This window comes from Prinia subflava, chromosome 8 (genome assembly GCF_021018805.1).
Source record: "Prinia subflava isolate CZ2003 ecotype Zambia chromosome 8, Cam_Psub_1.2, whole genome shotgun sequence".
NCBI classification, from domain to species: Eukaryota; Metazoa; Chordata; class Aves; order Passeriformes; family Cisticolidae; genus Prinia; species Prinia subflava.
In genome coordinates, this window is record NC_086254.1 from 27,791,559 (window position 1) to 27,933,110 (window position 141,552).

Sequence of the window (141,552 nt, forward strand, 5' to 3'; positions counted from 1 at the left end):
GCTCAGCCCTGGCTCAGTCACTGCTCCCGAGTGGGGGAATGACTGAGCTGAAAGCACTGCTCAGCTTCTGCTGGGGAAACTGTGGAAACACCACCAGAATTCACACATGAAATGGCACCTCTGAGGGCAAGACCTGTCCTTGTGTCTGGACAGATGGACAGCAGCACAGCCTGCCTGGCTCAGAGCCCAGGGGAGCTGTAGGGATTTTACAGATCCATTCTGCAATACCTCCCTGAAGTATCTGTGTCCTGCAGGCTGCACAAACACAGCTGGGGGGACGGGGAGCACGCAGGGCCTTACAGCAGGAGCTCACACACAGCCTGCCCATGCAGGGAGAGGTGCCACCCCACCATGCAAATGTTATAGAAATACATAAATGAACTCCAGCTCACCCAGCACATCCATGAAGAAGGAGCAGTAAAGCTGCCCCAACGCATGGGCAGTGTCACCGGGATGGGAGAGGAGCTGTGGCTGTGCCCACCAGAGCCCTGGGGGAATTTGTTCCTGTTTTCCCTCCCAAGGCAGATCCCTGCTTGGCTGTGGGGGGCCCCGAGCAGATGGGGGGGAGCAGGGCAGGGACACCAGGCCTGGGGGGAGTCAAATACTGTGCCAAGGGATGGGGGGAGCTCTGAGCACCCCTCTCCTGCACCTCCTCACCCTGAATGAACATCCACAGCTGGGCTGAGTTTGGGGGGGTGCAGGGGAAAGCAAAAGTCAGAGGGATGGGGGACAGGGAACTGTGAGGGTCCTTGAGGGGGGCGCAGCATCAGCCAGGGATGTCTCCAGCCCTCGCACCCCCTTTCCCAGCATTCAAGCCACGTTCACAGCCAGACCTCCCCTCCCACGACCCTCAGTGCAGGCAGAGCCCGCACCCGGTTTCCCACAGCTATCTCCCAAAATTTCGCAGAAACCCTGGTAAAAAAAAAAAAAAAAAAAGTGGCGAGCAGTATTTAAACAGCACTGTAACCATCAATTCCCCCCACATCCCCCCTTTCAAACGCGAGGGTTTAATTGGCTCCAAGACGAGGGAGCTACGAGCAGCGCTATAAAATGAACTGACCCCGCGAAATGATGCAACATCTGGAGGCAGGGCAGGCGGGGAGGCAGGAGCGGCTCTGCGGAGCAGCGGCCGAACGAGCAGCGCTCCCTGCTCCGATGGGAAGGGCCCTGCGGAGCCGCAGCCCAGCTCCTGCCTCGGCAAGCCCTGCTCAGAAAGAGAAGCCCTCGGTGCTTACCTGCCCGCAGCGAGGAGCGTCCCCTCGGCACCTGCAGAACGGGAGCTCTCTCCTTTCAAACGGCCCTCAAAGGTTTCCCCCAAGTCCAGCCGGGTGATTATTTTTTTAGAGCTAATCAAGGAAATAAAGTTAAAGAGGAGGAGAGTTCCTCTTGTTTGGGGTCTGATTTGGGAGAAGGAGGGGGTGGGGGGAGTTAAAGAGACCAGTTGCTGCCCACTGCTTTGACCAGTGAGGGATTCATCCCTTATTACCATTTTGTTTTTGTCCAGATTTCCAAGTAGGGCCCCCTGCATTCAAATCATCGCCCTCCATCCTTATTGTAAAGGACAGGCCTTAGTGGGCCCCCTTTGGATTGTCCTCCATTAACAATCCCTTCTTTTGTGGAGGTGTTTCTTTTTCTATTCACACACATTGCTGATGGTACTTCAGGCCCAGCTCTTAAAGAAACTGTTTGCAAAATTATACCTTTCCACACACTACTCCACAAGGAAGCGGGGAACTGTAGTTAGGAAAACATTATTGAGGCTTGTAATTTAATTAAAAATGTTAAAGCTGGCAAAAGGGTACAGAGAGAGGGGAAGAGAGCATCAGGGTGCAAAAGCAGGAGCCAGGTTGATTTTCTTTTTGAGCTCTGCAGTCCCTGCACAGGCAGGGCTGGGGCTGTGGGGCAGTGCTCAGTGTCACCCTGCACAGGGACACGGGCTGCCCACGGCTGCGTGTGTGCCACGCTCCCGGGCCGGGCACAGAGGCAGCCACACACCCTTAAGCAAAGGATGTTTTTAAAATGTGAATGCAAGCTCGGACATGCGTGGACAGAGCCCGAGGGGCACGGCTGTGCAGCTGCGGGTGCTTGGGGCAAAGCCCTGGCCTGTGGTGGCGGGGGGGGGTTGCACGTTGCACCCTCCTCCTGAAAACCTCTCTCTTTACAAGTTTAGGCTGAAAGAAAGCTGGAGGAGCTGCATCCCGCTCAGCATCCCCGCTCTCAGAAAGGCTCAGGAGCACGTCTGCAGCGAGGACGCCCTTCCTTTGGTTATTGTTGTTATCCCCGTCGCCAACAGATCTGTAAATGTTCAAAGAACAACACGACTTTAAAAAAAAAAAATCATAATAATTCAGCTGGCGAAGCAGGGCAGAGCCTGACCTCCGGCTCCATGGATGAGTGCTTCGCTGGGACCCCTGCTGAGCCAATGTGGACCTTCAACATCAACTCAGAAATTGGTGTGATTTGCCTGGGAAACCAGCAGTCATAGAGCAACTGGCCTTGACAAGATGAAGAGGAAATGTATAGAAGACGTTTAATGGGTCGCAAAAGGAGGAGGGGGGAGAAACTCAGCCTGGAGTGTTGCATTTTGTATGTCTGGAGGGGCCCTTGTGCAGCAAGGGAAGGAGCAGGGCTGGGGAGGGGACACTTTTTCAGGTTGGGCTTCATTTCCCAGCCATCAGAAGGCATCCAGGAACACTCTGCCCTGCAAAAGGTTATTTCCCTGTCCCTGGCTGGGACTCAGGCCCGGGCTGGGCTTCCAATAAACCCGGTGATTTCTTTAATGTCAGTGAATAGCTGAAGGCAGCCCGGCTGGCCAGGCTTTGTACGTAGACGCACTGGGCTTGGATTATGCACGCCTAATCGCCTAATTTTCTTCGAGTGATCTGGATGCCGTACTCTTGGGCTGTGGAACATTTTATAAATAGCTGTGCTTGGAGTTAATATGATTTACTGGAGAAAGACCAGTTAAGCAATTCCCCACCTAAGTAGAGCAGTAATGAACAGGCTCTGGAGAAGATGCCTTCCCCACCGGCTCCAAGAGGGGGTGGGCAGGGAAGCAGGGATGCAGAGAGGTGATGTTTATTTGTGTGCGTGCACAGAGTGTCATTGATTTTTAATTGTGTTAAAGAATTGCAGTAGCCACAGGCTGCCTCTAGGACTGGACTTTTCCCTTAAATACGTGCAGTGAAACTGTGGCCTCCCCCTCCTGCTAATGCTTGTACTGCTGCAAAATCCCACTGCGGGAGCGAGCGGGGACAGCAGAGCCCTGCCCCACTGCACATCTCTTCCCCTTCCCCTTCCCCTTCCCCTTCCCCATCCCCATTTTCCTCTCCTCATCGCTTTCTCCTTCCCTTTCTGAAGTCAAACCAAACCAGGAGGTCTCTCTGCTGCCTCTTCTGAGGAAACTCCACTGTCAGGGGGTGCCAGCAGAGCCAGGCTGAGCCCTGAGGGACAGGAGCACCTCTTGGCCTGTCCCTTCCACCAGGGAGGGGACAGTGGCTGCAGCCTTGGCCAGGAGAGTCAGCAGTGCCTGGAAACCCAGTGAAGCCACTGCTGAGCACAGTGTCCCCCTGCCACCACGACTAAAGCCCTGAACCAAAACCATCAGGATTTCAGTGGGAACCCCACTGGGATCTCACACAGCGACGTCTCTCCTCCCCATTCCCAGGAAAAATACACCCAGGGACAATGTCCTGGAGCTTGGGGGAGCATTGCTGGGATCAGGGGTGCTCTCTGGGGAAGAAGGGGGAGATCAGCAGGTTGAGATGAAGAAAACAACACTCTTAGAAAATGCAAAGAGGAGGAATACACAGGCTTCAAACCTTGGTGGTGCTGGGAAACTGTCCAAAGCTGGTTCTGGCTCTGTGCAGCAGGCAGCAGAGCCTGAGATGGGGATGAAGTGGTCAGGCCTGATCTCGCCAGCCCAGGCTGGCAGGGGCAGCCACATTGGTTGGTGGCTCATTGGTCACGTCCCATCTGAGAGGCAGGAGACGCCTCCCCCATGGTGGGGCAGGAGAAGGGCCCCTGTCCCTGCCAGCATGAACCCCAGCTGTGCCACCCCAGCAGGGAAGGAGCTGTGCACCCCCTGACACCAGCACAGGGGTGACCCCCAGGCACGGGGGAGCCCCCCAGGGCAACCCCTGCTCCCCCCACACCGGGGGATGTCAGACCCCACTCCCAGCCCCACACGAGCACAGCACCCACACCGCAGGCACACAATAACCAGGACCCCCCCACACCCCCAGCACCTCCCCACCCTCAGCTGTGCCTTCCCGAGGTGACCAGGAGAAATTAGGCTGGAAACTGTCCTGGTGATTGATCCGACCAAATAAACATCTCCAGGGAAAGGGGGGAAGGAAGAAAAAAGCCTTTCTACAGCGTGGAGCCCGAGAGGGGAAGCAGGTAATTAGCTATGTGATGGAGCAATCCTCTCCTGCCGAGGAAATTCTTGACACCAGAATTCTGCCCTGGGAAACCAAGTGTGACCCAAGTGAGGATTTTTATTTTCCCCCTTCCCCTTTTTAAAATTAAGATCATTATATGTTTTTTAAATGTCAAGCCCAGGAAGAAGTGGCTGGGGTGGGGGCTGGGGAGCTGCGGGCATTCTTCACTTCAGAAGCTTGAATGTTTCAAAGTTGCTGCTGTGCTGTTAGCTGACGGCTATTGTGTGTGTTTAAGGCTGGGGGGGCCTGGGGAGGGGGCTCGGACCCCCCGTTGGTGTGGATTTGCTGTCCAAAGACCGTTAGAAAGAGGCAAGAATGAATGAGATTGAATGGAATTGTAATGCACAAGGCCCTCCTCCTTTCTCAAGGAGCTGGGAGGCCAGGAAAGCGAGTCGTGGGGAGAGCAGGCAGCTTTCCTCCACATAGGAAGAGGCTTTGCAAATCAGCAAATTGTATATTTCTAGGGGAAGAGGGGAGGGAGGGGGGTTATTTATTTTTTTTTTATTACAGATCTGGAAAAAAAAAAATTTAAAAAGCCCTGCAGCAGCTAAGAAGACCAAAAGGAGACAGAGAGAGAAAAGAGGGAGAGGAGACTTGATAGAAAAATCTGATTCCCAAACCTCTTGTAAGTGTAATTACTTTCTAAGAAAATGAATTGCTTTCTAAGAAAGATAAAAAATTGTACAAGAATGTCTGAAATGATATCAGGGACCAAACTCTGCTGATGCCTTTCCTGCACAGAGAGATTTCTGGGGCAGGAACCAGAGGCCTAGAACCCGCGAAACCTTTGTCTGAGACTTGAAAAAGATCTGGGCTTCATTTTAAAGAGATTTTGCTTTCTCCTCCAGGCTGTGGGTGAGCTCCGAGGCGATGCTCGGGCTGGTGATGGGGCAACGGCCGCTCGGCGCGGCTCCGCTGCCTGGGCCGCGTCCCGCCGGCAACACACAGACAAAGGCTGCTTATTATTGACTCATTCGGCAAAAACGAGCAGGGGGATGAGATTTTTGGGGTGTTTTTGAATGCTCTGCAGTGTGTGTGTGCGTGTGAGAGCACGTGTGTGGTGTCTGTGTGTGTGTGTGCGTGTCACGTTGTCCAGGACGGGGCCGAGCGCACGTTTTCCGCGGTTTGTTGTGCCGCGGTTGATTCGGGGTTCAATCTTGTGTATTTTTCTAACATGGTCATCTATGCATGGTGGAGCAGGGGCTTGGAAATGGAAGGAAAGTGGAGGCATGTTGCTTGTCTCTGGGATTTCTTTGTTCAGGGAACAGTAGGTGGTAGGTTTAAAAAGGCAGAGAGCGACAGAGGAGGAGAAGAAGAAAGAAATGAAACAGGGAAAAAAAAAAAAATGGCCCTGTACAGATCATCTGACTATTTTCTTCTGGGATGGAGAAATGCTGCATTAGAGATTAAGGAAGGGCTGTGCTTAAGACAAAATGTCTCACTGGTAAAATAGCAGCCAAACCCAGCCTGCCTTTAAAGCCTGGGCTCAGGGAAAGGCTGCAGGGCCGCACTAGCGGGGGATGAGCCGGTGAGGGTATTGAATGGCAAACTTTCGAGGGGCTGAGCGAATGGTGGGCTTGTTTTAAAGGAGAAATAAACCCTGCTGCTGCCAGCCTGCCGAGCTGCAGCGCTGCCCCCACCCCTCCCCACCATATGACACCGCTCAGTCACTACGGCGGGGCTCCGCATTGACAGGAGGCTCCAAACACCCTGACCCCGCTGCACCGGGGGAGGCAGAGCAAAATGAGCCCCTCGGCTTCTCGGGGAGGATTCGCGCGGGGACAGGAGCGAGCGCTCGGGGACAGACAGACAGACCGACACAGCCAGACAGACCGACACAGCCAGCTCCCCGCAGGGCCCTCCTGCCGGCTGCGAGCCTGTCGGGAAGGGCACGCAGCGAAACATCGCCTCATCTGAGGCGACAAACAACCTGGGGGTGTCCCCTGTGTCCCCCAGGGCTGACCCCGGCGCCCCCGCGCCGCCGCTGCGGCTCCGCGCCTTCAACACCATGGACAGCGAAGCGGGGCCGGGCCGGGCCGGGCCGGGGGAGGACCGGGGACACGGGGCAGCGCCGGTGACACAGGGACCGGGGGGCTCGGGGAGGACGTACCCGGCCCCGATGGGAGGTCAGAGGCCGGGGCTGGGCAGGGGGAGGTTGCTGAGGCACCCCGGGCATCCCTGCAGCCCCTCCGCATCCCTCGTCCCCGGCTGGGAGCAGCACCCTCGGGGCTGGGTGAGGGTGCCGGGTCCGAGCCTTCCCCGGGGACAGGCCCCGTGCACACGGTAAACCTGAGCGGTTTCCTCCGTGTTAATTTGTTTAGGTTGTTTTCTTTTAAATCGATAAAAGATTGAGAGCCTCGGTCTGGCGGAGTAAATAGGTCAATATGGAACAGGCTCTAAATAAGCAGATTTTTTTTTTTTTTTAAGTTTCAGAAGATGAAAAGTGAAAGGAAAATTCCCTTTGCTGTGCAATGTCAAGTGCTGATTGTACCTGGTTTGTGCTTGTCATGAACCGCAGCATTATAAAAGAGGAACAGGAAAAGCCACACAAACAGGGACAGGGGCTCTTAGTGCTGTGGCTGCATAGTAAATACGGCTCTTGAGTTTGGGAGGCGATATTTCACCTCCCTGCAGAGTATTTCAGTAGGCAAAGGGGCCCACCAGTTTTTTAGGAGCTGCTATTTGGAGGCGGTTTCCCCCTCAGAGCCTGGCCTGGCATGGCACGGCCATCAGCGAGGGAGATCACGGCCTCCAAACAATTGTTGTGCTCCAGCGGGGAAGGGAAGAGATCCCTCTTCCAGAGGTTGCTGCCCAGCTGTCCTGGAAATGCTCACAGTGCTGAGGCAGGGAGAGATTTCCAGCCCTGGAGCAGGACACTTCCCTTCAAAATCATTGTATTCTGCCTTCCCCCACCTCACACCCTTCCTACCATGAAGAAAAACACCACAGTGCGTGGAAATACACCCAGGCAAATAAATCCTTGCCTGAAAGCTCTGCCAGCGAACACGCACAGCATTGCTGGCCATAAAAGTTACTCTAGGCAGGGAATAAGGGCGTGTAGAAAGCCACAGATCTGCACATCCTGTCACAAAAATGAGTGAGTGCGCCTACATGCAGGTTTTTTGGGAGATGTGTGTGTTTGGAGTGGGAGGGATACATAATTAGCACAGAAGCAGGGTGCTTAGCAAAAAATTAAACATATGCAAGGTGTCTAAGCAAGACCTCTGCTAACTGGACATGGTCTGTTTGTTATTAAACACGATTTCTTTTCCCAGAGATTAAATTTGGTGACCTGAGATAAACAAATAAATCTCAGAGCCTATTCCCATTGTAGTAGCCGCCCTGTGATGAGGTCTGTAAGTTTAACCAACAAGAGCTGCAGCAAACCCATCTCTGCTTCCCAGCTCGCAAAATGGATGTGGTGGAAGGATATAGTGAAGCACCAGCTAAACTGCAAGTGCAGGATGCCTGAGAGGGACGGGGAGAGACGCCTGGATGCCACGGCACAGGTTAGAGCAGGTTGAGGGCAGCAGATCTGTTCGTGCTTTCAGCGTTTTCCAGAGTGGAAGTTTTAGTTTAAAGAAAAAAAAAAAAAATACTCTCTCCGTTTGTCACTTGGAAGTCAAACCCGTTTCCTTCCAGGTCCTCGCTCCCGTGAATCTGAGCTCATAGAGCATTAAGAAAAATCTAGCATTAAATCCCAAATTATAAAATTCATATTGTATATTTAAAGGGAGCCTCTTACTTTATATAACTCAGGACACATTGTCTCTTCTCGGAGAGAACGGGGGTGAAATCCTACACATTACTTTAAAAAATAAAAAAAAAAAAAAATTAAAAAAAAGAGAAAGAAAGAAAACACATTTTAAAATTACATCCATGTCAGCTCTAAAGAAAATTATCGCTGATGTCTTTTTGAGCTTGGAAATATAACTGTAGGATTCAGCTTTCCCCTCCCCCTCTGCCCCTCCACCCCCTCCCTTCCCAACCAAAAAAAAAAAAAAAAAAAAAAAAAAAAAAAAAAAAAAAAAAGCAACAGAATATATAAAGCTCCTCTGATTAACAGTTTAGGTGCAGAACCCTATTTATAGGGCACACGTTCTCCTGTGCCGCCTCGATCCTCCAGCCCGGAGCGCTGCATTATTGATGCAGCTGCAAGTGCTCAAAGCTTAAACAATATTTTTTTCCGAAAGCCCCAGCAACCCGCCCGGGAGGAAGGTGGGGACGGGCTGGCGATGGAGCCCTGAATGTTACTCCTCCAGTTTCAAGGACATCTTGCTGATGAGGATTTGGTTAATGGAGGAGAACTTATGTCCTAGCGGTGACGTCATTGGGTCCCAATGTAATCCTCTTGTGCTGAACCCAATCAGCAGATGTGCTGAGAGCCGGGATGCGGAGAAGAAGCTCTAATCCCTTAGACTGGATGAGATCAGCTGAAACAGCCAGGACTAGACCCCAAACCCCTCTGCTAGGAAGATCAAGAGAAAAGGGATAAATTGAGAGAGACGCCTCATAACCCCTTTAAAGAGCTTCGGAGAAGAGAAGAGAAAGATGGGTGGTGCACCAAGTTCATCTTGCTTTTAAAGCCTAGCGGGAGCCTGGTTTTCACTCTGATGAGGTCCTTCTGCATTGTTCCAGGGCAGGAGGAGAAAAGAGGAAAAAAAAAAAACCAAAAAAAAAAAAACCAAAAACAGAGGGAGAGAGAAAAGGGAAAAAAAAAAGAGAGAGAGAGAAAAGAAAAGTCTGAAATTCAAAGATAATGAGAGACTAGGCGCCTTTCTTATTCATCTCCAGCTTGCCTACACAAAAACAAGCGTCCTGAGCCACGGGAGGGCGTTTGCACTGGATCTGAGCGAGGAGCGGAGTTTGTGCCGCCGGAGCCGCCGGGCGCCGCGACCACGAGTGGGTAAATCCGCTACAGCGGGGCTCCGGCTGCGAGCGCGGGGCGCGGGCGACAGTGGCGGGGAGCGACCGGCTCGATCGCTGACCTGGAACAGCAGCAGGATTTTTTCCTCCCCTTGTGCAAGCGACCTTAATGGGCTTGTGATTTTTTTTTCTTTCTTTCTTTTTATTTTTTTTTTTCTTTTTCTTTTTTTTTTTTTTTTTTTTCCTTTTGGACAAAAAAAGAGGGGAGGAAGGGGAGGGGGTGAGAATTTTTCAGACGCGGTATCTAGAGAGAGAAATCATCCTAAATTCATAAGGTGACTCTAAGCCTGACGGCGATCAACGAAACAGGTTTAATTGCTTTACCCCTTTTCAATCCCTCTCATTTTTCAATTTTTTTTTTCCTTTTTGCATTGCTATTAATTTTTTAAATGAAGCGATTATTGTGCCAACCGCGGCGGAGCGGAGAGATGGGAAACGCATGTTTAACCTCCGCCTGTTTCCCTTCAAGAGGAGAGAAATCGGCTCCTTTGCCTGGCCAGCAAAGACAAACACACGAGCGGGATTTTCATTTCTCTCTGGGGAGGGAGCGGGGGTCCCCCGCATCCCCCGCATCCCCCCGCAGGCTGCCCGGGGATCGGACGGCGGCGGCCCGGCGTGGAGGGGAGAGCCGCTCCCGCAGCCCCGGCACCGGGGGGGCTGTGAAGCATCTCCGGGCGCTTTGCCGCCGCTCCTGCCTCCGTGCCGGGACGCGCCGCACGGCACCGGCAGCCGGAGGCTTGATGCGAGATGTCCTCGGCGCTACCGGCTCTGTTGTTGTTATTATTATTATTATTATTGTAATTACTATTATTATTATTATCACCACCAGCCACATTTTTCTCGCTGGTAGGGCCGGAGCTCGGGATGTGTCCGTCTGTCCTCTCCTCTGCCCCCGGGGCTGCCCGGCGCTCCGCATCTGCCGGGCTGCGCTGCGGCGGCGCGGCCGGGAGGAGGTCCGGGGGACGCTGCCGGCTCCGGCAGGGCGAGGAGCGGGGGGAAAAGGACGGTGGCAGCTCCTGGCCGCAAGGCAGCCCCTCCTCGCCGCCCTCCTCCGCTCCCCGCCGCCCCCGGCCCCGCCGCGCCCCCGCGGCCGCCCCGGCGGAGGGGGGCCCCGGGCGGCGGGGAGGAGGGCGGCCGGCGGTCCCGGCGGGGTGGACCCTGCACTGACAGCCTCTCTCTCTCTTTCTCTCCCCCCCGCTCTCTCCCGCAAGCCCCGCTCGCCGCCTGCCCTGCTCCGAGCGGGGACAGCCCGAGCCCCTCTCTGCGTGTTCACAGCGGACCTTGATTTAATGTCCATACAATTAAGGCACGCGGTGAATGCCAAGAGAGGAGCCTCACAGCTTCATTTTCATGGAAATTGGGGACATAAACCCTCTAATTACACTTAACAACAGCCACGGAGCGATCTATGGAGCATCCTCGGCCTTTTGACAAATAGGAGTAACAATGCGCCAGCGCCCGGCGGGGCAGCTGTCTCCTCGCATTAACGGGGGCACGGGGGGAGGCGGGGGGAGGCCCCGCTCCGGCCCCGCCGGGGCTTGCGGGGGCTCCCGGCGTACAAAGGGCAGCAGGAGCGGCAGGACAATGCGGGCAGAGCTGGGGGGGCCGCGGGCAGGGAGCGCTGCGAGGAGCGGGGCGTGGGCGGGGGGTGATGAGCAGCCCCTCGTTGCAGAGCGAGGGACCCCCCTCCCCTGCAAAGGGACACCCCCCTCTTCTCAGCCTCCACGATGCCGTTCAGAAGCTCCCTGAAAAAAACCACCCCTCTGGGGGATTTTAGGAAGGGGGGCGCTTTTTGCTCCATTTTTTTTCAGTCGCTCTTTTTTGGTGTTATTTTTGCCGTTGCCCCTGCAGTGCTCCTCCCTCGCGTGGGGGCTCGGCCATGTGGCTCCCGCTGCTCTGCGGAGCCGCAGGGCAGGTCCAGGGTCCTGTCCTGCCCCTCTGCAACTCAACTATTCACAGAACTAAATGACGAGCCTGCTTTTTTTTCCAAAAGCAGGGCTGGCAAGGTGAGGGGCTGCAGCACTGCAGCCTCCCCGGTGCCACCTCGGCCCTGTCACCGCAGCCTGCAGGGTGGCACACGTCCCCTTTCGCAGTCTCCAGCGAGACTGCAGCAGCCCACGTCGGTTCTCAGGTTAGGCTGTAGACCTCAATAAATCTCTGTTGTAAGACTCGTGTATTCAACTTCCTAAGGGCATAGTGAGCCCTGACTTTGAGCTTCCTGAGGACTGTGCTTGGGCAAGGGAGGATTTGATTATTTGGCAGCAAAAAGCCATAGAGAGCTGGATGGAGCCGCATGCACCCAACCCTTTGTGCCCCCTCCCTGATTCATCCGTGCTCCACTTCTGCCAGCATTGCATCTGCCCAAGGAGCCCAGGCCACGGATGTCTCTGTCCTCCATCCCTGCAGTGCCTGTGTGGGACACACGACCTTGTCTGCAGTGGAAATGTCAATGGCACAGCCCTCGCCTTGCTTAGGAGGGGGGAAAGGAAAACCTTCCTCTGCTTTGTGGGGAAAGGAAAACCTTGCCTGCTTTGTGGGATTACTTGACTTCAAGCTGGCCTGTGAGAAGCGGGGAGTTTCAGGTAGGTCTCCTGGAGGAAGCAGGGCAAGGGAAGGAGCAGAGGACACGGGCTGTGGAGGACAGGAGGGAGGTGTGGAGGCTGTTCTGCTGCAGAGGCATTGCACAACCCAGCAGTTGTGGACAGGCCATGCCTCCAACCCTGTCAGGAGGTAGGAGTGAGGAAGCACCCGATGCCCACAGGGCTCCATCGAGCCACCCACCCCTCTCCTGCACCTAATCTTGAGCGTTGCTCCAGCAAGGCCAGGTACCCTGTAAGTGCAGCAGCTCATGGGGCAGGAGGCTGTGAGGTGCAGGATGGCCCAGCCTCACCAAGAGGGCTCTAAGGGCACAGGGATCCTTTAAAGAAGCCGGATTTTCCCACTCCCTCTTTCCCAGTAGATCAGCACGGGTGTTGCAGACCTGCTTGCTCTCACGTCCATCGTGTGCTGCAATGTCACAGGACACATTTTGACCTCATTTGCCCCCGACACAAGCCGGGCTATGCGGTGACTGGATTCACTGCTGGGGGATGGAAACACCCCTGATCTCCTCCATGCAACCCTGTGGTGGCAGAGCTGCAGCCACAGGGCAGCTCTGCTCTTGAACAAGTTCTTGGCTCTTTGCAAAGCTGGTAGGGAGGAATAAGAACCCAAGTGCAGGGAGTCAGATCCTGATAAACCTGAAGTTGACATTGAGAGAAGGGAGTGAGCCACTCCAAGGTAATCTGCAGTGCAGCAGGAAAGCTGCTGGCTTACTCCAGGGGCCACCAAGAGGCCAAGGACAGCTCTGAAGGAATGCAGGTAACTGGTGGGGGCTGTGTGGGGCCCAATGGACCAGACTGGGCCTGGTCCCCAGACTGGGATTGAAAATCAAGATCGGTTGTGCCAAGATGGTGCAAGCCAGATGCTTATCCTGCACCAGATCTCTCTCCCGGTTTGCCGGGGAGGGTGTTGCACGGACTCCTCAGCAAACAGCACTGCCTCAATTCCCAAATGTTCTTCCTCAGCCTTTCAGTGTGCTCCCTTCTTAGACAGGAGGGGGGTTATTAAATTTGATTGCTTAGATGTGACCCTCTTCCCTCACACAAAGCCCCCTCCTGTGCTGCCACACCTATTGCTCCAGAGTGCCTGGAGTAGCCATTCCCACCCTGTTCAGAGCCAGAGGCTGCAGCACGGTCAGGAGGGGCCACACAAAGCCCTGGGGCCACCACGCTTCGAGGAGCCCTCCCCGAATCACCGTGTGGCACCCAGGGAGGCAGCAGGGGCCACATGGGCTGTGCTGACAGGCAGAGGAGAGGGGAGGGCTGGCACTGCGGCCAGCTGTGTCTTCCTTCTACACTTTCCCTGATCCTGCACTGACCCCTCTTTGGGAAAGTCAAGGCTCAATCACCCGGGAGCAGATTGACTGCACAGAGAGCTCCGTGTGCCCATAAACTGCTCTCTCTTCTCCTTGCTTCTCTTTGCTGCTCCGTGTGGATTCGCAGGTCCCTCGAGGATACGGTCCCTCTTCAGTGCCAGCTCCCCAGCCGTGGTTGGTGGCGATCCTGCAGTGATTCCTGGCTGGCTCAGAGGCTCAGCTCTGCTCTGCTTCAGCTGGAGGCACCTCCTCCGGGAAGTCACACATCCCACGGGCTGCTCAGCTGAAAAGAGCCCCCAGAGCAGCACCATTAGTCACACAGCAAGGACCTCCAGTCACAGGCACCACCTCCTTGACATTCAGAAGGAGGATTTATCCAAGATCAGAAACACTCCTGTGCCAGTCCAGTTTCCTGGTGGGAAAACATGAGCTGCAGCACTGGGCCTGGATCAGGTCATTCTGTGACAGAGTCACCACGGAGGAGAAATCATCATCTTATGTCCCCTGTACAGCTCCCCCACACTCAGGAGTGACACAGTTTCCTCCCCACAGGGAAAAACCAAGTTGGGGTGAGAAGGAAGCATTACCTTCCACCCTCTAAGCACCTCTTCCTTGTAGATGTACACAAAGCACCAGTCTCCACATCCACACGACAGCTGCTTGGGGGGAATGGCTTTGCACATGACAGGCTCATCCTCTACAAGTCCTGACATCAGCCTCTAAGGATAGGTTAAAAAATAGAATTCTTTTCTCCCAAATCACCACAGGGCAGATGCAGCTGCCTCGTCAGTCCACTGTGTGTGCCAGGGAGGCCTTGGATTTGAGCTGTGTTAAGGAATACAAGCACCACTTGCAAATAGGATAAGGAAAAACTAACCTGGGCAGAGAGCTGACACTTGATGACATGAGAGTAAACCTAAGACAGAGGGTGAGAGTGAAGTGCATAAAAAGCTGCTGCAAGGAGAGGGAACCAGACAATTTCCATGGCTGTGGAGGTAGGAACAGGCCCAACCTGCAGCAAGAATGATTCAGGTGGTAGGAAAAGAACCTTCTGGTGGAAAGGATAGAGCAGCACTGGTACAGCCTGAGAAGGAGGAGAAATTCCTGCCCAGGGAAGCACCTAGCAGGAGTGCCAAGGTGGCACTGGTCCCTCCAGCCTTAAAGCGCCACAAGCAGAAGGTGGCATCACACATCTATTTCTCCTGAAAATATGGCAGAGCCCCCAAACATCTTCATGCCTTTTTCTAAACCCAGAGGCTTCATCTGTGTCTCCACAGAGACCAGAAAAGTGCCACTGCTCAAGTGACAATAAAAGAGTGCAGGGCCTTGTTGTCCTCATACAAAAACAAAGTTGAGGCATCACAAGAGAAGTGGTCAAATGCAAGCATCATTTTTTTCCTAAAAAGATAGAAATGGGATGTATCTTCATCAGTCCTATGGAAATAATCCTATTTGGGATTACTTCCTCACATGGTTTGTCCCAAGGCAGCTCAAAAGCAATTGAGGGCATTACCAAGGTATAATACCCTCAGGTGACACCCCAGAGGGATTGCCATTTTCTGTCACCTCCCAATAGCTCCCTTTCAATTGACTGCACACCTTCCTGGGTACATTTACAGAAACAGGGGAAAACATCCATAATCTGTTGTGTGTAGGATTGTATCGATATTTTACAGGTGCATCTGGAAATACATATTTATTATGCTGCATAATACATTATATATGTATTATGCAGCTGTGTCTCTGTCCAGAGGACTTGCAAAGTCAGACAGGGAAGGATTCTAAGCACTCACTCAAGGACCCTGAACCATGCCCTACCATCAAGGGAAGGGAGAGGTGATTTATTTAGCCTGTCAGGGCCGTTCACCTCACCTGCAGCACAGCTTTCCCAGCCTGGGCTGCCCCAGTTTTACCACCAGAAAGTGAGGGACCCTCAGCACAGCATCCTCCCTCCCCGCAGAGCTTGCCTGTATTTCACAGCAGCTTTCCTGTGTTGTTTGTGGAGCTTCTCCAGGACAGGAAGGGCGCAGGGATCACTTTCAGAGCCCGCTCTCATAACCCTCTGAGTAACCCCAGCGTCAGCTGCTGCCCAGCCTGAGCAGCAACACCTCTTTAAACTTTTATCACCTTTAGCACAAAGGGAGAAGCGAGACACAGGCAGCTCCCGCAGAGCAGAGAAGACAAAAGCGGGACAAAGCCACCGTGCCTCCTGCAAAGGGCCGGGAGGCCGCAGGATGGCACCACTGTCGCTTCTCATCGGGACAGCCGCGACACCGCGCCGGGGCCGGGCGGCGGAGCGGGAGCGCCCCGGGGACAGCCCCCGGTCCCCGGGTGGCTTGTGTGTCACCGAACCGCCCAGGAACGGCTCGGTACCCTGCACCCACACACCCCCGAGCTACGAATTGGGTCCAAGACTGTGGCTTGAATTAAATTTCATTGGGAATTGAGGAGGCAACTCTGCCTTCTCCCTCCAGTCCAGCCCCAACCCTCTGCTCTGGCATTGACGAAAACAACCAAAAGGGATCTTCTACTGTATTAAAGGGATCTTCTCCTGCGTGATTCTTTCACCCTCAAAGTCTTAGCCCATCGCCCCATCTGCCTCTGCCGCTTTGACTCGGCTCTGAAACCCCGTGTGCCTGGAAATGCAGCACGCTGCAGCCCAGTACCTGTCCCCGTACCATCCCAGTACCCAGCCCGGTACCCATCCCGGTACCCAGCCCGGTACCCATCCCGGTACCCATCCCGGTACCCATCCCAGTACCCAGCCCTGTTCCCAGCCCTGTACCCATGCCGGTACCCATCCCAGTACCCATCCCGGTACTCATCCCGGTACTCATCCCGGTACCCAGCCCGGTTCCCAGCCCTGTACCCATGCCGGTACCCATCCCAGTATCCATCCCGGTACCCAGCCCTGTTCCCAGCCCTCCCGGCCCCTCCGCACGGCCGGGGAAGCGGCAGGCGCGCCGTGCTCGGGCCGGGAGCCGTGGCTGCTGCCGGGCACACGGTGGCACTCGCTCTCCATCCCAGCAGAGGCTGCGGGGAGCGCAGCCGGTGCAGGATGCAAAGCAGGCGTTGGATGGCTCTGTCTGAAGATGCTTGCCCGGCTCCCTCCCCGCATCCCCCGGCCCTCTCTGGATCCTCCCGACACGGCCGGTCTGCTCCTGCCCGGTCCTTCCTCTCACACAGCAGCTCTGGGTGCCAGGGCCGACACTCACACGGAGTGCTGGCCAAGAGCTCGTGTCTAAAATCACGAGGCCAGGAGGGTGCAAGGAGCAAAGCCTTTCCTGCTGGTCTGCAAATGAGCACTGTGATAAACCAGACGGTCTGAAGGCCTTTCTCCCCATTAGGATGGGAGGAGGTTACAGTCTTCACCTAAAAATTATTTCTTCCTCCTTTTCCTCATATCCACAGGCCTCCCAGCTGAGGTCCACATGAACATGAGCATTCTCCATCCCCAGAGGCAGCACAGGGCTCCTCTTCCCCAGCCTTGCCCCTCACAAGTCAGCACAGCCTCCAGGAGGATGGATGCTCTCAGAACTCCCCTGCACTGTGGTAACACGGAGCCTTCCCCCGCCTCACTCCTGAAGATGTTGTATCCCTTCCCATATGGAAATGCCAGCTGATTCAGAGAGGTTCCTGCTTTGTGCAAAGCAGCGATCAAAGGCTTGCCTGCAGCTGCTGGGCTTGATTTGAGCATTGCACAACACAAGGAGCTGCCTCCTAGCCCACCTTATCCCCAACAGCATCTCCAAACGAGGGGTGGTATTGAAATGAGACCTGCAGAAATCACCTAATATGATGTGTCAGATCCCTTGCATTCAGATGGGGAAAGAAAAAAAGGCAGAAGCAAGGGAGAGGAGGAGGTGGTATGTGCACATGACAGGATTTGTCAGGAGCTTGTGTGTCAGCTCACAGAGAGAGGACTTTTATCCCATGCTTGGAAATGGATAATTTCCATTTTAAAGGGGTTACCTGTGGGGTGGCACCCTCATAAAAGACATCCCACAGGGTCCTACAGCAGGAGAGGTTGTGCAGTGCTCACACCAAGGCACAAGGATGCCAGATCCAGGGGCAGCCAAGGTGTAGGCTTGGAGCAAAAGGCACGAGGAGCTGACACTCAAGTGCCTGCAAATAAATTAAAGCAGGGGGAAGGGAGGTGGACCTGGGAGCAAAGCAGCACTGCAAGCTGCCCAGTGAAAGCAGGAGGACATGGGGGCTGTTTTCCTGGGCTGCCTGGCAGTTTTCTGCTCTGAACTCTGCTGACAGCACAAACCCTTTCCACCCAAGGCTCCCCCTTCTCCCAGTGTGAGTGACAGCCAGCAAAGTCAGATTTACACTGTCAAATCCTGATGCAAACCCTACCACTGGAAACCTGTCATTCCACAGCTGCACTCAGGTGCTGGCCCCAGAGACAGAAAAGCTTTTGGCATCGTTACAGGAAAAGATCTGGAAGTGCTGTAGGAAGTTACATCCCAATTAGCTTCACGTAAAGGTGGGGTAAGCATTACAAAGCATTTAAAAGATCAAATGCAAAAGCACAGCTTGAGTAATAGGGACCAAGGTGATTTCAGCAAGGAACAGTTGTGGTTAATCTGGTGGAGCTCTTTGAGGCTGGAACTGCTGCAGCAGCCAAAGGGGAGGGAACAGCACAGCACAATTAGGTTTGCAGCATGCAGTGGACAGGGCTTTGCAAAAGGAGCTAATGACTGAGATGTGGAGTCCCAGAATAAGTGGATGTGCTGTGGCTTAATGCTCTGGAAATTGCCCAGAAACAAAGATGCAAGCAGGAAGGTATTAATGGAAGCCTTCTGTGTCAGAAGGAAATGATTCCAGGGATGCAGCAGTGCAGCCAGCTTGTCTGGAGCAGAACAAAAGGCAGGGAGGGAGGACAGAGCTTCCTAGGGCAGGGGGCTGCATTTCAGTCCTGAGCATCATATCTCATATCCCCTCATACTTCAAATCAAAAATTCCCTCCTCCTTTTTTCTTTTTTTCTTCTTAATCAGAGCTGCTGGAACTTTGCTTTTTATATTTTTTCCATCTTCTTTCTTTTTTTTTCTTCTCTGTTCTAACAATGTTTGTTTTTTTGGATTTGTGTTGGGTTTTTTGTTTGTTTGCCTGTTTTTTTTTTTAATTTTATTTTTATTTTGTTTTTTTGGTTGTTTTTCTTTAACGAAATCAGGAGCTACTTTCAGAACAAACTGTGCCAGCAGCACCCACAGGCCCCATCAGTGTGGGGATGGAACAGTTGCATGGCTGTGATCACATCCTATACTTGGAAGGCCAAGCATGAGCTGTGCCAGATGGTGCCAACTGGGAGTTACATTCCCCATATCCTTCCCTGCATTCTGCAAATCTGCAGAGAAATGGGAATGGCAGGTGAGGAACAGAAGAGCCTCATCTTGTACCCTTAGGTTCAGTAAGAGCCTTGCAATGCAATAATCTGACACATGTGAACACAAATTCCATGCAAATGGCACCTAAGAACCATCTCAATCCCCAGGACTCAGCAGTCTGAGAGCAGGGGCTTCACAGAATTCTCCAGCATGACTGAGACTGGAGCTGAGCTTTTAGCTCTAGTCCTTGAATGCACTGCTTGGTTGAAATTCTCACAAGCCAGGCTGATTCTCAGCTTGAGCTACACCCCTGCAAAGACCCCAGCCTGAGGGGTTCCCACCTGGTGGGAGTCACATCTGGAGGTCAGAGCTGAGCATGGTATAAGCTCAGGAAAAGAAAACAAAGGGTAAAATATTCTTGGCTCCTGAAGCACTCAGCCCTCAGGAACAGAAACTCAGCCTGGCCTGAGAGCAGCAGAGCACACACGGGTTAAGGAATCTGTTTGGCAGAGGAGGATGCAAAGCCTTCTGAGGGGGCAGCACACCCATACAATTCACCACAAATCAGTTTATTTCCACTTCTCCACTCAACAGACCTCTGGGAACAATTTAGCAACTACATCACATGGCCTCAGAGTGATCCACATATACCTACAGATTTAAACCAACTCAAAGGCATCCTAAATATGCAGTTGGACCTGTGGAAAGATCCAATGCCCTGCCCAGCTCTCTTAGGCTCATCTAACTGAGCTCTGCTGATGGACACTGAAATGGCAAAGCTGTTAACTACAGCAGCAAGATCAAATTAGCACCATGGAGATGATCAGGATCTCTGCAGTTGGCTTCTTGGCATGAAGTTTGCTATTACATTTCCTCCAGCTTGGCTAATTCTGATCCTTTACCCTCCACTAGCTGTGCTAACTGTGCAGCCTGGGGTGCAGATCCAATCACTGAAATAAGGTATTTGGGGTTTTATAGTTAGAGTTCAATTAAAAAACAAAGTATGGGCAGGATTGTAATGGGAAGGGGAGCAGCCCTCTGTGACAGAGCCTGTGCTGTAGCCAGTGTTGATACTAGAGAAAAGGTAACAGTGAATAAAATCCTTATTTTACCAGCACTTTTACACTGTAAAAGAACTTCAGAGCTCCTCAAACCCATTGCTTTTTTATTTGTTGGCAAGTTCTTGCAGGAAGGAGAACCCACCCTTGCAGAATCCCTTTGTTGTGCTGGAACCACCCAACGTGGGATGTGCTTTTACAGCATGGGCAACTGGGCAGGCATCACACCAGACCAACTGTCTGAAAAAGCTGTGAAAAAGGGTTTGCTTTTCCTGGTTTGCATCTCTGAGAACAGTCTCTGATGTACACTGAGCCTTCCAGACCTCCCACCTCCTCTGCTATTTCATTTCATTGTTAATCATCCCACTTTCCTCTTTGTTAGCATCATTAATACCTTTAATGCATTCTTATAAAAAGCACAGTGAGATTGCCAGCTAGTGGAAATCAGCAGCATCTGGGGCTGTGCCAATTCCCTTCAGCTCAGACACAGTGATAGTTACCACCTTCCCATTTGTGTGAAGGAAAAGCCATCACTATTTGTCCATGCACGTCTCCTCTTGGAAGCAAATGCATGCGTGTACATAAATGTAATATACACACTGATACACATAAAGCTATTAGACAGCAGAAAAATCCCAGTGTTTATTCCAGAGTGTGATTTATTTGAGAAACTAATGGCTTATTATATGCAGAATGCTCTCATTCTACCGAGGATGAAAAGTGCCTTGGAGAATGAAGTCTGAGAAAGCTGCAAAAGTAACTGCATTGGAAAGGATGACATTAGATCACAAAGAAAATCCATTTTAACTGTCCAGGACTCTGAGCTTGTGTTTGTACAACATTTCCTGTGGGCAGAGGTGTCAGAGGGGTACTGCCTATAAACCTCCTTTTCTCTGTGCTGTAACTAATCCTTCAAACAGACGCTCACCAGGCTAGAGACGCTTTGTGCCTCTGGACAAACCTCACCAGACTGACTAATGGCACAGCTGGGATCCTGGGGATAATTCAAACACCACCTTTATTGCTCCATGAGCCACAACTGAGGGATGCTGCAGCAGCCACAAGGCTCTCAGGAGAGCCCGTGTGGGCTTCTCACTGCAGGTGTGCTGGGGAAGCTGATGACAGCACATACTGTGCACCACTTGCTTTCCCTCCCCTCCTCCTGTCTTCCCATTTATCTCTAACATAACCACACCTCACACTTCAAAAAACAGATAAGAACAAAAACCACAGGGTTGCTTTCACATTTGCCACCTTCCCCCTTCCCTCTGCTCAGGTTTCTCCTCCCTGGCCCCCTCTGTGCCCCCCTGCAGGATTGAGCAGGGCTCTCTCATGCTCCTCTTGTAGCACAGGCTCTCCACTGCTAAGGACCTCCATCCTCTGAGTATTTCTGTGCAAAACCCTGTGTCTGTTCACTGACTGAAAAGCAGAGCTTCACAAAAAAAACCCCACAAGTGTGTTTTTACTCACCCCCTTCATCATCTCACTTGGTGGAGCATCAGCCCATCAGGAGGAGGTGAGAGGGAAAGAGGCTGTGGGTTCTCTGGAGGCCCAACACAGGTCACAGTCCCCGGAGCAGATGACAATTTGGAATGTTTCTGAGGATGGTTGTGCCTCTCAACCCACTCTCATTTCAGAGTGGGAAGGAGTTTGGAATTCAACAAGGGGAACCTCTGTGCAATTAATGATCTGCAGGTTGACATCCTTGCTGGTATTTATTACTTAAAATAAACTCTAATGGATAAATAATTTTTAAAAATCTGTCTAAAGATCACTCCATCTGCTGGTCCTTTGTTAATACCCTCCCTGTTCATCTTCCAATATCATGTTCTTTGAAATAACTGAATTAGCAACTTGCAGTGTTTTCCCATCCTCAGCAAGGTCAGTAAGTTCAGGAAAAATCTGAAATTATACCTGGCTCATAAAATTACTCCTCTTCCCCACCTACTATTTTACTCACTACAGGGAGATTACATTTCCCATGGGGGCTCATTAGTGTTGCTCTTTCCTCAGCATCAGGAAATCTTTTGGTGTTGTCTTTACTCCCAATTGATAAAAATCACTCTTTATTTCTTCTCTCAACTCACTGACCACAATTCCCCGGTTCTGAAGTGGCATTTTCAGAAAGACAAAAGACTTAGGATCAAAAATCCCCACCGTGCTTCTAACCTTGATGCTGCTGCTGAGTGAATGAACGAGCTGACAAGTTCTGCAAATCAAGCATTCGGCCAAAGCACAGTGCAAGATTGTTCTTTAAGAGACTGACAGGTTAAAACTAGGAATTCTTGTTCCTTGTCAGAACAAACAAGGAATTACTGCTGTTATAATGTTTCTGTTGTAATTTCTCTTTTACAGAGGTCAAATATATAAAACTGGAGGACACAAAGCAGTGTCCCTTGCTCTCAGTTTTGAAATGCTGCCCACCAGTGACACAACACACAGCTATACCTCTGTAATTGGTTCTTTTGTTCCAAATTTCTGGTGGCTGATCTAAAATTAGTGGAAAAAAGCATAAATCCCTGAACACTGTGAAATAAGGCAGCTCAGTTAAGCAGGTACTACATGTAAAAAACAGGGCACACCACTGAATTTGGTGTGATTAAGTGTCTGACCACCCCACTGCTGCCAACAGTCCAATTTCAATACACCACAATAGGGAATTTTGGTTCAAAGGGAGATTTCAAAGTGACACAGTGTGAGGACTGAAAAGGATAAACTATGAGAAAAATCTCAAAAATTTGCCAGTGGCTTAAGAAATAAAACCTGCTTTGATACCTCAGAATCTAACAATGCCCCAGAAATGGGGTCCTCACCAGTAACTGCTCCTTCCTGCCACCTCCAGAGCCTCCATGCTCAGCCTTTTTGGCTCCTACCCCTGCTCTCTGCTCTACCTTAGAGCACCTGTGGGAAAGTACAAAACACCTCCTTGAAGGATTAAACCTGCACTCTTTAAACAAATGGTTCAAAAATCCTCTGCAATGGCACAGTTTTGTTCTCAGTCCTACCCTGCACCCACCTTCCAGCCTTTGTCCTACCCCAAACCCGAGCAGCAGAGCTGGGGAGGATCTCAGAGCACCTTTCAGAGAGGCTTAGCATGAGTTAAAGATTGGAACAGAGGTCTAGAAACTTTACAGATAGTTGCACTTAAAAAATGTCACTGCTGTATTTATGAAACACAAAGTGATGTTTGTTACCTGGCATGAAAACATCAAAAGCATCTTGTTTTTCACCAAAGTGTTTTCAAGGGCTCTGGATAATCAGCTTTTTTACAAGTGGCCAAAAGCCTCTGCTGACAGTTTTTTGTATTACCAGAAGGAGCTTTCTGCAGACCTCTGAAGAGTTCTTCCCCTGACAAATCAGAATATTTTGCTCACATAAATGTATACTGTCCGTATTTTACAAATTGGTGTGAAACAGATTTATATTAGAAAAGGATTTTCATGCACACGAACAGACTGCCAAAGAAAGCCAAACAGTCTCCATAAATCCCCAGACCTTCCAAAATCCATCATTTCCTGAATGGGCCAATTATCCACAAAAGGGGTGAAGAAGAAGCCACTCTCCACCAGTAAGTTTAACTCCAAACTTGGTAAATCTGGGCCCACTGCAGGGTATGTTCAGTCCTGAATTAAAAAGTGACTCTCCCTCCAGGTGCAGACAATGATCTGATTTGCAACTTCTGAGCCCAATGACTCCCAGCTCCCCAAAGTTTTATCAGAACTGACTAAAAACTATTTCAGCAAAGTGTCTTCAGCTGCAAGAACCTGAACATTCCATTTCTCTGCCATCAAGTGCTTTCAGCTGAAATGTGTTGTCACAAGAGAGCAGCAGCAGGAACAGTTCCTACCACATCAGTGTTTTCTAACTCAGGAAAGTTTGCAGAACACAACTTCCAGGAGATGCTGAGCTATCCTGGAGTTTGAAATGTTCTCAACAATCAAATTGCTCAAGTTACAATTTGCAGACCCACAGAGCAAAGCACAGAAATCCAAGTAGATATAAATAATGAAAAAAAGCTCCCTAATGATATCTGTATAAATCAATGTATCTTTTAGTGATAAAAATTATTTTCTTCCAGATGGTGTGGGGAGGGGGGAATATTTAAGGAGGTTGCTTGCAATATGTATCACTGCCCAAGGCACTGCATTAATAATCTAAAAATACCTGGAGAATGTATATTTGGTAAAACACGTATTTACACCTCTTTCCCACTGTCTTCAGTATTGAAAGAACAGCAAAACACCAGATCCTACTGATTTAGCAGCAGTTGGACATTAGAAATGCATTTGGTGAAGACTTTACTGTCTGTCTGTTGTCATGGTAACATCCCAGGTAAAAATAATTTCTTGAATAACTTATAAACAGACAGATGGCATAAAACCTCCCACGCTCTCCAAATTGAAGGATATTCAGTAAAAGGCAGTGTTGATGCCAGTTCCATGAAGTCCTGCATGTTGAAGAAGGCACATCTCCAAGGTCTTGCTTGTGCTGGCAGAAACTCACCTCAGAACGTGAACAAAAGGGAGATCAGGGATGCTACAGGAAGCAAAATGAGGAGACACAAGCCAAGTCAGCATTCGTGTGTGTAGCATTTCCCAAGGGATTACAGAGGTGCCCTGAAATGAGGATCCTGCATAAAACAAGGAAATTAATCCCATATTGTAGCAGGGAACAAAAGCTGTTCTTGGAATTGCTAAAGCCCTGCCCTGCTGACGCTCTGACAGGGAAATGAGAAACATCCCTGGCTGCCACCACACTGCACGTGCAATGCAGTGCTGCATCTGCAGCAGGCAATTTGAAAGGTTTTTTAAATCAACATCAGCTTTCTGAAGGCAGGAAAGCTGTGAAATTTATAATGTTCATACCCAAGGAGTTTCTCTTCACCCTCACATTAGGTGGAAGCACCAAGAGATGTGAACTGGAAGTTGCACTGTGGGAATGATGTCAGCTATGGAACAGTCCATTGGACTGAACCAACCTTCTTGTGAGATCCAAAATCTCCCTCTGCCAAGTAACACCCCAATTAAGTCATTTCAACATTCTGACTCAACTCCTTTAATTCTAAAAATAGGCTGAACAAGAGCTGTTCCTTCTCAGAGGAGCTGTGGACAAGGCAGCGATCACAGCCCAGATCCAGCTCCACTTGCTCTGTTCTTGGGCAGGATCACAAATTCCAATTAAAAACCTGCACTTTCCCAAAAATAGGGAACAGCTTTCTCCTGAAATGAGCAGATGCTGAGGACTGTTGTCAGCAAGAGCCAGAGCTTTTTCCAAAGGAAACAGATTGTTCAACATAAAGAATTCCAAGTAGCTGAGGGACCAGGAAAAGGAGCATTACATCACAACACACTTCCCTCCATCAGATGTTTGTGCTTAGTTTTGCATTTATCTGCTATTTTAACTAAATTTCTCTTACTCCTCTCAGCTTCTTTTCTCAATAGGTGCAGAAACCAGAAAAGGGAAGTAGCATTACACCAGGTAGTTTTCTTGATAGTGTTTCACTAATTCTGCCTACAAGTTTTTTTGTTTGTTTTGGGGTTTTTTTTTGTTTTTGTTTTTTAATGGCTATATCTATTGGAATTTCCATCTTCTCTGGCCAAATAAAATCCCTCATTATTAAGGAGGAAAAGCAAAGCACTTACCCATGCTCTGCAGTGCACTGTGGTCAGTCTAATGCTTAGAAATAAATACTCTCCTCTTCACTGAGATCTCACTAATACCCTTTGAGTAAATTCATAAATACCTTTAAGTTCTCCAAAGATGTACCACGTATTTTTTGAAGAAACACATCTTTGAATATCAACAGCAGTGTAAATGGTGAGAGAGAGAAAGAAAAAGAGGAGAATTTTAAATTTTACATCCTTTATTTCCATCTCCCAAAAATGAGAAGTAGAAGACCCGTCTGGCCTTACGAGCACGATGTGTTATGGAAGAGAAGTAATCTTGAATTTGTGTCTGCTTGTTTCTGTCCTCACATCTCAGTGTAGGTTTAATTTCAGTTTTCTCTACATGCTCAAGTCACTCCCAGTGACAATCTCCATAAAGATCTAATTATTCAGTACTATTACTTTTGGTGTGACTACCTGCAAACAAATAGGGTTTTTTTCCCCTCATGATGCATATTCACAGCTTCAGAGCAGTGCAATGAGCTGCCATCACCAACCAGTGACTGAACCAGAGAAATAATTTAACTTTTTAATCAGCATTTGGTGCTACCAGCTCCATTTGGCTTAAAAGTAAAAGGCAGCAGCATTACCACCGCACAGACTCCAGAAACAACATGCAAAGTAACTCATTTTTTAAAGAGTGAGTTTAAGCACCAGTCCCAAAAGCACACAGGAACATTCCTTTAGAACTATTACTTGGACTAAATAAAGAATAAGCAAGACTTGTGACATGAAGTTATTCTTCAAGAGACACTGGAAGAATGTTTCTTCCCCCTCACATTGAAATGTGAACTCTGTGAAATACAAAAAGTGACTCATCCCTTGGAATTGCAGTGGCAGGGATTGGAAATCAGGAGGACCAGCAGGCAGCACTGCAGATATCCGAGCACCCAACGTGCTTGTCGTGAACAGGATTATTTTACCCACTGTGAAATCTTCTCCCACCTCTCTGCTAGGGCTGTGCAACACTGCAGTGTCAGTAACAAATCTCTTCTTACTGGAGCTGTTTTGTGTTGCCCACAAAGCCAGACAGCTGAAACACATCGTCACTTTAGTAAATCAAACCAGTTTCAGCTGAAACCTCCCAATTATTTGTTTTTTTAGAAAATATTTATGGAAGTTTATCAGTGTATCAGTGTGTAGATCTAAAAAAAACCCAAAAAACCCCTCAAGTTGTGTAACTAACTTTTCTCTTGAGGGTGCAGATGCAGCTCTTTTTGGCTCTAGAAGCACCAGTGGAAGTGTTCTGATGTAATAACTGAAACTAACAGCAGGTGCTTTTATTGGATGACAACACGTTTATAAAATGCAAAATTGCTTCAATAAATCAGTTTTTAAAAAAGGTATCAAAGCAAATTACTAGTTAGAGCTGGGAAACACAGCCCAGTGCTGGGAAAGAAACTGGCCAGAGCATTACTGGATTTGGGATGTTTTCTTCACTGGTGAACCAAGGCTGTGCTGCTGCCTCCTCAAGGATACAGCACAACCTCCAGCCCTCTCAGCTTCCCTGTACAAGGAGAAAGGGAAGCACCAGTGACAGCCACTGCACAGGAATGCAGGTCCTCTGAGGAATGGGAATAGTCAAAGCAGCTTAAATGTCCTCTGCAGAGTGCTGGGAGAACATTCAGGTGTGCTGAGAGCAAACATATCAGTCACTCAATCAAACCACTTCTCAAGTTAGATTTAATTGAGGAGTCAGCAGAAAGGGTGATTGGAACAGAGGAAGACAACTGAAAGCAGGGAAAAAATGAAAATGACATCAAGCTTGCTAAATATGTATTGTTTATTAAGGCTTGTATTCTCCTAGAGGAAAAAGTTAATCTGATGCTGTCCATTACTCCTTACAGGCAGTAACAGTCCAGAGACAGAGTTATACGTTCTAAATACAAGTCTAAATGATACAGATTAAACTTTATTTAAATTGGAGGTCCTTTTGGAGTAAATAGTATTCAGAAGATACTTGCTTTCTAATATAGTAAAAGATCCTCTACAATAAACACGTGCAGATTCAGTGTGCTAGAGCAGCGGACATGAGCACCATTTCCATGCTTAACTGGAACTCCAGTTGGTGACAGGTTCTCCGACGGTCCCCTCACTCCACAAAAACATGACAGCAAATTCAATTTCTTAAAACAGGTTTTTTTACTCATCCAACAGAAAAAAAAATTAGACATACACACTGTCAATTTTAAACATCTGAGGCATAATCCATCATATTATCCGTACTATTAGTTCCTACGTTAAAGCTCAGCATTATTGGTATAAAAACTTTAAATGGCATTAGGATTTGGGGGGGTTGGGAGAGAGTAATGAAGGGAAGGATTAAAAATGATCTGCAATTAACTAATAACACCTGAAAGCTGAAACAGGTTTAAACACATTGTTTAAAACCCCTGCAATGTCGATAGCATCACATTATTATTTAATTAAGCTACAAAAACCGTAAAGCAGAATTATGGCTGAGAGAAAGCATCTCGCTCACCCTCAGCAGGATATGGAATAACAGATGCACACTGAAGCACTGGTTAACAGAATGTGAAAGGGAAATATTTTCCAGAGAAACAATTCCACTGACAATTTGATTTTCTACTAGACAGAAAAAACCAACATGGCGCATCAGCAGTTTTAAAAGAGTAATTGTACAGATAAATAAAGAGGCAGAGCAGCTGCACAAAGTGATCAGAAATTTAGGGTTTTTTTAATTTTAAAATTCTGAAGTGCAGTATTTTAGGAGGTTGGTTTTTTGTTGTTGTGTTTTTTTTTTTAATGACAAAAAAAAAATCAATGCATGGTTTCTTACTTCTGCCATGAAGAAAAAGGGACTGGGAGGAGGATAAAGGAAGATTTGTCATGTATTCTCCATAATCTCTATATCTGGCTAGGAACATAATTCGTGCCAAAATAAAGTCTTTGGGAAGCACTGACACTTTAGTATGCTCATGTATAGGTCCACATTAGGTTAATATAACTGTTTACCAACTTAAAAAAATAAAAACAGACATACCTTTATTAATGATTTCTACAGAATTTTACATAGAAAAAAGATACAAATTAATGCAGATCCACTTGGGCAAAAATAAACTACAATGTACTTAAAGATGCAACAACTTAATTTCCCCTGCACGAGAAGATATATTGGAGCTGAAAGCTTTAGTTTGTCCTGATGCCAGGATACAGCACCAGTTATACTTAATTTTGTTTCTCATAGTCGAATTTAATATCAGTTCTAGTATATATATCAAACTGTATATGTTTATTCTTATTGTTTGTTTCGATTCTGACGTTCCTGCAAAGAGAAAAAAGTTAAGATTTTAGTCAAAGGAGCAAGTAAAGAGTTTTTAGTAGTTTAACAGTAACACTAATGTGATCCCAAATAATTACACACTTAAAACAATGCTGCTACATTTTATAAATAAATTGTTCATACCCAACGAACCCAAGGACTTGATAACAATGTTTTTAAGTGCAATCTCAAGTGGAACATCTGGATGAATACCTGCAATCATTTCAAACCAAGGTCACAGAGAGAGAAAGGTATGAAATATCAACAGTCCTAAGGAGAAACAGGATCTGCAATATTCTACTTTCTGGATTATTTTAGCTACTGCAGTAGTAGCACAACCAATACACGAGCAGAAAGCAGATGGCAGATTAGTGAACTCCACAGAACTGGTCTAATTTTGAAGCACTCAAATGACTTTGGAGTTTAGTCACATTCAGTAAAAGCAGGGATTTGAGCTGTCAGGAAATTCTGTCCCTAATTCTCCCCATTGGTTCAACTACTCTGGAAAGCACTGGGAAATACTTGGGGGTAAGAGATAAAAACAATTATCAGGTAGAAGAAAAGTTTTGTGCTTCTACATTGTCTGATAAACCCAGCACAGCTGGACTGAACAACCCAAGGGTGTCCCAAAGTGCTCCTTTGGACTGGAGGAGGGTCCAAAGGAGCACTTTGGGAGGGTCTCTGAGCCTCCCAGGGTGCTGGGAGGGTCTCTGAGCCCTTTTCCAGTTTCTGCTGATCACAGATGCTGAAGCCAAAGGTCACCCAAGGGATCCAGGTGAGGTCCCCAGCAGCACAGGGCTCCCACACACCTGAGCAGAGCCAGCACAACAGGGCAGAGCCTCACTCAGGGTTTTGGGAGCCCCACAAGTGCAGGACGTGCAAGGACAGCAGGACAGAACCAGGCTGCAGAGTCTCAGTCCTGTGCATCCCCCAGCTAAGGCACCACTGCACACTCAACAGAAGGGGCTCAGGCCTTCCCATTTTTGCTGCTTACAGGGCAGAACTGGCATGGAAAGACTCAACTCTGTACTTAATGCATCAATATGGCACCAAATCCTATTCCAAAGGCAATTGTGGACTAGCCCAAGCACCACCAGCAGCCACTCCTGAACTAACACCTTCACATTTTGTTTTATGGACTCACTCTGTATAAAGTTCATCTCACAATTGTTTCTGTTGTGATGCAAAGCTTACTAGCAAATATATCAACCATTGTAACAGACTGCATTTGCTGCTTCAGCTGGTCACAGCATAAAAATCAGAAGAGATTTTTAAAAACTGGGTTAATGATTTCTGCCTCCAGGCAAAATATTAGTATTTCAATTTTCATAATAAAATTAAGCCAACAAAGTCCAAAATGAATTATTAATCTATAATTTAAGACAGAAGTAAGAGATAGCAAAGTTGTTTTGCCAAATCAACAAAACAAGCTGTGTAAAGTGTTAGAATTTATTATAACAACCTATGTTCCTCCTGTCTTTTAAGTCTTGACTATGATGAACTAGCAACGAAAGCCATTTCTTAATGGCAGAGTGTCAGAACATTACATATTGCTCTTAATAAAGAGCTTATGTCTGCCTGACATTTCAAACAAAAGGTGGTTACAAAGTATCTAGAACTGAATCATACCAGGCTTCCAAAAAAAGTAAATGTTTCATCCTATTTCCTACTTCCATTTCCAAGGTGGCAAATCCCCTTTCCAGCCCTACCATTTTCATGAGCCCAGTTCTTTCCCATTGCCACCTCATGTAACTTATTTTTAGATTTTTGTGTAGTCATCCACTGACCTCCCTAATTCCACTTTCTTCAGCAATGGGAGCCTTCCATTCTCATGGAGGAGCCCCACATAAAAAGAGGCAGGGTCGTACCTGAGGCCTCCACCTGAAGGGCTCATGGCATTCAGAATCTCAGCTCAGACTCTACAATTCAGTAAAAAGTGCTCTTTACTGAGCAAGTTCCCAAGCAGTTCCTCCTACCTTGCTTTTTGCTTTCTCTCTTGGGGGCTAATCTGAGTCTTCCTCTTTACAAATGTCTGAAATCACATAAACTGATGCAACAATTCTTCGTGCTCTCGAGCATGGCTGCTTTTTAGAAGCTCTAACTCTCAAATTCTCTTCCTCACTGCTACTTAGCACTACTGCAAGCAAGAACAGTTTTGTAAGCAGCTAACAAAGCTGTGCTCATTTTGGTTCCGAAGATCCGGAGCCTTCAGTTTCTCTTCTCCAGTGGAATACTCTTGTTATCTCACAGGAGAGCTCCAGCTGCACACTTCTCCTTCAGGACACTAATCTGTATGATCTTCAGACACAGGGAAAGTAGGTTTCCACAAAACTTGCAGAGATTTCCATCTTGGAGACACTCATCCCTGTCAAACTTCTTTTCTCTTCAGCTCAGGCTAAAGTAGCTTCAACTTTCCTACTAAACTTAGTTAAAGCCAGTGGGATCAAAGCATTCATCTTCAGACACAAAAATTTATATATTTTCTTTATCTCAGGAACATGGTAATTATCTTAAAATACATTTTTTAACTAGAGCTTTGGAGGAAGGACAATATTCCATCCTTTTAAGTTCTGTGATTGTGCTCACAGAAAGCTCATCACTGAGAGGAAGCACACAGTGCTAGGAGAAAATGAGTATTTCCAGGTGTCAACATGCACCAGCCAACACCTTTCAGTATTTAATCACCTAAAGCAGAAGTGGCAATCCTGGTGATTCAGGAGCTTTGTGAGATTGTGCAGCTCTGCCAACACAACAGCAAGGTGCAGAGCTGAGTGCCCTGCCCAGCACAGCAACCCGGTGCAGGAACTGGGAGCATCTGCTTTGGTGCAGATCTGGGAGTACGAGCTGCTGACAGCTCATCTGTCACCTGTAAAGGACCAACATCTGCAACAGGTTTGTCTTTACAAGCTTTTAAGCTTTGGAAGACAACTTTGTTAAGGGTCTCACGGCATGTTTTTAGGGAATATTAATTACTAATGCCACATTATACTCTATTTTCCTTTTTAAAAGAAGCTCTCTCACACGTCACAACTTCTTTACAGTTTTCAGAGCATGAGCTTTGCTGACAGAAGCTTTTTATGGGCACTGCAGCAGCTCTGGAACTGCCTGAAAAACGCTGTGAGGGTCAGGTGAGAATTAATGTCCCTCATTGTTTTGCTACTTCATTCCAGACCCCAATACCCTTCCTATTACTCCCCCTCCAGGTTCTGGGTCACCAGGCTGGGTTTAAGTATTTCCATGGGGCAATTTAAAACCTTATATGCCAGCATGACCAAATCCTCTCTCAGTTCTGGAGGGATACCTTCTTTCAGCAGTGCTGCAAAGAGAGGAATCTTTGGCACGTGAAGGAATTTCATCCTGCATTATACCTGCCAAAGCCTCACTGGATGATTTGGCACCAACACTGAGGCTCCTGCATCGGTTCAACTCAGCAGCACAAGCTGGAGCTGGCTCTGCACAGCAGCCATGGAAATGCTGGTAAGCAGCAAACTGGAACCATCTAAAGAGCTGAAATGCCAGTGGCTTGCCCTGCACAGATTACATTATTATTCTCTACTAAATATTTGTGTAGGAATGAAATTGTATCATTTAAGCTCTCTATGTACAGCTTTTTAAGAATTGTGTCCCTTTGTAATCACAACAGCAGTGAAATGGAAGCATAAAATTTCAACGATTTTACAGCTAAACAAGAATATAATGAGGTAAACCCACCAATCTGAAAACCAATTAAGATGGCACACACATATACAAACAACTATCTGAAAATGTCAATTAGGTCATAAGGTACTTTAACTGGCAATAAGATTCTTCAAAAATTACTGTCATAGGAAGATTAGCTTTGTTAACAGGGAAGTTTGAACTTCAACAGCACCAACTTCTTAACAAGAAGAACTTTAGGCATGCTTATATCCTGTAAAAAACCAAACTCTTCTAGTAATCAGTTGGACTTCCAAAATTCATTTTGTTAATGAAGGGGAAAAATACTGACTTTCCAGACAAGTTTTATAGAGTGCAACCTAACAAGCAGCATCTTATTTTTCATTCCTTCATTGGTGCTCTGCTTTAGCTCTCTAGCACTATTATCTTCCTTGGTGTACTTTGGTGTCCCATTTTCTAAGCTATTCAGAGAAATCTAAGAAATATTAAATTAGACTTCAGAGTTTATTTTGTGAGTGTGTAATACAAGCCAGAGCCTCTGCTTTAAATGGGGAAGGAAAACGCATGATTTTGAAAAACTGATCCTGTTATAAATAAAATCTCAGTAGTCAAACACCAGCCCTCTGAGATCCTACAGAGCACAGGAATTGTGGTGTCTGTGCCACCACTGGGCTCTTGCTCAGGCTAGGCTGTTATCTGTGCAAGAGGAGATCTGTTATCACTTTCCCTGTGCTCTCATTTCCCCCTCCAGCCCCGGCAGCAGAGCACAGGGAGACAATTAAAACCCCAAACCAATCACACCACAAACACTGGACAGAGGAACCCACGCTGCCTCACTTGCTCAAGACTCTCTCCTACATAAGTGAACAACTCTCCAAGATACAGGCTGCATTAAATATTCAATTGCTAATTATTTACTGGAGGAATGACGTGTCCAAGTAAAGCCCTTTCGGTTTTACCTTGTGGAACCCCACAGGGAGTACACAAGAAAAACTTGCAATTTTAAGCTGTCCTTCCCTGCTGTGCTGAGGTCAGCTCTGCACATATATCATGGCCAGGAAAAGTTCAGCCACAAAGTTTTAAAGACGCTGAATTCCTTTTCTCACATAATTTAAAGGTACAATCTGTGAAGACAGTTTGAAGCAATTTTATCTACACTTTTGAATGGCAATAAAAACTTTAAAATGCCAATTTTAAAATTTAAGCTGCAAGAACATGCATTAAGTCTTTGCTTTAAAAACATCCTAAAACAAGTGTGAGCTACCCTAAACTAAACCAGTCTGTCAAACAATTGCTGTATTTGCTACACAAAAAAGGTCTAGGAAACACTATCAGCACCAAGCAAATTTAATTGTTACTTCAGTAGCAACTACACATCCTGATGCTATTATTTTGTCAGGTCATTACTTCTAGACTGCTTAATTAGAGAAAGGCATTCTGGAAACTGAGGTCGTGGGATGGAGAGGGACAGAGATCCCTTGTGACAGACTTAGAGCCATGAAATTGTATGGAAAGTTTTATTACACTCTCCCAGTTACTGCCCAGACTTCTCTCACTACATCTTCACTCAAAACTTCAAGAATTAGTAGACAGATTAAACCTGAGAACTGAAAACCTTTATTTATCCAAATAATACATGTGACTTCAGCAGCATAAATGCACTCTTTCTAGCACTATTCCAGCAATATTATGCAACTCTTTCTTTTCCAGAGAGATAAACTGAATGAACAAAAATCAGGTTTCTTATTCTTAAAGGTGATGTACAAATTTCAAATACCAATACAGGTATCAATTTTGATAGCCCAGTTGCAGTCAAACAGTGTTAAAACACCTCATATTTAAGGCAAAAAACTTAAGTGACAATCACTGGCAGAACCCAATTCTGAAACAGAAACTATTTTCTATTAACCACTTTAAGATAAAAAATAAATCAAACTCCAATAAACTGGACAAAGTCCTTTACCCGTATTACTGCTTAGCTTTCTGCTTTGAAACTCAATGACTTGTGAAACTTTCACAAAGAAATAAGCATAAGCTTTGTGTTGTTAAACACACAAGAAACCATCAAGTTGAGATGTATTAAAAACATTTTGAATTCCTACTTACATTTTTCCACCATAGCAGCCTTCACATTTCATTTTCCCCATATCTGTGTATAAAATAAATTTTTTAATAAGTTTACCTTCCGCACCACCTCCTCCTCTTCCTGGCGCTTTTCATAATGAGAAAAGTCATCAAAGATGGAGGTCGTGTGCTTGTAAGTAGCAATAATTTTAAGCACTTGTTTTGCTTTTTCTAAGGGCACCTCCTGTGTGTCACGGGAGTTTGTAACGGGTTTGTTGTCATTGTTCTCCAGCCTGATGTGTCTCAGTTGGTTGTTGGGCACATCCTTCACAAAGATCCACTTGACATCAAATTTCCCCTTCCACTTGTCCTGAGACCAGACACCTGCACTGGTGCCGTAGTCCACAGGTGATTTCATCTCTGCTACTCCACAGAAGTGTCCACTGCCATTGACACTGAACAGCAGGTACACGGGGCCCTTGCTGTTCATGGAGCGAAAAGCGCTGTCCAGGCGTTTGTTGCCGTGTTCCGTACTACACCAAATAGAATATTTAATGGAACGATGAATATCATCCTCGGAATAGCTCTTTATTATGAACACACGTCCATTTTTAAGGTTCCATTCGAAATCTTTAGGGTTATAGCTGTGAGCAGCTTTCAGTTTTTCAAGGACAGGATGGGACTCGGCGCTCGGAACCGGGTTGGGCTGGGTGCTGCCAGCTGAGTTGGTGTCGTTCCCAGTTCCCCCGCTTTGGCCAAAAGCTGCGTTTCTGTTGCGAGGAGCTACCCAGCGGTTTTGGGGTGGCTGCTGAGGGCTCTGATACTGTGGCTGTGTCAATGGAGGAGGCTGAGCTGGAACAGGCTGAACAATTGGTTGCTGTGGCTGTGGGACAGACTGAGGAGAAGGGATCTGTTGAGGGGCAGGGACTTTTGCCACAGGACCCTTATTGTCCCAAGTACCTATGTCCATATTATGCTTTATAGGGGGAGGAGGCAACGCTCCCCCGATTACAGGTCCAGTTTTTGTTTTCATTTTAGGCTGTGGTTTTGCAGGCTTGCTGGCAATAGCAGCCCAAGAGGTTGGTTTAGATACTGGCAAGTTTACATTAGATCCACCATTCCCAGACAGGGCACCTGTCATCCCGGCACTGTTAACAACAGAACCTACTGTTTTCACTGCAGAAGTTGTAACATCTCCACCAATCTTAAGTCCAACCATTCCCTGCTCAATACTGTTCATTCCAGGAGCTTTATTTAACGTATCATTATGAAATCCTGTTTGTCCATCCACAATGGTACCCCCCAGAGAACTGGGAGGGTAGCTGTAACTGCTCCCATATGCTGAGCTTTGTGTCTGCTGTCCTTGGGATCCACTTGTTCCCCATGCTGAGAAGGCAGGATTTTCAGGGAAAAAGTTAAACCGGTGTTGATAGATATTATTTCCCAGACCCCCAGGCTGTCCAAAAACGGCATCGTGCATAAAATGATGATCCCCATTACTGAGCTGTCCATAGGTGGTGAGATAAGGGATAGGAGGATCTCCTCCTGTAGACCATGGTGCTTCACTGAGAGAATAGGGGAACCCAATAGATGGTGGATAATAACTGGACAGATAAGGATCAGTCATTGATGGATAGCTACTGTTCTGTTAAAGAGAAAAAACAGTCACCACATAAATAAACTTCTCATTTATAAATAGCCACAACACCAAACAGAAAAGAACTCTAGAGACAAGGTAATGTAATGTCTAATGACAGATCTTAGTTCACACTCCAAGAAGGATTCAGAGATAAAATGAAGTATCTGGGCATTTATAATACCCCAGGACTAGGGGCTCACATTGAGGTCAGTACTTAAGATTTTGAAACCATGTAATCTTACTTACACTACTGAGGTTATTTAGTAGCCAGCATCCCAAATTATTGCAAGGAACATATCTAACTATATTTTGTAGCTCACAGAACTAAGGATATGTAGCATTTTTAGACTGCTACATGGAAGAAGCTTTAGACTAAATTACCTTAATATGACAATTCATCTAACACAATGTTACAAGCCTCATTATGGAGCTGTTCTGAGGAGCCCAGTCTCCAACAGCAAACTCACACCTCAAGCAGCAGAACAAACACAGGCTGCTTCTGACACACATGTCAAGTTTGCCATGGGTAAGAGATACAAACTGACATTACAGGCCCTGGTGCACCAGGGACAAATCCAGGCCAACACGGCACATGACACAGACCACCCAAACTCTTGGAGGAAGAGTCCCTTTCCAGCCTTTGGCATAAATCTTTTCCTCCCTCAGCAGTAAAGTTAGAACCGTGCAGGAGTGTGCCTGACTGTCCTTCCAAACAGGACATCTCTCCCACTCATGAAATCAGAGACCAAACATTTATAAACCTCTGAAATTTCCTCCCCTTCAACTGTTTCTCAGACCACGCTGAGCAGCTTTTCCTCTCACTAACACTTTGCTGGCACCTGATTCTGAAGCATTCCATATGATTCTTCTATTCAACAATGCAAAAGAACAAAGCCAGGATGCTCTAAAGTGGGTTTTATTCCTCTTCAAATCAACTTGAAGCACATATATTGGAGACCTTCCAAAGTGACACTCCAACTGTAATTACCAGAGAGGGGGTGGGAAGGTCAACATCTCCGTTAATGAGTCAAACAGTAGCTCGCCTTTCCTTACTCATAAAGGCTATTTTAAGAAGAGGAACTCCTCTTTCAAACTGCTAGATTTCAAACTTGAAAAAAAAATGTATCTGCAAAATTAGGAAATCTGCACCACAACTTCGGCTCTTTTTCCAAAAATTTGATTATTTCTCACTTTCTAAAAAAACCCAAAAACCCTCCTTGCTGAAGATAAGCCTAATATCTAACTGATACAGAATCACTTTTACTGCTCATTTTTCGATGACCTCTTTTCCATGACACCCCAAAGCCAGAGCAATTCAATATTCTTAGGTTTCAGACACAGAATTATATCACAATATCCCTCCAAGACTTCCATACAGTACTGCAAACACTTCAGAGATTGAAACAGCCTAAATCCAATGTTATTGATTCAAAAGAAATTATCTCTGCCACTGTTCAAGCTGCCTTTATTTGCTCACAAATTCTATTACTAACAAGAGGTACAGAAATCATCTTCCTATGAGATGATCCTCTAATATACATTGAGTTTTCTGAGTCTTCCAAGCTAAAGTAATGAACATTTAGCATAAAAAAACATTTTTCTGAAAGACTTAGACACTGCTGATTGTTATATTTTAAAGTGTTAATTTAAGAAAAAATTAAAACCAAATGCAGATGAAAGGGAGGAGATATAAGTAGTTGTCTGAAATACTTATGCTCGTGAATTCTACAAGTTTAGGATTTAAGACCAAAAAGACTAAGTCTAGAGAAAAGCAAGTGTTTTGTCTCAAATATTTAGGTTAAAGGATTTTAGACAATTCTTGCAGCTGTCATCTCTTCACACAGCCTGTAAAGTCTGCACAAGGATTCCAAGAAGATTAAAGGAAAGTTTCAGCCGCCATCCTTACCAACCATTCGATCTATTTTGATTGGCTTTATGCCAGAGTGTGCAAAAGAAACCCTGACACAAGTTCTTCCCTGCAACAGCAGAATGCTTGTTTCAATAAACTTATCCTTGACCTTTCTGCACCCATCTGTATCTTTTTTTATTACAAACCCCCAAACAAAAACAACTCAACCCTTCTGTTAATTAGGAAAGTATTCCTGTTCCATAGGAATACTCTCTTGGTTCCAAATGCCTTCACAGCTTTTCTTGCTGAGTGTAAATCTGTATATGAAGAGTGTACTTGACTCAGTTCCCTCTGCTCTTAAAACTTTTAACACAATATTACTAACCCACATTTGATTTTTGATGTCAAATATATTATTGTGCTATCTGGGGCTTAAATTTCTTAAGTTTTTTTTTAGATATCCAGTTGGTTTCCAATGTTTTTTTTCAAGTTAACTGTACCTTACAGTAGTTTTCAACGCCTGAATAAATCTGACTGGATAACTGGATAATAAGGCTTTGTTCAGCAACGTGGTTGTCTTCAGCACAAAATCTCACAGTCCTAATTAATGCCACTGTCACTTTCCACTTAAAATTGTAAGAGGACCTACACAATTGTTTCTTGTACCATGCCAATTTTTCACTGCAGCATAAATAAATTGGTCAGTGGAGCTACACTTCCATAAAGAAAACTTTTATTATAATTATGAAAATTCTAACAGCCATAGTAATTTTTCTATTTATTCCTAATAATTGGGCTTGTTGACAGCAAAGACAAATGTCCTAAAAAACTACAATAGATGGGTCTTTTTTGCAATGTGAACAATCAGTGTATTTCATAGTTTAGTTTTAAGTAATTAAAAATTATATACAGTTGTGGCAAAGCACAATTTTAAAAAATCAGAGGGAGGTGAAAACTTCAATTTTCTTTTATAATTAATTTTGCATTAAAAATTAAGGGTTTACTTCCTTTTTTCCTCACAAAGGCTTTTCTACCTTCCACAGCATGTTAACTCCAAAAGAGGGAATGCCTCCCATTAAATTAAGTATGGAGAACATGTCTATGCTGCAAGCACTCTCAGTGATGCCATCAATATTAACGCTGGCATCTGACAGCTTCAGGCTGAATTATACATTTCCTTTTTAAAATGTAACACTCAGCCTTCCCATCCTGTACCTCTGCTAAGTGTTTCTCTCTGAAATGGTGTTTCACAGTTGTGAATGAAAACTTTTTTCTTCTCCATTTCTCCACATTTTGTTCCCTTTGCAGATTTGAACGTGAAGTAAAAATTATTTCAGAATATACTTTCAATTATAATGTCATTTAGTCATGGATGTTGATTTAATTACAATGAGAGTTTAATTACAATGAGAGTAATGTAAACTTAAGTAACACATCTTTAGTTCTTAAAATATATCCGAGGACATGAAAGAACAACAATATTTGCTGAAGTGTAAAAAATGGGACAACTCCACAAAGTAGCTAGAGAGCATCCAACCCAAATCTCAACTACATTAATTTCTATGATTCTATAAATAAGAGAAATCAGGAGAGCCCAAAAGCAGAATTTTTAGACTCCCACAAGCAACTGGCCTATCAAAGAACTGTAAATCAGCCTGGCACGGTCCAGCCTCAGCAATAACCTGCAAGGGGAGGAGGAATCAGCCCCGGCTCCTTGGAGCATTAACTTCATTTTCACTTGTGGCCATCTGGAGATGTAGAGTAATATTAGCTTTGGGAACACAAATGCTGGTTGTATCACCAAGTAACACAATATGCTGTCATTTCTTTTTCCATTTCTATTTAAGGCATTTGCTCCCTCCACACAATCCTATGAATGGAGTGCCAACAGCATGCCTAAGAAAGAAAAAAAAACTAAGTTAAAAATACACTAACCTGATTTGACTGCCCGGAAAGGTAAGGTTCAAAATCGTTGTCATGAACTGTGTCCTTCTGATGTAATGAACCATTTTGTACTACAAAAAAAGGGTTACAGCACATTATAACACCAGCAACAGCATTGCAGGAGTGATGTTCCACCCTATGCTACTTTAGGAAAAGCTGTATTTCTTCTGCAAACCAGGAAGACTCATAAAAACACCAAGGGATGACATTTCCCACCCCCCAGATAGTTTCTCTTTATATTACTGCTTATAAAACAAAGTTTGAGGAAATTAAAAAGAAATAGTAATTAAAAATTCTACAGCTGAGAGTGAGTACACAACTCATGTGAATTAACTCCAAACAGAAAATCATTATTGAGAACAATTTTGTGAAAAAAAGATTGGGAAACAACATCTATTGTTCTGGCCCATAATTAGAACACACAAACTCACAGTTCTCCCAGCGTGTTATTCACTGCTTAAGCTGGCTAAAATAAGATGAGGTAAGGTTACATTTAATTATGAAATGAAGACTGCTAAGTGCTTTAGAATCCTGATATTTTCAGGAACACTTAAGTTTCAACATTCTCATCTGTAAAATGAAGATATCTGCCATAAAGTCCTATTTCAGCATGAAAGAATGTCTGATAAGCATTCAAACCCATTACTGAATGAGATACAAACCCAAAATGACTACTATTAGGTCCCTTAAAATAATTTTCTGCTTGCTTTAAATTTGAGAAAAACAAGGTCAAATACACAGTGTGATAGCTACTGTATTTACCTATTTCATAGAACAGCTGAATTAAATATAATACTACACCAAATAAAGTTTAGCAAACAAGTTTGGGAATTCAGCAGAATATTTCTGCAAAGTTTGTCAAGGGTAGTTAAAGGCAAAAGAGTTTTTACAAACACAGGGAATGTGTTTCTTCAACCAGAAGGAGCTGGATTTTCAAGGCAGGTTAAAAAGAATTTATGAGTTTGATATTATTACTTATTAAGTCTTAACAGTTACATACTTGTTAGCAATCATAGTAAGAACGAAGGTATTTTTAGATTACTTATTTTTAAGTTTAATTTCAAGTGAAGCAGAAGAGTTCTAAAAATGCCTATTATTTCATCAAAAGTTAACCATCTTTTAAGTTCCCTAAATTATTAAGTTTATGGGCTTAAGTAACTACCTCAGCCAACAGCAGAGCAACAACAAAACTGCATTCAGAGTGTGCAAAAGTAGGCAAAAATCCATATATTGCACAAGGACATCCTTGTGACTTTATGTAGCAAGCTGCTTCATATTAAATGAGGAGAATTATTTAGTACCAACACAGAGTCCTTCCCACTGCAAACCCAGCAGCATCAAGTGGGATGCAGGCAAGCTCGGAAGAATGGCAGTCGATGTTATTTTTGAAACAAAGCATACATTTTCTCATTCCCAGATTATTTTCCACACGGAGTTAACAGCGATACATTTCTGCTCACCTACAGGTACCTGTGTAACTGATCTGTTACAGTAACAATTTAAGCGACCAGATCACAGCACGATTTCTCACCTTTATTATCCTGTCCTTTCGGTCTCTGGGAAGCCACAGCACGTGATTACAGAAAAAAAAGAAAAAAAAAAAGAAAAAGGAAATAGAAAAGTTAATTTTAGAAAAACGCTTATATTGTCATAGGTGCTGCAAACCCCACAGCTTCTGAGGGCGGGGAAGAGACTTATAAAAATAGCCAGCAGCATCTCAAGGTTTGTTTGGAGCGGGGTTGGAGCAGCGTGTTCCACGTATCACTCAGCACCGGCCTTCCCGAGAAATGGCCCCGGCCCCGCGGAGGAGGCGGGAACGCGCCGTGCCCACGGGGGAAGTTAGGGAGAACGATGGAGGGCCAAAGCAGCCGACCGGGAGAAGAAAAGCCTGGCGGGGCCTACCAGCCGCAGGCCCGGGAATCCCCCCGCCCCCGGGCCGCCTCGCCACTCACTCACCTGAGGGTCAACGCTTGTGGCAGACATAATTCATGCACAGGGCCGCCGTGGTTCAGCAGAGAGCGCCGGGGGACGAGGCAGGGCCGCTCGGCGCGGCGCGGAGCTCCGGGGCCTGGCGGAGGGGCGGCGGCGGCGCCTCCTCTCCCCTCAGGCGGCGGCCGGGCGGGGAAGGGGCCGGGGCCGAGGGGGAGGGAAAGGGGCCGCCTGGAGCCTCGTCGGGGCGCCTCCTCAAGGGACGGCGGTGCGGGCGGCGGTGGCGCGGCTCGGCCGTGGCGCTGCCGGTGCCGGTGCGGGCCCGGTCTCTCACATGCCCGCGGGCCGGGCCTGGGGGCCGCAGCGAGCGGGGCAGCGGCGGCCGCCGACTCCAATGGCGGCGGGCGCCGGGCTGCGGTGACGTCAGCGCCGAGCGCGCGCGGGGCGCGCCGGGAGCGCACGGGGCGGGGAGCGGGGAAAGGCGCGCGGGGCGGCGGCGCCCGGCGCGCATGCGCGGGAGCGCTGAGGGGGCTGAGGGGAGCGGGGGGGGCGCATGGCGGACACGGCACCGCCCCGCCGCAGGGCGCTCCGCCTGCTCGGCCTGGGGGACACGGCTCGTCGCTGTGTGCGGCCTCCTCGGGAGGAAGGGGTTCTTCGCCCAGAGGCACTGGGACGGGGTGTGCAGGGATGTGGTCGCAGCACCGAGCCTGATTGCTCAGGATGTGTGTGGGCAACGGCACGTGGAGGGATTCTTGGGTGTCCTGTGCAGCGCCAGGAGTTGGACTCGATGCTTGTGCGGCTCTTCTAACTCAGAATGTTGTCAGATTCTATTCTTTCTCCATTCCGCTCTCGGCCTTTGGGAGGACTCTTCTGCCCAGAGGCTCGGCTGTGGACGTTTGCAGGATCACTGAATCACTGAGACAGAACCACTGAGCTTCCTGAGTTGGAAGGGACCCACGATCACCGAATGACTTAGGTTGGAAAAGACCTCTGAGATCATCAACCTATGACCCAGCACTCTTCGTCAGCTACATCAAGGCACTGAGTGCCACAGCCTCCCATTCCAATGTCTAAGCACTCTTTGCACGAAGGAATTCCTCTTAATGTCCAGCCTAAACTTCCCCAGGTGCAGCTTAAGACTGTCGTCTCCTATTGACAACAAGGATCATCAAAGCCTAACTCCTGTCCTGGCACAGGACACCCCCAACAATGCCACCATGTGTCTGAGAGCAGTGTCCAGATCTCCTGGAGCTGCGTCAGGCTTGGTGCCGTGATTGTTTTCCTGGGCAGTCAGGAAACTGAACTCTTCCAGTTCACCCAAGAGCTTTGGGAGCCCTGTTCTCCCTCACACCAGCCCATGGTGGCCTTGGCTGGGATGCCCTGGCAGAGGATCACAGCCATTCTGACCACTGGCAGCTGCCACCCTCAACATGGGTTTTTTCAAATTAATTCTATTTTTTCCCCCCTTTCCAGCTACTTTGCAGAACCTGGGTGGAATTTGGGCCCCTTAGGTCAGTTTTTGTACATTTCATCAGGGCCACACTCTTAAGTCCTGCAGTTTACGAAGTCTTGTAACATCTCCACGCTACATTTTGGGGGTAAATGTGGCGAATTCTGGTCCTCGTGGAATACACTAAACAATACAATCATGCTTTCCTTTAGACACAGTTAAAACCAGAGACTTCTCTGTGTTCACGTTTGGAAACTGTTGGTTTGAATTTGTACTCACCATTCTAATAAAACATCTGAAATAAAGAGACCACTTTGGTACTTTTTCTGATCAGACATCCAGAGATAAAGAAGAAAGAGTGGTGCTTTAATCCTCAGCACCTGGACATGCTTTGGGTTCTCTGTTTGAATTAGGTAGCAAGTAATGATTGGTATTTTCCTAGAATCCCAGAATGGTTTGGGTTGGAGGACACGTCAGAGATGATCATATTCCAATTCCAGCCGTGGGCAGGGACACATCCCACTAGACCAGGCTGCTCCAAGCCCTGTCTAACCAGGCCTGTTCCAATTCTGTTTGCCTTTGGTGTAATTACAGAGCAAGTCAGCAAATCCCTGCTGTGGGCAGTCCCTGAGCGAGCTGGGAAGTCTGTCCAAAGAACACAGCCTCGAGAAACGGGATAAAAGAAAATGATCAGCGTGGCTGGAGAGAGGAACATGTGTGTGAAGGAGAAGGGAAAGGCTGGATCCTGGGTGATGGGCACTGCTCCGAAGTCCATGTGATTGTGTATGTTCACATCTCGATATAGAAACGATGTGACTATGAATCATCCAGAGCATGTGGGCAGAATGTTAGAGCTCTCTCTGCTTCAGCATCCCAACGTACAGGGGGCTGCTCTTAGGCTGTACCTGTTAGAGCAGACCCAAAGGCAGCATGCCACATACATACATGCAGGTACACATCTATGACTTCGTGGAATATTGGTTTTTTGTGTTGCATTTAGAAAATCTGATTTTTTTTTCTTTCTGGTAATGCTAAGAATGATCTTGTCTATCTGTTGAGAAGTGCATAGTCTTTTAGAAATAAAACCAGTAAGATGAAAAGTCGCAGTTGAGGGATATGGATAAGGTAATATTCATATTTATATATATATTACATAACTTAGGATACTCTTGGAGTGTAACCCAGGGGGAAACACGGGATTTGGTTCTGTCTTAGTTGAATGAAATGTGTTCTAGTTTAAGAAAAAGTTGTACTTATCTTTTTCTTCCTTGGATAACACTCTCTGAAATCTCAGAAGAGTTCATGTGTAAACTTTTCTTGATATTTTTATTATTTGTTTTTAATTTAGGTTTTATAGGAATTTTATGCAGCCTTCTCTGTTATGACCATGGAAGAAAATCAAATATTGCCATAATGAAATTATCTCCCTCCTGCACCCTACACCCCTGTAGAATGTTCCCAAACCAAGAATCCAGCATCCACTTCCATCATTTTAGGGTGAAAAATAAAAGCAGACACACAGAGAAATAGTATCTGTTCTCCTCTCCTGTTTCTCATGTCACTGACACATTGTTTGTGAAAACATGAGGAGGGAAATCATATGCAAAGAGTGTGGCCTGTGAACAGATCCCATCTGACATCAGCATCACACATGCTGTTCCCTGCAAGACAACTTCCTTGGAAAGCTGTGGCAAGGAGCTCAACGGAGCAACAACTGAGCACAGGCACTCTCCCCTGCCTCCCTCCTCATCTTCATCCTTGGCAGCTCCTTCTTGCTGCTGTCATGGGGTTTCCATTAAATTGTAAGGTTAGTCTGTCTTTGGTTACTTTGTTGTGCATTTTTCCCTTCAGCTCTTTACAGTGACTTTCAGGTTGCTGTGTTGTCTTTTCTTCCTCATCTTTCAATCTTGCTATTGATTATTGATACAGGGACAAAATAAACTCATTCCAAGCCAGTTTGCATGGAGAAAAGCAGATGATTGTAGTGTGACTTGCTCAAGAATAGATCTTTCTGCCTGTTGCCCAAGCAATATTCAGGCAGCCAGGCACATTCTCTGCAATAAAAACAGTCCAAACTATAGCAGGATTTAATTGGAAAATCAAATGTTCTATGACTCTTGATGGCTGATTTTCTGTCAATTATAAAGTAGGATGAGCTCCATTAGAATCACAACAATGCCTGACAAATCCTTCTTTACAGGTAATTTAATGGCTGAAGGGTGGAACTGTGGCCACAAGTGGGTAAGAATCTCTTCTGAGCAGCTGTTAGTTTTATATGTGAATAATTTGGAGTTGCAATGCCACTCAGTTTACATGAGGCTCCAGGTCTCCTGTTCTTGTACCTGCTGGCTTGGAGTAGGTAAAGAGAATAGAGCCCAAATGTGAGGCTCATCCATTTCAGAATCAGAAGGAATTGGGAAATGGTCAAAGTCAGTCAGAGGTAGAGGAAGAGGCACAATTCATCTTTGGGGAAACCTACCAGGTGCTACTTAGGAAGGAAAAAAAGCAAGGGAATATAATTTATATTTTCCATAGTCATGTACTTAGCCCTACAGTTCTCTCAAGTTTTAATTTGTATTCCCAATCCCTGTGCTGCTGCTCAGGCCTCTAAACACTCTGCGTGATCTTTGGATCATTGTATTGTTGATCTGCTGAAAACTGAAAATAGTTCATTCAATTTGCAGCAGCAGTGAATTTTTACAGATTTTTTTTTCAAGTATTCAGAATGTTATGGGAAACAAAAAAAGACAACAAGTAATAGATGGGGTTTGAGGTTGTTCTTTATATCTTTTTTTTCCTCTCATGATTATTGGGTTCACTGGCAAGGGCAAGAAGGGCTAGAAAACTGAATGAAGAGAAAAAATGACCCTTGAAAAAGAAACTCACATTTTTTAGCTCAAATAGATATTTAGAAAAATAAAAGAGAAGCTATTTTCTACAAACACCTTCCTTTGAAAGAGAAATGAACAATGGTCAACCCACTCTTCAATAGCAGAAGTATTTTATATAATAGGCTGGACACTGAAACCATGAATTTTTTTAGATTTTAAGGCCAATTCCTCTACTGATTTTTTGAGTATCTGCTGTGCTTTGCAGGTTTTCCTTTTCATATGTACTGTGTTCTGTTCTGTGGGCTGGGATATTAATAGGATTTGATTTGAAGCACTTTCATGAATCACGTTGCAAGCTACATTTAGCTATTCCTAACTATTACAATACCTAAAGTTTTGAGGCAATCGAATGCCATGGTAGTGGGGGCCAGGGAAAGAATTAGGGCAGGAGATGAAAAGATTTGACTCTATAGGAAATCACTTCACAAAACAGTTATTTGTTACTCACTTGTGCACCAGTTACTGCAGTCTCTATGTGTATGTGTACTTTTTACAAGAGCACGGAGTGCTAGAATAAGGGAGGATGGCTTTAAACTAAAAGAGGAGAGGTTTAGGTTTGATATTAGGAAGAAGTTCTTTACTCAGATGGTGGTGAGGCATTGGCACAGGGTTGCCCCATCCCTGGAAGTGTCCAAGGACAGGTTGGAAAAAGCTTAGAGCAGCCTGGGATAGTGGAAGGTGTCCCTGCCCATGGCAGGAGTTGCAATGAGATGAACTAAGGTTCCTTCCAACCCAAACTATTCTGGGATTCTATGATTTAGTTCATAACAACATCCTCCAGGCTTCCTGAATGAATGATTGTTAAAGTGTGGAGAAATAAACAATTTATTATTATTAATGTGTTAACTTTTTTTCGTTATTATTGAAAAGTTCACTGAGGGAAGTGCAGAGAGGAAGCTGTTGATAGGCAGAGAAGATCCCTGTAGATGTATAGCAGAACTTGTTATGGGAAAAGAAAAACTTGAGGTGCATGAAACAGCAAAGTGAGACTTCTGAGCTTTGCCCTGCCTTGAGGAAGTGGTTTTGTGTTTGTCCCAGGAGTAACCAGTCACTTTTCAGTGTCTTGCTGCTATTCCCTGAGTTGGATCCTATTTCCTGGCCACAGTGGATTTGTTTTATGGATGCTGTGGAGCTCTGTGTCAACATCCAGCAGAGTGCTTTGGTCCCTCGGGGCTGCCCTGGGAGGCAGCTGAGCAGATGGGCTCCCTCCCGGGTATTCCTGTGGCAGGAGCTCCCCAGGGAGCAGCAGTGCAGGTGGGAAGCAAGGGGGAGGACAACAGAGGCAGCCAGAAGAGGAAAAGAGAGGCCCCAAATGGAGAAACAGCAGCAGTCAGCTGTGTCTAGGGCTTTAGGTGTAATGATTTTGTCTTCTCTGCTTCAGGCTGCAAAGCAGTTATATCACAGGGTCTGAATGTTTTATTCTGGAAAATGGATCCACATCTCAATAGTGGCTAGCACCTGAGCATGTGGGAATGGGAACTGTGCCATAAATTTGCTTGGTAGCCAGTCTCTTTACACATCAGTTGCAGTGGCAAGCTGTGGTGTCTCCTTTTGTGTTCCAGCCTCTTCGTTTCTTCACCAATGCCAACTGATATCTTTTTTCCCTCCTGTTACAAAAGCCTCTTTCCTCAGTAAACTCTTAATTTATTGATGAAAGCACAATAGTCTTCCTTGAGCTAAGCCACACAGAACAGCTTCAGCCCCTTACAGCTGTGTAGCACCTCGAGGGGAAAGAATTCTGAATTCTGCTGGAGATTTTCCAGGGGCTCCAGTCCCTTCAGTGCTTTCAAGCTCTTCATTATGCTGTCTCCAGATATGCTCAGGCCCTTGTATTTATTGATTGTTTTCCTTCTGAATCAGGTTCATAATAGCAAACAGATTTTGATTGATTATGTTTATATTACTTTCTTCATTGAGTGTTTCCAATCACTGTCTAGTGATGGCACTGTTGATCATTAGCACTGATCTGTCCTGGATTCCTGATTGATGTTTACTGATTCTCACATTTGTTTATCACTAGCTCATGACACTCCTCATTTTAAGAAGCATTCAGAAGTTCAGTAGGACATCTTAATGCACTGAGAAGAAACTGAAAATGTATGACTTGCTAAAAAAGATCAATTTAAGCTGCATACAGAAGATTACTGAATATGTTATTTGCTTTCCAAATTTTGGTGTGCTAAAATAAAACCCTATCATTTATACATAGTGACTTGTTTTTCTTGCTCTCAGCACCACACTTGGTGTCATTTCATCTTCTTCTACAGTCATCTCACTGGTTCTCCTCAGCTTTCCTCTGTTGGTGAAATGTTCCCCCCAAAACCACATCAGTCTCTCCCCACAGATAATCAACCTTAAACTTATCCTGAAGTTTTTATGATGGAAGAAGGTTATGTATACAAGAAAAAAAACCCAAAACAAATAACCATTGCCATAAACAGACCAATGTTGCCAATTAATTTAGAAGCTGCTTTTGAGCTCCTCTGAGATTTATACAGCTTTTCCCTCTTTAACAATCAGGCTGGGGCTTCCCCTAAAACAGGTGGAATTGTGCACCAGGTGGTTATAAGAAATAGAAGATGAGGTCATTTCTTGTAAAATGCTTCATAAAATCAGAATTACCAATCACTCTTATTGATTACCAGGTGATTTGCTACAACCCATCAGCAGGCCCCAAACAGCCTCTGCAGGAGAGATTCTGTTAACTCTGTCCCTTGGATTTTTAGGATGCATTCTTCAAAAATCAGCAAAGACTTAGAAAGGACAGGATCCAAGGAGTGGGAGATAATGTGCCATTATCTTCATATGTATTTTATTACAGAGAAATTCACTAAGGACAAACCTCCCCAGCACATTTTCTTGCTACAGGATTCTGTAAATGTCATATAAAAGCACTGCCCTCTACTGCTCAGGGGCTTTCATTAACGAGTATTTAATTAGCAAAAAACCCAACCCAACACAGTTCTTTTTAATGATTGTATGGGCTTGCCTGTAACAAAAAGGACTGTGGATCCTTTTATTAAAAGAAAAATGCTAATTTATCATTTCTAAGAAACACAAACCTCCCATGTTCTTATGTTTACATGGAGAACTGATATTTTGTCAAGAGTTTAGAAGTTTTATTTAGGAGAAGCATCTTCTCAGGCAGTGGTAAAGGAAAACACATTTTCAAGTAATTTCACCTTTCAAAACTATCCTTAAAATCTTCCATTTTGTGGAATTGCGACCACAGGAAGGCAAAGGAATGGGAAGATTTCAAGTTGTGAAGATGCAATTGTAGAAAAAGACTTGATTCCCAAAGTAAAGGCAATGCAATCTGTTCAAGCTGTCTGGAGCAAATTCTTGTTGCTATTTATCAGCTAATTTTACAGTACATTTTCTTAAGAAATGTGAGGTGCAAAACACATGCAAAAACAAGCTGAAAAGGATGCAGAAATAATGTTAGGAGAGTCACAGCAAAATAAGGACGTGACAGCCATAGGAGTCAGGATCACCTGGCACTAGACTGGGTTTTAGCAAGCTCTGTTATTTTCTGGAGAAAACTTGAGTTTAATTTTATACCTTTGCCTTGTGACTCCTGTTTATAAAGATGAAATTTGGACTGGTCAGCCAATGGAGAGCTTCAGCCCATCCCAACCAATTGGGGGCAAGTGGGCTGTACAAATGGCCTCTGGGTCAGGTGGGGTCACTTACTCTTTGGCAGGGTTTTTGCTTTGGAGAGACAACTGAAAAGAGGTTTTTGTGTGAAGCTTGAGGTTTTGAGAGAGTTTTAAATCATGGAAGCCTTCTGGGGTTTGGTTAGCATGTTTCAGGTAAAGCTGCTTTTCTTTTTTTATATAGTTTTATTTTTATTGTGCTAATTGTTTGTATGAGTTGTAATGTTGCTTTGGCTTTGTATTGTTCTGTAAGTAGTGGGTTGTGGTAGAATATTTGTTTTTAGTGGTGTTTTAGCTATTTAAAATTTTAATTTGGTTTGGGGAGCCTTGTTAGCAGAATTAATGAATCTTCTGCAGAGTATATGAATATGCAGGTAAACCATAATAGGTTGCTTAATAAGCAGAAGATAAATATATTTGTTCTCGTATGTTGCACCTCTTATTAAAAAGTCTTTTGTGGAAGAAATCATTTTCTTTGAGAAGACACAAAGCAAAAAGCAGTGAAGCTTGCTCTCAAGTGCTTTCTAGGTGGAGGAAGACTAAGATAACCTGGCCATCATCTCTGTCAAACCCAGAATTTGTTGTAGCTTAAGAGTTACAGCTTTAGCTTTGTTGAGGCTCCAGAGGAGAGCAGCACTGATTGTGGAGCTGTGCTGCATGAACGAGTGTCTGTGTTCTGGGAGCAAAATCTGCTGTGAAGGCAAACAATCTGCCTCTCCTCAGCTTGCTTAGCTTGCAGGTTCTGCTGGCCATCAGTGGCTAAGGGCTTCGGAGCTTTCTTTCTCTGTGGGCTTTTCCTTATACCAGTGACATCGTTCTGGAGTAACTACTGCATTAAATAAAACACAGTCCCTTTCTGAAAGGGACTTTCAGTGCCTTTTCTTCCAGCCCTTCCAGTCTCTGTCCTTGTCATTATAGAAGGAAATTCTGATTATTCATGAACTTTCTCTTCCCTGCTACCTTTTATTATTATTTGATTTTGCTTTTAGAATCCTACTAAATGTGTAATACATATGGAGGACAACTGTGGGTTTTGTGACTAAAATGACCTGTTTTTCTTCCCTAAATGTGCTGAAGCTCTTAATTAGGAGAAATAGTTCTTCAGAGATGCTACTGGCCTGAAAATCAGGCACTTGGTAACTTCTTTAGTTTCAGTCTTCCTCTTGCACAGAAGGGGCACAATATGACAAAAACTAGAAAATCCTTGATTTAAGGGCATCACCTCATAGAAACTGCACCTAATTATTTTAGGCTATGACTTGGAAAATTTTTCTTTTATAGAGCTATTTCTAGTTAATCACTGCTTATTAATCATGACAATAAAGACATGGGAAATGTGATGTTTTGTGTGGTGTTTGGCTGTAAATGGGAGATTGAGACATTATTTGTTTGGGTGTGGCTGTTCTCTGTTTTGTTATGACGTGCCTGGTTTGGGGAATAAAAAGCAGAGCCTTTTTAATGCTAGTTTAAAGGCTTAGCAAAATGGCTGGGGATTTATCTTGTGGCTCAGATGCCAGAGGTTGGCTTGGTTCAGCCTGGGAGGCAGCACAGGTTTTGCCCTCCCCTCTCTGTTCCGTCTTTCCTGTAAATTGGCAGAGGGCCTTGGAAAGCACTGGGCTCTCCCTGTCAGACACCAGTGAGGGCTCAGCAAAAGTTCAACAGCAAAGTACAGAAACACCAGATCTGTGACTGGGCTGCAATTCCGAAACAAGCTGGGCTTTGTTGAGAGCAGGAGCTTTCCAGAATGTGCACGGGGACGAGGAATAATAGCAGGGGGTGAACTGACTGCTCTGGGCTCTCCCATCCTCTCTTGCAGAGCACGGCCATGGGGGATGCAGCACCAGCAGAGCTGCCTGAGCCCAGGGGTGCTGGCTGTCACCTCTTTGACCCCAGCATGAGGAGCGTGGCCAGGAGGATGAGGACTTTCCAGCAGTGGCCCCGTGCTGCCCCTGTGTCTGCCCGGGACCTGGCCGAGGCTGGATTTTTCTATGTGGGCCCCAGGGATGAAGTGCAGTGTTTCTGCTGTGGTGGTGTCCTGAAGGACTGGAGACCTGGTGACTGCCCCGTAACAGAGCACCTGAATTTCTTCCCTTCCTGTGAATACCTCCATGATAAAGGTGTTGGGAAACAGGAGGTGCTGTCCCTGCACGGGATCTTTGACACTGTGGATGGGCAGTTCTTGAGTGTCTTGCAGGGGATAGTCAGTGAGGAGACAGCCCTGCCCAATGAGCCAGAGTACCCCGAGATGGTGACAGAGGAGATGAGACTGTCTACGTTTGAGAACTGGCCACCAAATTCCAACATGCATCCAGAGCAGCTGGCTAGAGCAGGGTTCTTTTACACAGGTAGGTACTCTGGGGAAATGTCCTTAACTCTGATTCAAGTTAACTTTTGAAGGTTTCACTGTTTTATTGCTCTTAGAAACACCTGTGTGTATGTGTACTGTAGTTAAAAACCACATCCTTCCTTCCGCCTGTGCTGTTTCTCTTGCAGCTTGTGCAGAATTCATTTCAACATTTAACTCATTTTGGGTACTGAGGGGTCCACTAGTAAATACCTCCTTGCCAGCAGGAGAGGGAAAGGTGATGTGTTTTAAACAGATGTTTTACTAACAGAAAACTGTGTGCTTTCAGATCCATTGAGTGTATTTAGTCCTTGCACTTCTAAAAGGACTTGAGAGGTTTGTTTGGTGTGTCATGTTTTGGATAGGCTGTGTCTTGCACTGAAGCCTTTTCTTCTCAAAACCCCAAATCTGAGTGGCAGCTGTATGGAGTCAGCCCATGTGGCTTTCTCTGGCTTGTTTCTCTAAGGGCTCTTCATTTGAAATACAGAAATCAGATAGTTTTTTTTGTTGTGGAAAATTGGCAATATTCCTTGTAATCACATGCATGTGAATATCAATATAATGCTATTCTTTCCCTTTGAGAATGCTTTGCTGGTTAGGTGACAGGTTTGAAGAAATACTCCTCTCTGAATTGACCAGTCAGAGGAAATACTTGCACTATGGCAGATTGGGTTAGTGAGGGAAGTGTGTTCACAGGTAAAACTAATTACAGCTCTGCTCCAAAGGCAGCCAGGGGGATTGGCTGGGGAGTTGTGCATGGGAGCTCAGCTGCTCCTGTTAGCTTGTGACCCCCTTCTGGAATCATCTCCACCAGCTCTGGGAGCTCAGATTGAATTCCTGCCCCTGTACAGTGTGCACGGTGTTGGTGAATTGTCATGTGTTCATCTGTTCCCTCCAAAGCCTGTTTTGTGCTGAGTCTTGCCCCAGGTTCTCACCCAGGGTTAGTGTAGGGCATGTAGTATCACGTAATCAAATCAGGTATCAAATAATCTCTTGATCTCCCTTTCAGGACAAGGAGATGTAGTGAGGTGTTTTTACTGCGATGGAGGCGTTAGGAGCTGGTCCTTCGGTGATGATCCTTGGAGGGAACATGCCAAGTGGTACCCAGAGTAAGTCAGTCTTGGTTAACAAATACCCCTCCTAGCAAGGCCAAAAGACAGGTCATGCATTCCACACTGATACTTTTCTTTCATAGGATAGAAATATTTATATCCTCTCACCTTAAAAGCAAAATAAAATGTTCAAGCTCAGATAGAATGGCACAGTTCAGACCTGAGAGTCTCTAATTTGACCTAGAGTTCACCATCTAAGAATTCAATTAAAATAACTTTCTTCAGCAATCAAAGAAGAGCTTTCATTACTCCTTCTCTGAGGTACAAGAAGAAATGGATTATAGGCCTTGGGTTTCTGCAGCAGTTCTTGTTGCTTTCCTGTGAACTGCTCTCTCATCACAGTTCCTGTGGCCTGTTTTAAAACATGTTACAGCTGAGCTCATCTTGGGCCAAAATGAAGACTGAATTAAGAGGGAGGGATCATGATCCTCTGTCAACCTTTGTGCAAGAGGTGAAATGCCTGATACCCTGTCTTTAATGGGTATATAACAACTTGCTCATTGCTCATAACACCCTTTGCTTCTAAATTTCAAACTGCTACTTTCACTTGGGAAGTCTTGTACTAATGTATTTAAACTTTTCTGCTCATAGGTGTGAATTTTTACTGCACTCAAGGGGGAGAGAATTTGTTAGCAGCATTCAGACAACCTTTTCTACCACCATGCTGGCTCCAGTGAGTCATGAATATTTTGTGTGTAGTTGATTAGGTTTGGTAGATTGGGAGAGTTTTGAACATGTGCTTCTCTTTGTATCATTTTCAGAGACATTCCTGGGATCAGACTGAGCAAGGCTCCTCTCCTTCCCAAGGTCAGTGCTGTAATTCCCTGGTGTTTTATCCTCTGGTGAATGAGGTGTGGTCTGAGTTCCACCAGCCCACCTCAGCTGCCCTGCCCTCTGTAGATGTGGTGCTTGTGAGATGTTTTGATATTCTAGAAGCTGTTTCACTGTGGTTTTAGGAAATGGTCTCTAGCTAAAGAAACAAAACCACTTGTTCTTGTGAGACCTCTTAGCCTAAAGCCTGAGACACTTAGCTAGTTTGGATAATCATGTGAGTTTTGAGTGCTTACCTAACTTATCTTTGGCTTTTGCATGCTCTTGCTGTTGATGTCTGTCTGTGAAGTCCTTCACTACAACATTTTAAACATGCTTGATAAGAAACCAGAGAACAGTATAGGGTCTAGATGTTCATGAAAATGTTGATCCTACAGTTTATTCCCATTTATCAGTGGCTCCCAGAAATGTAAGTAGGGAAAATTTGGCTCCCATAAGCTTAAGCAAGACTTGAGCCTTTGAAGAGACAGCCAGCTGAATTTCCTACTTCTGTTGTAGTTGATGAATGGTTGAGGTAGGAGAGGCTTCAACTGGGATGTTCCACTTGATGTTCATGAAAGCAGTTCTGAGGCTTCTGTTCTGGGATTTGAAAAGAGAGATAAGGATTCTGGACTGATGCCAAACACAGGAGACTGTTCACTGATAAAGCGAAATAAACCATCCAAAATAAGTATCTGGGCTTTTATGAAATTGGCTTTGATTAATTTTTGTGTGAATTATGATTTGAAGTAAAAAGTAAATGTGGAAGTTAATCTAGCTGTATGGATAGCTTGAGGATTATTCTAGGATATATTAATGCCATCTTATGTAGAACACCTTCAAGGAATGGCACACATTTTGCCCAAAGTTCTGCCTTTTTGGTAAAGTACCTGTTCACTGCTTTACAGATCCTCTGAGGAATTGGAAATTGCTGGCTCACCCTTCTGAGGATCAGAGTCTCATAGTGCAGAATGTCCTGCAGATGGGCTTTGACCCCACCTGGGTGGCAAACCTGGTAGAGAATAGATTTGTGCTGACTGGGACTTTCTACCTGTCTGAGTCTGAGCTGATTTCAGAGCTGCTGCAGCCAGGCTGGGGGGCCAGCAGCAGTGCAGGAGGAAGCAGAGGTAGGACTGACTCACAACTGGGCTGGGAGGTGTTTAATCTCCTCCTCACTGCACCTGGAGCACTGCTGGGGATGTCCTGAGGGTCTGTCTGCACCTGCCCAGGCTGGAACTGGGAGGGGTAATGCCCCCAAGCTTGCCTTTCCTTGGAGGCTGGGCAGTGAGGCTCTGATTGAAGGGAACCTGGAGAAGCTGTGGGATGTCAGTGGCTGTATCTGCCTGCACTGGGCTGTGGTGGGGATATCCTTGGTGTTTCCTGGTGCCCTCAGACCTGCAGTAACCAGCAGCTCCACAATGTGCAGGCCTGTGCCCAAATTCACAGCTGATCCAGACACAGGCACTTGTCTGAAGCAAAGCTCCTAGGATGGATGGTCGCTCCAAGCCTATTTAAAGTTGGAATCAATAACTCATTTATAAATAGCCACAGTTCTTGTCTAGATAATATATATTTTCCTTAGCTTCTGTCTTGTGTTATCTGTGTTGTGAAGTCTGTTTGCCAAGTGAAGTTTACTTGAATATGCAGTTCTAAAACTCCTGCCTCCACAGCATGGTCTGTGGCTAACATGGAAAAAAATTCCACAGAACTGAAATTTTGATTAAATAGTAGCACAGGGGCTGGAATGACCAGCTGATGGGATAGAAAAACCAACACTGAGGAGAGAGTGTGATGTGGACAGATGGGCTTTGGCAAGGAGATGAACTTACATAGCTAATGAAGCACCACAGAGAGCATCAGCCACACCAGGCTGAGTTCAGACATTTTTAACCAAATGCTCCTGAGGTCCAGGGTAGTTCATCTTTCCACACAGCACTGTCAGGAGAGGGACAAAGGGGGCAGCATTGAATACCAACTTCTCTTCTGGTTATACAGGTGCTGTTCAGAGAGAGCCTGGAACATCAAGACAAGAAGTGCGATCTGTGCAGCAAAAGGAATCAGGTGCTCTGGGCTGGCAGTGGTGGGGAATTGAGCTTAAGCATCATTGGGAGGAGTTCTAGAATAACAGTATCAGTAGTCATTATACTAATTCATTAATTTTGAAGGGGGCTGTGTGCTAGTTTGAGTGGTACCTGAGCACAGGAACCTTAATTCAGGGATTGGAGTGCCCCTGTGATACAGCTGCTACAAAACAATCCAGTTATGGGGATAATTTATGTACCACAGTGAATGCTGTTGATCTGTGTCCCTGCTCAGCCCAGCATGTGTAGATAAGCTGAATCCTGTGTGGATAAGCCAGTCTACAACAGCTGTAGTTTTTCAGCTTAAAGGAAACTTGCCTGAGAGATCCTTTTGCCATCTTCACAGTCTCTGAGCAAAACAATGGGCACGTTGCAGTGTGACTTCCTAAGCTGTCACAACTGGCACTCTGGAGCTGTGACAACACTAACAGTTTGGGCCTTTGTGTTTTTTTCTTCTTTTTCTTGGTAAAGATGAGTCTCAGCTGAGCACAGAAGAGCAGCTCCGCCGCCTGCGAGAGGAGAGGACGTGCAAAGTGTGCATGGACAAAGAGGTGTCTGTTGTGTTTGTGCCCTGTGGCCACCTGGTAGCTTGTGAAGAGTGTGCCCTCAACTTGAGGCTGTGTCCCATCTGCAGAGCTGCCATCCGGGGCAGTGTGAGAGCTTTCATGTCCTGAGCCATGATGCACCCAAGGGGAAGGATAAATCTAGACACTTACAGACTTATCTTTCCTTATACAACTCATTCATAACTCAGCAGAGGGAGAAAATAAGTTAAGTTTACTGGAGCAATCTTATTTGCAGGGCAGCTTGGCTTAAGTGTAAAAGCTCACTGAATGTGTTTCCCATGCACAGGGTTTCTAGGAAGAACTGCTGGTTTGATCTGTTCTTGCTTTAGGACTGCTCCAGGAAAACTCTGCTGGGTTCTTTTGGCCTCCAAAATGAGGCTTTTATTGACAGAAATTCTCCTTGTGCACATTTTTGTGTTCTCAAGTGAGTCTTTGCTCTCTGTGTTGAAATCAAAGACTTTGCAGCAGACACTCTGGTTCTTTCTCACTCACTTAGCAGTTGTCTAGAGATTACTCTGCTAGGGATTCCTTCAGAAAGATTGATTGAAATTGGGAGTATTTTTTGTACAAAATTCATTTCACTGAGCCTAGAATACTCAGCAGCAATGTGTTGTGGGGGAGGGAGAATCTACCTTTTCCTCCCCTTTTTGCTTTTTTTTCTCCCCTCTTTGTTGAATTTTTAACAACTGATGACACGTTTCAGTAATACTCAAATTTGCATAACTAAGTAGAAAAGCCTGGCCTGACTCTCTAACCTCTCTGCTCTCAGCTGACCTCTCCAGATAGAAGGCTCTTTGCTCAGGGTCACTGGATGGTCTCCTGGAAGCTTCTTATGGAGCTCTTCCCTTGCTGTTGGGTATTATCCTACTAGAAAACAGCTCTGGAAACACCTTTTTAGAATGTGTGTTTGCTGGCTAAGCTGTGATTCTTATTTAAAATGGAATATTCTATCCTGTAGCCAAGAAGAGTAAGTTTCATCCACGCTATCCCTTGTTAAGTGAAGGGAAAGGAAATAAGTTTTTAAAAATAAACTGTTCTTTTTCATGGAATAAATTTTTTCCTTTGTTTAACTTAGAGGTCTGAGTATCTGATTTGAGTACAATTCCCCACTGGGGGAGGGCTGTGGTGGTGTCCTAAGATGTTAGAGTGACATCAGGTTGTAAATCACACCTGTCCTTCACATGGGCACGAGTATGAAAAGCAACTGTTCTTACCAATGATTAATTTCCTTTGGAATATTCCAGACAGCACATGGGTCACAGAGGCTTAGAATGGATTGGGTTGGAAAGGACCTTACAGCTCATTTCATTCCATGTCCCATCCAGGGGCAGGGACACCTTCCACTATCCCAGGTTGCTCCTAGCCCTGTCCAGCCTGGCCCTGGACACTGCCAGGGATCCAGGGGCAGCCACAGCTGCTCTGGGCACCCTGTGCCAGGGCCTCAGCACCCTCACAGGGAAGAATCTGCCTCCTCAAGGTTCTCTTGGACTGCAAAAGAAGGGGTAAGGATGAAGGAGAGTAAGGATTTGATACATGAAACTGTGCAAATGCTGAATAGTTCTGATCTGAACTTTGTAGAGTTCTGGTAGGTGGCACTTCAGTGTATTTGTGGCTCTGGAACTGCTTCTCTTTGGTTCCAGCTCTGGGTTACTAAACAGCTTAGGGGCTTGCCTGTGAGTAACTTTAAGGTGTCAGTTATCTGTGGATCCCATGGGAGGGCAGATCTCTTCAGCCCTGCCTTCAGAAGAAGGGAATATTAGCACTGTTCTTGGCAAAGATGAGAGAAATTACAGCTTGAGTGGTTTAAACTCTGCAACTCTTGGAGGAATTGGTTGGGACTCTGCCAGACAGCAGCTTTCCTAGGGAACAAAATGTCACCACCATGCCAAATTAGATGTTGTCTGGGTTCAAGATATCATTGGCTTTGTGTTGCCTCTATAAATACAGCAAAAACTTATAGTTTAAATAGCTGTGCTAATCTGAGAAGGGAAAACACCAGCTCAGTGCTGTAACAGTCTTATTTTCTCCCAGACTCATCTCAGTGTGACTGGAACCCAAGGTGGAAATGCACCAACTATTTCTGGGGCTTCTCCTATTGAACAGGTGGCTTTTCCACGTCAGGAAAAGGAGGAGCTGGTTTGTTTTCCTGCGGGGAAATGTCCCTTCAGGAAGAGGTACCACGCTGTTCTTTGGCCAGAAGCATCTCCAGCGCTGTCTGTCCCCAACAGAGGGCACTCCGAAACTGGAGATGAGGGAACTCAGCACCTTCGGCTGCTCCTGGGTCACCCTGGGGATGGGATGGGATGGAACGGACTGGCACTCCCTGCCCTCACAGAGCAGGGTCTCAGTGTCACCTTGTGGTACTCAGAGTGGGTCTAGCACCAGCAGACCACGAGAGGGGCTCTGAGGGCATGAGGGGGGGAATGGCTCTGCTAATGAAACCTGGAGGAGATAATTAAGTATGGAATATGACCCTTAGTAGCTTTGTTTCTTCTCAGACTGATTTTTTTTTTCCCTTATGATTAATGGCAGTCATTGCTACTGCATATTATAGGCTTACCTGAGTATGGGCTGGGTGTTTATTTTACTTCTAATAATTGGTGCTTTATGCTACAATGAACAGAGGTAATTGAGTGGTAGTTCTGAAGTGACTCGGTCAGCACACTTTTATTTCATTGATCTTTACCAGTGTGTATTAAAGCCAAGGAGAAATGCTGTTAAGTGCATAGTTTGATGCTTTATCTCTTTAGAGCGCTTGGTTTTGATCAGTGTTATTGGTGAAAGTGGCACCAGAGCTTGGTCAGGTGGAGAGGTGTAGTGTTAAAGACATGCAGACCTCAATTCCTGAAGTTCTCTCCTCTTACCATCTAGAGGAACTGCTTCCTAAAACTACCAGTGAAACTTTTCAGGTATTCAGAGTTGAAACTGTGCTTTTTCCACCATCTGTGCTGAATTTTGGTTGCTCCCAAACAAGGCTGACAAAGACTGCTGGTATCTGATTGATAATAAACTCTCCAAGGGAACAAAATCATATTAAACCCAGAAAGTGTGAAGTCAGTGCTGAGAAAAGGAAAAATTTCAAAAGCCCCAAACAAACAAAACCTTTCATGGGAGAATCTCATTGAATAGAGGACATGTCGTCTTCTCCTTTTTGTTTTCCTGCCTCTCCAGGGAATGTCAGGTGGGCAGACAGGAATGAGTGTGATCCAGAAAGAAAGTGAATAAAGGGGAGGTGGAGAAAGTGTTAACAGTGTGTGCACACTGCTGTGGGTGATCTCAAAATGGGGAGCAGCTTGTGTTTCACTGGTATTTTTTAACATGGTAGTGACACAATATTACTAACAAGGGAAGCAGTTGTGTTTTGTCACACAGAGCTGTCATGGTTGAGCTTTTTTCTTTGAGGTATTAAACTGGGATGAAACTGGTTGTCTGTTTTGCTCAGTCAGAAGCTGGGGCTTTTGGTGGCTAAAAGAAGAGGAAAAATGCACTACAGAAAACAACATTTTTACCTGCAGCTGCACCCAAGCAGAACTCAGGATGTTTGGGTATCTTCTATCTGGAATAGAAGTTGCATAGAAGCAAAAAAAATTCTCCCAGTGTTTATACATTTAAGTTTATAAAAGAGGATTTTGCTTTAGAATGAGACAAAAAAGCGCTGCATCTTTCTGTCTTTGATTTAGCACTTAATGTTTTTATTTTTTATTTTTTTATAATCTTCCCTCACTTCTCCCTAGCATAGCTTCGAGCTTGACCCTTCTGAAAAGCATTTCTCAAAAACTGCCAAGTAACCCCCAACGAATTAGGCAAGACAAAAAGGAATTACTACAGCACTTGAAGTACCAGCCCAAAAATGCCAGGGCTGGCTGACAACTGCTCCTCCTCTGCTTTTGACACGTAACATGCTGGGAGACACAGCTAACAAAACTGACTTGGTTTTGTTCTTCTTTTTAATTAATTGCTGCAGCTCATTAATGCAACTTAATTACACTCGCATTCCCCCCTCAGCCCTTTCCCTCCTCTCAAATAGCCACAAACAAAACCCTTCCATCAGGATGCTACCATGGAATGAGTGTAGCTCCAGCTGAGGAAGGCAGGTGCAAACCCACCTGTGATCCATGAGGAACTGGACCTTTTCCAGTGGCCTGCAGCAGGACTCAGCTACACCAGGGTTAATTTAGTGTGGCTGGGCAGACCCAGGGTAAGCTACAGCTGCTCCAAGAATGGCCTGGCTGGTTGAGACGGGGTGAAGCTGAGTGCTGAGTGAGGAGTTTGGATGGCTGTGCTAGTTTTCAGCTGCTGAGCATTACAGGAGTTAGGCACAGAACCCTGAACTCCAGGACAAATGCCTAGTGCCATGTCTACAGAGAACGAGCACGGGAGCCCAGGATGGGCGGGAAGGGAAAAGTTCTCATCTCTAACTTAGAATCCAACAATGCCTAAGTAACTCGAGTGTAAAGAGACCCCCCTCACTTGATACAGGCAGGGAGGAGATGAAGTTGTGTTAGGGGGCTGAGGCTCTGTTCAGAAGAAGGGGAGGAAACTAACTACAGAACACATGGAATGTCCCAGGGAGTCACAGAGTGCTTCCTTCCTTCTGCAGCCGTGGTGCAAGGAAGCAGCTCCGACTTCAGCTGTGGCTCTTGAGAGAGGCTCTTGGTGAACTTGTTCTGCCAGAGGTCTTTAGGCCTGTGCCACCTCTGAGCCAGTACAGCAGGCTGTGGTAGGAAAGGTTCGTCAGGGCACTTGGAGAATTAAAAACCAACTGTGTGGCCATTCTTTGATGTACATTCATTGCGTTTGAAGAGAAGACAAGGAACAAAAAAATGGAATGGAGTTCACCATCCTGCATTTCCTCTGCCAAAGATCCAGGCCCCAGGGGACTGTTTCCTGCAGCACCTTTGGTGGAGTGCAAGGTTTATCCATCCTCTGGCTCCTCTTCACTTACGCAGGCCTAGAAAAGGGGGAAAAAGGGTGAAGGCAGGATGTGAGTGTGGAGCAAGTACTCAATTGCTTTCTTAATGTAACAGAAATGGTCTGGAAATAATGAGGATAATTTTTTCTCTCCTCTTCTGGAGTTTTAAATGTGATTGACTACAGATGAGGAATAGGATTGAAAGCTCAGAAGTAATGTGGTTAAGTAGTCTCCAAGCCTGGAAAGAATGCTATGCATGTGTCAGACCTGAATATGCTGCAGTTAGCTCAAGGGTTAGATCTATGGATCCTCAGCATTTGGAGCTGCATAAAATCTGGTTAGGAATTTAAAAAGCTAAGGGTCATCTCTAGGATAAAGGAGCTGCTTGAATTTGCAGTGATGTGCTTTTGGTGTAGGTGCAGCAGGAGAAGCAGATCTACTTTTGGAGCCAGCAGTAAAGGTGAGTGAATGCTTTTGGCTGAAACATCACCTCTTGCACATGCAGCTTCAGGATGATCAAAAGAGTTTGCAAATTCATGTTGTTTGTTTGGGAAAAAGTCTACCTGGAAAGAGAAGCAGAAGTGTTTTGTTTTGTGTTTTCTCTCTCCTCAGAACAAAGTGGGATTTTTTTTCCTGTTTAAGTTTCCTTTGTAAATTATTCTGCTTGTCAAATTTAGGAGAAGATAAGTGGGAAAACAATTCATAAAGAAATTTTTCTCCCCCTCTCCTTCTTATTCCAGTGTTTCAGTCTTGCATTCTGACTTTTTGGCTCAATGTTATTTGTGTACTTGTACATGTTGGTGAATTGAAGAACCCACTTTAGGCCAGTAAGGGATGATGGTTGTGTGGGGACAAATCCTTTAATGCTCACAGCTGCTTCGTGCCTGTGGCCAGCAGACAGGGCCCCACAAAAGATTGATCAGGGACCATTAAAGTCAGCAATTACCAACTGGAGCCTCAGATCCCTCAATTAACCAATACCTCCTGTTGCTGCTCTGTCAATACTGAGGTCTCCATCTGATAAAAGTCACACCCTGTGCTAACACAGGGCCCTTTCCACTGCTACATCTGAGGAAAGTCCATAAAACCTGGCTAAACAACTCAGATTAAAGCTCTGAAGCCCCTCATGTGATGCAGTACTTGAGGTGCCAGGTGAGTGTTGGGGGCTGGAGCCTCACAAAGGTGCAGTTCACTCCTTGGCCTTACAAACACTGTCGTAAAGGCAGGAAGATCTAGTGCTTGTCCCTGTGCCTTTTAAATAAACAGAGAGCACCTCCTGTCTTCCAGCAGCTTCTTGATTTAGCACTGCCCTCTGTACAAAATCAGGCTTTGAGGCTATTCTGCTTTATAATCGAGATTGCTCAGTGCTGCTTTCCAAAATCTGAAGAGTGATGTCAGGAAGCTGAAAGGATTCAGCAGGCAGGAGGTGCTGACAAATGCTCAGGATGCTCTGGGATCTTGGCAGGTAGTGCAGGGGCTTGGAGAGAACAGCTTGAGTGAGAAATGTCAGAGCTGGCTTGGCCAGCACTTCTACAGCTATTGGTGCAAAAATCCTTTTTTGCCTCAAGTGATGACAATTCTGTTACTACAAATGAACAAACAAAAAGAAAAGCAACCCAGAGCTGAGGTCCTGTGCTGTGCAGCACAAGGGGTGCCAGCAGGCACAGCCTGAACTTGTGCTTCAGTTGAGGGAGGAGAAAGAGTCCAACCCTTTCTTCCTAAAACTCACTGGAAATACTCTCTTTTAGCCTCAGGTGAGCAACTTTGTCTTTCCAGAAGTGATTTACTATCCTTTGCATAAGTACTTTGACACAGAAAGTTGGGCACTGAAGACTTTAACATGTCTTTTACCAAGAGTGCTAATATATTATTATTATTAAATAATTAATGTGGTGCCTTGATTGATAATCAGCAGTGAGATTAAGGGCAAATATTTTTTCACAGTAAAACTTCCAGAACATTTTTTTTCATGATAATTTGAGCCTCTTCTACTTGAGGTTGAGACTTCAAACAGTAACTATCACAACCAAACTCCCCTAGAGTCAATGAAATGTGGAGCAAAAGAAACAGAAATAACTTTATTTTTAGAATACCATTGTTGCTGTGTGAGTGTTCAAGGTGTGAACTGAGATGAGCACTCTTAATTCTTGCCTTTGTAAACAACAGTTGCAAAATGATGGTTGACTGTTGCTGCTGGCTTTCTTTAAAGAGAAAAATAACACCTGACTTGAAAAAATTGTGAGGTTTTTCACTCATTGGTGGCTTGCAGGTGAGGTCAGGGAGATCAATATGGAAAAGCTGGGACATAACTGGATTATGGTGTGGAAGTACCTATTATCAGTAACAGCTTGGGGAGGTGTTTTTTCCTCCTAGTGGGAGGCAAAGGTATTTAGGAACTTCTTTCAGTGCTGTGGCTGGAAGCTGAAGGCCAGAACTAGGGTGCACAGTTTAAATAGAGAATTTAGCAGCTCATGTCATTGTTCTGTGGGGTCTCAGATCTCTAAAAACTCATGAATTCAGAAATATGAAGAAGAGAGACTGGAGAAAAATGCAGGAAAAGGCACAGTGGGAGGAAAATGTGATCTCATCAGAAAAGGACAGCTAAAACTGGAAGTGAATAGGATAATTCCTTTAGGGAGTGAAGGAAGTGATCCTGTCAGAGAAGTGTGGCAGCCCAGAAAATGCCTCTGACTGCAGCCAAGGGGTTGATGCCATCCTAAAATCAAAGTTCCTGCTTGCAGTCAGCTCCAAGTGATCAGGTATAGAATAAATTCGGTTTAATTCAGCATTTCCATCAACAAAAAGGAGTTCAAACCAGAAAGCCCATGTTCCTGATCCTTAGCTCTTCTGTAAACTTAAACTTCAGATAAGTTGGATGTATTTGTTGTTTCTCATCTTCTTGAACAAGAGATATACTAAAAAATGCCTTTAAATCATCACTAAAGGATTTTCCCAGCAGGACAAGGGCATCTGGCAGTCAGTGCCCCAGCCTGCAACACTCCAGAACCTGGGAATCAATGATCCCTTCCTCCCCTCACTCCCATTCACACACATGGAAAAAAGGCAATAGGCTGAAATAATTAAACAAAAATTGCTATTTGGTGGCTGCTGAAATTTATAGAGGCTCACATTATCTACAGCTCAGCAGCTGTTTTCACCTCCTGTTAGCCTGAAAGAAATATTATTTTGTGCTGGCAAGAAATATTAAGGGAGAAGTGATGGGCTAAAGAACTTGAGGGAGGAACAGCAAAATTATCTGTGAACTTTAGCAGCAAATTTCCCTCTTGCTGAGGCTCTGGAACAAAGTTTTACATTGCTGACTTCTCTTCACGTTACAATCTTCCCATATAGGAATCTTCATTTAGAAGTGATAGCTTCTTTCACAAGCAGAACTGGTCATTTTAAGAAAAAAGCAGCCCAAATCCTGTACTGTAAAATTGTGATGCTTCTCCAGCATGCTGCTGCATCCAGCTAGTAAATCAGAGAGCTGCTTAAAGCTGCACAGTTTCTGCAGACTATGAAAAATTCCACCCCACTGTGACAAAATGAGAGAGAAATCAATATTTAATCTCCTGTAGCATCTCTTGTAACAACACTATAGAACCCCCAAAGTCACAGGGAATTCAATCGCTTTGCAAAAATTATTTGTATTCCCGATCTTGTGCTACAGTGACAAAGTGGGCAGCAAGTCCTTATGAAATTAGGGGGGCACATCAACCAATCTACTTCAGGGAAGGTTTTCTTCCCTCAGCCCCACTCTTTTCCACTATCCTCACATCCTTCTTTTTGGCAGGACTCTGGAACATTGTTCCTGAAAAACAGCCTCCCTCAGCAGCTGCTGTAAAAACTTCCACGTGCTGAACTGCCTCTTGCAGATCAATTTAAAGAATATAAAATCAGATCTCATTGCTGCTTTAAACAGATAGAACTGGGCTTTGTGTTTGAGAATCTCATTAAGAACCAGCTTTTAAGTGGACAGAGTGAAATTGTGATCTTGTGCCTCAGAGGGCAGAAATGGGAATTCAACCGTGGCCCTTCATTATTGATATGAGAGAAGCTGCTGTGGACAGCTCCCCTTTCTGCTCTCAGCTGAACTCTTGGGCTGCCCCACACGTGGAAGGCTCAATTCTTGAAGGCAACAGAATTTAAAATAATTCTGGAGCTGAGAAAGGGCAGCCCCACCCCTTCTGGTGTCAATTTGTTCGTTCCTTCCATGCCTGAAAAGCAACCTGCAAGGAGGAAAAAACCCCTGTGGATTTTTTTCATGTGGTACCCTCGAGCCATGAAACCAAGAAGCACGTGGAGTCTCTTAGCACAGGTGATACTTACAGGTATGTCTGCTTGAACAAAAGGTTGGTGGGTTTTTCATTGACATGGTAGAGAGGAAATGGATCAAATCCACCAATGAAATCAACTGAAAAAAAATCAAAACTCAAATAAACAAACAAACATGGCCAGAAAGTTGAAAGGAAATGAAAGGAAGGCTTGGTGCATGTCATGGCATAAACACAAAAAATTAATGACAGAACAGAAAAGTGATTTTTTTTCAGGTATGGATTTCTGGGATCTCCTGGGATGGGCAAGCGTGCCAAAGAGGAGATTTCAGCAAACACAGAACTTAAAGCAGAGCTACCAAAAGGCTCTAGAAAAGCCTCCTGGGGTATTGTCACCACGCTGTGACTGCACAGGAGAGCAGCAGACAAAGCCAGGGCTGAGGGGAGGAAGCTGGGGAACGACTCCTGAGCGAGTGCCAGGGAGAAGTTGGCAGCACAGCACTCCCTGTGAGGGTTCCACAGTGAAGTGGGAATTTTCTTGCCCCACTTGTCTTTCCTGCAAGACAACAGCAGCTTTGGAAAACTGCAGCCCCCTCATTATCTCCAGCTCTGGCATTTTTTGTGTCCCCTCTGCCAACTCCATTTCTTTTAACCGTGCACAAATGGGAACAAAGGTTCCCTTCTCCAGGGCCAGGGAAGGGCAGCAAAACCCAGCAGGGAGAGCTCCAAGGGACAATTCCCTCAGTAACCAGGGAAGAGTTTTCCAAGTCTCAGTTCCCCGGCCTTTAGGCCAAGGCTGCAGCACAGTCAGGGCAGGAGGGGTGTGAGTGCTCTGACCTGTGACTGACCTCACAGGCCTTGCTAAACCCTTTAAAACACACCCAGTCTGGATCATTTTTAGTACGTTTTGCATGGAAGTGTGAAAACCATCCTGTCCAACTGCCATTTAAAAATAACTGGAGAGTTTTATTAACTGTTTAAGTGCCTGCTTATTTTTCTTTCCTGAAGGTGGCACTATTATTTTAAATTTAAGCTGAAGAGGTTTGAGGTTTTTTGCTGATCAAATAATAGAAAAATATTTACTAATATACTGGATGTGAAAAACCCGAAACTTAAAAAAATATATTTAGAAACCTAAGGACAACAGATTCTGACAAATTCCATCTTGATGGAGAGCTTCATGCTGATACTGTGATTTTGGGACAACAGACAAGTAATGGGTGAAATCTGTAGAGGTTCTGAGTTAATTGTGGGGATAATTCCCAAAAAGTTTCAGTGAAACTTTACCTTTTCTCAGCCACTTTTGAAAGCATTTGAGTATTCTAAAATCAAAACAGGCTGCCATTTAAAGAAACCCAAGATATTAACTTTATTATCTCAGTTGTGGAACACCTAAATTGGGAAACTTTAAAGAACTGCAATTTTCAGTAACTATTGAGTACTTTAAACAAACACAAGTCTTGTCATCTGAACATGCAAGCATGAGGGCACTCAAAATCCAAGCCACTTTAAAAAAACAACTTAAGTGTGGTTCCTTGTGATTCAATACATTGCATTAGCACATCTAAAATATTCTTGCCCACAATTCAGCATTAGTAGGTCCCTACTGCTGTGTTTTCTCATGAAAATCACGTTAGCATGAGCTTCCTGATTAATGTGCCTCAGCACTTATAATTACTTCATGCTGCATATCAAAGCAACATTTAAAGGAAACCACAAATGGAAGAGAAAATTAAAACGCAGCTCAAATTTATTCAGGTCACTGGAAGGATCTACCCCTGTGAGTGTGAAATATTGATGGTTTGTCATTGTTAATTATTCAAGCTGGCATTTTAACTCCAAGCTGGGAAACTGGGAGGGAAAGTGAATTTGTTAGTGGGAGAAAAAAAAAAATAACATATCCTGAAATTACCAGCTCTGTGTTTCCTAGATAAAGCTTCTTTCCATGTTGTTGCCTCTCCTAACAGATCCCTGCTATAAAAATGAGTTCTGTCAAGTTATTGCTTTACAATATTCAGCAGGGGCTCACAACTGGAGCTATTTAGCTAATAGAAGAGCTATAGCCTAATTTAAAAAATATTACTATAATGTAGCACCTTCTCTAAGTACACTGCCAAGCTCTAAAGAAATGATCAATAAAGCCAGGAGAATGAGTTCAGCCAGGAAGGAAGGAAGAAAAAAACATAAGGACGAGGCAGATAAGTAATGCATCTCCTCTCGCTCCTGTGAAAACACATTCTTCACATACTTTCAAATATTCAGTTCAAAGCTGTTGTTTTCCAGCTCTCCTCCATGCCAGCTGCTCTTTAAAACAACAAAGCTACTTGCACAAACCTAATCAATGCCTTAAAAGAATTGACACTTGGATGTAAAACCTTTGGATGAGATCCTCTGCTGGAGTAAACTGGCCTAGACCCAACACATAGCCAAACAAATCTAACTTTGCATTTACTTTAACCCTGTGCATCCATTTTTCTGTAAAATTACTGGTTTAAAGGGCATTTTAGAGGGACAAAAACAATCCAGGAGCAGGTGGATACCTGCACAGGCCCCTCAGACCCGTGTGTCTTTACCCTGACACGTGTCACAGTGGCTGTCACTGAAGAGATTTGTGTAACCTGACACAAGGGAGCTGGCTCCTTCCTCCTCATAATTCAAACACAGCACTTCCTCTGCTCTTAAATTAAGTGGTCAGATTGGTTCTTGGCAAGAACTCTCATGATCTGCTTCATCCTCAGCTTGTGGCACATGAGACTCAGCAGGTCTCCCACTTGAGCCCTGGGCTGAAAGCTTTGTTGTAGGTGCTTTTAATCACAGCAGTAATATTTCAGAACCATTATTCTCAGGCTACATGAGCTTGAGAACAGAAGCAGCTGCCCAGTTTCTCTAAAGCTAAGTCCAGCTGAGAAGCCAAAACCAAGCTCTTTTTGTGCCTTAAGTGTAGCAGAATTAAAGCATCTAACACAGAGTGACATGGGGAAAAAAAACCCTCACAGTAAAAATAGCTGATCCTTGAAGGGTGGATAGTACCACAACACACAGAGGCAGAGAAGGAAAGAAGTCTGGTGGCAGCTCAGTCCTGACAGACAAACATCTGAGAGAGAAATAAAATTTACTAAAACCTTTGCCAAGGGATCTGTTGATAAATACTTACAGCTGTCTTCTTCTTCTGTAAAAACACTAACCACGTAACAGGCATACACAAAGCCCACCAGCTGGAAAAGAGAGAGAATAAATCATTTTAGCATCAGCCAGTGTGAGCCTGGTCAGAACCCACTGGGCACAACTTCAACAGGCACTATTTACACTCAGCTTGGCAGCATTTCTGTAACTGTGGAGCCAAGTCGTGTTTGCTGTAGGCAGGGGGCAGGTGTGGGTGTCAGGGAAGGCACTGATGGAGCACACCCAAAGCTCCAGGAAGAAAACTTGCAAGACCCATCCTCACCTTCAGAGTAGCACCTTCAGTTGTTTGGATGATTGGCAAGGATATGGGTTGGCTTTGTTGAAATTGTGCTAAGTTAACTCTCTGTGAGAAGTGATGGAGCTACAGGAGGGAGCCTTGTGGAACAGAACAATCTACAGGAGACTCAGAGTTTCAATGACAAGAACTCATCAGCTCAGCATTCCTGTCACACGGGGTAAATTACCAATTAGAGGTGAGTAGTTTTTATGCTGATGAGATAGAAAGTTAATCATAAGGATGGTGCTGTACTGGCAGAAATGACACCAAAATCTTTAGTAACTGGGTATTTTCTAGGAGCTCTGAAGCATCAGAGCTGCCTCCTTCAGGCTCTCTATCAAGGTGTTCCTCAGCCTAAACAGATAAACAAACTCCTGGTACTACGGGAGTTAAACATTCCAGAGGCAGCAGGGTCTGATTTTGTATTGCCTTCTTTGTGTTAATCAAATATCCTCTCCATCCTTCATTTTACATCTTTACAGAACACCCCACTTAGCGAGATCTTGGTTGACAGTAACCACGTTAGTAAAGTTATTGTGAGGCATAATTGTTTTCCACTGTGAACTCAATTCCTGGGAACAAGAGTCAGCCTGTAGCACACAGTGACTCACTCCAAGTGCAGACAGAATGATGCATGGGAAGGCTTGAAAAGTAGAGTCCATTCATTTTTAATATGACAGAAAAATACATCACACCCGAAAACAAAAGGCAAGATAATGAGATTTCTGCTGGGGAGCGATACAACATTTGTGGTTTCTCCAGCTCTCCCTGACAAAACACGCCTTGTTGGGAGGAAATGGAATGTTTTTGTGGCATCACTAAACCCTGCTTTTCCTGGAAGATTTTTCTATAATCATCTGAAAGAGAAGGCAGCTTGCTCCTTTCCTCTTGGGTGAGCCTTACGGGAGCACATCCCAGAACCTCAGGGAGGAAGGGTGGCTCTGGGGACTCCCTCATTCCTCTGCTGGGCAGTTCTGGAACCAAGGCTGCTTCAGGCTAAGCTCCTGTGAGCTCCAGGGAAACAGGAATTCTCTGGCCACATGCAATTGCCAATCCAACTGCACCTCCTGCCTTTCAGCATTGTCTCAGAACAGAACTATTACTGTTTAAGGCTGACAAATCAAAACCAAAGTATCAGAGATTTTTCCTCTTTCCCCTTGCTTGTACTGTAATACAATATAAGCCTGGGAATTGTGGTTTTGTTGGGATTTTTTCCTGAAGTTTGGGGCAGTTTGGGGGCAACAAAGCTGGGGAGGGGTCTGGAGCACAAGTTTGAGGAATGGCTGAGGGGGCTCAGGAGAAAAGGAGGCTGAGGAAGGACCTTAGTGCTCCCCGTGACTCCCTGGAAGGAGGCTGTACCCAGGTAAGGATCGCTGTCTTCTCCCAAGAAACAAGCAGACAACAGGAAATGGCCTCCAGCTCTGCCAGGGGAGGTTTAGATTGCATATTGCAGAATATTTCATTATTTAAAGAGTTATCCAGCCCTGGCACCGGCTGCCCAGGGCAGTGGTGGAGTCACCCCCCCCCGGAGGGATTTAAAAGACAAGTAGATGTGGCACTTGGGGACAGGTTCAGTGGTGGGCTTGGCAGTGCTGGGGGAGCTCCATGGTCTGGGGCAGCTTTTCCAAGGACGCTCCCGGCCCGGGCTCTGGCCGTGGTGCTGAAGCCCCGAGGCCGCTCCCCGGAGCCACCGCCCGTCCCTGGGCTGCGGGATCCGACCCTCAGATGCTTTTGGGAAAACGAGAGGGCTTCCTGCACGTCCCGGCACTCCAAGAGATGTCCAACCACCCTTCTGCACACCCTGATCTCCAGCATAAAGGCATCTGAACCCAAGTAACATACACAGAGTGTGCTCACACACATCCTCTGTACTTGCTCAAACATTTTTATAGTTGCAAGATCCAGCCTCTGAGTCCCACAATTCACACACACACAAACATCCAGGTAGGAAAGAGCATCCTGAGCACATACCCTGATTCCAAGGGAACTCGAGGATGGGTTCCTCCCTCCCCAGATTTCCCATCACCTCTCAGGGTGTGAACACTGGGTTAACAGCCATGCAAAGTGGCAGCCCTAAATCCACTCACTGTTATTATGCTCTACAACATGTAGACACAAATCTTATGTGGTACCTGTGCCAGGAAACTCCTGATAGAATTACCAATGAAAATGATTTACCTGCCCAGTTTATGAGCAGAGTTGGGAGTGATTATCAGCTGTACTGTCACAGCAAACCTGATAAAGCTCTGGACATTTTTCACGGTTCAGAAGCATCAAGCAATGTGACTGGCTTGGCAAGTTTGGTTTGCACAGAAATTAATGCCCCATAACCCTCAACCATCATTCTGCTCACCCCATACATTTTTCACTTTATGACTAAGGTGACTTCTTTGCATTCAGAAAAACAAACCAACCAATCAAAAACTAGTGAATTAAGTGAACTTCCCTAAATCTCTAATTCCAGCTCCATTGGAGTGGAGGGTTTTCTTTTTTTATTCCTTCCATCTTCTGGCTTTGTTTCAAAATCATCTGCTTAGTGTTTAAATTTACTTTTTATTGACTTTATAGTCCATTCCTTCGTTAGATGCATTTCAGCAATTAAAAAAAAAAAACAACTTGTTTAATTAATGGAACTTTTTATTCAAATAAGCTTTGTCTTGTGATATGGCCAGAACAGGAGAGTGGCAAGGGGGAAAGAGATGTGCAATGTAAATATGAATTCCATTTTTTGTGTGCTGACCTAAACTGTAATTAAATATTCTAAAGGATTCGACTGTAATTAAATAACCTCAAATTAAATAATCTCAAGGATTAACTGAACTCACGGGAATCCCCATGTCTCACTTTTGGAATAAATTATGAATTAAATACAGCTAAGGAGGAGAAATGCTGCTCCTATTATCCAGTCTTTCCCCTGGAAGAGTCTGCTGGAGTGTGGAATGAGCAGACTCCAAGAAACACCCGAAATTCCCTTCTGATGGCATCTTTGATGATGATGTGTCGAGCCCCCAAACATCACCCAGTTTATCAGCAATTAACACAGAACAGGAAGCTTCACAGAAGTCAACTTGGAATAATTTCACCCTTGCTCCTGCTGATTTCAGTACAAAGGAGGGGTTTAAGCTCTGCATCCCAGGGAAATACCAATAATTCTTGGATCTTTACAAATTCCATCGGGCAGGTGGAAGAGGAGGGAAAACGTCAGCGATGTAAAATGACACTAAGCCACTGCTCTAATTCCCCAAAGAATGTTCTAGGGCTTTAGCCTCTGCTGCTGTTCCTCTGCTTGCTCTGCATGTGCAGTAGCAGCTTTCCCCAAGCTGCAGAAGGATCCGATTAAGCTTTTTATTAGGAACACATGTTGAGGGCAGGTGTGTTCTGTCAGCCCGGGAACGCAGGCTGCCCCACAAGAGAGGATGGAGCTGGGCTGCCCCAGGCACTCTGCAGGCACTCAGAGTGGGAAAGGCAGGGAGAGACAAGTGTGCCCCAAGGGAATGAGGGGAGCACATGTCTGAGCATCCCCCTGCCCCTCAGTCCTCTGAAGTTAACTTTTAACAGAGAGTTGAAAACTGTTCATAAAACAGCAGCGTTGAATGAAGGAGCCAGAAAGAGTAAATTAGAGAAAAACCTGGAGAAAGGGACCAGCTGTCCCTGCAAGTGTGCAAAATACACAAAGGATGGGAAGGCAAATTTTAGGAGATTTTACTTGTGTAAGACCTTAGCTTTAGTCTACCCCTGTCCTAGTGAAGATTCTCCAACCCTTCTCTCAACAGACAAACTTGCCACTGCTTTTTCCACCACAGAGAAAAGGTGCAGAGTCTCTTTTTTCAGGGAGACGCATTCTAGGTTTCACTTCTGATCAGAGCTAATGAAAGGTGCACACTGACATCAGTGCAAGAGGGGGAAATGAAGGGAAGTCTGCTATGAGAAAGCAAAAATCCAGCTTGTGAAAGAGCTATTGTGACCAGATAGCCAAAGAGAGGCAATCAAAATCCTTTAATTCCTTGACCTTCTTTACTCTCTGGATGCAATTACAACCACTGAAAATCTACCTTCTGCCAAGAGAGCACGGCATCTCTTGTACCCTGTTTCTCACATAACATCTGCTGTCAGGCTTGCCTTGCTGCCTCCCTGGGAACCTTCCAACCTGTCAGTCTGAGTGAAAACAACAGACAGGCAGGCAGCGAGTCCTGGCGGCTGGGAAGACATTTCCAATTTCTACCCCATTCAGAGGAGCCTCAGGAAAAGCCCAACCCTCCCCACTCCCAGAAGTACCATATGGAGAGCCCAGAGCTATGCCAGGTATTTCAGAGCTGGGAATCTCTCCTCTCCCTGCTGGCTGGCGAGCTGGGGACAGTGCAAGATGAATCCTTGCCAAGGCAAAAGCAAAGCAGATTCTTATCTTGACAAAGTAGTTGCTGCTGCATTTCCTACCTGGGTTGGTAGGATTATCTTTACAGTTCATCTCTGCACCAGGACAACCTCCTAGATGTTGCCACGATGAGCTTTTACCTCCCATGTGTTTTGTGCTAAAGCATTGAGAAAGATTTTCATACCGGGCCCTACAGCAACTTGTATCATGTGTGGTGACTAATGTGCCCAAGTCTGATTGCATTCCAGACTAAAGGAATTGCTTCTGCCTTCAAGGAGTACAGACAAGCTCTGAGCAAAAGCAGACTGAGACCTTATGCATCCTCAAATGTATGCCCAGGAGCAGGATGATATAATCAGCAGGAGTCAAGCTGACAGCCAACACTGTGCTCACCATATGGGTCCAGGATTGCTTTCCTTCTCCTTTGGCATGCAAGACTGAATTCTGAGAGCCTTGCCCCAAGTACACAACACTGCAGTACAGTCCCTCAGTAGTCTCAAGGAATTGGAACTTCCAGAAAAATAAAAATAAAAATAAAGTGCCCACAGTTGGGCACTGCATATTCATACGCCGAGGATTTCACAGTGCTGTATCTGGGGTGAAAACCAAACCACGCAGAACACACCCCCTCACCCCACAACCTCTAAAAACCACCAGACAAAGCAAAACCAAACTACTGAAAGCACAATTTTGCCTGTCCCTTGCCCTTCCTAACAGGGAACTGACTATTCTGGTCTCACACAAGGAGGGAACTAGGTCATGTCTCTTGCTGCATCCCCTGAGCCTTCAAGTTGCTGGTTGTGTTTTTGTGCTATTGATCTGTGTCCCTGCCTGTCTGCAGCACTGTACCTGCCAGCACTCTGGGGACAGCTGCCCGTAATAAAACCTGCCTCAAAGTGAGATAAAGAGAACAGAAAAAGATACTGGCAGGGATCAAAGAGTTTGACCCTCAGAGAGAAAAAAGGGACAGAACTGGCTGACTGCTTCCAGGCAAGGTTTGAGGGAGAAAGAAGACTTGCTTTTTGCCTGACCTCTAAGAAGAGGGGGAAAGCTCCAATCCTCCCACTACATGACAAAATTACATGAGCATTTCAGAGCCAGCAGCAGCTACAGACCTGGGGGCTTCAATACTCTGCTTTTACTACAGGACAAGCAGAAATTTAGTTCACTGCACAGCTCAGCCCATATGGATTTCTTGCCTACAAGTATTCCCAACCCCATTTCCAGGGTTTAGGACTCAAAAATTTATTGCACCTTAAATCTCAGGGAGAAAGAGAGAGAAAGTATTTCCCTAAATCCTATTTTGTCTTATATTTCCCTCCTGTCTCCCTATCTGGTCCTTAGTGGTGTTCTGCAGATGCACAGAGAATATTGTCATGTGCCTTTGGGAAGAAGCAAAGGAAAAGCCATGCCAGAGACAGAGTTCTAAATATCAGGATGATCACTTAGCCCAGGGCCACGTGCCTAAGTCAGTAAGCTGCCAAAAAACCAAGATCTACTCCAAACAAACTCAGGATCATTTGTTGGCTCAACCTCTAGCCCAGGGCACAGGGGCTGTGCCAGCTCAGGAGTTCAGGAGGGATGCTAAGAGTGAGAAACCTCTGTTATTTAAAAAGGGATATTATGACTGCAAGGTCTGCCCTTGTTTCACCAAACTCAGGTACTGCACCAATCCCATTGCACCTAAAAGCCCTCTCTAAAAGACACCAGGTTTCCTCCTGGACACACAGGTTTGCCTTTCTCCCACACAGGCACAGAAGCAGCTCACAGACAGATTCATGCAGATCATTGCCCTGAAGGAGAGCTGATGGAATATTAACAGCCAGCACACGTGCCAGGGAGCCCATCCAACCCAGGAAACAGGAGCTTCTGCCTCTGCCTCTTCTCTTGACATGGCAAGAAAGGGGCCTGAGCCTTCCCCTGCAGTTCACTGGGTCACACAGACCATCCCAGCTAATAGGAAATGCAGGATCAGGACTGTAGAAAGCTGTACCAAAAATGTGCAGAAAAATACGTGGCACTCCAGAAACTTGAAAAATCTCTATTTGTTATCCTTCAGCATTTAAACAGGGCAAGTTGCCTTTCTTTTTTAAGCCAAAACTGAAAGCCAAAATGTGAATGGTTCCCCAGTTCATGTTTGTAACTGAAGCCATTAACCCCAAAGTAACAACCCAAAGCAGATTAGAGATGTGGGCTACAAAATGCAAGAGCACCACAGAAGTGAGTGGCACAATGGACTTTTTGTTTCAGTTAATTTCACAGAAAAGTGAGAAACAATTAACAGTGAGCGTTCAGGACACTGCATTTTTGCAGAGTACTTTCAAAAGCCTGAGGAGAACTGTGATGAGGAAAGAGTGGATGAAAACATCTAGTGAATATATCTTGGGAATCAGCAGAAGGAAATAATGCTGCTTACTGCCTCCTAAAAGTTGATTTCATTTTCTGGAGATTCTTCACAACAAATATGCAGGTATGTGCTCCAGCACCCATCACTGAGTCATGGGGAGTAAGAGCAATCCTTTACAGAAACATGGAATTAACGTTGGAAGAAGCCTTTTAAGATGAAGTTAATCATCAACCCAGCATCACCACCACATTCATCACTAAACCGTGTCCTCAAGTGCTATATCCACACATTTTTGAACGCTTCCAGGTGTGGTGGTTCCACCACTTCCCTCAGTTGTTCCAGTGCTTTACAACCCTTTCTGTGCAGAAATTGTCCACAGTGTCCAAACTAAATCTCCCTGTTGCAATTTGATGCCATTTCCTCTTGTCCTGTCAAAACTTTTTCTTTTTACCTTCCTCCAGAAGAGTCTCTGTCCTTGTCAGGACATGAATTTCCACAGCCCAACAGGGATTCAGAACCCTTTGTGACTGCATGATGGCACAGAATCACTACTTCAGGCATCAGGTGGCTGATACCCTTTCCAACACAAGCAGTGTTTTTTTTTGTAAGAGAGAACAGGAGAACAATCAAACAAAACACATTTACAGAGGCTTTTGCAATCAGGCAATACCAAAAAGCCGTGGAAAATACAGGCTAATCTCTGTGGCAGGACAAAACCAAACCCAAAGAGCATCCCCTGAGGGGCACTCACCGCGATGAGGATCTGGAAGGAGCTGTGCATGACCTCGATGTAGCGGTACTCCAGGGCACAGCCAATGACCGAGATGTAGGAGTGGTTATCCAGCCCCTTGAGGCCAGACATGGAAGCCTCCTTCCTCACACAGCCAGGGCCATTTTCACTCCACCAGGACTGGTGCCGGGAGATGTTGAACGTCAGGAGTTCGCTGTCCTGAAGGGAAGAGTTGCAAAGAGATCTCTGTTTACTCTGAGTGTCGGACGTGCTGTCAGATGGAGGTCGTGTTAATTCAATGGAAAACTTAGTTTCTGAGATCTCCACTCCCCCAAAATTCCAACACAGATCAAAGCACATTGGCTTGATATTCCTTCATAGAATCATGGAGTGGTTTGGTTTGGAAGGGACCTTAAAGAACTTTCCACTATCCCAGGTTGCTTCAAGCCCTGTCCAGCCTGGCCTTGAACACTTCCAGGGATGGGGCAGCCACAGCTTCTCTGGCACCCTGTGCCAGGGCCTCCCCAGCCTCACAGGGAGGAATTTCCTCCTATTATCTAATGTAAACATATTTCCCAGGCTGGCTACTGAGGTGAGAACCATTCCTGAGGCAGCCCTGAGGCAACAAATCCATTTCACCATCCTGTGGCACAGATTGGACACAGGCTGCAGATCCAAGAACGTTTTGCTAGTGGTTTCTTCACCCAGAAAAGAACCCTCAAGTTTTGGGTTTTGGAGATGAACCCTGTAAATCTAGATGAGCAAGGTAAACAAGGCAGCACTAAGTGTCCTGCCAGGCTCTTCCCAGCATGGGAATCAACACAAAAAACTGAAAAATATGAACTTTATAACCCCAAAGTGAGTTTCAAAGCCCAACAGATCTTCCTCTGTTCCTAGCTTTTAACACATCTGACAAGGCCCTGTACTACTTCTGCCTGATTTCCTTCCACACTCTTCACATCTGATGCTTCTGCATCTCCTGGCAGCCCCAGGTCAGCCCACCCAGCCGAGCTGACCTCACAGTGCTGACTGCAGCTTCTTGCAAACACCTCCCCTCCAATTTCTTATCAACTTTACCTCGCCAGGCTTTTTGTTTTGCTCCCTTGTCTTTGCTAGGTAAATACTCTAAACCAGCTGAGGGGGTTACAGAGTGAAATGCCACACAAGGAATGCAGGGCTTTGGTGTGCAGCCAGGTGCTCATTTAAAAATGACCACACTTTCCTCACACTTGAGAAAAGCACAGTGTTTACAGGAACACTCAGAAGAGCTTTGGCATTTTGACCTTGCAGGACATGGCAAAGCCCTCCTGCAGGTAAAAGACAAGCTCAGGACTGGCTGAACAGCTGCAACCCTTCATGGATGAGTGCCAGGTGCTGGCTGCCCCTGAAGTCCTCTCAGGTCACTTTGATGCAGAATCAACAACCCCTTCTGACCACGAAACAAGGCAAGGGGTTGGAAGTTTTATTCTGAAGAATAGATTAAAAAATGTGAAGGCAGAGAATCTGTATCCCTACAGAGAGGGATGAAGGCTGGATACACACAATGCCCACCCTTTATTAAAGGTTTTAACACCCATCCATAAACTATTTCACACTGCTCGTGCCAGGGTCCTACACAGTCCCAGGAGGAAAGCCACGGCTCCCAGAACAGCAGCAGTCAGAGCTCGGGGTATTCACACTTCCCAACATGCAAAACCTCACACGGCAGCTCCTTTGTGTCAGCTCCTCGTGGAGTCAAAAGGAAAAACAGATTCAGAGCAGCTCATCCAAGCCCCTGCTCCAAATTACCCTCTGGAGAGAGGGCCTGTCTCCACAGCCAACACAGGAGCCAAGCCAGGCAGTCCTGCAGATATAAAACAGACATTGAAAAGCACATCCAGGGCCAGACTCGAGTCACAGGGACAGGGATCTGCCTTCCAGCCAGAGAACCAGTGCACAGTCCCCACTCTGCACCTTGTGTGGGGACCCTCTGTCCACCACAGACACCCCAAAGCAGCCTGCAGAGCCCTCACTGCAATCTGCTGCAGGAAGCACGTGTTGAGAAATGTGGACAATTAAGGGAGCAGCCAGCTGCCAAGCTCCTGACATAATCACCACAGCAGATGGCATGTGCAGGAGATGGAGGAGGGCACGGACACACAGCGTGGCACCGGGGCAAAAGCAGCCAGAATTCCAAAGAGAAAGGGGAAAACTCCCTAATTGCTGGGAGTTTAGTCTTCTCCTGGGCTTCACCCTTCAGTCACACAGCTCAGAAAGTCACCAAGTCACAGCTTTTCTGCAAAGATTGTTTTTCCCCCCAAGTTTGCCTGTTGTGAGGCTCATGGATTTTCCCCAGGCCTCCAAGTGGCTGGGCTATTCTGGCCCTCACAAGCCACTCTCTGCTTTGGTTGGGGAAAGAAGCAATCATCTTTCTCAAAAAACAAATCAAACCCCCACAAACAAACAAACAGAAAGAAACCTCCACAACAACCAAGAAACCCCTCAGTGAATTCCTGTTCCTCGGCCTGGGGCTGCCCCATTAGCACTGAACCAAAGCTGCTCCCCAGGGCACCCAGGATCTGCCTCAGTGCCCAGGGCTTCCCTCTCCAGCTCACAGATGGAGCCCTCCCAAACCTTCTGCCTCACTGCTGCAGACAGACCCCTCAGTGTCCTCTCTGCTCCTCAGAGCCATCAGAGTGCATTTGGCAAAGCAAGGAACAGGCTGCCTTCCTTCTAGAATCTCTCTTTTGTCAGCTTCCAGAGACTTGGCTCTGGCTTAACTTCGCTGCAGAAGCTGAACTTGCTTGTGAGTTCAGCCTGAAAAAGCAGAACAGGTGTGGCTGGAGGTGGGCAGGTGGAGGAACAGGAGGTCCTAACCAGCACTCACAGCTTTTTGCCCACAATCACACTCCAGCTCTGAGCAAAAAAAGAAAAAAAAATTAAAGAGTTATAAATCAGTGAAGAGCAGATTGGCAAAACTGAGCCCATTTGGGTTCTAAAAGCGCCACAATGCCTCAAACTCATGATCCATCCATCTCAGAGATGTAAAGTGGATGCTGACTGCACACTGGGGTCAGGGAATGTCTCGGTGTTCAGAGCCACCCTCCTGAAGCAGCACCTGCCTGGAGCACGAGGGCAGCACCAACGAGAGGTGGTGCAAAGCAGAGCTGCTCCATCCCTGGCTGGATGCCCTCGGGGGACACCTGTGTGACGGGGCACAAGAAAAAGAGCATTCCAGAAAATCCCTTAATTGACCTCCCGTTGCTCAGAGCTTGCTGGGAGAGCACAAAAACAACTCCAGGATGTCTCTCGTGGTTTGCCAGCTTCGTTTGTGAGAATGCAGTTGGAGAGAAGCAAAACCATGAATTAGAACAGCACACAAAAATCAGGAGGAAAGAGGCAGTTTTAAGGAGGTTGAGGGAACAGCTGTTTCCCAAAAGCTTTCTGCGATGCATTTGAAATCTAAACACACTGAAATGCTCCCAGAAGCAGAATGTGGGTTGGGAGATGTTAATCAGCCCCAGCAGTGAGCCAGCCCTGCTGTGGGCAGGGGGATGTGTGTGCCAGCCCTGCCTCGGCCCTGACCAGGCTATCACTGCCTCTCCAACCTCCAGCCTGGAGGGAAACACAGCCAGGAGCATCCAGGAGCACCCTGAAGGCCAAAAAAACCACATTTCTGAACTGCTGCAGCACCTGGCTGCCTCCGTTTGCCACCAGGGTGAGAGGGAAGGCAGCAGCACTGGAACTGCAGCACCCCCATTTCACAGAGCCTGTTTTCTCCAGCGTGTCCCACGGGAAACTCACACCTACCCCCAACACCCACGGAGCCAGCTGCGCTCCTTTGCTGAAATAGCTTCCTGAAAGCTGCTCTGAAATGATTTTCTAAGGGACACTATCAGAGATGGTTTTATTTCTTGTTGTTAACAGCCTTCTGAACTGCCTCCCCCAAACTTCCTTAATTATCAGGCAAAACCATACTTGGACAGCTCTGGAACAAACTGAACCTCGTTCAGGAGCTGCCAGAGCTTGGCAGCAGAATCATTTAAAATCTTTTTAGATGGAAACATTTCTTATTAAAATAGGAAATATAATGTTTATCTTTCATTCCTGTGTTTGGAGTAGCTGCATCACCTTGAGACACAGAGAAACACCCCCAGTGTCTCTCAGTGGGCTTGTTGACAATGCCACAGCATTTAAAAGCCAAATCCCAGGTTTCCAAGTTCTAAATTTAGAATGAGCTGAGGGACAGTTTTACATACACATGAATTTATCCATCCTCCTGGTATTTGAACCAGGTACAAAGTCATCCCAAGATGCCATCCAGATTCTCTGAAATACAAATAACCCCCATTTGACTCACAAGGGCTGCTTCCATTTCAAGAGGAAATTTAGACCACCACGGCTCTGGATTCAGATCAAAGCAGTGCATAGACAAGAGAGAGTATAAAGGAAGGATAAAAAAAATAAAATTAGAAATCACCATTCAAGAAGAATAATTCCAAAGGGAAAAGACAAAGGAATACATTGAAATACAGGACACCAGCTCCTCAAACCTCTCTGAACGTTTCTCAAGTACGTGAGGAAGAGTCAGTCAGCATGGCAGCTGGACAGACATATGCTCATATGTCTTAACAGCAGGATTTTAATAATTAACTCAGGCTGAGGGGTTGCAGGAGGGATGTGTCTCACGCTCGAGTAGACAGGGAGAAGCTTAACACATTATTGCAAACACAGCCTGGAAACCTCAGAGCTAGCTCCCAGCAATTCCCCTGTCCAAATGGGCAGATGGACACGGGGAAAAGAGGGAGATGGGACAGGAGGAGGAACAGCAACCTGGAAATTCGGCTGTGAGCCCCACCACAGAGCAGTGGCACAGCACTTGGAGCTGCAAGGGTGCTCAGGAGCAGGAGCAGAGCAAGTCAGCAAGGCAACGCTGCCAAAAGCTGCTCAGAGACACATCAGCACCTCCCTGCCAGTGCTGAGAAGCAGCCCTGCAAACCCAGGCTCACCTGCTCACTGGCAGAGCCCTCCCAGGAAAGCTGGCACGGGCTGTGGGCTTGGGGAGGCTCTTCCAGCAGCAAGGGAGGTGCTTCCCTAGACACTTGTGCTGATCCACCTGTGTCTGGCCATCCAAGGAAGTTCTGCTGGGCCATATTTCACACTCTTACTGCTGCTAAGGAAAGATTCCAACATGAAAAAAAAAAAAACCCTGGCAGGATAGAAAGGCAGAAGTCAAGTCAGTTTAGCTCTTCCAAGAAGTAGGGAACAGATTCAGTGATCAGTAAAATGTATTTTCCTTTCCAATAAAAAATTCAGTGTAACTAGTGATTGGTAGCTGGTTAGTAATTAGTTATAACTCCTCTGAGCTGAGTTGATCAGAACAGCATCCTCAGCAATTCCATGGCCAGGAGACATGGAATGGACATGCTGGAATAGCCTGGAGGATAAAGGAGCACTTCAAGAAATGTGAAAGACAGGAGGGGAGAGGGAGAAGTGGTGGCAGACAACAGAATGGAGGAGAGCAGACAGCCAAATTGCACCTAGCAGCCCTTATTCTGCTGATGACTCAAGGTTTTTAACTGAGAGATTGTCTCAAGCCCTCTGTCATGGGCTGACATGGGACTGTGTGGTTTCTGTTCAGTAAATCAGCCAGGCACCCACAGCAAGGGGGGACACAAGAACCCTGTTCCTGCTCTTGTGAGCAGCACTTCCCTGCTCCCATCCTGTATTCCTTCACCACTGGGGTATCAGATCTAGGCAGCAGAACCCACAGAATTGTTTGCAATGAGTGCACATAACTGTTTCCTCATCTTTTCAATTCCCTGGGCTTTTCTTAAATCTGCTACATTGGAAACACTTGAATTCTTTCTCCCCTGTCTCACCCCACCCCAGTTATCACCTGTCTCAGTTGCACTGGGCTGTCATTACCAGGCTCCAAGTTAACAAACTCCATCCTCTCCAGCTCCTTGCCCTTTCTGCATTCTCTCACTGCCCATGAGCTGCTGGCAGAGCCTGCCCTGGCAGCCTGCCCCTGCCAGCACACAGCAGGGTCAGTGCAGGGCTGGCAGGAGTGGCACTCCCCACTCCCCCAGGCTCACCAGCAATCACAGAGGGAGCAGCACCCTGAAGACCTCCAGAGCTCCCAGCCCCTAACAGGACCTGCACAGCCCTGTCCAAGCACTCCCCAGTGTGTTCATGCTTAGTCTAGTGGTTAATGAGTTTGTGTTTGTCAGACCAGCTCCATCGGCCTCTCTCCACCAAAGCTCTTCTTCCAATATTTGGAATTCCCTACCTGCTGCCAGGCTCGTGATGAGCTTTGACTTTGACTCCTTGTCAGGACTGGAGGGCAGCCTCCTCCTGAGGGCCCTGGGGCACACAGAGGTGCCTGCAGCCCTGCTGCCATCCACTGCCCCCTGACACCGTCCTGCCCTTGCCCAGGTGTCCCTCTGGGGTCTGATCCCCCCACTGAGATCAATAAACACCAGCTGGCTTTGGGTCAGGTTTCCAGAGATGCAGCAGGAGAGCCCAGCCTGTGAAGTGTCCTACAGAAACCTCAGCTCCTGCTTCAGGGGGATCTTTTGGTCTTCTGTGGAAGCGAAGATTTGTTTTGCCACTACAAAGACCCAAATTACTTCAGTGAATGTGGAGGACGATGGAAAGCAGCATCATTAGTTTTCCTTACAAAACAGCTTTCTAAAGTGAGAACAACTCATTAAGAACAGAGGCAAGGCTGTCAACTACTTTACAGCCAAACAAGCACAAATTCTCTCTTGGTTTTGCTGGTTGCTATTAAATGAACTAATCTCTCATTGCAGCCCGAGAGGAAAGTCCACTGAGTCAGTAACAACTTACACTGCAGCCCAAATCTATAAAAAATGCCTCCAGTCACAAGTGTCACCCTGTAGGCTAAATAAAGCCTCTCTGTGTGCTGGCTTGGCTAAAATGAGCCCCAGCAGAGAGCAAGGTTACCAGGTGAAGCTCCTCTGTGGCACAAAAAAAGGAGTTTGTGGTGCTGTTTGAATTGCAGAACAGCAACCCACCGTGTTGCAGTGCAGGTTGGGATTAGCAAACACAAGTTTCCAGCTGGCTGGAAGCAAACACTGGCTCTGAGAAGCTCCCAGAGCAGCTTATCAAGCCAACATTGTCTCTGCAGAAGGGAACATTTAAACAGTTACATAAAATTCTTTTTTTTTTTTCAGTTGGTTGTAGCCATCATCGAGATCATCTCAGGCTGAGATTTCAGACTATGAATAATCACTGTTTTGGGCAAAAACTCCCTCAAAGTTTATGGAGATAATTGAGAGGGGAAATGAAGATGAATTGAGACATTAGGAAGTTACTTTTTCTTATCTGCAAAGGATTTAGGCTGCCACTCCTGACTTGCTGTAGGCCTGACAAAACCACAGGGCAATTCCAATTATGACTGCAACTCCAGTGCATGACCTGAGAATTCAGGCCAGATGTGGAGTGCTCTGAAAGGAACCTGCATCCCACAGTCACTCTGAGTCTGCTGTGCTACAGCAACACTCTTAATTCATTGCTTACAGCCCAGGCTTAATTCAGGGCCTGCCTCCCATTTTTATTATTTCTGACTCACCCCTCATTAGGCAGACAGCAATACTCAGCTAATCTAGTCTTCAAAGAGATTTGCATATTAACTCCCAGCACCCTGGCCAGCAGCCATGAGTAACTACCAGTGTACTTAAGAAGGAAGAATTAAGGCAGGGAAGCCACATCCCCAGGAGATGAGCCAGATCCCTCTGGGATGTTCTCTGTTCAGCAGACAGGGGGGCCTCTCCCCAAAGGCACAACAGGAAATCTTATGTTTGGTGTGGCAACAGCCAGGTATTTATCCCTGCTGCTGAAGGGCAGCAAGTCTTCAGCAGGACTGGGAGGCACAAAAATATCAAGAACTGGTCAGGTGTAGAGTTCCAGCAAAGTCCTTGGTTCAGGTCAGCCCAGGCAGACCCTGCTGCAGCTCTTCCCTGGTACAGGCTGGCAGAAAGGCCACGCTCAGTGCTGCACCAGGGCCTCCCCTCCATCACACACCTTCTTGCCAAGGTGGGCTCAGATCCCAAGAGGATCAGCTGCAGTCTGGTTATCTCCCAGCCCTCCTCAGCCTCCTCTGCATCACTGCTGGGAATTGGCCCTCAAACCCCTCTCCCCTCAGGATGGCTCTCACCTCTGGGAAGCAAATTCACTCTGCCTGCTGTGAGGACAGGGTTTATTCCAGCCACCACCTGCCCCAACCAGCCAAGAGCTCCAGAAATCAAGAGTGGCTCCTCAGTTTCCCACACAAGCAGCAGCATTCCCCACCCCTGACACAGCAGCCCTCTCCACAGGCAGGAGGGCAGGACCTGCTCCCACCCCTCACCTCACCCAGCTCCATCCCCTCTGCTGCAAGCCTGGGCACTCACCTTTGAGAGCCCTCCCACTTCTAAGTAAAAGCAGATGATGAAGATGTTCCAGGTGACCCAGACTGCAGTCCAGATGGCATACTGGGAAGGAATGGGGTTGGGGAGAGAGAAGCAATAAACATTAGGAAGTCACTGGAATTAGTGTGTGTATATATATATATAGTGGAATGCCCTGAGTCAGCACTGAAATCCTTTTTCTCTTCCTCTCTTTGTTTTCCATATTCAGATGCTCTCTTTCCTGGTAAGACACACAGGAGCAGGAGTCTGGAGGGATGGAAGAGCTCCTGTGCTGCCTTTGTCCAGCCCCTCACCCTCCCTCTCTGCTGGGCAGCGTTTGGGCAGGGCTGCCTTAGCACCAGCAAGAATTATCTGAATTATCTGAATTATCTGAAACCTCCCAGGCTGGGCACAAGCACAGCTCACAAACAGCAGATTCCTGAGCACAGCCAGTCCCTCCTGCTCAATTCAAACAGCGAGCAGGGCTCATGCCTCATCTGCCTCATCCCCTGGGGGCTTTGCTCTGTCCCTCCTCAGGTGCCACATCCCCTGGAGCAGAGGCTCTGGGGACCACAGGGGTCACTCACCACCACGATGTAGCGGGGTCTGTACTGGATGGTGCCGAACAGCCCCAGGATGACGATGATGATGTGCAGGAAGTTGGCCAGGATAGGAGCCCACTGGTATCCCAGGAAGTCAAACACTTGCCTCTCTAGTGCAGCGAGCTGGAAGGGAGAAGGAAAAGGAGAGTTACAGCTTCTGCACCCACAGCGTTTGTTCTCAAGAGTGTTTGCCACACTCCCTGAGCAAATCCCTGCGGCAGCTGAAGGTGGGACTCTGTTCCCACAGCAATTTGCTGCCTCTGAACCAGGTCAGTAGGACACAAGGCTTGTTTACACATTCCCCTTCCCCTCTGGTGTCATCCCAGCCCCTCTCATGGCTGAGCTCCAGTGTTGAGAGGGGCATTCCTCTGTGATGTGCACTCTGGGGCTCTGGCAGAGGACAGAGGGGAGCAGCAGGAGGGTAACACCTTAAATATGGAACGTGAAATACATTCACAAAGATGTCAGGGTAACTTTCTAGAGCTCATTTGTCAGAGCCTTCAGCATCAGTCCATCACTGCTGACACCTCCTATGTTTCTGCTCTCCAGCACACATCCATCAAAGTGAGGGAGAGCAGGGAGCTCTCTCCTCCACCTTCACCCCTGAGAAAATGCTGCCACCAGTAAGGAAATTCTGCCAACACATCAGTTTTCCAGGACAGCACTAATAACAAGGTTCAAGGCTAGTGCTGTGTTCTAGACATAAAACTCCATTACTGCTGGAGTGCTGGGGCTGATTTTCAAACCGTATCTGCATAAAGATGTGCTTTTCACCTGTAGCCATCATCTGTGTATCAGACTACATCTGACCCCTGGCCCTGAGCCCCTGTGCAGCTGAAAGAGCACAATGGGCATGCAATTACCAATTGCCTGCTGGCCTTTGCATGCCCACACCCTTTAAATGATATAGATACACGAGAAATACAGTGAGTGTAGGGGACAAAACTGTTAATGCACGTTTTTCTCCAGTGCCCAGCCTTGTGTGGAGAGATCTTCTCTTTTTTTGTCTTTATTAACTCAGTGCAAGCCTCTCCATGGAGCTGTGTCTTCCCTGCCAGTGCAAGATTTGAAAATATGTTTAATTATCACAGTAGGCCACTGGGACTGCATTATGACATTTCATATTTATTTTTGGCTAAATAAATCATTACAGTTTACTATCGGCAGTCAATATTAATTTAACTCCTAATCAGGCATTAAGCATGAGTAATCCTGGTCTGCTGTGTGTAATCAGCTTTGTGACACCTTCTCCTGGCTGGGATCTAAGCACCAAGGCTTCTGTGATAGCTTAATGCATTTAAGGATGTGTCTGCAGGTTCCTCTCAAGCCCCAGGATGAGAGAAGCCACATCTATTAAATGGCCATTATTCCTCCTTCTTCCTGCCTCAGTGGGGAAATTGCCTTCACACCTCTCTTGGGCTCTGAAGGTATTGCAATTCCCAACACTGCTTTGAAAGTTCAATAAAAATCTGTATTTCAAAGGAATCTGTGGTTCAGGGCAATCAGTCAGGGAGGGGGTAGGCAGCTTTCCCTCTGCAGTACCTTATTCCCAGGTGAAGGAGGACAGAGAGTGGGTTAGAACGCAGGCAGTCACCAAACCTCTCTCTTTTGCCAAACAATCTTCCCTTAGAAGCAGCACCCTCTGAGCCCCCTGAAGCACCTGGAAGGTGCTGTGGCCACCCAGGGGCTGTGGGGTGCTGCTCCCCCAGCACAGCAGCCACAGGGTAAACCCCCAGGTTAATCCCTCAGGAGGGGATTAACGCACATACCTTAAGGATCTCGGGAGATTTGGGATCCTGACTGGCCGGCAGTGGCCACTTGGCTGTGACTGCTTCATCCAATCTGGTATTTAATTGGCTTTATGTGTTCCAGGAGCAGCGTGTGCTCTCAGAGCCTCCCCAAGCACGCCCTGCCCAACTTCCCCTCCTGCCTTCACCTCTGGAAATCAGGATGAACACAGCTCCCTCCTACCCATGCCCTCTGCCATGGGTCCCCTGCTCCAGAATCAGGGCAATCCATGCCTGGAGGAGTGTTTCCTCCATTCTACTCCACGAGTATTTGCCATTTTAGGGCTATGTAAAAAGGGGAAAGCTTGTCCTTCCACAGCCTCGTGATGTTTCCTGGTTTGTTTGCACCAGGGAAGAGACTGGGCTGTGAAGTGACAGATAAATGATCACCCTGGAGATGGACCTGCCAGTCTACACAACTTCAGATTTGGGCACAGCTCCTTGAGAAGCCTCTGCATTTTTCCTCATAACCCCAAAAATTATCTTCACATCAGACTTCCTTCTCTCTCACCTCTCTTGTCTCCAGGTTCTTTCCATCCTGATTTACTTTCTTTTGCCACCTTCCCAGCACTATTAAGCTGTTTTTGTGTACCTGGGAGCTGCAGGCGTGACTCAGCTGGTCCAGAGATGGGCTGTGCCCCTCTGCTGGCTCGGGGAAGGAGAGGGGATGTGGGATGTGCGAGCTCACACAAGCTGTTTCCTCATTTATAGAAATAAAATCGCAGTTTTCTGTAAAACATGTTGGTGACAAGCAAATGCTACTGATGAAACTCCAACACTGTTAGTGACAGGCAGGGAGTGAGTCTGTGCTGCAATCCAGCCATTGGAAACGCAGCCTGAAGTTATCCTGGGCTTCCCCCTGTTCCCTCACCAACTTACCATAATTAAGGAAATATTTGCTGAAAGTGAATTGATAAACAACCATTTGACTCATTACACTGCAGGTCTGTGTGCACAGCTTACCCACAAAATGCTGCTGAGATTTAGAGGTAAACAAGGCTGATGCTGGGGCTAAGTTGGCCTTGATTTGGGGTTGGGATGTGAAGGATGTCACTGTGCCACTCAGTCCTGGTCCCTGCAGTGCTGCTCAGAGATGGCAGGGGCAGGGTTTGCCCTGATCTATCTGTCCCCTCGTACTGAGCCTCTCTGGGTGCCTCTTGCTGGCAGGGAAATGCCATCCTTCTCTTGTGCTGCCAGCTTTGTGCAGAGCAATATCCTCGCTGTGGTGCTCCTTACAATGATTCACACTGTCCTGTTGAGAAAGCCTATTATATTCCACAGATACTGGTTGTAAAGAGAAGTGTCACAGATTGTGGCACAGGTTTCAACCCACTCAAAGCTGACAGGATCTTTCCATCAGAGAGGATAAATTTTTCTTCTTTACGATTGTTCTTACTAAAACCAGGATTCCTTCTGCTCCTTTTGCTCCTCTAACCCATAGTATACTTTTACCTTTCATTCTTGAAATTAAATGATTTATTGCAGCTCTAAAATCAGAAGAGCTGTGGCAGAATTTTTTCTCCTGAAATAAACCACATTTTTGCTGATCTGAGTGAAACTGGAGCAGCAAATAACCACGTGAAGCAATTGTTAGCCAGGAAAACAACACAAGCCAAAGCTCTCTCTTGGGCCATCGTTCATTTATACAGCTGGGGAAGAGAGGAAAGGCAGAAGGATGTTCTGCAGCTTGTGGAGCCCATCCCACAGCCCAACCCTGGGAGCACAGAGAGCTCTGGACCTGCTCAGGGCCATCACACCATAAAACTTCTCCAGAGAGGGAAGCTGTACCTGAGCTGGAGAGGTGCCCACAGCAAAACAGGAAAAAAGTCCTAGAAAACATCTCAAAACATAGTGAAAATTCTCATTAGGGCTTCAAACCATTGCAGTTCCTTCTCCAATGGCTCTGGCAGGACAGTGTCACTGGCAGGTGTCACTGCCTGTAGGACACTCCGAGCTGGTTCAGCATGGGCTGGGGGTGTTTGTTTAAATTTTAGTCCCTCAAATCTTTTCTATCCCCTCAACTTTGTCTTCTGTTGCTCCTCTCCTGCTGATAAGCTGGAGAGTCCAACCTGTCCCCCTGTGCCCCCATTCTGCTGAGGAGGAGGGGATGCTGCTGAACAGTCAGCTACCTGTAATTCCTTAACTCCCTGTCCTTTATAGCCCACTATCAAAGCCATGTTATCAGCTAGATTTGCTCTTCTTAATTTATTAAGCTTTTAAAGCCTTTAATCTTATTTGGTTTGTATCTGTCTTTCGCTGCATTTCTGAAATCAATTGGGACACGAAATAAAAAATATCAGTCTCAAGGCATGTTGATGTGACTCGTACAGACACAGGAAAGGTGCTCAGAAAACCCCACAAGAGTACAGTCACACATCCCTTTGTATCTATTTCTGTAAGCAAACCTGCTCTTAACCTTTCCAAGCTCAGATTTAATAAGAGATTTATTTTCAAAATGAAATGTTAGAAATAAATATCCAAGCATGCAATAAAGGGGTCAAACGGCAAAGGCTGATCCTACTGCTGAAAAATACAACAACAGAAAAACTCAACAGAAAACACAACAAAAAAGAGAAGAAAAAATGTTTTACCCAGAAACCCAGGCAATTTTCCACTTGACATATAAGAAAACAACCTGAAAGCTCCTTTGCTACTCCTTGTCTCTCAGTGCTGTGAGGACACAACCTCACAGGCTGCTCCAGCTCCTGCTCCTCCTCCACCTTCAGCTGGGACAAAATTTGTCACTTAACCCCCCTGTCTGTCCTTCCTCTCCAGCCTGAACCCAGCTGCAGCCCTGGGTCCCCACTGCACTGCTGGGATGATGCTCTGGGCTCCTGGCTGATCCCAGCCCTGATCCAGGGTTTGAGTTCCTGCCAAGTGGTTTTGCTTTTTAAGAAGATGCTCTTTCTTTGTCTGCTGTGCAAACACCATCAGAGCTTTCACTGAAAAAGGTCACAGACCTTTTCTTGAGGAGAAACCTGCACTGCTTTCCTGAGGTGTTTTGGCCATGAGAGCTGAGGGCAAAGTCTCAGTACTACCACGCCTATGAGGCATCATACAAAGCTGGAAATTTATCTCCTGCTACCTGAAACAGCAGGGAGAAATTAAAAAGTCTCAGATTGTATAATTTAAAAAATATATCTATTTAGGTTTTGAACACAAATATCTATTTTTTGGTTCTTCCACATGGTTTAAGTTTGGCAATACTAAACACCAGTCTGCTGTTTATTATATTAATATATGGGTATTATTGTGATAAAATGTTTAATTCTATACATCTTTCTATATAATTCCTTTGACTTTGTAAATGCTGGGACAATGCTAGAATGAAAGAATCCTAAACCCAAGCTGCTGTGTGCTGAAACTATCAGAAGTGAGAAAAAATTCCCTTCTGTGCCAGTGCTTATTCAAGGTGGAGAAGATTCTGTGAGTAGAAAAACAATTAAACAATAAGTCTGCTTTTACCACAGTGGCTGCATTTCTAAATATGAATGATCACAACAGCTCTTTAATTAAGTTTATCTGAAAAAGCAGCTCAGTGAGCCATTACTTCCCGTCCCCAAACGGAGGGGCTCGTTCTGCGAGGTGCCACGTCCTTGTCTCTCCCAAAGTCAGCCTCTCACGTGCTCACACCCGCTGCATTCATGAAATCTCATTTTTCTTCAGTAAGTGTTGTCAAGGAAACCTTCCTTGGGGCCCTGTGATGCACAGCTCCTCTCCCAGCATCCCTCTCCCCACCACAGAGGTCAAGAGACTAATTGCACAGGAGGTCTGTGTTTGTCACTCGCTCTCTCAGGCAGCTTTGGTCACTCTGGCCACTGTGTACAATGTGCCCCATTCTCTGCTCCTCTGCTCTGTTTTCCCCCCAGAAGCTGCTGAAACCTCTTCTATTCACACAGACATTAGAGAGGCCTCCAACAGCAGGGCTGATGCCCTGAAGTCATTTATATTTCACAGGAAAACTGCTCACTGTGCTGGCCCTGCCAAAGGGCCCCATGGGACAGCAGGGAAAGTCCCCATCGTGGTCCCACAGCAGGTCACTCCCTGCAGCAGGGCCTGGCTGCCCCTGGGCATCACACTCCAGCAAACACAACCTTTAGGCTGCCTTGTGCCACATCCAAGGGTCAGGACTTCTCCCAGCCCAGACCCATCCCGTGCAGAGCCTGGGCAGGTGTAACACCCTCCCTGTGTTCATCACTTCTGTGCTGAAGCCTGGAGCATCCTGCTGTTAAACATCGCAGTGCTGAGCCCTCACCTCCTCATTCCCCCTGGCCTGGCACCTCTGAGCTCTGAGTTCTCCCCTCCCAGCATCACTTTGTGTGATGCTCTCAGAAGTGCCACTGCTGTGACCTTGAGCCTTGAGCTTTCTGCTGCCAAAGCCTCCCAGAAACATCTGAGCTGCAAAGACATGTGATTATTCAGTCCCACACGTCCAAGTGCTGCTTAGCATTCCAGGGAAGGCACAATCCTGCCAAACATAAGGGATGAGACTGGCACTGAGCAGTGCAGAAGGCTGTTTGTGTCTGGAGCTGAGGCTCTGGGACTGAGGTTTCCTAAGTACATCTTAGACCCACCAGCTCTGCTCAGCTGAAGACACAGGCCATGCACAACAACTCACAGAACCATGGAACCCTTCAGGATGGAAAAGCCTTCTCAGATCACTGAGTGCAACTGCTCCTCAGCACTGCCAAGCCCACCACTAAACCATGTCCCCAAGTGCCACATTTGAACACATCTTTTAAATCCTCCCATGAATAGTGACTCCAACACTGCCCTGGGCAGCCTGTTCCAACGCTTGACAACCCTTTTGGTGAAGAAATTGTTCCTCATATCCACTCTAAACCTCCCCTGGAACAATTTGAGGCAGACAGCCAAGCAAACCTCTTAAGCCTTTTTACTCCAAGTGTTGGATTGTGCCACGGAACTGGCAAAGACATCAGGAGCTGGCAGTACTTCTTCTAGCAAGACCCCACAGCCCATGGTCCCTGTGCCATCCACAGGTGCTCTCTCCTGATCCACAACCTTCTCAGCAAGGTGGTCAGCAGGACAGTGAATTAAATCAGGTTCTGAATAAGAATCCAGCTCCTTAATTCTAAGACTGCTCCCTAGGAGGAATGCTTCAGGAAAATTATTGCTCTGGATTGCCAATACTTTTCCCAAATCAGGGTCAGTCACACGTCTGATGAGAGTCTCAGAGCCCAGGGATGCAGGCAGCACTGGACGTGGGAGCTGCTGTGTTCCCTGGGAGCTGCTGTGTTCCCTGTGCTCCTGCCTGTGTCTCCTGATGGCACTTCAGCCCTGCATGCTGCTGGGATTGCTGATTGCTGAGAGCAGCAATCAGGCGAAATTAATAAGCAGGTGCCTTTGTGATCCAGGCAGAAAAGCACTGTGATGGGAATGACAAACTTGTTTTATTTGCGACTATAAGTTTGCGAATATAAGTTTCCCAAACATAATTAAATTGATCTGTGGTGCCCACAGTGTTCTCCCCCAAGCCCCCTAAATGTTTTTCTCCCCTCCCTCAGGTTCATGGCTCAGTTTTGGGTCTCCAGCCTTGGGACACACAGCAGAGGCACTGGGATGAAGGGGATGTGACTGCATTTGCAGCAGACATAAAACCCAGGGAGTTCCTTCAACAAGTGCCTGACATTTTTGTCCCCCAGATGCCCAGGCTCAGGCCCCACACTCCTGGCTTTCCCTCAGCTGTGGAAGAACTTGCTGAGGTATCTTATCCCACCTCATGCTGCTGAGCCTGGGCAAACATCCCAGCTGCTCCCCCAAACAGCATCCTGGCGTGGCTGACAGCTTCACCTCTGGGGGGAACTTCTCCCACCAGGAGCACAAATTTCCCCATTGCATGAAATTATATATATTAAATGTGTGCCATTAACTCAGCAGCCATTTCCCTCTGGGGATCTGCTACCAGTTATGAACTCATCTAAACACTCCAAAGGCTGTGAGGCAGAGCAGTGCTGGAGATCAGCAGGAATTTAATTTCCTAATAGAGAGATTTATTCCCTACCAACAGGACTTTACATTGTGTGATCCCCGACTCTGCTCAGCCATGAAGGCTATTTGAAGTTTGGCCTTGTTCCCCTGAAAGGGATGAAGGGAAAAAAGTGAAAATACTGGAAAATTAGCCAAGGGGTTGTTGTGTTCAGGGAATATAACCTATATCCTTTTAACCTGCTATCCTGGGCATCATCTGCTTAGCAAACAGAGAAGGGAAACCATCAACAGGGCTGGCACAGGAGGCACAAAGCTGCCCTGAAGCTTGGGCCAGCACTGCCCAGCCTGTCTTCTCCTGATGCATCCTCTGGAGTCTCCTGGGTGTGGGAGCAACAGAGAACGAAGAGCTCAGAGATCCCATGAACTCTCAAGTGTACTAGAAAGACTTTAAATTATTCAGGGGTCTGGCCAAAACTCTCAGTGTGTATAAAGCCCATGAGACACCAGCTGGACTCACCCAGTTTAGAAAAATTTTTCTCTCTCTTTGCTATTTTATAGGCACTTACTGCAAGCTGCAATTTCATTTCACTGCTGTTTACCCCAAAGCTGAATTGTGGCTGTAAATATACCACGGGCACTTTCCCCAGGGGAGAAGTAACTCTTGAAAAGCCAAGCTCAGTTTTCCCTGTCCTGTCCACACACAGCCTAAGAAAGACTCGCTGTGACCAAGTGACACTGAGACTACACCCTACTTTTGGCTTTATGAACAAAAATGTTCACTGGTGTCCCCTGCCAGTCTAATTCATGGCTGGCACCTGGAGCACCTCCTCCTCAGGAAGGGTCAGCATTATAAAAATGCCTCTCTGAAGGCAAAACATCTGCAGAAAGCCACCTGAAGCCCTTTTTCTCACCCAGCAGAAGATGAGGGTAAGAGTTTTTTGATGGAGCACATGCCAGCAAAGCCTCACTCTGCACAGGTCTGTGTCACAGCAGCCCTCATACCACAGGATGCTCCAGCACATGGGGCAAACAGTCCCTGTGCTGCTTGACTTGTGTAGGAACCTTCCAGGGCCTTGTGAGCCGCAGGTCCTGCCCTGTCCCCCTCCCTGCACCCACAGCTCCCACCCTGCTCCGTGCCCGCTGTGCCCAGCTCCTCCCAGCACATGGCACTGGGAGCTCCAGCAGCTGATCCCTGAATTAGGGCACAAACACATCACGTGTAGAACACTTGCACCAGCCAGATCCTCTGAAGGAAAAACACTCAAGCCCTGCAACCGGGGTAAGAGCTCGGGAGAGGAAAGGTGCCAAAGCTGAAATAACTCCTCAAAACTTCGTCTGTGGGAGCCTTGCTTCAGTTTCTGCTCGACAGCTGGGCCCCTGCTCCCTGACACTGGAGCTAAGTGGTAGCACTGCTTTAATTTCCTCCTGCTTCTGCTGCAACGCCAGATTGCTTGGATATTCGTAAACAGAAGGAATTTAATGAAAATTATAATTAGAGCCCTGCGGTGCTCTTGCAGGTCGCCTTTACACTGGGCTGCCTATTTACATTACAAATCAGGCTGGTGTCACTGCAGAGTCTACAGCAAGGGAGGAGAATTCATTAAAAGGGAAGCGCAGGGTGGGTGAGAAATAGGGGAGAGAGGGAAAAAGATATTGTTATTATTAATAATCTAGGAAATTGGGATCTGCCACGGCCTTGCTGCAGCTTTGCTCCTCGAAGGAAAGCTCATTCTAATCAGCCTGGAGCAGGAGGGGACACAGCACCCTCACCCAGAGGCTTCCATGGCAATTACTGTACAAATGGACCTTTTTTTCACAGAGCAAGGCTTTCTCACCCCACCAGGACACAGAGAAGTGCTCTTAGCACCTAGCTGTCAATTTGGGGGTGTTAAGAAGAGACAACATGAAGCCAAAGGGATGCAGTTCCCATTATTTTGCAGCTTTCCCTTTCCACCTGCCAGCAGCTCCTTATGATGCCTTTTGCCCCCTGTAATGCCACGGGCAGCAGCTCCTGCTCCTCACACCAAGCCCTCAAGCACAGCTGGGGACTGTCTGTCTTCCCATCTATGCGGTGAAATTAGGAATAACAACCTCGTTTTACACAGAGCATTGCTGGAAACTTGGGTGCTGTTTGTAAAAAGCCTCTGTAACATTCCACACCAGCAATCCTGCCTCAGCACCAGCAGCAACTTCACTGCCATTGTGGGTTTTTAAACACCTACCTGCCCATGGTGGCAAAAAAGGAGGCTTGGGAACTTTCCATAATGCCAGCAGCACCAACCCTAACCCCTCACCTTTCTCTTCACATTCTCAACAGAGAGGTGAACTCTCCCTGTTCCCTTGCCTGCATCCCCCAGATGAGAAGCTGGAGGTATTTTAGGAGCTGGGCTGCAAACAGGCCAAGTGGTTTGTTTGCATTTCACCCACACTATCATCATATAAAGTGACATCTGGGTTTTAATCATCATCACCAGTAACACTGATGTCTGTGCTTTGCCCCAAAAAAAACCCCAACCAAAACGCAAAAATGTGTTTATATCAGTTAAAAAAGAAAAAGGCAAAATGAACAATTATAGTGGAAAAAACACGTAGCCATTTTTCCAGTTGAAATATAGATATCAGTGAAGAAATACTGACCAACCCTCCCCTAATGAATGTACCAGCAAATTTCCAGGCCTGTCATCAGAGCACAAAATGAAAAAGAACTGGGAAGAAAATAGTATTTTGGACAAGAAAAACATTTAGCAGTTCAGCTTCTGGTTCCAGTAAAATGCTTCTGACAGGAAGAGTTTTAAATTGGAACAAACAGGAAAACAACGATTTTGTTCAAAACAGAGGCTGTCAGAGGCTTTCGGGGTATTGCAGGAATTTTCCAATAACCACAATCCCCACAAAGAACTTCCCTCTATGTAAGTGGATAGAAAATGAATCAATCACTATTGATTTTCATCATCTGATTGCTTCTCTGGAAGATCAGTCCTGCTTAAGCAACTGATTAGTTACCTTAGCAATTACAGGTAAAAACCCTGGCTTTCCCTGCCTCCCTCAAGGCATGTAAACCAGGGATATTCCAGTTTTCCAGCCTTTCCAGGAGGCAGAGCCAATTTTATGTGATCAAAGATGAGTTCTGAGCTGTCACCCACATCTCAGGAGTCACCAGCACCCTCAGCATGGTCCCTCAGAGGTGAGGAAGGCTGAGCACCCCCTGAGCTTCTTCCTCAGCTGCACCTCCCCATGAGCAGTGCAGGCTGCAGAGCAGAACCCCAGCTCTATTTTCCTCAAATAAAAGCAAGAAAACAGAAACACACAAAGAGCTCAAACAGATTAATTAGGTACATATCTAAAGAGGGAGCTGGCAAAAAGCTTAGGCACAATTTGAGGCTGAAGATGTGCCTCTCTCCTCTACGGATGATGGAGCAGTTTGGGAACTGCAATCTGCTCTGGGCAGTCAGGGAAGGGTGAGAGCACAGCTCTGCTGCAAAACACAGTCTGAGTGCTGGGAATCAGGGCTCCAGGGTGCATTTTCTGGGATTCACAGCATGAGAGTGGCTGTGGGGGAAGTCACTGTGGTTTTCTCATGCCCACTGTCCCCTACACCGCTGCGTTTCCTGCTGTACTTGAGAGGAGCTCACAAAACTAAAGATTCTCATCAGGGGTTCATCAGCAATACAGAATCATGCTGAAAACCCACTAAGGTTTACCAAATTCTCCCACTGGCACTGACAGCATTGACCACCTCACTTTTGGTGCTTTGTTTTTGCTCCTCAGCCCAAGTGGAAGACGAAATGAGAGCCGTGACGTTCACTTTGATGGAGGCGAGCTGCTGGCTTTCCAACAGGGTAAATAGGGATTCAGTGCCTTTTAAAAAGCATTATTTTTAAAGGAAAGCCCTTTTGAGTGAGGGCTAGAATGGGGTTATTTTCCACATGACCAAGCACCAAAAGAAAGCAGCAGCCCAGTCCCTGCTCTTATCGCCCTCCCTGAGTCACCCACTGGACAGATTTGTCACAAGGTGAAATAAGAGCAAGTCCTCAATTTATTATCATTTTCTACTTGCTCCCCTTAATGCAGTTCCTGCCAGGATGAGTTTGCTGTGGGAAAGTGGAATGAAACCAGGCCTTTCAGTTTGCTGCTAAATGGGACTGAGGGGAAGAGGCTTCCAGGGGGGGAGGGAAAATCTTCCTCATTAGAAGGGGAAAATGTGCAAGGCAGAGTTTTCATCGGATGCTGCCCAGCCTCCCAATTAGGATGGCTGGGACAAACACTGGTGTTATTATATGTAACTGTTTATCCAGTGGCCCTCAGCCATTGTTTATTTTATGAGCATAATTTATCTCCTCCATTGTGCTACCCAATTTGTTTGCATTTTCAGTCCACTCGAGTGTCTCTCTTTCATTGTATACATCTTTTGGCCTCCCACCAACGAACTCTCCAGGTTTCCAGGAGTGTCACACAATGGCCAGGCCCCTCCTGTGCTTCATTTTTTGCATGACATTTTTGTCCCCTTATTTCTGCACTGCCCCTGCCCCTCCCCTGCTGCAGACATGCAGCTCCTCAATGGCTCATGGTTTATTCAACAGCAAAGCTGAATTTCTCTTTTCCTTCTCTTTTTCCGCTTTCCCCTCCTTTTGAAAATAGAGGCTGGTCAATAGATGCCACTCTGGCAGCTCTGGAGAACAAAGTTCACTTGCAGCAAATCTTTGTGATTGTGTCTCCACAGGGCAGGAGTTTGGTGACCCTGCAGGGGCTGAGTCCCAACCAGCAGCTCACCCATGGGGCCCCCACAGACTCCTGCGTCTCCTTCAGCCATGGAAAGGGACAAAGATTTGTCCTCTATTAGCTTGTGACACCTTTCATCCACACCTCTCCTTGGAGGTGTGAGATGACTCCTAATCCCTGGAACAATGGCATCTTTGGTTTGCTCCTACTCCAAACTTCCTGGGCATTTATTCCCTCTAAGTGCTCTGATCTTCTTGCTTGTGGGTCTGACTGCAAAGATTTGCTAAAATGGAAAAGTGCTAATCCACATTATGGAAATTCAAATCCTTGCTGTTACATAAAGGAACTTCAAGGAAATTTAATCTGGCAGGACTCGTAGGTGACTCCAGACAGTGACAACTGTGCATCACCTCTTCCTCCAGCCTGATGACACTGCAGCAGGAAGATGCAGCATTTTCCTCTTTACTGTATCAGGCTCCTATTTCTGATGGGTTCTGATGAGCTCTCAGCCCTGGCCTATAGCTGAACTTGGGGTTTACTGCTTCATTCCCATTGAGTGTGCCAGGATTTGGATTCTGGGATTTCTGACAGAAAATCTGGACAGTGTCTCAGCACCAAACCCTGGAGCTCCATCTGAAACGCCCTTTGTTCAGAGGTTAGTGGCCAAAACTGGGAATGAGGAATTTAACATGGCCAAGGGAAGCTTCATGAGGAAAAAAAGTTGGCAGCCATGAAACCTGGGATACGCCTCATGCAAGGAAAGCATCCTAGAGGATACTGCCCTGCCACCTCCTGTCACTGTGAGCTGCTCCAGAAATTCATCGTACTTGAAATGATTCACTCAAGTATCCATTCAGTCTCAGTTCATGGATTGCAGAGCCTTTATTGCACACCCATATATTTAGCACTGGGACAGTTCTCAGCAGTTCTAACAGCCCTGTCATCTAAGGAATAAAACAAAGAGCCATTATTCATCACAAGAGAGACACAGTCTTTATTGTCTGAAGCCAAGGCAGAGTTTTTCTATCACCCCATCTATTCTTTCTCCCTGTCACACAACTCAGCTTTAAGCTGTCTCAGTGGCAGCCCTGGAGGCCCAAATGTTTTGTAGCTTCTCCCAGTGGAGTCCCCAGCTAACGCTGGGTTGGACTGAGCACAGGACTGACCCTGAGCTCGCAGGAGCAGGAAGGGGAACCTTTCCAGAAAAGCTTGAGGTGGACATTCATCTCTGCTAGGTCAGGAGTAAAAGCCAGGCAGGGTTATTTAAAGACATGGGGAAGCACAGCTACAAGGGGACATGGATGAGTGTGAGTTTTGGGCACTGATTACAGCCAGAAGATCTGGGGTTTGGCCCTGGCCTGATGGCAGAGCTGTGTTGGCTGTAGGACCAAGCTGTGCACATCACCTGTCCCAGCCTCCCTGCAGCCCTCCCAAACAGCCTCAGGGTTTCCTTGGTGGATCTATGTCCTGCACACAGCTGGAGGAACCAGTCTGGTTCCCTGGATCTGGATATGTGGAGATTAATACCTTGGGATCTAAGCATGAACCACCCTCCATCCTGCTTAGCACCTGCCTGACTTGCTCTGTGCCTCTGGGGAAAGCCACAAGACCCCCTCTAGGCCAGATTTGGGACCACAAGACCCCCTCAGTGGTGCAGATGAGCTTATTAAATGCAAACGAAGCAGCACCATTCAGAGAATCAACTACATCATGGTCTCCTGAGGCTTCAGGAGCATTTGAGGCTGTGCCTGTGTCAGCACAAGGCAGGACAAGGAGTAGAACAGATCCCTCTGGAAGGTGCTGTGCAGGGTCTCTCATCAGCTGTTTCCAGCAAGGCAAATTCATCCTTCCCTTAGATGTCTCTGCTCAAAATAATGAGATGGGAAACTTGGGAGACCCACAATCCTAAAAAGTGTCAGACATCTGAAAAACAAATTGTACTTTCCCAGCTTTTGAATTTGTTTTAAGTTTGGCAATCACATCTCCAAGCATCCAAGCTCACTTTTCTCCACATGCTCAGACAGCAAGGGGCACAAAACAGCCTGTGAACTCCCATCACACTTCTCCCAGCACCCACCCTGCTCCCTGCTGAACAGCCAGCAGTCTCCCAGGCTAATTAGCCAAACAGTATTCTGCACATATTTAGCATTTCTGAGTAATTAGGATAATCAGATTTCTCCCCTAATTCTGTACATCCACAATTCAAGCAGGTGTACTGCCTTTCCCACAATGATATCACAAAAAGAGTGTTGCTGCTGGAGCCAGGGGTGCCAGCAGCCTGTCAGAGCCCATTCCCATCTCCCACATGGAAATCTGGATTACCAGCAGCCATGGTGGATTGGGAACTGGGTTTGTGTCGGCTAAACAACCACTAGTTCAGATATTCATGCAAGTTATCTAAATGCACAGTCCTCAAATCTGGCCAGAGATCTGGAGGTTCCCTTCGCCGCCCTCCAGGGATCCGCTGCGGGAGTTCTTTGTGCTGCAGCTGAACAGCAGAGGTTTGGCTCAGAACATCAGAGGTGTTCTGGGTTTTGGTGTGGTTCTGGGAGTCTGCCCAAGACTCAGGACTCAGGTCTTGGTCATTCTCCATGAAGTTTATCAGCCCATGGGCCTGGTCCTTATCTCTGTGAGCCTGTGAGCTGGCAATCACTTATCTCTGGTCTGTGCCGCCTCCAAGGTCTCTTGAAATGAATGACCTTAAATGAAGGTCCAAGACAGCCGGGCCAGGCCAGCTCTTTCTTGTCCTGCTGAGGTGGATCTTTGATTCAAGAGGAGTTTTTCCTCTAACCAGCTTCACTCAGTAATTCCTTTTCAGAGAAGCAGAAAAATTTGGGGATTTTTAAGGGCCCATGAGTACATCCTGGTTCAAGGAGATTTGGATGTGGTGCCTCCACCAAAGTGGGAGTTCTTAAAGGAGTATCAATGATCCAGCATCTCTCAAAGAAGGAAAGGTTGCTCCCAAGCCCCACAGCACAGAGTTACACTCTCCCTAGTATATGGACCATAGCAGTAATATTAAGCAAAGACCCTGCCACATTCCCTCCACAAAAGCACCATCCATCTGTTGAGCTTCAGGTAGGGAAGAAGTTTGCTTGGAGACCTTAAAGTAGAACCCAGTGTTCTCTCAACTCAAAGATGCCATTTCTAACAATGCTTCTGTTACTGTAGAATAACATCCAAACTTCCTAAATATGAACAAACCTAAGTAAGGCCAGGACTTAATATTCCTCCTGATCTCCAAGTAGGTCGACCATGCTGGTGCTGAAATTGAGCTCTGGTTGCTACAGAGGTAATGTTCAGGTGGAGCTGAAGACAGACAGTGACAAACTGTAAATTGTGGGGAGCCTGTTTACCCATGATGGATGACCACAGCACTCAGAGCACACCATGCAAGGCTACACTCAATATTTTATAAGTTGTGTGTGGGCAAAAAAATGCTCCATCCCCTTCTTTAGTGTCCTCTCTCTCACCTTCCTGTTCAGATGAAATGGTGCTCACAGATGAACTGTCCCCAGGGAACAGCATTTGGGAAATGTAAATCAGCACCAAATGCTTTAATGGGTCCAAGGCTGCTGTCAGGGTCACCACAGACACAGGACAGGTTCCTGGTCCCCTGAGAGGTGTCACAGGAGGCATTTTCCCAGGTTTTATATATTTGCTGTAACTGTGTATTCATCTGAGCACCTGAATCCATTTTTTATAAGGTCTTAGGACTTCAGGAGAAATGAAACGGAGCTATCCTCAGTACTGTTCAACTCTTGTTCTTTCCTCTTAGCCCAGGTGACTGTTGGCCAACTGCTCCTGATTTTCTTGAATTTTGAGCAATGGAGGTAAAAATGGAGGGTAAAAAATAAAAGGAAAGAGGGAAGAAAGCAGATATTTTGCTGGCCACAGAGAGCCTGGGGAGCAGGTGGGAAGCTGCCTGCAGGGCTGGCCAGTCACTGAGAGGTGGCAAAGGAAGCTGGCACAGCAAGTCCTGACGTCTGCCCGCCTCGAGCAGGTGATGAGGACAAGCTGCTGCCTCAATTCCCACAGTATATCTCCATTAGGCCCAGGCAGATGGCAGCCGAGGTCACCGCTTCCACACCATCATCCTTTCAGCCCAAAGGTGTCAGGGAATCTGACATCTCAATTATTAAACCTGGAATTACCCAAGCAGCACCTGATGGATGATGGGGGAAAGGGGATCAGAAAAGCTGTGCTCCTGATTTCCATGAATTCTCACCTTTGAGAGAAAATCTGGGAAAACGTGCGCTTCCTTGATAAACAACATATTTGTGTCCAATGTTCTGACACTAAAGCAGCTGTGCTAAGAACGAGCCACAGACACCAGGAAAATGGCAATTAAGCCCTTGTGGAAAACAGACCAAAAAGCACCCCTTGGAAAAGACATTTGATGTTAATGAGCTACAGCAAAGTCAAGGGAGGAGATATTGATCTTGCCCCAGCAGAGATCTGCTGCTCGCTCCTCCATAGTCTGTGAAGCCTCAGAACACAGAGCAAAATAAAACTTTTGTTCTTCACAAGGACTCTCAGATGTGGAGCCAGGGCTTGGCTAAGGCAGGAGGAGCCAGAGCAACAACACCATTGACTTTTCTGTGATCAAGGTAGGACACAATTCTGACACGCTGGTGAGAAGCAGCAACTCTGCTGAAACATCATCTCAGAGATTTCTGCCAGGTATTTCAATCATTTCCATTTTTCTCCTCCCTGTTATTACCACCTACTCTGCTATTATTACTTTACTACTACTGATTTTCGACATTTTACTCCTGTTAATCCATACTTCTGTAATCCCTACTATTATCCCTGGCAAGAAGAAGGTGGAATAAGATTCTGTCTCTTACCAAAGATCAATAAACAAACAAAGCAGAAGTTGTTTATTCGTAGCCCGAAACCTCATGAACTTTGAGGTAATATTATGACTCTGGAACAATTACAAAATATCTGAGATTCTGATTTCCACAGGCCATTTATTCACTGAGTTTCCTTCTGCAACAAAAACACCCCAAACCACTGTGAGCAGATGAGTCACTGCAGCAGAGCACCACCCTGAGCAACACCCAGACCTGTGCCTTCCCTTTGAGGATTTTTCTCCTTAAACCTCACCATGAGCTGGGTTTGGGGAGACATGGTCATGTCAGAGGTATTCAAAAAGTGAGAACATCCAGGGCACACAACCTCAGTGAAAAAGCAACAACAAACCAACTTCTTTAGGGAGACTTTTCAACTTTTTTCAGAAGTGTTTTCAAGCTTCTGTAAAAGTTCAAAATATTTGGGGTTTGGCACAATAAACACCCCCATAATTTTCAACATACATTGCTAAATGCCAGGGTATTTTCTTCCTTTTATGTCCAGAAATGTCATTTTTCCCTCCTCGTGTTCTTTAGACAGGCAAGGGGTGAAGAATGTGCTGCTTTTGAGATAAAAGTTTCCTCTTGGTTGAAAACACTTTTTCTACCAAACTGAAACATAGAGACACAACCTGCTCATCACATCTACTGCAGGAGGGGTGGGGACAAAGGGAACCTGAAATCACAAATTATCCCTGATTTTGAGAGGGGTTTAACAAGAAAGAAAGGTTCAGTTCTACTGACCTCAGACACAACGTTTTGTTAATGGGAAAGGCAATGCTACAGCTGGGGCACTTGCTGCTCGCTGGATAATATGCATTTTCTTAAGTGCTCAAAAAGCAATGGGCTAGTCCAGGGTTTTCCTGGAGGAAAGGAGATCACAATCTGGCCTTTGTTTTCCAGTTTGTTCTCCAAGAGTTCATACTTGAGGGCCCCTGGAGCGGATTCTTGGAAGAGCTCCACTTTGCACCCCGGCCAAAATGATCCGAGTTTCCATATATTATTAGCACACAATGGAGCAACGTCAGCTCCCTTAACCCCACACCAGCCAGAGGGAGAGGGTCCCCATCAGGGAAAACCTTCCCTTCTTCTACTGAGAGAAAAAGGGGAAGCCAAAAGAGGAGAGAGTGAGCGGGAAAAAATCAGAGTGGTCAACAAAGACACTGTGTCAGCCGAAATAAAACCCCAGTCCTCCAAGGAGAGTTGACTTCAACACTGCCCTGCCCTCAGCTGCTTTTTCGGCTTGGCTTTGGCCAAATTTCATTCCTGGTCTGAGTGGGTTTGGTTAGAGGACACGGTTCCTGTGAGTCATCTGCAATCTCCAGCACCACCATAGGAAAGGCGGATGTGGGGAGCCAGGAGACCTGGGCACGCCTGAAACACAGACCCCAAACTGCTCCTCCCTTCTTCTTCCCTTGTGCTGCAGTGCACTGGCTCCAGCTGCTCGGGAAAAACGGGGGAAGAAAAGAAAAATCTCATGCAAAAAATTCAACTTTTTGTAAGAAAAGCTCCACCACTACAAAATTAAAAATGTTTGCCAGCACAGCAAACATTTGCCAGCACATTTTTGACTTTTTGCCAAAATATTCTGGCCAAAACTTGGGAGAAAAAAGTCAGGATTGCCTATGGAAAGCAGATACTTCTCATGAAAATATTCATTTAGTCAAATCCCCAGGTTTCTACTGAAAGTCAACTTCAGTGGAAAATGCTGACGAGCTCTATTATTGGCACAGCTTTAATTTTCCTTTGTCTAGAATAGACACGGAGAAGACAGCATCTGTCAAACGTAGTCTTTAGTCTTACGTTATTATTTAGCCTGGAGTATTGCTCAAGGACTTCAGGACAGTTTCAAGCCATCACAGAGCTGGGTGCTGTGCACCAAAGATGGCCCTTTCCCTGGAGGGGTTAGAATTTAAGAATTTAATGGAGAAGATAAACAGCTGGGGAGAGCACAAGGTAATTTTGGAAGGGTCCTGAGCAGAATGATGAGCAAAGGGACGCTGTGCTTCCCCTTGCACCTGCTCTTCCCCCCAAGGCTTTGTGCTCAGCCACACGGCAGCTGTGCAGGCTCACAGCTCCCTCAGGGCAGCCTGACTGCCCTGGCTCCAGAGGCAGCTGCAGAGGAGGGGAGAGACAAGTCCTGCTCTCCTCTCCCAGCCTCCAGCCCAAATGATCCCTGGGGTGGAGAGGAGGAAGCCAAGAGAGTGATTTCTACAGCCTCCAGACACTGCAGTCCTGTCTCCTCCTGTCCCTGCAGAGGGACATGCTCTGCCACCCTCCCCCTTGCAGCCCAGTGTGCTGATGGGTCAGTCAGGATCACAGAATGGTTTAGGTTGGAAGGGACCTTAAACTCATCTTGTTCCACCCCCCTGTCATGGGCAGGAGCAACTTCCACTATCCCAGGCTGCTCCAAGCTCCATCCAACCTGGCCTTGGACACTTCCAGGGATGGGGCAGCCACAGCTTCTCAGAGCCTCACCACCCTCACAGGAGAGAATTTCTTCCCGATATCCAATCTAAACCTACTCTCTTTCAATTTAAAGTCATTCCCTCTTGTCCTATCACTACATGCCCTTGTAAAAAATCCCTCTATTCCAACTATTTTAACTCACACTTCACTTTTGCCCAGATCTGGCCTTTCCATGGCATCCCACTGCCAGCCTGCCACACTCCCCTTCTGCCCTCACTCCTCACATGCTCGGCTTCATTTTATGCTTCGATCAAACCAATATAACCACTTCAAGAGAGTAGTTAGAGAAGGATCTGTGCTGGTTTCAAATAGCTTCCAGAACCGGTCACCCTCTTCTGTAAGAGATTAAAAAGGAATCACTAAGAAAGGAGCGAGGCAGAGAGAGAGCACAAGGAAGTAAATAAATAAATAAGTGTATATAGTTACTTTTGGTTAGTGTTGATGTGCAGCCCCGTCCCAGAGCGCCTTGTTCTGTGCTCATTTGAAGTATTAGTCACTTTTTCCATTAGATGCTGTTATTCTAGGGGGATTTATAATGTATCTGTAAAATTGTCTCCAGGCTTTGCTTGGCATCTGAGCTCTCAATCCACGGACAGAATGTAAAGAAACTACAGTTGTTTGATTTATAGGGACAGGGAGCGAGGCTTTTTTTCCATGCTCAGTGGAAATAAATTCACATAGTGCCTCCGGTGCACAGGCACTTACTTCTCCAGAAAATTCACCAGTTGGGTGCAATCTCACACTGGCTGAGAGGAAAGCAGCAAATCAATGATTATTTAATATCTCCCTGCCTGAGACACAGCCCTGGTCTGTGGCTCCTCACCAGGACCTACCCAGCCCACTGGTGGGTGTGACAGCCTCATTCCACTGAGGATCGGAAATCCTGCCCTTGGCAAACTTTTTTCAATTCTAATTCCTGCAAGGGGCATTTCTTAACCCACTACAGAGGTTTCCTGACAGACAACCTCATTATTTTTTTCCTGGAGAGGCCTGTGGCTCACTTAGACTTTGCTCTTGTTTCTTAATATGAGTCTGCCCAAAAGTTGGGAGGGATGAGGAAGGGCTGGTCTGCTGCAGGTGACAACAGCTCCTGGAGGGCAGAGGTGTTTGGGCAAAGCGAGGATGGGGAGGTGACTCCCCTTTGGAAATAACAAACCCTGGAAAAACCCCCCAACACTTTGCTGATGGTCCTTCTCTATGCCATCCATAGATAAGCCCTTTTGCAGGGTAGCCCTGATCTGGGCCAACTTTCACCCAAACTGCTGCTGGAGGTATGGCTGGGGTGGAAAAAAGGTAAAGATTAGGGCCAGGGATGAGCACCAGGACAGAGGGAGGGAGAGCCAGAACCTTCTTGCAGCTCCCCTGCAGCACCGCTCAGCAAAGCACCGAGCCTAACGTGGACGCTTCAAGGAAACAATAATCTAAAATTGGAACACGGCGAATTATTTATTCAAACTACAGCCTTCCCTCCCCCCTTGATTAGCAAACCGCTGGGGAGTCAGCCCTGATTTCCTTCAGACAGATGCAAACGCTCTCCTGCTCTCCCTGTGCCACGAGGCTCAGCCCGTGGGGGGCTGAGCAGCTCGTTGGTATTCACATTGTGTAGCAGCTCCTTCAATTCACACGCTGTTCTGCTCTCCGGCTGGAGCACAAACTTTTTCTTTGGAAGCACACACTGCAAATGATGAATCTGTTTGTTTTCTGCCCCCTTTTTTTAAATTTTTTTTTTCCCCAGGGAAACATTTAGACTGCAGTGTGCAAACACTTCCCCAAACGCTCACTCAACCTCTTGCACCTAATAATAAAACAATCGACATGAAGCATTGCAACTCCGATCCCTGATTCGAGTTTTTGGGGGGTTGTTAATGTTTCCATTCATCATTTATATAAAAAGCCCCGTGGAAGCTTTGAGGAACAGACATTAGAACATGTAACAGATCTTAGGGGTGTGCTGCAGAAGTGAAGTGGGAGATCCCAGCACCGAAATCCTCTCCCCACTTGAGTCAGAGGCAAAACGTCCACACAAGAGCCAGAATTTCACCCCTGGGACTTCAGCAGTGGGAGACACAGAGCTTGGCAACAAACAGGGAAGGCTGTGAAGGGTTCAAAGTATCAAATGAAGCTGAGCAGAGACATGAGAGGAACAAAGGAAGTTCACGTCATTATAATTTATTGATGATCTTGGCCTGATTGCTTCAGTGTTTTGTCTTAGCAGAGCCCACCCTGGGCAGCAGCGAGTCCTGCGCGTCACTTGGCCGTGCGGATGTGGAAGTGATGTGATGATTTACAAAGTTTGCTTAATTAAATAATAAAGTAAATAAAAAAGCACCACGCTGGAGCTCACCCTCACCCAAGCTCTTGCTGGGAACTGGCCAGGATCTCCTGACCTCACCCCCACCAGAGAGCAGCTCCAGAAATTCCCTCACCATAGTTCACATTTTTCCAGCTCTACCAATTCACCCAGCAAGTGCCATGGGAAATCGCTGTGGCTGAGGCATCCAAACTTGCTTAAGAATGAGCCAAACTGATTCTTTTCTTCAAGGAGGAGGGTCTTAAGGAAAATAAAATGCTGGGGGCTCTTTGTCCCTGTATCTTGGATACAAGAAAACTCCCACGCTTGTCAGAATCAGAGCAGCACCAGCAGCTCATGGCTTTTTCTTTTTCTCATTCCCCCCCCTTTTTTTTTTCCTCTAGTGTGAGAGTGTGTGCTTAGAGCAGGATGACACAGTGATGGGTTTAAGAGACAGTGAGTGCTGAGACGCCAATTTCTAACGTAATACAGGGTGCAGCTTCTTTCTTGTGTGATCACGGGTGAAAAATCAAAAGAAATAATCCAGGAGACTAAATACACTCCCCAGCCATTCAACTCACTCATAAATATGCTGAGCAAGATGCTTTGTGCGAGAAAACCTCATCACTTCTATTCTGCATTTTGTTTAACCATGAGTCAAACCCTCCACACTGATCTTCCGATTCTGCTAGCCTGGGTTCACAGGGGTGCATTCCTACCCTCTTCCCTCTCCATTTTAGGCTGATTGGTATCATTTCAAAACTAGCAGGTTCCCAGTTTTCCTCTCCCACCTTCAGTCCTGTGTCTGCTCCCTGACTCTTTGCAGAAAAAGAAACGTTGTCAACAGCACCCAACTCCAAAACAAAGAGTTTTGACTAAACTCACCCCTTGGCACCAGCAAACTATTGAAAAGAACTTCACAGGAAGCCTGCCCTTTCCTGCGCCCTGCTAACGCTCCGAAATAAAGCGAATTTGGGAGATAGCAGTGCAATTAAAACCCTAGATGCTGTCATTTCCTTTTTAAGGCTGGAGAAGCCCTGGAGCCCATTAGCTATTGACAAGAAGGGGACCCTCTAGATCCAGGCTGGATGCGCAGACACTCGGGGAACAACCAGACCTTTGTTTATCATCTATGCAGATGTCACAAGGACCAGGAACCCGCACCCGCCAGGGACCGACCCGTGCCCACCAGGGACCGCACTCTCCGCACACTGGGAAGTTTATGATGTGTATTAATAGCCCATTCTATCGAAGCACTTCATCCCGAGGAGGTCTGAAATTATTCCTTCCAAGCCAGCACAAACCCCAGCAGGGTGGGATGTGGGCGGCCAGGGTGAGCTGCAGGTGGACCTGTCCATGAAAGAGGCTGAAGGTAGCGCTGGGTTTTGGCACCTACGAAGTTTGGTTTGGTTCGCAACTGAGCCGCCGGGACTCCTTTCACAGAGTAATTTTCTTCTTTTTTTCAGTTGTATTTTATAAGCACAAACTTATGAATTGAAAACTACTTTCTTTTTTTATTATTATTTTCCCCTTCTTTTTTCTTTTTTTGAGTTTTAAGCACCGGTAAATCCCCCTCTGGCGCAGCACAGCGTTCCCGGAGCGCAGCCCGACATCCCTGCACCTCGCTGCTCCGAGCCGAAGTTTCGGGGCAGCGCAGCCCTGCCCGGGGCAGCGGGCACCGAGGCGCTTTTGTTCCCAGCCCCGTCCCGGGGAGCCGAGCCCGCAGCTCCCCCCGGCTCCCCCCGATCCCGAGCGGCTCCACTCACCAGCTGCAAAGTGCAGAGGAAGATGAGGGTGCAGCGGCCGGTGCAGCATCCCATGGTCCCCGAGCAGCGGGGCAGGGCAGGGGCAGCGCGGTGGCCGCGGCCCCGCCGCCGCCCTGGGGCTCCGCGCTGCCCGATCCGCGGCCGCGGGGAGCGAGGCGGGCGCGGAGGTCGCTCGGTGTCGCTCGGTCGGTGCCGGCTGCCGGAGCCCCTCCGGGAGCCGGGGAGGAGGCGAACGGGGCCACAGCTTAAAAGGGCAACGCTCCGGCGGCGCTGCCGTCCCGCAGGCTGGGCGGGCTGGCGGGGCGGGGGCTGCCGCCAACGCCGGGATGCGCCCCCCGAGCCCCCGCAGGCGCGCTGGGATGCTCCGGCCCCGGCCCCGGCCCTCCCCCGGGAGGCGGGGGCAGCTGTGGCTCCCCGGACAGGGCTGCCCTTCGTTTTTCTCTTGGCCGGACGCGGGAGTGAGCGGTCCGTCCTGGGGCAGAGGGGTGTGCCGGCCAGGTGTGTGTGCGGGACACACGGTGTGTGGAGCTCCTCTCCTTTTTCCACATATGCTTCCCCGTGCAGGTGCTGGCGTGTTCACCCTGAAGCCCCAAACTAACATAAAATGTAGTGGTTTTTTCCCATAAAATTTGTCAGAGAGGGTGCACATGGAAGACAAACTCCTAAAGGGCGATAAGACATGGGATTCTTTAAAGTGCACTTTAATGGGTATTTTAAAGTATACCCAGGCTCGAGAAGGAATCCCAGCTGACTGGGAGCGGGGCATGTAGGAGAGCATCGCTCTACATCCAGAAAATGCTTCTATCTGAGCACCATGCACGCACCACTCGCTGTACCCTGCACCTGTAGAAACGCAAGTCAGTCAACTTTAATTTTGAACAGCACAGCGAGCCCACAAGCACACAACCTCCTCCTTCCCATGGCCGAGCCGCTCCCGCTGCCTCCCCTCCCGGAGGAGAAGCAGGATGCAGAAGGCACGGCTGATGCCGGCCTCCCCTGTGCACACACTTGTGGCCGGCCTGAGGAGCAGGTCACACACCACACACCGGGATTGGGACAGACTTGCTGCTAAGCTCGGCACGACAGGATAAGAAGCTTTCGGAGAGCCTCATCTGGTGACAAGGTCGTCTCTTTGCAATCTCCGGTGGCACCAGCGTCTGCACAACAGTTTGTTCTGTCGCCTCTGGCTGTCCCTTCTTCCTCTGAAGCAAGGCAGGGTTTCATTTCTGCCTCCAGAGCAGGGTGTGACTCCCCAGCAGCAGTGATCAGCTCCACTTTCATTTTAAATAAGCACAGCCCGCTGCTCCTTGCAGAGGGGTGAGAAGGAGGAGGCAGCTGAAATCATAGCAGCTCTGTCATTTCACTCCAGGAAAACACTGCCTGCCCATATCCTAAGGAAGCAGGATTGGTCCTCAAGTGCTAGGAATGTTTAAAACCTTATATTAACAACATTATTATTATTCACATCAGCCACAGGGAGAAACAGAACAAACAAACAAAGTCTGAATACCTGAAACTGGAAGGCAGACTCTGAATTGATCACAAATCCTTCTGATTTTAAATGGTAAAAATATATTGATTATCTGACCTGTGCACTGTGCATAACCAAGGCATCAATTAATGCAGTCAGGTACAATAAAACACATTTTATTATAGGTGAAAGGAAAACACCTAGAGAAGAAACCAATTCATTTCACCCAGAAAAGTGTGGACTGAGGAAGCTGTGGCAGTATTCATATTCTCCAGAAGGTGGATTTTGAATGGAAAAAGTAAGGGAGCAAAGATCAGTTTATTTTTTCATGAATGCAGATAAAACATTCCTTACAAACTGCACAGGGAGGTCTCACTCTGCACTGTGGGGTCGGGCAACTGGCATCAGAATTAGAACAGGAGCTCAAGTTGGCCAAAAGCAGTCCGGGGTTAGGCTGGACTTGTTATGTGCTCTGGAAACTGCTGGGAACAGCAGGGGAAAGCTGGGATACAGCCATGCAGCATAGAACCTGGCTTTTGTGCCAGGTTTTAAGGTTTTCTGCATCTCTTGTTCCACCTCCTGCTTGTAAAAACCTCCTGTAGGCATTGCTATTTTCCAGCTCAGTTGTACTGCAAAGGAGACACAGTGGGAAACAGCAAAAGGTATTGCTGCTGAAAGGCTAAGTTTGGCAGAAATAGGATTTTTTTCCACCTGCACTTTTATCCTGGTAAGGTGTGCAGGAGGCAAGCATGGCTTGGCTAGGACTTCTCATGCTTGTGAAGGAAAACACAGACTGTCCTGAGCTTTTTAATAAGAGTGAGGCCACAGGAATAACACAACCTGTATTTCAAAGAGAGACTTAAAACTCCCAGAGCCTGATATTATATATATTATAGCCTTCATTCATATGATTTCTTATCTGTGTATTTGACCATCTGAATTCCTGCACAAGTGCTGCAGGACCACACATCAGCCTTGGAAGTTTAATACATAAAACCAACTACAGCTTTAATTTAGCAGAAAAGGAAAGAAACCCAAAATTGCTCAGTATCCTGAATTTTTTATTTCCTGAAGTATAAACTCACCCTCGGCTTTTGATGGATGAAATGTTGCTTCAAGAGTCCAGTCTGAATGTTAAGAAGGATTTCTCCTGATTAAGGGGTTCTGGATGGGGTCTGAGGGATTCTTAGCAGGGATATTGGTGTACAGGGATATTGGTGTACAGAGCAAGGCAATCACAGGCAGCTGCATCCCTCACCATCAGGAGAGGACCAAGGACAAAGAATTGGCCAAGGTGTCATTACTGCAGCCCTCTCCAAATGTCAGGCCACAGGGATGTTTAAGAGATCCTTACTGTTTTTATTGTTCTTTTATCCTCCTTTAATTCCTGACAATGTCCCTGTATTTTAAGATTCTGATGCACATCCTGCCTTCATGGAGGGAATTGAATCCCTCCACGGGATGAGGAACATCCTCAGGTTCAAATGATGCTCCAAAGGTTGAATGTGTACCTGTTCTTAGTGTTTGAATCAGGAACCCCTTCCTATCCAAATGTATTTTTGCATGGATTCAGCTGCATTGCCAGGGGTGATTAACCTTAGATAGTGGCACCTCGTTATCACCTGATTGCACCCAAATTTCTGGGAGAAGTCACAGGTTTACTTTAGAAGAAATGAAGAAACAACGTTAGCACAGTTGAAACAAAGCAGCAGTACCTTACCACAGCTTGTTGTCTCTAATATCTGCAGCCTCCTTGCTCTGACAGATCAAGAGCAGTAGAGGCTAAAAGTATTAGCTGGGGACGTGTCTCTTCACAGCCAAACCCTGTAATTGTCACAGCTGCTGAAGGCTGGAGATGGCCTTACCTCCCACGGTACCGTGGGGTGTTTTATTCCACTCAGGTCATTTACATCCACCTCCTCTCCATTTGAATAACTCCAGCTGGCTCACGGTGCCTTTGCAGATGTCTGATCAAACACAGCAGTGTCAGAGTGTTCCAACCTTTCCATCCACACCCCAAAGGCAAAGCGTGCCTGTCCCAGTGCTCCAGGAGCTAATCAGCCAGCCCTGCTCCAGGGCACACGGCAGCCTTCCCAAGGTGGCCTGTCACATCCTATTTCTGTGTCACAATTACAAGTAAGCCCCACTGCCAGTGGCCTGAGTGATGGCAGCTCAGCACTGCACACAGCAGGATTTCCTGCAGACACATCCAAAATGGTAACAGGGAAGTCTTCACATGCAAAGTGGGTGAGCTGTGAAGCTTCCTGCCACAGGACACTGTGGAAGTTTAAAATGTACAATTGAATTAAGATAAATCATCTTCCTGCATGGGAGGAGGAAAGGCCTCTCTCCTGTCTCCTCAGGACTAACGTTGGATGCAGGGAGAGGATCTAACTGCTGGCAACCCAAGGTTGCAGCCAGCTTTGGATGTAAAAACTGGACTCTGATGTGTCCCATGTGTCTTACTGAAGACGTTCAACATAGAGAAAGATTACTGAACCAGCTAGAAAGGCAGAATGAAAAAAAGGACAAGAACTCTTGACCTTCTAATTTTAAACTTGTAATTTTTTAAACCTGCCATTACCCTGGGCTCTGGGACTGAAGCCAGATGAAGCCAAGACTATCACAGTAGAAGACTCAAGAGAGTTGGCAATAGCTCAGACATGTCCTTCTTCTGTCCCGAGGCACCAGGGAGGCAGAGAATCCCAAACTGAGCAGCACCATAGTAGCACATCCAGAGGAACGGCACACTGATCTTCCCCTCCTTTTGCAGCCTGGTGAATTAATTGCTGAGGAAAACAGCCCGGTGACAGCAAAGCACAATGTTTCAAAAATTGTTCTCATCATTGCACAAGAAAGGAAAAATTCTCAATGACTTCTACGCTTTGAAATGGTTTCCCAGCAGCCCAGGGCAATCTGTAAAATTCATCAGAACTGGTGTGTGAAATCTGTCATTTTCTCTCTGATCCCTGTGAAGTCTCCAATGCTGGGGGAAGGCAGCTCCTAAGCGGGGTTTTTCGGCACTTTTACACCACCATCGTCTGCATTTCACATTTGTAATTCTCTAATATTAACTTGCTGAGCTGCCCAACAAATTCTCATCGCTCTTTGATGAGCAGGTGGAGGATGGCAGAGGTAGAAGGCAGATTCCCCAAGTTCTCTGGTACATCAGAGTTACAGCAAGGTGAACAATTTGGCCATATCTGGCTGATGCAGCTGCCTTGTTTGTGTGATCAAGGCTTGTATGAAGGAAACTTGACTGACATCGTTCCTGCCCTGGATCAAACACATCAGCAGCACCCATTTACCTCTACACTGGAGTCAAGGTTCAAATTCACACCTTTACAGCTTTGTTAATGTGGAAATTCTGCCATAAGACCCCCCAAACAGCCTCCCACAACCCTCTTTTTTCTATTTCTCCATGGCTGTAAAGGAAAAACATTGAAATAGAACATCCTGGAAGCTGCCAGCATTTTTGTTCGTCTGAGGGGGTGCCTTGTGCCCCAGACCACCTCACCCAAGCAGCAGCACTGGAAATCCTCCCTCATCCACTGAAATTCCCCACCTGTCTTACTGGTCTGGAGGCCAAAAAGATGTAACACTACTGAACTTGAGAAAGGCTGCTCAAACTGGTGTCGTAGTAGCTCTGGGGATGACATGTGCACGGATAGGACCCAGGGAACAGCATGGAGTTGTGCCAGGAGAGGTTTAGGTGGGATATTTGGAACAGCTTCTTCCCCCAGAGGGTGGCTGGGCATTGGAACAAGGAAGTGGTCTTGCCTCCCAGACTGGCAGAGCTCACGGAGGGTTTGGATAATGCTCTCAGGCACATGAAGGAATTGTTCTGTGCAGGGCCATTAGCGTGATGGATCCTTGTACCTCCCAACCTAAGATATTCTGTGATTCTATGTCAGCATTCCTGACAAAACAGGCACGGCCTGGAGCAGAGAGGAGGCAGTGCCCGAAGGGTTAAACCCTGCAGGGAAAGCACAGCTGACACCCCAGCACCTCAGCCATGCAATCCGAGTAGCTGGCATGATTGCAGCCACATTTCCAGCCGCAGTTTCACTAGGCACTGTGACCAAGGAGTAATTCAATGCAGCTGCCAAGGTCCCTGGGTATTGATACCAAGTGATTATTCAAGGTTTCCATGCAACAGTTGCATTTCTCAAATGATATGACAAAGAAAAGAGCCTGAAGGGTGAGAGCAGTCTCCAGTTTCGGGCACTGGCTTAGGGAGCTCTCATTTAGAAAAGCTGCTCCCCCATTTGCTTAGGAATCATTTTTTCCTCTCAAATGATTACAAACTTCCCCAAGCCAATTTAACAAGTCTCAAGTGATGTGATGGAGAAGAAATCAATAATGAGTTTCTTTTAGCATGCCTCCTGAAGGACATCTGCAGCCATGTGGGTGTGCAGTGTCAGGAGCCGGCGTTTGTGAGTCCTGCCTCGAGCAGGGGATGGAACATGCAGTCCTGAGATATTCCAACGCACACACACACACAAACCCAGCTATTTTTCTGCTGTGTTTTCAGTGATAGTCTCTCCAATCCCAGCCAGGGAGAGCTAATGCGAATTAAGAAGTCAGCAGTGTCAGGTGCCACCAGGCTGAGGGAGCATTTTTTACACACATTTACTTAAGAAAGACTTAATTGCCTTGGAAATAAGCCACTTGAACCAGCCTCCCAGAGTTCATTCTGGATATCCACAGAGTAGATTCAAGCAGTACTTCCAGGCTTTTTCCCTCTCCTGGACCAAGCTGGCCACTTTGACAGCTTGGCTTGACAGTGCTACAAACTGTGATGTGACACACACAGACATGACATAAACACTAAGTTGAAGCTGCATGGAATAACAGCTGCTTTTAAAATAAAAGGTTTTGCTTTTTGGTTTGCTGTTCTAGTATCAAAGTAAACCTTCCTGTGGTCTCATATAAAAGCTTTCCAAATTTTGCTCAGTTTTTGAAATGAAAAAAATGTGCAGAGGCAGAAGGACTGATGAGGGTTTATAAATACAAGTATCTGCTTAAGTTTTGTTTCAGCTCTAGCCCTGAGGTGGAAAAATAATGAAAGGATGTCTGAGTGATGTGATGGGTAGTAGAAATACACACATTAAAATGCCTTCCCAGCTGTGTGGGCGAGTGGGCGCAGGGAGCTCAATCAGAAGTGAATTCCCTATAAATATTCAGATGAAGGATGGGGGCTGATTACTGTCCTGATCTTGTCTGTGCTTTGAAGAGCTGGACATGGAATTCAGTGCTGGAGCCTGTGGTGTGTGGCCATGGCATAGGCAGGACTCTGTGATTTAGCTGCAGGACTAAACCCCTGCCTAAACGCTGGCTTCTGGTGCCTCACCACCAGCAGGGCTGTGCTGGCCATTAGATGGAGTTACTGATTTGAGTCAGTGTCAAGTTAACTGAGGAAATGTATCAGAAAACACGGGTTTGTCAGCTGAAAAGGAAGGAAAAAAGTAATGTTCGCTTGTACCAGGAAGGGGAAGAGACTGTTTCATTAAGTGCATATGACATTTCTGTAGCTGAATGGCAATATACACAGTAACTGGCTAGGTATGCTAGACTGTGGCTGCCAAATGCTATGAGTATCTATAGCCCCGAGTGCTATGATTAATAAAAATAAATCTTATTCATTCAGCATAATAAATAATAATATAAAAATAAACATTTAATAACAACTGATGTTTCATCGAGTGACAGAAAATACTTCATGTACTATTTTTCTAGTGTTTCTAATGTGTCTTCTGTTGAGATTTACAAAGATAAGACCCTCCCCAAAGTCACTCTGAACTCTCAAGCCTGTGAAGTTGAAAATGAGGTGAAGCCTTTGGTGGCTCAAGTGACAACCTGCAATTCCCAGGGTGCTACTCAGAGCAAGCAACCCACAGAAAAAACCCTGCAGAAAAAGGGTGTTATCACAATCCCATCAAATAACCAGACTTCTCCTGGCACTAGAAGGGCTGAGTTTGGGGTTGCATTATCATTCACGCAGTCACAGCTCTGTGTTACACAGTTCCAGGTAACATTCACAGTTGTGCTTTATTCACACAGTTCCATAAGTCACACACAGTGACAACGCAGGACTCCAGTGGTGACATTCATCATGCAAACAGGTCCATTCCTTGCTCCTTGCTCCTCAGATTTATTAAGTAGATTTATCTAAGAAGGGATCTGCATTTCTTCTTGTTCCCCCTCAATTTAAGTGTTGTGACATCCTGATATAGTGGCTCATCTCAGGTGTATTGGGAGGGAAAAAGGCAATAAAAATTCACAGTTTCTCAGTCCATGACAAGTGCTGCTACTAGTGAGGGTTGTAATTCAGCCCACATAGGCATCAGTAAACAAGTCCAAACAGTGTTCTGTGGTATCCCTTTTGCCTTTAATATTTGAAGCTCAGGCTGTCAGCTATTCTAGAAGAAAAATTTTCAGGTATTTTTGTGTGATTTAAACCGAGTGGTAATGCCACTTCATTTATGTCAGGGACTGCAATATTTAATAACCAAAATCTAGTCTTAATAATAGATTAGAAAGGGTTTAGTGCATCTGTAAAACAGGGAAGAGTGAAAATGAATGCTCCTTGGTTTAAATCCTATTCCAGAGATTTTCTTTTTCCCCTAAGAAGTTTCAAAGCCATCATACAAAATCATTAACTTACAAGCAAAATTGCACAGTAGGTAGCTTATCTTAGTAAGTTTCCACTTGCTATTAGTCTTCTTCACTGCAATTATGGTGAACTTATTCATGAAATCTCTGCAGAATTTGGCTCTAGCTGTTTTCTGTGCTCTCAAATCAGACTGACCTTTACATGTTTGCATATTGTCCTTTTGAAGCCAAGCAAAATTATTTCTATCAGGAAAATCTCAACATGGAAAACAGCTCAAGGATACTGTGACTGCCTTGTATTATTTTATGCTGTAATTTGTTCCTTATCATCATGTTTCACATGTTCTTGACATTGGGCATAACAATTATAACAATGGCAATTGTGCTAAAAATATTTGTCTTTTAGTTTCAAGCTAGAAACAGCTTATAAGCAGATAAAGGGAACAAGTAGGGAAGGCAGTGCTGGCTTCCTTTGCAAATGTTTCTTCTTGGCATTATTATCCATTATCTCAGAATAGACATTTGCCACACATTGCAGAGATGGGGAGAGAGCTATGCACCCATCCCAAATTCCAGGAACGGTGCGAATTGGACTTGCCAGGGAATGGCACACATTTACTGGCTTGCTGAGAAAGACAAATGTTTGTGGCATCCCTTCATTCCTGCTGCACAGCAGACAGCCCAGTCCTGCAGCCCTCACATAGGTGAGTTTTCTGCTCACTGCGTGTCTGGGGTTGAAGATGACTCCTGGCTCAGGCTGTGAGCACACACATTCACCCAGAACCACTGCAGAGCCAACGCCAACACAAATCCCTGGATTATCTACCAATTATATGGAAAAACAAAGATTAATATGCTCATTAGACCCTGTAACACAGCATTTGTGTAATGGGAACCTCATTGCCTGTTGGTTCACGTTTACCAGAAAATGACGGTGCTTATGAGAAGAGATTACTTTCTTCTTAACTGGAAAAGCAAATTATTTAAGCCGAGTTTGCTTTATATTTCATACCCCTTCCTCTGTCGGCCTTACACACGCACACTTAAGGGCCCATTATCTTCTCATTGATGTGAGGGCATTATGTGTGTAGCCACCATTAATGGTAATGAAAATGGCTCCTGTTAATCTCCCGTGTGCTGATAGTCAGATAATAGCCTACTTATTAAGTACAGAGGCCAGACTAGGAGTTGTACTGAAATGAGCAGCGTATTGTCTCTGTGGGATTCAGACGTAAACACTAAATCATTGCCCTGTGCCTGCAGCTGATGATTAAAAAGAAGTTAGCGATAGAATAAATGTGCTCGCCTGGCCTGTGCTTCCAAGCACCACAAGGCAACTCTGGGTGCTCTTTCCATCTGATCTACCCTCACCTTTGGGAGGATCTCTGGAGACAAAATCCTGAATTGGAAAGGACACACAACGATCATTGAGTCCAACGCACTTTTGGGGGCTTCCTTGCACAGGAAATCCCCAAATCCCACTCTGTCCTTCCTTGAGAGCATCGTCCAAATGCCCTGCCAGCCTTGGGGCTATGACCATTCCCTGAGGAGCCTGTTCAGTGCCCAGCCACTCTCTGGGGGAAGAACTTTTTCGTAATATCCAACCTAAACCTCCCCTGATGCAGTTTCAGCCATTCCCTTGTGTCCTGTCACTGGTCACCACAGAACTGAGATGGGAGCTGCTCCTCCCCGTCCTCTCATGAGGAAGCACAGACCTCGATGATGTCTCCCCTCAGTCTCCTCTTCAGGCTGAACAACCCAAGGACCCTCAGCTGCTCTTCTAGGCTTTCCCTAAACCATTTTTCATCTTTGTGGCCTTCTCTGGATGCTCCTGAGTAGCTTTAGATCCTCCATCTATTGATCGGGGTGCCCTGAACCATCCCAGTGCTCCAGGGGTGACCACAGCAGAGCTGGGCGTGAAGCTGGGGGTACAACCAGCCCCTCAATCTGCTATTCCCAGCCTGGGAGCAACACGGGGCATCACCCAAAACCCTGCTTCGCTCACACCAATAAGTGTGTGAGGAAAAAATCACATAATTCCATATAAACCACCCCCACGGGCAGTCTCCCCTCAGGGATAAACCCCGGGGGTCGTTTTTGCAGCGTGGAACAGCACCGAGCGCCGCAAGGTTCGCTTTAAAGCTTTATTTCAGCTTTGCTCGGGTGAAGCAAATCCCTTAAACTTCTCTCCGGAGCACGCGGGGCTGGATATTCCGGGATTTTTCCGGCTCTCCTCAGCCCGGCCCGGCCCGGCCGGCCCGCAGCGGGTTAAGCCGGGCGCCCACAATGCCTCGCGCCCTGCAACGTCGGCGGCGTCGGGCGGGACCGGGCCGCGGCCGGCACCGGGATCGAGACCGGGAGCGGGACCGGGATCGGGATCAGGACCGAGATCAGGACCGAGACTGCCGCAGCGCTGTTGCTCAGGGTCGTGGTGCGTCCGTGTCCCCGCGGCTCCCCGCGCCGGGGCTCGCTGTGCCGGGGCCGCCCGTGCCCCCAGCCAGCGCTGAGGTGGCGGCGCTCGGGCCCGGCCCCCGCGCTGTCACACAGGACGGTGCCGAGGGCGGGCGAGGTGCGGGTGCCAGGCTGGCGTGGCGGGCAGGAGGCGTCTGCCTGCCCGCTATTTCAGCTATTTCTGCGTTATTTTCTTGCCTAGAAAGCAGAGGCCGGAGGGCTCGGCGGAACCCGGCCATGTTCTGAGGGAGGCTGCAGGACCTCGCTGGGATCCGGGTACCGCAGGTGTGCCTGAAGGAATCGCCCTTCTGTCGGCCCTGCGAGGCGCTGGGTGAGCGGGTGAGTGTCAGACTGCGCCGCTTTAAAACTGTGCTCCGGTCTTTGATGTATTCGTGAAGGAGAGCCGTGCCAGCTCCGTGGAGGTGGGCGCAGTGTGTGATTCCAGAGGTTTCTTCAGCCTCTGTGGCCTTTTTGCACTGGTGGGACTCACAGGGAGCCTTCAGGACCATGAAGTCACCAGGCCACGTCACCCGCTGACTCTTCGTGTACTGAATTGCAAAGCCCTTTGCAGGTTGGCTCTGAATTTGCTGCTGCATCAGAGGAGCAAAGTCCTATTGTGTATTATTTCCACTTCTAGTGCACTTCTGCATTTTTGTTTAGCAAACTAAAGATTTCCTAACCAGGAAACTCCTATAGTGTCCATCTAGATTCTGCTTTGGGAGCAGATTGTTTGGGAATTAAGAATCTGATATTGGTCTGTATGAAGCTGTCTCTTTCCACTTTGGAACCCTTGTAAAAAATATTTATGTTATTCAATGGAAACTTACTCAGAAAGGAAACCTTTTCTTCACTGCTTATGTCCATTTATATTAGATCAAAACAATGTCTATTTCTTTAAGAATGCTTCTTTCTTCAGTATTTAGTTATGAAACACAAACAGCACAGTAGATACATGTCCAGTACCAGCTACCAGGCCTCAGCTTTCTGGTGATATTCAATGATAATCTGAACCCTTAAAACTTTGTGGGAAAAACATTAAAATAAACTAGGCATCTCTAAAGACGTTACCTATTAGAAAGCTTAGAACATGACGTTTTTACTTTGTCCTTTATTTCCAAATGCTTTTGTGGAGGAGCACAAGGTGAAAAGCTGGTGCCTCCTCCTTTTCTTGGATGTCATGGTGTGGATGAAGCTCTGCCTTCCCCTCAGACAGACGTGGTGGTTTGGGCAGGGAACTTGGTGCATGTGGAATGGGGGTATGTTCAGACTGCAGCCATCAAAGCCTTTCAGTTTTTGTTTAAAAGAAGTTAGTTATGGCAGAACCAAAAGCAATTGCTTCCTCTGTCACCTTGGAGCTGGAGATCTGAAATTCATGTACGAACACTGAAGGGGGGTGGATATTGGCTGCTGAAGGATGGATGGAACTTTCTGCTCTGCAGACAATTCCTGGCACGTGCAGAATTGGGGTGGGAAGAGGCTTTCCTGTTCAGCTGCAGCACTGCTCATCTGCCATTGAGCCTGGAAGGCCTCTGCATTTAGACTGCCTTTGTTGGTTATTCTGATTGAAAAAGGAGAAAAATGCTAAAGGGGGGTAGAAGTAAGAGAATTGAGCATCCAGCCAAAGAGAGGAGCCTTGGAAGCTGTCAGTAATGTACAGGAAAATGCTGGGGAAATTCATTCCTGGGAAGAGGCATTGACGTGTCAAGATAAAGCAGCAATAATGGCAGAGAGGAGGGCCCAGAGGGTGCACTGTTGTCTGTCTGGCTGTTCCTGCTGAGTTATTTACTTAATTTCTGTACTGCAAAAGAAGATTTCTCCATTATCTCACCAGGGACAAATAGTGGAATTGAAAATGTGAACTGGGAGTCATGAAAATGTATTTATGGTTGTTATTTAGGACAAGCAAATGCATGTAGTGCTATCTCCCTGCCTGCTCACATGCACATGAGTAAGTTGAGGAAGATTAAATGTTATTGAAATGCTGTTGGAAAAGGTGTATCATTATATGAGGAGCCACTTGCCACTTTCATTCTCTTGTTCTGAAAGTTACACAATTTTTATTAGATTATTGATAAAAATATCTGTGCTAGTTATACTTTATTGCAGGATGACAGGAATATTTTATTCACCACTGTGTGGAGTAACCTTTTGAGTCTAAAACACTTTTATCACTATTACCTGGTTTTGCCTAATACAAAGTAATTAAGGCTGAAAGGGTAGCACATTCTAAACATCAGTGAAAGTACTGCCCCTAAAATTCCATAGAATTATGCATTTGTCAACAAGATATTTACAGAGGAAAAAGTGCTTTAGATAAAAGGAAGTGAGTTCTGCTGCAAACACACTGTGCTTTTAGTGTCAACACGTAGGTACAACAGTGAGCTTTGTCCTCTCTGAGTCATGTTATCTTAGCTGGTGATGCACAGAACTATTTATTGGACTGCTCTGCTCTAGGGATTTCTAAGAAGTTGATGTCAGTCATACAAATGCAATATTTCCTTACCTGGAGCATTTTACCTTTTAAACACCTTTCTTTTATTTATTTAAGATACATCCTCCCTCCATCCCTTAGGGCTGTGGCAGTTGTGTGTAACAATAATTTACCTTCTAAAATTATTGTGAGATTGTTAATTTTATTGATGTTCTAAGGACTTCTAATTATTTAGTCAAATAGCAGAGTGAACCAGTGTCAGAGAGTTGCATAAAGGCATTTTTGCCTCTCACACCAGTGTTTGGTGAAAATATCAACCTGCTGGTTTATGCTTTGTATAAACTGGCCACTAAGCTTGACATTTAGTAGTTAGTGCTGTTTCTAGAAAGCTTGGTGACTTCTGTCTTTTATTACATCTTAGAAGTTTGTTTTCTGGAGTGGAAATGATAAGATGGAGAGGAAGTAAAAAGGGAGAACAAATGCTATTTATTTAGAGTTAATTTAAATATGATGCTATTAGTTGGTAATAGGAATTTATTTTTTATCTAAATTGTAGCTTTATGCTGAACCCTACACTAGAGTTCTTCAAATCATGAGTGCCTGATGTACTTTGAATTTTTCCAGGCTGTGTACTTTGTGTGAATCACACTTTTTGTCTTAATGTGAATTTTATCCATAGGTTGACACTGCTCCCTGCTGTTTTCTGCGTCATAAAAATTAGAGTGAAATGATGTGGTCTGCCAGTGAGGCATGCCTGTTGAATTACAATTCTACTTTGTGTAAAAGGTCCCAATAATTGCCTTAATTTCTTAGAACTTGGTTGACGAACAAACTCTATTTCTGGAAAATTACAAATTCTTGTATCAACTAGCAAGGGCTTCTTTTAGCAATGTGTTCTGCAGTCTGAAGTGTAAGAGTTTCTGCTATTATTGCAGAGGTCTGATGAGTTGTGTGCCTGTGATTCCATGAAATCATGGATATTGGGAAAACATCAGGAAGGGCAGTGCTGGGAGCAGCATCCACTGGAGTCTGTTTAGATACCACTTGTGGCATAGACCCACTTGTCAACCTTAATGACTGCATTACAGCTTTCCACTGATGGAGTTAAGATGAATAAACCCCCCAAAAGTACAAAGTAAATGGAAAAATAAGGTTGTGGGGTTTGTGCTGGTTTGGTTTTTGTTTTTTCTCTGCAGCTGGTTGTGAGTCAGGTTTGATTCTTGTCATAGAGCTGTGCTTGTGAGGTGCTGAGTGTCCGACCAAAGTCAAATCCATGATCATGACTTAGTTTTTTTCTTTTTCTCCCTTTGCAGAATCATGGCAAGTCCAAGAACAAGGAAAGTCCTCAAGGAAGTCAGAGCACAAGATGAAAACAATGTGAGAAAATCATGATCTTTAGATCAGTTTTGTAGATTGAATTTGCTTTTTACCTACTCCAAATATGCACTGGGGTCTGCTACAGCTGCTGTTGTCTTTGTGCTATGGCTCACTAATGCTAACATAGAAATTTGGATATCTCCTTTATGCATTACAATTCACTGCTGCATATTTGGCACAACTATTTCAGAAGTTCTAGTAATGCTGGAACCCCGGGGGTCTTTTCAACAAGTGGTGTCTGGGGCACAACTTAAATTAAAGTGATCTACTTAAGTAGCTTGATTATACCTTAAATGTCATAGTCCATTAAAAGATCCAGTTTTATTTATATCAATACATTAAATCTTGAGTGGTGAATCCCATCATAAAACTGAAGTTGTTGCACTGTATGAGCAATTCTAAAAGCTACTTCTAAAGAAAAAAAATCTGTTTAGATCTGCTACCATTTACTGCCAAACTGTAGAGACTGAAAAAATGTTCCAAACTTTAAATAGTGCATTTTTATTTTGCCAAGGAAACCTCAGGAATTCAGTTTGGTTACTTCCTTTCAAGACAATGAAAATGAAGTCAAAATGAATTCTTTGCATAGTAATTTCTATTTGCTTGTCTGTATTTCCTCACTGGTTTTTGGTAGTTGGTGCAGTAATGAATGAATACCTGAAGGAAGTTTATGATGTGAGGGAAGCTGTTTCCAAGCACTAAGAACCCTTCTTTCTGAAATTATTTTCAGTGTGTGATATTCTGATGATTTGCCTTTTTGAGCTGTGAAAACTCCCATGGGCAGTGGTGGCAGCTTGCAGAGATAACTCTTTTTCTCTCCCAGGTCTGTTTTGAGTGTGGTGCATTTAACCCCCAGTGGGTGAGTGTGACCTATGGAATTTGGATCTGTCTGGAGTGCTCAGGAAAACACCGAGGCTTGGGAGTTCACCTCAGGTCAGCCTTGCCCACAGACCATGGGCTGAGTTGCATTACCTTGTGGCTGTGAGCAGCACGTGTTGGTTTGGAATGTATAGAATGTCTCAAATCCCACCTTCCACTGGGAGCTTTGCTTCATGCTCCTCTCCAAAGTGGGCTTTGCTCTCTGTGCTTTGTAACTAGCTGCGTATAAAACTACTCTAAACCCAGCTTTGTTCTGTTCAGGAGATTTCTTTTTTCTTTGGAATATAAATGATAGTTTTTGTTGTTTTCTGAGAACCCTACTCAGCTGAGATGGGGTTCTCACAGCGTGTGTGTAATAGGGCCAAAGCAGGGAACAGTTACTCAAATGAGGGAGAGAAAGTCCAAGAGGGAAATCACCAAAGCAGGGAGGCCATTCAGAAGTACATTCTTTGCTTTTTGAGGGGTGGTTTGAAGCTCATTAGTGAGTAGAGGTTGCATAAGAAAGGAGTATTTGGAACTGTTCTGTATGTGGCTTGGAGGAAGAGATGAAATTTCTGAGATGAGGACGTAGAATCAGAGAATTGCCAAGATTCAAAAAGACCTCTAAGATCATCGAGTCCAACTGTCAAAATACATGATAATAGACAGAAAAAGAAAATTGCAGAGTGAAGTATGGGAAAAGTTTCTGTTACATAGTGGGCTAGATTAATTCCTGGACTTTGAAAGAAGCTGCTTTTTCAGTCACTTGCCTTCTGTTGACTGTCTCCTTTAAATGCCAATAAGTGACATGATTTTGGCTTATTTCAGTGAGGATCTGCCCACCTTCTTATGATAACTTGTCTTTCTGTACTTGGAGACTTCTCTAGCATGTTTATACTCTCAACTTTTGAGATAGGTTGTATTAAGCTTTTTTTGTCACTGTTGATACAGCAGGAAATTATAACAAGCTGTGATCTAATTTTTTACTTTATTTTAAACCTGCTTTCAGTTTTGTGCGTTCTGTAACCATGGACAAGTGGAAGGATATTGAGCTGGAGAAAATGAAGGCTGGAGGTAACAGCAAATTCCGACAGTTCTTGGAGTCTCAAGATGATTATGATCCATGCTGGACAATGCAAGAGAAATACAACAGCAAAGCTGCAGCTCTGTTTAGAGACCAGGTAAGCTCAGTTTTACGTGTGTCCTCACCCCTATGATCTGAAAATATGGAAGTGTAAGCACTTGGTTTGGAAAGGAGGGAAAGTTGCAATTTTTTGGACCTCTGCAGTGGTTCCTGAAAAGGTATATGTGAGAGAGTGAAATCCTGGGAGAGATAATGTAAATCTGAATGAGTTAATGGCTCAAGTATTTGGCAGAAGAGAAAAGGAATGTTGTCCTGCCAGGGAGATAAGGTGGGGTTAGAAAAGAATGTCTTGGGCAGGCAGGAGCTTTTCTGGACTAACTTCCTTATTTTGGGTAACTCTCTCTAATTTAGCCCAAGGGTATCCCAAAGGTCTGGTACCTCAGAGTTGGCAGTCCAGAACTGCCCTCTTGGGACCCTAAAAGTCTTAGAGTGCTTCTTCCCAAGTCTTGTAAGAGTTTTCTATTGAAATTTTCATTTCCACTTTTAGCTGAGGTAGCTGTGATTTTGCTGCAGTTTGTTGCAACTGTTTAGTCATTGGAGCTGTCTCATCCTCAATTCACTGCAGTTCACTACTTCAGCTGTTCAGTTTTATCCAAGTGATTTTTGATAAATCTTTAGTGTATGTAGTAACATACAACAATAATGTAGTTCTGTTCCTCCATTATTGTGTGATTAGTGCTTACATCTCTTCATTAATCCAGTCTTTCCTCTTCAAACCAAACCTGCCTCTTTGAGGAAATTGTCTATTTTCTATTTCAGTTGCCTGAAATAAAACCTGTGTTCAATTCAACATCACAGCCCAAGAGTCAGAAAAAAAATGGTCTCTTGTAAAAAAAAGGTTAATTAATCCAGCAGCAAATTGGAAAAATGACTTGTCCTAATGTTACAGAAGCAGTTTATAATTTGTATGAAATCTCTGACTTGTCATTCTTGACTATTCTGCCACTTGTAGGTAGCTACAGTAGCTGAAGGCAAGGAGTGGTCCATTGAAACTTCCCCTGCCAGGAACTGGACCCCGCCTCAGCCGAAAATGTCCCTGTCCTCTGCTCACCGGTACGTGCCCTGCTCACCTGATGTTGGTACAGATACAGCATCACACACAGGCACAGCACCAACACCTCATGGTTTCACATCTGCTGGGTTCACCCTGTTGGTGCTGGTGTCTGAACAAGCTGAAGTTATGCAGTAACAGGACTTTGGTTTTGTAACAATTCCCACCCCTTGCACCTGAGCCTTAAACCGTGGCAGAGAGAAGTGAGCGAGAGCAGGGGCCAAGCCGTGCTTGTGTTATCCTGATTTATAATGCACCTGAAATTACACATTTGTGTCACTCACAGGTAGTGTGTGACATCCTCACCTTAACGATGATGCTGTGCCAGTTTGGGATTGGATGCCAGGGAAAAAGAAAAGTGACTTTTCCCTTCTGGTGCTAATTACCTGGGAGCATCAAAGCTGTGTACCACAGCAATTCTGTTGTTCTGCTTTTGCATGTGGTGTTTGGTACTCTGTGCACTAAAGATCCAACTTAACTGCAAAAGCAGTTGTAAATCAATGGAACAAGAGCTTTGTGCCTTTTAGTGGTTGCATTAGAGTTCCATTCTTGATAGATGAAATAAATAATCAGTTTTTAACCTGAATTATGGTGATATACATCAAGCTGCACTGCTGAGCTAGTGGGTTATGCTTAACGTGGCTTTGATTCTTCACTGTTTTATTTCAGTTCTGCTGGACAATCTCAAACTGCAACTGCCTCTTCTGACAAGGCTTTTGAAGACTGGTTAAATGATGATGTCAGCTCCTACCAAAGGTAATGCAATATTTACTGACTTTCTGAGTGCCTCTCTCTAGCACAACAAAACATTTGAAGCATTGAATAAAAAGTTTGTAATTCTAAATGTTATTGTGGTGGATTCCAAATCAGAGAATTCTGATTGTATGTTGTACCTTACAGTGATTTGAGTTAAACAGAGACATTTGTAAAGCTTCTTTCATTCCTTTTCTCATTTTCATGTATCACTTTATTACGATTTAATCAGCTTTCTGATGTCAGTGATCTGTTAAACCTGGAGAATCATTAAGACCACATTAGCTTGCACAGAGGAAATTCTATTGTGCTAGGATTCCTCAGTGGATCCTTGGTGTTTGTATGAAGTGAGTAGTTTTGTATTTTGGGTGCTGGGTGCTACAGGACTTTCTTCTCCAGGTGCAAAAACAATTGTCATTCTTCCATGCTTTTCAGTTCTTGTTTAATCTTTGTAATGGCTGTGTGCTGATACAGGTACTCTTTATTCCTTTTGCTGTGGCAGTGGCCAAGAGAATCGCTATGTGGGGTTTGGGAACACAGTAAATCCTCCAAAAAAAGAGGATGACTTCCTGAACAATGCCATGTCCTCCTTGTACTCGGTAAGGAATTGCTTGGAGCTTTCTGAATTACTGTTTTCTTTTGGTTTAGCCTCTGTTATGGGAGAGTATGAATGGAGAGGAGAAACTGAAGACTGCAGGTGGATATGGAGAGGTGCAGAGTATTGGCTGTATTCTCAAAGAGTGAAGAAGATACTGGTGGACTTTAAAAGGCAAAATGGAGAAACTTGAGCCAAACTTAAGAATTATATCTAGTATCAGTTCATAGAAATAAGTGAGGATATAGCAATGGATTAAAAAATAATAATCAACAGTGCTGAAGGAAAAAAATGTAATTACCTGTAGGGAATAACTCTAAGTCTGTTAACCATATTAGGGCTTTTCAGAGGAAAACAACTGAAATGTGTGTGTATGTGGGTGCCAGAAGCCCTGAGCAGTGGTGAAAACATTTGAAATACTTGTGACAGGGTGTGAAGAGATAACAGCATATGGCTGAACAGTTGTCGTGATTCAAGTAGAGATGGTGAAAGATGCATTGTTGAAATAAAATGGGAATAAAGTCAGAGGCATTCAGGGCCATACTGGTGCTTTCATAGGCTGCAGTCACAGTGCTGAACAATATTTGGGGTTTGGAGTCATTTGGGAATACACAAAAATATCTTACCAAGGTTAGTGGCCAGCAGCCCTCGGTAGGACCTCACTGGCCTAAATACTCACATCAGGTTAAAAACTAAAAACTCACACTGTTTATTTAAAAAGAAATAAATAATTTCACTAAAACTTAACAGGGAAAGGTAATGCCTGAGCCTTTGAACAGGTTGATCACCATATTCCAGGTGATCCCACAGGCTGCTTGGTGTAGATCAGCTAAATATTTTCTAGGTATCTCACCATTTTTATGCCAGAGATTAGAAAGCACACTTGCAGTGTATTGCAGGTGAGCTAAGACAGCTGAGCAGAGGCAACACTGTTCTGTTCCTGTGAGCCATTCTTTGAGTCCTGGCTGGAATGCCCTCGTGTGAGCACAGACACACATTGCAGTGTGCCCTGAAGTCCTGTGTTTCTGAGAAGCTGAGTTCCTTGCATGGGTGTTCATCCTGGTGAGAAAAACAATTTGCCTTCCACTGCGTGGGATGATTTTTCCCCACACTTGCAGCCATTTTTAGCAGAGTAACATCTGAAACACTCTGGCATCTTCAAATTCACACAAATACTGGAAGTGCATCACTATATTTCAGTTAAATGAGAGGCTCTAGTTTTTTTCTCAGTAGCAGGTAGTTCTTACGACTACAGATCAAGCTGTATTAGAGCATTTTGACCTAAGCTAATCTGTTTTAATGAGAACTTGGTAATTTGCTATTATTATTCACATGTAGCTCACGATTTTCTTGCTTTCTTTAAAGGGATGGAGCAGTTTTACAACTGGAGCAAGCAAAATTGCCTCAGCTGCTAAAGAGGGTGTAAGTAAATAAAATGGGGCTTAGTTAGCAGTGGAATGCCAGAGGTGGTGGTATGGGTATTTTCTTTTCACTGTAAAATTCTGCCAAAGCTCCATTACCTTGGAGAGGATCATGCAGCATTTCTACATGCATGTCTTTAAAAATCAAAGGGTTTATTCCAGGTAAACCTGCATGTATTTGCTTCTCTTCACAGGCTACCAGATTTGGATCTCAAGCAAGTCAAAAGGTGATTATAGATTTAGCTCTTACTCAGCCTCATTGTCTTTAAGTGCCATGTGTTTGTCTGCACTAATTGATTTAGATTTGGTCATCAGCAGACCAGTGCTTTTTGCCTTCGTGGTGCACAGTAGTGTTCAGTTCTAGTTTTTAATTCCATGGGAATTGCAGTCAGCTGCAGTGGTCAGATTAAGCAAGAGACAAACAGGGATACTCTGCTCTTTGTTCCTGTTGGATGTATTGGAGAGGCTACAGAGCTTGCAAACTTAACATACCCCTCATTTAGTTCTGTGAATCTGAAATGTGGTCTAGCTTGAAATAGATTTCTTGATAAAATACAATGCAAACCATCTTCCCATGGCTAAAGCCTAATAAGATGTTAGAAATATGAACTGCTCAGTATTATTAATAAATCAACTTCCTTGTGTGTGTTTTAAAAAGTAGCAAAGACAAATGGATTTCATTTCTCAAACTGGGGTTAAAATAGAGACAGTCAGACCTGACTACACAGAGCTCTGACGTAAGCAAGATGGAAAAGTTTTAAATTCAAACGTAAAAATGTATAAAAGGATGGGATTCTTAATTTGCCTAGTTCTGAGTGAGATGCTAGTATTTACAGATGGTTCAGGAATTTTAATTGAACTATAACTCTTGTGTATGTGCAGCATTAGCCTGGTTTGCTTTCTGATAGGCATAGAAAGTATTGCTCACAGCCAATGTGCAGGTGCTGGTGTTCAGACAGGTCTATGCACTGGGATATTAATCCTTCAAATGGCCAAACTTGGACATGTTTGCAACAAAAATGTCTTGTTAAAGCACCCAAACTTCCTACCTCGAAGCTTTTGAAGTATTTACTGCTTGGCTTAAGGAAAACTAAGTTTTCTACAGGTGTTCCTCTTCACTCCCTCTGGCAGTTTTCCTTTTAGAAGCTGCTTTTTCTTTAGTATTATTAATAAATATAGGATTAAGTTTAAAAGCTCATCACATCTACTGACAAGGACCACAGCAACGTGGTGCTCTAGAGTCCAAGCTGTGTTACTGAAGGTTAAATTTTGTTCCAGAAACTTCTGACCCTTTACAGAACAGATGTAACACATTTTATATTCACTACATTGGTTAAAAGTGTATTTGGGGCCCAGTTACCAAACACATTTTACTGTTTCTCTTGTCAGGAGATGTTAAAAGCTGGAAAAGGTTCATGCTACTTAACTTGCCTGAAAAAATGCTGCCAAATTTTTGCTAAAAACTGCTTCTACCTTCCTTGCTCTTTTCTCTTTTGCTCTCTGGGTAAAGTTTTGGGGCTACAAGCAGCAGCCAGAGCCGGTAACACCCTCACATCTGTTCTTGTGCATGGACTCCTTGTCTGTTCGTGCTGAATATGTGCATTTGCTCTTGAGCTGTCTTTTCTTTTTCTGCCTTACGTCAAACCTGTTTAGAATAATGTTGTGTGTTTTGTATGGTAACATTTCTTCAAACCTACTTAAAATTTGTCAAGTTGGATAGAGATACCAAGCTGTGCACTGTCTGAAAATTGACTGTGCTGCTGTCCACACTCTGATGATTTCAGGATTTCTGTTTGCATGTCTGCCCCAGGAATGTGCCAAGAGCTGGGTGTTGCTGGAAGGCAGACATTGAATCAAGTGTTTGTAATGGTGGCTAGAGTGCTGTCCTAAATTCAGCAATAGGAAGGAAAGATGAAGTGATTTAGATGGAAATACAGTTGTATCCAAATCTTTCCATTCCACATTTACAAAATTATGTAGTTGAGTAAGAGGAATCAGGTTCTAATTCATCCTAATTCTAGCAGTGGCTCCACTTACATACCTGAACTGTTAGTCTGCATGTGTTACACTCTTGATTATAAAACATGAACTGTTTGCTGGGTTCAGTAAATTTCAGAGGGTTTTTCAAAGGTGAGAACACCCCTTTCTTGCTTTTCTTAAACACTTTTTAGCCTCACTTCCAAAGGTAGAAAGCCCTTTGTGATTTGCATTCATGTTTCTCACTGGGTGGAAGTGGGATTTCCTTTTGCCTTTGCTTCTCAAAGAATTTTTGTCCTGTAAGGAGTAGAAGTACTGGAGATAATGGCTGGGAAAAGGGGAGATCCTGGGAATGCTGTGGCTAAGGGAAAGGCTTCTTAAACACCTGGGAGTCAGAGGAGGAAAGATGTTTAAGGAGCTCCATTCCCAGGAGGAACATGAGTGAAGGCACACCCTGACCAGTGATAGTAATCAAATATGAACCCTTAGGAAATAAAACTTAATTGCCTGGCATATTGGCCCTTTGGATTAACCAGGATAAATCTTGAAGCACACAGTAGGATATGGTAATTCTGAAGAAAGTTTAAATCTATCAAAGGCTTATTATAGTAGTAGGGCAAGGAATGATTTGAGACAATTCTAAACCTGCTGTCCTTGTCAGCATTGCCTTAGGAAGGTAATTTTGTGATTTAGATTGTGGGCTTACATTTTTGTAAACTGCCTCTGAAGTGCAACATCCCTGTGCATCTTGTTCTGGATTGCAACAGATTTCTGAAGTTCATTGTTTTTTCTTCCTGCAAACCTGGAGCTTTAAAGAAAATAACAAAAAATTCTGTCACAGCTTTGGCTCTTGTGTATTGCTCAGAAACACTTGGGCTCTTACTAGCAGATGATAATTGGAGCACTACAGGACAAAGAAATAGGGGGAGATCAGCCAAAAGGATCTAATTCTATGAGTAATTTAATTAATATGGAAAAATAAGGGGGGGATGAGGACAGTTCTTCCAGCTGCAGGCATTAGCAGGGAGCCCATCCTTGAAACTGTTGCTTGGTTGCACCATTGCTTCTGCTTCCAGGGCAAGGTCAGATTTTGCTTGGGCTCTGGGCATCTATTGCCATGTGTATCTGATTTTAATTTATTGTCTTTTAATGTCTCCTGCAGCACTTTGCTGTGTGTGCTTTTCAGCTCATTCTGCTTGTATGAATCAAAGCTAAAGGCTTCTTGTGTTTTTGGAGATACTGCTGAGAAATGAGCCTGCAGAAGGTGTTGGCTGTGGGGTTTTATTGGGTTTTTTTAAAAAGAAAATATAACTGACTTTGTTTTTGTTTTGCTTTTAAATAGGCATCAGAGTTAGGTCAGACATTAAATGAAAATGTTCTCAAACCTGCACAGGAAAAGGTAACTGGTAATTCCTGCTAGAAACTGACTTGCAGAAAAATGCTTGTACTCACTCAGGGAGTGGTTGATTCCTCCTGCCACAGCTGCCCAGGTTCTCAGGGGCTCTTTCTGTAAAGGGGAAACATCAAACAAATCAAAGTTAGGCTGTTATCAGAGAAATATTAATGATGGTGAACTCCCTCCACCTACCTGTCTCATGTCCACCAGAGTCTGTCACATTCTTTCTTGTTAGATACCATTTTATAGATTTCGTGCTTTCAATAATGGAAGACAGAACAAGGGGAAAATGCACCCTAAAAGGATATAAGATCAGTTGTTTAAATATATATATATTTATATCTGTTAGTAGTTATATTTTGGAGTGTTAAGTTCCTAATGTTTTACCTACCTGCCAGCTTTATTTTAATTCAAACATCTTTTAACCATTTGAAGAGAATGTTTTAATCATATTGCAAACTAATTTCTCTTCCATTGTCTTTATTAGTTCACCATTCTTTACATGGCATTTCAAACAACAGGAGAAGACTCTAATTGGTTTTCTATTCCCTAGAATTATCCACAGCTTATTTCAGAGTGCTTAGATGCTTTCTTTTCAGGGTTATTTTTAGGGTGCATTTCCTTGAGCTGATTTTTATTTTGTAGGACAGTCTAATGAGAAATTATGCATTTTTTGTTTAAAAAAAAAGAGATCCATTTCCCTTAGGATGTTGTGCTGTTAGTTCTAAATAAGTGTTACTTTCTGAAATAAGTATTCTCTATGTGGTTATACAGAGTCACTTGCTTTGGAACAACTGCCATTTCTTAAGTGGTGAAAGGTTCCTGTTGTATTGTGTTCCACCAAAATTCAAAGTCCTTTTACTATTTAAATAAATATCTATAAAAGATAGAGAATAAAAGGGATCTGCTAAGTTTCTAAACACAGTCTTCAAGTGCAGTAGAATATATTGATAAAGCTTCATGTTTGCAGATGTTGTTTGTACTGGTGTTTGTATGCTCAGCAGTAGTGTAATGATACCTGAACTGTGTTTAAATGATACCTGCCTCAAACTGGGTGTGATACCTTCCTCAAACTGGGTGTGATACCTTCCTCAAACTGGGTTTTTAGCCACAGAAAATACCCACAAATTCAAAGAACTGAGCTTCACTCCACTATAGATCAACAAACTTCATTTATAATTTTCTTAACTTGGTTAGTTTTGCTTTAAATCTATTTTGGTTCTGTTTGGGGTTAGGGTTTTTTTGACATTTTAGCTGTTAAGCACAAATGAGCTTGTCTAAAGGTTTCAGTAATAATAAAAAATTCTTTTATGACTAATTACCAATACTTTGGTCCACATAGGTGAAAGAGGGGAAAATATTTGAGGAGGTCACCACGGGGGTATCGCAGTTGGCCAGCAAGGTATGAGGTGGCCTGCCTGGCTTTAAGGAGGCCCAACAAGTCAAGCCAGTCTCCATATTCTTATGAAAAATAATACAAAACCCCAATGCAGCTTTGGTCTGTGCTTGTGTTGAATAAGAAATTTGGAAAGCAGAGTTTTCAGCGGGCAGCACTTCTGTCAGGGTGTTCAAAGCTGCACAGGCATGGTGGTGTCCTCTTAGTAATTTAGAATGAGGACATGGGGTGGTTATAAACAGCAAAGAAAACCTGTGAGGGAATATGGAGACAGCTTGTGTTCATGGTACAGTAAATCCTGCTAATGCTCTGCACTTTCTCCTTTGCCTTCCGCTGCTCTCGGTGCTGGGGGATGTGGTAAGTGCTGTCTGAGGCTGCCAAGCACAGAAACCCTGCACAGACTAACACCTGCTGGGGTAACCTGCATGGTGGCACCCAGGAATGTGTGTCTTCTTCTAGCACTGGGAAAGTCAGCACTGGAAGCTCTCACATAGACCAGCTCAGTGTCTTAGGTTTGGTACTATTTGAATAAAATAAAATAAATTATGTTACCTGTTCTGTTTAGAGCCTGGCAACTCTCAGGCTGAATTCTGGGGTTTATCCTCCCTATCTCTAACTCATTACCTTCCGTGGTGTCACTTCAGAAGTTATATTTCTAATGCAATTCTAGGACTCAGCTTTTGGCCTGTTTTACGTGGGTATTGAAATATTGCTGAAACAGAGTGATAGTAGCAGTGTAGAACAGTAGAAATATAAATACAAGTTACATTAATCATAAAACATCAGTGCTTTCATTAAGTTTAATTTTATGTAAGGTCTAATTCCTGTATTTTTGTCAAGGAAGTCTAGGAGAGAATTCAAAAGATGTTACAACAATGGGTGAAAAAGCTAAACCTGTCCTACTTCCCCCCTCTTCCAGCAGCACAGTGCTGTCAACTGTATGTTCTTTACATCCACCATGTAATTGCCCATCAAAAACTCTTAATGAGCTGTGAGTTAAATGTGTTTGACTTATGGGAAGAGTTGTTCTGGCTTTTGCTCTTGGACTTGGCAGAGGTGTTGGTTCAGTCCAAATGAATGGAGTGTCTTTTTTTTTTTCTCTAGGTTCAGGGAGTTGGGAGTAAGGGATGGAGAGATGTCACCACTTTCTTTTCAGGCAAACCAGATGATAATTCTGACAGGTAATTTTTTGTTCTTACTTTCTATCTCTTTGAACACATAATTTTATCTCCTGTACATTCTCTGCAGTATAGTAGTGAAAGGTAATTTTTCAATATTAAGAACTTACTCTGTCTTTACTGAAGTCCTCCTCTATATAATAGGGAGGAATTCAATATAACTTTGTTTATAACTGTTTTTAAGCTGAGAACAAAGCAGTGCACAAATTTTGGTTTAAAACTTAACTCCAAATGCACATTCCCTTTCCCTGGGCCTGTTAAATCTCTTAACAAAATCTGTGAATTAGACAAAAAGCTTATGTCATTTGGAGCAATATTTAGCTCTTCCTTTATCATCAAGGGGTTTTTTTTAAGCAAAGAGCAGTAGAATTACAATTTTCTTTGGGGTCATTTATTTTTACTGTTATGTTTGGCATAACTAATTTATTTCTACCTTCCTTTCCCCTCACCTCCCAAAAGACCACCTGAGGGAGACAGCTACCAGAACAGTGGAGGGGAGGGCTACCAGAACAATGCTGTAGATCAAAGCTTCTGGGAGACCTTTGGCAACTCAGATGCACCAAAAGCTCATAAATCTCCAAGCAGCGAGAGCTGGACCTATGTGGACAATTCCACAGAGAAGAAGAGCTCGGATAGCTGGGACGTGTGGGGCTCGGGAACGGTCTCCAACAAGAACAGTAACAGCGACAGCTGGGAGAACTGGGAGACCAACTGGGAGAACGCAGGAGGGGAGAGCAAGACCAGGAAACCTCCTAAGGCAACAAAAAATGCGTGGGATGACTTTTAGAACTCTGTTAACCCTGCTCTGCACAGCTGGGAAAGGGAGGCTGTGCTGGCTGATGGAGGGGAGGAAGTTTTACACACACCTGGAGTATCATGGTTGACCTTTCTGATCTGTTTGTGCTTCCCATTCATTCTCCTTCCTTCTACCCCGGTATAGGAAAAAAAAAAAAAAGTAGCATCTGAATCTTTTCTTACATAAAGGTGGCTCTCCCTTTTTTAAGGATAGTGTTAAGTATCTCCTTGCACTACTGGAGCTGGCTACAGCAACCTTCTTAGCACTAATGTTAAAGGAAAGAAACCAGTGCAAGGACACTTCCATGGCACAGCCTTGCATGTGTAGGTTAATAGGTGTTCATCCAGTCCTCATCTAATTTGAGATTTGGGGTGTTTAATGCAAATAAGGGACAGGGTGTGACTGGGAAAGACAGCCATTAACTGGGCAAGCTGCAGATGGATACATCGAGTTTCAATGCCTTATGGATTGCTCTGACTGCAGGAGGTCTGGCAATTCAAGATGGTCTTTAACATATTTTTTATTGGAGCTTTGTTTTTAAACATTGTGACATTATTTTTTATTAGTTGAAAACTTATTTTTCTCCTTTAGAATTCAGAAGGAATCTAGAGCTAGATAATTTTTTGTGTAGACTTAAAGGTTTGACCTGAGCTCTCAAGGGATATCCAGAATGGCTCTACTTACTCAAGGAATTGAGTTTGCACTGTGCAGCTCTGCTACACAGAAAAGCAGAGCTGTGGTGTTTTCCTTCCTCACCTGAGCCCTTGCCCCAGTTTGAGTATTTTATGTATTCTCTTTTTTCTCTTTCTTCCTTTTACCTTTGTAGTATTTTATTAATTTTATTAATGCTGTTAAAAATGAAATCTTTCTGCTGCTTGTGTCATTCTGGACATCTGTTTGGCAACCTGGCAGTGAAAAAAAAAAAGATAAAGAAAATTCCAGCAAGAAAAAATGGATGGAAAATAGAGAACATTGAGGAAAGAGCTTGGCAGCAAACCCCTTTCAAGACGAGTAGATGTCTGGATTTAATAGTAAAATTTAATTTAAGCAGATGTTTTCCAAGTGATTCTTTAGTATGTCAAGCTGTATCTCTTTTTGTCATGTATTTCTCCACATTGTCTTCTTGGATCTTGTTAAAGAAACACTGTTTTGGAAACTTGAGAAACTCTGTCAGCATTAAGGACTGGAACAGGAGATTCAGTTATGTGTCAGTTTTGACCCAACAGATTGCTTTGCATGACACAAACCATAACTTCTAGAGAAGAACTGTGACTTTTAACATCAGAGTTATCATAGGTATCCCATTTTATTTTGGGGGATGGGTTGTGAATGTACCCTCAGCACGAAAACAATCAGCTCACTTGAAAACTCAAATCATGATGTTCTCTGTGGTCTGCTTTTCCAGCATGGAGTTCTTTCTGTGAACCCTGTGGATCTTATTACTTACCTAAAAGGCCTTTTCTTTTAAAAACTGGTTGATTTGTTCAACCAACCAAAGGTGTCAAAGTTACCTTAAATAACACTCCATTTCTTTTACTCCTCACAGAGGTTTTTGAGCAGATAGTAATAGCAACAGTTTAAAAAGGAAAGAAAATTAATTTCCTCATAAGTAGCATTTTAAAGGCTTAAGTCTGAGTAGAAGTAACTCTGTTTACAGCCTCAATCTGTATTTCTATTACTAGGATCTTTCAGATGGTGAACAGAATATTTTTCCAGTCTTCTCTCACCCTGCTCTGTGAGAGTTGGGATTTCTTTTTTTCCCCCTTGCTTCTCCTGAGAGTGTGGTCTGCAGCTCGTGGTCTCTGGGTGTCTGCAGCAGGACCCAAGAGCTGCTCCAGGCTGAGCCATTCCCAAGATGTCCCTGGTGTCACAGACCCTTTGGAAGTGCCAAAGGCACGGGAGCTCTTGGTTTGCAATGCTGCTCGTGGTACTGTGGGCAGCAGTTCACACCCTGACTAAAACAAGGATTTTGTTTTCTACTTTTTCTCCAGTTCTAAGTAAACTTTGTCATAGCTTAGCTGCATATCAAACATATCTTTGGTTTTTTATGCTTACACCTCTGTTGCCTCCTCATCAATGTGGCTGCTGCCCAGTCTGAAGCTGATTCAGCTTCTTCTGTACAAGTTTATTACAGTTTCTCTTTCATAAACCTCCTGAAATGGCTCGTGGCAGGAGAATCTTTTATTTCAGTCCACTCAGTCACTGGTATTGTGATGTGTGCGTGCACATTCTCCTCAGCTGTGAGCTTTGGCTGGGACAAAAGTGGTTTGTTTATGTATCACTTGCAGCCACGATTGGCATGAGCCATTTGTTTGTTCTTATTTGATTTTTGTAGCTTTTGAAACTTTTATCTTCTAAATCAAATGGACAGAACAGTTGCCATCTCTCTTTCTGCAGTGTTGTAGGGAAGCAACAAAATGCTGCAACTGACAGAAAGATGTTACTGGAAGATCCAAATAAACCAGTATAATGGCAGAAAGTGTAACTGCAGACACAAAACCAGTGTGCCAGCTGGTCAGTTTGATGGACAAATGGGCATTTTTTAGTGATTTGTCTGAGCCTGAATGTGTGATCATGCCTTCCAAAGGAGAGGACAAAACAAGGGCATTTTCTTTTTGCACACCCACTGTTCTATTGAATTTTACTTTTTTCAGAGTAGGTGTCTGAGAGGTTTCTGCACTATGAAGAAATGCATCCCATCAAGTTGCACATGCCAAGCAAGTGTTCACAAATCAGACTTTTTTATTTTTTAATTCCTCCTCGTCTCCCCAGACCCTCCCCTTTTGGCCTGATGAGGAGCAGAGGCATTGAGGGCTGTGGGGTCACCGTGGGCTCTGCCTGTGCTCTCATCCCACTCCCTGGAGTCACGGGTTTAAGTCACACAAGCAAACTGCCAGGAGATGTGCAGAAGGTGAAAATTGCTGCACCCATTAGACATTGCAATGGCTGATCCAAATCCACTGGTGAGCCAAGCTTTTATTTCTTTGTATGGCTTCAGCTTTGGAAAATAGCAGCTGGATTCCTGCAGGTACTCTGATACAAAAAAAAAGTCAAGAAATCAAACTAAGTGCCACTTGCAAAAGAGTAAAAGTTTTGGAGAATGCTTCCAAACATAATCCTTGGAGTTAGGGATTATTTTAAAATGTTTCATTTGTGTCTTGAAACCTGTTAATAATTAGTACAATTCAAGAAGTGCTTAGTCAGCTTTCCCTCATGGTTGAGACCTCAAGGATAATGCTGCTGCTTTTATTTTCCAGGCCAGACTGTAACATTCCATGGGTTCATAATGTACTTGTCAGTGTAATGGTCTGTGCAATAATTTAACAAGTGTAGATAAAACCTTTGTTTAATCCAGGATACATTTAAAGATACAGTGGTCCTCTTGGAGAGTAGCAGTCTACACAGGTATTTCAGTTCTTAGCTTATTTTGGCTGAAATACTAAATTTCAGTGACACAAGTAAAGGTTTTAGCAATCAGTGATTTAAACAGAAATCAAGAAACATTTCCATGGCCATTATTAAGAGTTTGATCCTAGTGGCTGAGTGGTCTCTAGCTGCAGAACCCTCTTTCATTTCCATGCCAGCAGAAACTTGGTCAGTCTGGAGTACTGTATCTTTAATTTTCCTGCTCTGTTTTTTTGTGAAGTTCACAGGAATGGCGATTTCAGTGAACACTATTCATTGTTCTGTAGAGTGGTTCTGGACTTGAACTGCAGTGTCATCTTTTAAAGAGTATTATAATAAAGCAAAGAGATATGGAGCAGAACGGTGGTCAGCCCTTTTTCAGGAGACTTCAGTTAATTTTCAGCCAGGTGCTGGTGTCAGGCATGTTCTTCTCTGCCAGTAACAAAGGATGAAGGAAGCTGCCAACATTAATAGAGCCAAAACCATCTTTATGTTTCACTGGAGTTTCACAGTCCAACTTCTAACTTACTTAGGAGCAGTTTGGACCCCTTGTTTGCCTCCTTATTTAAGGATATCTATAACTAGCAGTTAAGGTGCAGATAAATTTATGTACTCTGAGGTTTTTATTAGCTTGTCTACAGAGGCACTTACTACAGCAGAAAAAGGTAACTTAAAGCAGTTTTCCTGCTAGAAGCAGGAGTCCTCTGCCAAAACCTTCAGCTGTGGTGGTGTTCCACATTCAGATTCCAGTTTCCTTCGTGAGCCAAGTAGCCATGTGAGTCCTCCAGATGACTGCACCTGGCTTTGTGCAAGTTTAAAATATCTTCTATTATATTCTTGGTCAGCAGGACTGAATCCTACTTGCCCTGTAGAGGTAATTTTACTGGTTTTTACACCAAAAAAGTGGATATTTGTGATTGATAACATCACTGGTATTCCACAGACAGGCTGTGTCCATTGTTCCCTAAGGGCTCCTGTGGGGGGTGCTAATTTTTCACAGGGGATTACTGAAGTAAACAGGACATGCTGGTTCTGGAGAGAGGATTTGGGCCCTTTATTCTGACAACATCCAGAGTTAATGACCTGGAAACCAAACACTGTGGAAACAGTGATGTGTGTTCTGGATTTGAGACAGCAAAAGCTGATAGAAAAAGTGGAGTCTAGACCAGAAAACACTAAGAGCAGAAGACACAAGTCTTGGACTTGAGGGAGGACAGGTCACTGCTGCATTGCCATGTCCCACTGTGTGCTCTGATCCCAGCAAGTCCAGCTAGAGCTTCCTGCCATTACTGAGCTCTCTAGGTGCCCTCCAAGGCAGGTGCAGGCTCAGAAGGCAGCTCTGGCCTTCACAGCTCACTCACTTTACACAACAGATACTTGTGCCCTCAGGTGTGCACTGGGGATGTGCCCTGGTGTGCCCTGTGTCCCTCCTCGTGCTCTCCACCTGCTCCAGCAGGTTTGTCCACAGGAGCCGTCTGCAGCAGGCTTTGGGCTCAGGAGCTTCACCATCACCCCCCAAACTCCACAGGCTCAGCCCAGTACACAGGGACCCCCCTGAGGCCCTGCACCTCCCACTGCTTTGACAGAGCTTTGCAGGATGCAGCCATGGGGTGAAAACTGAAAATGCCACGAGGAAAATGAGATGGAGCTGTGTTGTCCTGTTGGGAAGCTGTAAACCCTGAAGCTCTGACAGA

The 141,552-nt window shown here is 45.7% G+C and overlaps 4 protein-coding genes across 6 annotated transcripts; 2 read left to right on the forward strand and 2 right to left on the reverse strand.

The window, feature by feature from the left end:
* Window positions 1–28,081: 28,081 nt before the first annotated feature.
* Window positions 28,082–41,876, reverse strand: YTHDF1 (YTH N6-methyladenosine RNA binding protein F1). Of its 2 annotated transcripts, XM_063404320.1 has the most exons (5): window positions 41,735–41,876; window positions 41,310–41,334; window positions 39,770–39,849; window positions 34,465–35,991; window positions 28,082–28,628 (listed from the first exon to the last, which is right to left on the reverse strand). In XM_063404320.1, exons 1-5 carry the CDS (start codon window positions 41,759–41,761, stop codon window positions 28,602–28,604), a joined length of 1,686 nt encoding a protein of 561 aa, XP_063260390.1. In that variant the 5' UTR covers window positions 41,762–41,876; the 3' UTR covers window positions 28,082–28,601. The 2 variants fall into 2 exon arrangements, with proteins under 2 accessions (XP_063260390.1, XP_063260389.1); XM_063404319.1 differs by lacking the exon at window positions 28,082–28,628 and having other exon boundaries at window positions 33,877–35,991.
* Window positions 41,877–49,824: 7,948 nt separating this feature from the next.
* On the forward strand, window positions 49,825–56,880 carry BIRC7 (baculoviral IAP repeat containing 7). Its single transcript, XM_063402215.1, has 8 exons — window positions 49,825–49,860; window positions 51,521–52,049; window positions 53,058–53,157; window positions 53,752–53,833; window positions 53,922–53,967; window positions 54,879–55,097; window positions 55,966–56,031; window positions 56,523–56,880. The coding sequence occupies exons 1-8, from the start codon at window positions 49,825–49,827 to the stop codon at window positions 56,723–56,725; spliced, it is 1,281 nt and encodes a 426-aa protein (XP_063258285.1). The 3' UTR covers window positions 56,726–56,880.
* A 3,666-nt stretch (window positions 56,881–60,546) lies between these two features.
* Window positions 60,547–109,959, reverse strand: NKAIN4 (sodium/potassium transporting ATPase interacting 4). The gene is made up of 7 exons (XM_063404321.1): window positions 109,544–109,959; window positions 85,693–85,830; window positions 85,109–85,189; window positions 76,734–76,931; window positions 68,958–69,018; window positions 65,859–65,943; window positions 60,547–61,568 (listed from the first exon to the last, which is right to left on the reverse strand). The coding sequence occupies exons 1-7, from the start codon at window positions 109,595–109,597 to the stop codon at window positions 61,559–61,561; spliced, it is 627 nt and encodes a 208-aa protein (XP_063260391.1). The 5' UTR covers window positions 109,598–109,959; the 3' UTR covers window positions 60,547–61,558.
* Window positions 109,960–120,282: 10,323 nt separating this feature from the next.
* ARFGAP1 (ADP ribosylation factor GTPase activating protein 1) lies at window positions 120,283–139,329 on the forward strand. 2 transcript variants are annotated; one of them, XM_063404322.1, is made up of 13 exons: window positions 120,283–120,419; window positions 123,825–123,888; window positions 124,712–124,821; window positions 125,756–125,927; window positions 126,843–126,943; window positions 127,611–127,697; window positions 128,197–128,293; window positions 129,655–129,711; window positions 129,905–129,937; window positions 133,030–133,086; window positions 134,426–134,485; window positions 135,584–135,660; window positions 136,117–139,329. In XM_063404322.1, exons 2-13 carry the CDS (start codon window positions 123,829–123,831, stop codon window positions 136,442–136,444), a joined length of 1,239 nt encoding a protein of 412 aa, XP_063260392.1. In that variant the 5' UTR covers window positions 120,283–120,419; window positions 123,825–123,828; the 3' UTR covers window positions 136,445–139,329. The 2 variants fall into 2 exon arrangements, with proteins under 2 accessions (XP_063260392.1, XP_063260393.1); XM_063404323.1 differs by lacking the exons at window positions 133,030–133,086; window positions 134,426–134,485.
* Window positions 139,330–141,552: the final 2,223 nt, after the last annotated feature.

What these genes read in the sequence shown, in the direction of transcription:
- YTHDF1 (XM_063404319.1), bottom strand. Translation starts at nt 41,761, where the DNA reads ATGTCTGCCACAAGCGTTGACCCTCAG. An exon ending in CCACAAGCGTTGACCCTCAG is followed by an intron (nt 41,335 to 41,734) that starts GTGAGTGAGTGG and finishes GTGGCTTCCCAG; the next exon opens with AGACCGAAAGGACAGGATAA. An exon ending in TTTCCGGGCAGTCAAATCAG is followed by an intron (nt 35,992 to 39,769) that starts GTTAGTGTATTT and finishes TCTCTTTAACAG; the next exon opens with AACAGTAGCTATCCATCAAT.
- BIRC7 (XM_063402215.1), top strand. Translation starts at nt 49,825, where the DNA reads ATGGAAGCCTTCTGGGGTTTGGTTAGCATGTTTCAG. An exon ending in AGCAGGGTTCTTTTACACAG is followed by an intron (nt 52,050 to 53,057) that starts GTAGGTACTCTG and finishes TCTCCCTTTCAG; the next exon opens with GACAAGGAGATGTAGTGAGG. An exon ending in CATGCCAAGTGGTACCCAGA is followed by an intron (nt 53,158 to 53,751) that starts GTAAGTCAGTCT and finishes TTCTGCTCATAG; the next exon opens with GTGTGAATTTTTACTGCACT.
- NKAIN4 (XM_063404321.1), bottom strand. Translation starts at nt 109,597, where the DNA reads ATGGGATGCTGCACCGGCCGCTGCACCCTCATCTTCCTCTGCACTTTG. An exon ending in TCCTCTGCACTTTGCAGCTG is followed by an intron (nt 85,831 to 109,543) that starts GTGAGTGGAGCC and finishes TCTCCCTTCCAG; the next exon opens with CTCGCTGCACTAGAGAGGCA. An exon ending in AAGTGGGAGGGCTCTCAAAG is followed by an intron (nt 76,932 to 85,108) that starts GTGAGTGCCCAG and finishes TCTTCCCTTCAG; the next exon opens with GACAGCGAACTCCTGACGTT.
- ARFGAP1 (XM_063404322.1), top strand. Translation starts at nt 123,829, where the DNA reads ATGGCAAGTCCAAGAACAAGGAAAGTCCTCAAGGAAGTCAGAGCACAA. An exon ending in GAGCACAAGATGAAAACAAT is followed by an intron (nt 123,889 to 124,711) that starts GTGAGAAAATCA and finishes TTTCTCTCCCAG; the next exon opens with GTCTGTTTTGAGTGTGGTGC. An exon ending in TCAAACCTGCACAGGAAAAG is followed by an intron (nt 133,087 to 134,425) that starts GTAACTGGTAAT and finishes TGGTCCACATAG; the next exon opens with GTGAAAGAGGGGAAAATATT.